The 118,105-nt window shown below is 45.1% G+C and overlaps 9 protein-coding genes and 2 long non-coding RNA genes across 26 annotated transcripts; 8 read left to right on the forward strand and 3 right to left on the reverse strand.

The window, feature by feature from the left end:
- Positions 1-15,800: 15,800 nt before the first annotated feature.
- Positions 15,801-35,255, forward strand: cald1a (caldesmon 1a). Of its 9 annotated transcripts, XR_007489534.1 has the most exons (17): positions 15,902-16,036; positions 26,421-26,506; positions 29,069-29,206; positions 29,778-30,117; positions 30,195-30,218; positions 30,278-30,403; positions 30,607-30,755; positions 30,825-31,101; positions 31,473-31,610; positions 32,274-32,317; positions 32,420-32,495; positions 32,557-32,697; positions 32,769-32,864; positions 33,042-33,110; positions 33,214-33,267; positions 33,812-33,848; positions 33,924-35,255. XR_007489534.1 is itself a non-coding variant. In XM_049760698.2 (16 exons), the coding sequence occupies exons 1-16, from the start codon at positions 16,016-16,018 to the stop codon at positions 33,935-33,937; spliced, it is 1,776 nt and encodes a 591-aa protein (XP_049616655.1). In that variant the 5' UTR covers positions 15,801-16,015; the 3' UTR covers positions 33,938-35,255. The 9 variants fall into 9 exon arrangements, 8 of the variants coding, with proteins under 8 accessions (XP_049616655.1, XP_049616649.1, XP_049616651.1 ...); XM_049760698.2 differs by lacking the exon at positions 33,214-33,267 and having other exon boundaries at positions 15,801-16,036; XM_049760692.1 differs by lacking the exon at positions 33,214-33,267 and having other exon boundaries at positions 30,828-31,101.
- Positions 35,256-36,523: 1,268 nt separating this feature from the next.
- LOC125992449 (uncharacterized) lies at positions 36,524-41,924 on the forward strand. 2 transcript variants are annotated; one of them, XR_011086184.1, is made up of 10 exons: positions 36,525-37,001; positions 37,079-37,107; positions 37,165-37,312; positions 37,393-37,685; positions 37,963-38,073; positions 38,178-39,262; positions 39,328-39,450; positions 40,303-40,608; positions 40,679-41,505; positions 41,780-41,924. It is a non-coding gene; the product is annotated as an uncharacterized lncRNA (long non-coding RNA). The 2 variants fall into 2 exon arrangements; XR_011086183.1 differs by having other exon boundaries at positions 36,524-37,001; positions 37,393-38,073.
- A 5,380-nt stretch (positions 41,925-47,304) lies between these two features.
- On the reverse strand, positions 47,305-49,384 carry LOC125992448 (uncharacterized). Its single transcript, XR_007489641.2, has 4 exons — positions 49,079-49,384; positions 48,914-48,995; positions 48,047-48,843; positions 47,305-47,787 (listed from the first exon to the last, which is right to left on the reverse strand). It is a non-coding gene; the product is annotated as an uncharacterized lncRNA (long non-coding RNA).
- A 4,042-nt stretch (positions 49,385-53,426) lies between these two features.
- pmpcb (peptidase, mitochondrial processing subunit beta) lies at positions 53,427-56,311 on the reverse strand. The gene is made up of 13 exons (XM_049761482.1): positions 56,163-56,311; positions 55,799-55,936; positions 55,575-55,661; positions 55,265-55,394; positions 54,984-55,182; positions 54,828-54,907; positions 54,633-54,739; positions 54,433-54,576; positions 54,190-54,350; positions 54,033-54,118; positions 53,863-53,951; positions 53,722-53,797; positions 53,427-53,616 (listed from the first exon to the last, which is right to left on the reverse strand). Exons 1-13 carry the CDS (start codon positions 56,244-56,246, stop codon positions 53,552-53,554), a joined length of 1,446 nt encoding a protein of 481 aa, XP_049617439.1. The 5' UTR covers positions 56,247-56,311; the 3' UTR covers positions 53,427-53,551.
- A 185-nt stretch (positions 56,312-56,496) lies between these two features.
- On the forward strand, positions 56,497-58,289 carry phax (phosphorylated adaptor for RNA export). The gene is made up of 2 exons (XM_049761485.1): positions 56,497-56,663; positions 56,772-58,289. The coding sequence occupies exon 2, from the start codon at positions 56,774-56,776 to the stop codon at positions 57,962-57,964; it is 1,191 nt and encodes a 396-aa protein (XP_049617442.1). The 5' UTR covers positions 56,497-56,663; positions 56,772-56,773; the 3' UTR covers positions 57,965-58,289.
- A 1,026-nt stretch (positions 58,290-59,315) lies between these two features.
- On the forward strand, positions 59,316-62,487 carry pus7l (pseudouridine synthase 7 like). The gene is made up of 9 exons (XM_049761480.2): positions 59,316-60,462; positions 60,522-60,681; positions 60,753-60,969; positions 61,038-61,136; positions 61,212-61,293; positions 61,360-61,525; positions 61,586-61,709; positions 61,889-61,942; positions 62,003-62,487. Exons 1-9 carry the CDS (start codon positions 59,673-59,675, stop codon positions 62,366-62,368), a joined length of 2,058 nt encoding a protein of 685 aa, XP_049617437.1. The 5' UTR covers positions 59,316-59,672; the 3' UTR covers positions 62,369-62,487.
- Positions 62,488-77,594: 15,107 nt separating this feature from the next.
- prickle1b (prickle homolog 1b) lies at positions 77,595-92,648 on the forward strand. Of its 2 annotated transcripts, none has more exons than XM_049761478.2 (8): positions 77,595-77,771; positions 86,833-87,030; positions 87,302-87,415; positions 87,995-88,132; positions 89,566-89,769; positions 89,841-90,027; positions 90,111-91,085; positions 91,159-92,648. In XM_049761478.2, exons 2-8 carry the CDS (start codon positions 86,845-86,847, stop codon positions 92,076-92,078), a joined length of 2,724 nt encoding a protein of 907 aa, XP_049617435.1. In that variant the 5' UTR covers positions 77,595-77,771; positions 86,833-86,844; the 3' UTR covers positions 92,079-92,648. The 2 variants fall into 2 exon arrangements, with proteins under 2 accessions (XP_049617435.1, XP_049617434.1); XM_049761477.2 differs by lacking the exon at positions 77,595-77,771 and adding an exon at positions 84,696-84,998.
- Positions 92,649-92,772: 124 nt separating this feature from the next.
- On the reverse strand, positions 92,773-106,347 carry pphln1 (periphilin 1). Of its 5 annotated transcripts, XM_049761488.2 has the most exons (11): positions 106,164-106,347; positions 102,977-103,453; positions 99,746-99,798; positions 99,531-99,601; positions 99,238-99,432; positions 99,100-99,161; positions 98,882-98,989; positions 98,645-98,802; positions 97,415-97,470; positions 95,908-96,063; positions 92,773-93,356 (listed from the first exon to the last, which is right to left on the reverse strand). In XM_049761488.2, coding segments are annotated over exons 3-11 (1,071 nt in total). In that variant the 5' UTR covers positions 99,747-99,798; positions 102,977-103,453; positions 106,164-106,347; the 3' UTR covers positions 92,773-93,092. The 5 variants fall into 5 exon arrangements, with proteins under 5 accessions (XP_049617445.1, XP_049617446.1, XP_049617447.1 ...); XM_049761489.2 differs by lacking the exon at positions 106,164-106,347 and having other exon boundaries at positions 102,977-104,352; XM_049761490.2 differs by lacking the exons at positions 102,977-103,453; positions 106,164-106,347 and adding an exon at positions 100,221-100,300 and having other exon boundaries at positions 99,100-99,158.
- Positions 100,474-101,732, forward strand: zcrb1 (zinc finger CCHC-type and RNA binding motif 1). Its single transcript, XM_049761494.2, has 7 exons — positions 100,474-100,617; positions 100,706-100,734; positions 100,816-100,927; positions 100,988-101,095; positions 101,183-101,292; positions 101,359-101,437; positions 101,508-101,732. Exons 1-7 carry the CDS (start codon positions 100,534-100,536, stop codon positions 101,670-101,672), a joined length of 687 nt encoding a protein of 228 aa, XP_049617451.1. The 5' UTR covers positions 100,474-100,533; the 3' UTR covers positions 101,673-101,732.
- yaf2 (YY1 associated factor 2) lies at positions 102,019-108,817 on the forward strand. Of its 2 annotated transcripts, none has more exons than XM_049761492.2 (4): positions 102,019-102,197; positions 102,550-102,675; positions 106,743-106,898; positions 106,986-108,817. In XM_049761492.2, the coding sequence occupies exons 1-4, from the start codon at positions 102,172-102,174 to the stop codon at positions 107,239-107,241; spliced, it is 564 nt and encodes a 187-aa protein (XP_049617449.1). In that variant the 5' UTR covers positions 102,019-102,171; the 3' UTR covers positions 107,242-108,817. The 2 variants fall into 2 exon arrangements, with proteins under 2 accessions (XP_049617449.1, XP_049617448.1); XM_049761491.1 differs by lacking the exon at positions 102,019-102,197 and adding an exon at positions 102,222-102,466.
- A 205-nt stretch (positions 108,818-109,022) lies between these two features.
- On the forward strand, positions 109,023-112,233 carry gxylt1b (glucoside xylosyltransferase 1b). Its single transcript, XM_049761483.2, has 7 exons — positions 109,023-109,756; positions 110,152-110,353; positions 110,429-110,560; positions 110,633-110,884; positions 111,028-111,151; positions 111,277-111,449; positions 111,882-112,233. The coding sequence occupies exons 1-7, from the start codon at positions 109,554-109,556 to the stop codon at positions 112,035-112,037; spliced, it is 1,242 nt and encodes a 413-aa protein (XP_049617440.1). The 5' UTR covers positions 109,023-109,553; the 3' UTR covers positions 112,038-112,233.
- Positions 112,234-118,105: the final 5,872 nt, after the last annotated feature.

Below are 118,105 nucleotides of genomic sequence, written 5' to 3' on the forward strand. Positions count from 1 at the left end.
AATGGCAAGGTTTGTATGCTCTCAGGTATAATGATCTCATTTTAGCGGTAACTGAGATGTATTAGTATATATTTCATCCTCGGGGAACGCTTATGATAGTCAGTAATATCTAGTAACAGGATAAAATATTTAAAAAAATATTTAAAAAACAAACGCTGTACACGAATTAGTCCTTACACCAACAGGATAAAATATTAAAAATACATTAAAAAAATAATGTAATATAAATAAATATATATATTATATATATATATATATTTTTTTTTTTTATATTGTAATATTTTATTATTATTTTATTTAGTGACCGATCGGTCCAATCGTGTACGGTATTTGCTAATCCTGAGGTGACTGAGTTTGCCGCACTGATTTAAATCAATGCCACGGTGAAGTCATAACTGCATGTTGGCGCCTGAGATGGCAGCTCCAGTCCAAGAAGGACAGTTAAACTCACGATGGATGGACAGCGAGTGTGAAATATTCGACCTTGTAAATTCTAAGTCCTTGTAAATCATGACGCTTCACATAACTTTTTTTTTTTAACCATTGGTAACCACCTGTCCGTCACTCATCAGCCCTCTATTGAAATATAAAGATGGAAGAAGACTTTGACTTGTGCCGGGAAACGACCTTTGCCGCTCAAAAGAGTCATTGGTAACCCAATTAAAAGGAAATGTCACGCTGGTAATTGAATCTCGGGATGGGAATCGGCTCACTGGCGCCTGTTTTATACCATCCGTCCGCTTTGATACGATACACTAAAACATGGGTGTCAAACCCGAGGCCCGGGGGCCAGATGCGGCCCGTTGAATCATTCGATGCGGCCCGTGAAGACAAATCACGCAACGACTTAATGTCAATATTAAAATTACAAATCGTCTTCACTTTTTCTCTGTTTTTATTAGCTTTTTGAAATATTTCAACAGTTTTTACCAGTCTCAAAACAATACAGCATTTAATTAAACATAGAACATTTCATTCAAGATGGGGTCGGCTGTATTCTAATGCGAACAGCGTGTGAGTCATACACGAGCAATGGAGGACTAAAACATTTTTGGCATTTGGTTGGTGCAACACCGCGTGAATCTCTTCATGTGCAAAGCCGTACCTATGGGGAAAGAGGTAAAAAGGAATTCACTTGTCGCCTCCAGCTTGGCAGTACTCACATGCTAGGCTCTTGTTACCAAGGTAACGCTGTCCCAATTCACTCATCTATCAACGCTCCCCTCCCATTGGTTGTCGATGACTAATGCCGAGCCCACCCGCTTTTTTTGCGTGTCGCCGGAGGTATTTTATTGACAGTCCATTGTCTGGTGTCACCCATGAGCTTGACTAATTAGACTCGGTGTAGTCTACCTTCAAACGTCTCCACGACCTAATCAGTCTTGCGATTTATGAGAAGCAGTTCATAACAACTCGGAAGACAGTTATGTGCCCAGGGAGTCGTGACATTTCATTCTCTGGAGGCGATTATTTTTTTTTTAGTATTAATTCAAGCAATTTCTTTCACCAGAGGTCTTGATTTGCAGATAATTTTAATATGGAAAATGGGATTGGATCACAGTTATGGACTGATGAATCCAAAAACTAATATTAATGATGAAATATTGTCTGAAGCATTACAGCAAGTAGAGCGTTGAAAATGAAATGAAATGACCTCCCCTCTTCGACGGCGCATCTTCGCTGCTTGTTGTATAATATGACTGTGATAGGAGATTACATAATTTTTTTTTTGTAAGTCTTATTTTAAATGGTAAAACAGATTCCGACACAGATGGCTGCTCTGCACTGCTGCTCGGCAGATGGAGAAGATCTTTGGTGTGGGGGGTTGCGATCTTTGCCTGACAGTCGTCAGTTTTGATTTATTTTTCATCTCCGTTTCGATTTGATCGCTCTCAATTATTATATGAAGACTTGTATTGTTTAGAAGGAAAGTGGAATTTTGAAGAAGGGGAAAAAACTCAAGCAGGACCTCGCTAATGTTTGACTTTTGATGGGATTATCTCCTCCATTATTGAGAAGCAAGGAGCAATTGCATTGTGCTGATGGCTCCCTCTCATGTTTTGTTCCAATCTATAATTGCTTCTTTTCATGTCATATGTGAGAAAAGGTTAGGCGGCGGGGAATTTTACCGCGCTGGGCGCCATGCGACCTTAACTGAACCAGAATGGAAATCATTTGAAACGCTCATGTGAAATTTCAAATCTGCAGCCAAACTCTTATGGATCGTTCGGAATTACAGCAGCGAGCCTGATTCTGTTGTAACTGCTGCTTCTTCTTCTTTATTTTATTTTATTTTATTTTATTTTATTTTATTTTATTTTATTTCTATTTTGTTAGTTTATTTATCATTTTTATTATATTCATTTTTATTTTATTTCATTTATTTCAAGATACTCTTCACCAGGTAGTCCCGCCCGTCGTCTAAAATCCGACAACCGTTTCTCTGGCTATTTATTTCCCAAGAATTAATTTACTTCTATCCTTGCTTTTAGCATAATGTCACTTTTTGTAGCACATTTGCAAAATGCGCACTCCTTAACTGACGCTACGTTGCGCCGTGGGAATGTTTGAAGTGGAGATAGCGGATACATTTAGACGCTCCTAATATTCCAAATAACCTCGAGGGCAAACGATGCGCCGACTGCGTAATGAAGTCGAGGATGTAAATAGAATAGGCGACAGCGAGAGTAAATTTACTTTTAGCCGAACTGTACTCTAATATGTGTCAATTCAAAATATCAGATATCCCATATCAGAAAAAGAAAAGTGCTTCTCGTCATGATGAAGATGGACCGCCGATGCTCTTAGCTCCGATTCAATCACATGACGTTGGGAAGATAGCATGGCAAAAGATGTGGTCGAGATGAGGTGGAGGACTTTCAAAGAGGGGGATGTTTTATTTCCAAATCTAAAGTGGCAGCCGAGCTCACCTATCATGGAAAATTGTTTAATAGGCATCCATTTGTCAAATTAGTCCAGAAGCTGATATGGAGGTCTGGCTCTTCACATCTCCTACGGGAGTCCATCAGGCGCTTGGGATCTTTTCAACAGGTATTAATACATTCCCGCTCCGAGTTGATGGGAAGCTACAGCGTGCACTGTGCTGGAACTGGCAGCTTGTCTCTTCCTCTTACTTTACCTTTTCTTCTGCCGCCAACAACTGTCACCGGCGCCGGTTCTCGCCGTCCGCATCCTGTCCATCAAGAATAGGCTCACCTCTGCAATGTTCTCTTAAGATGTATTGGACTTTCTTCAAGCATGTGGAAAGTCAATTTCATTTTAGCGTTTCAGCATTCATCCAATAATTAATTCCTCCAACAAAGAACAGTTATAAATATATCAATATATTTTATATATTTCCTTATATTTTTTAATTATTTTTTAAATATTATTTTATTATTAATATATTTCCTGGTTTAATCAGAATTATTATTTGGAGTCAGAAATGCACCCTGAGCATTTTATTCTTGACGCTCTCATTTTAGTGTCTTCGTTTCAGCATTCATCCAATAATTAATTCTTCTAACAAAGAACTGAACAATTAGAAATATATTTTATATATTCCCTTGTATTTTTATTTATTTATTAAATATTTTTAATTCCTCTATTTTTATTCTATATATTATTATATGTCCTGGTTTAATCAGAATTATTATTTTGAGTCAGAAATGCACCCTGAGCTTTCCGAGCATTTTATTCTTGACACGTTTTTTTTTCTTTTTTACTTGTGTGTTTTTATCAGCGTCTGTCACATCTGACTCGCACTCCAGTCTATCTGCATGCACTCAAAGACAGTGTGACAGCGATAAGAGCCTCTTAAAAGCCAAACGCGGGACCTGCATGTCCAAATAGTCGCTCAGTTCCATCTGTGAAATATGCAAATGCATATCTCATCCTTGCTGAAACTATTCCAGACCAAGTATTTGCCTTGCAACATTTTTTTTTTCGATTATTGATTCACTTTTAACGACTCGCATTCATCTGTGAGGTTCTGACGGTTCATTACGAGTTCCTTTGAAAGATTGCTGGAAAGTTCTCAATTCTGTATTTGCACGGAAAAATCAGAACAGCAACTCGTTAAAATAATTCCCGCATCCCCTGATGTGATTTTGGATTATTTATGTCGCCAAGTCTTCCCGGGATGAAGCGTCTGCTAAATGTTCGAGACTCCAGGAAGCTCGGCAGGAGAAAGCGGCATCCGGCTGTCAGTGCGAATAACTACAGTCGCAAATCGTAGCTACCAACGACAGTGTTTGTAACAAAATGTCAACTCTTGCATATTCACGTGAAACTTTATCCGACAGTGCTTCTTCACAAAGTAGTTGGTGTCGCCTAGTTGCTGAAGTCAAATGTGGAAAAGTCAAAGTCAAAGTCTCCTTTATTGTCAATTCCTCCGCATGTCAAGACACACAAAGAGATCGAAATTACGTTTCTCACTATCCCAGAGTGACAAGCCAGAGTTCACAACGGACATACAAGTAAACAACAGGAAAAATAAAACAAGAAGATGAACAATAAGAGTGATAGCACGCTAGCCGCTCCCGATGCACAGCAGAGTCCGGAAAGATGACAGTCAACCAGGCCACTGTGAACACGAGCACACAGCAGGCACGCACTGTCCGGTTCGTGGATCCTATCAGGCGAACGCAACCCATCTTGTCGTCCCGCCAACGAACGTACGCCAGGAGAATGGAAGGCACGGCTGGGCGAGCTGGGTTGGCCGCAAGCCTGGCCCGACGTCTCCGCGCTGGCCCCTCTTCCGCTGCCTCGCAGACCCGCTGCCGACGCATCCCAACAATGCTCCAGGACGGAGCAGTCCGAGCTCACGACGCAGTCCTACCGGGGGAGGAAGAGCAGGCCAGTCCGGCGTCGCTCCATGACGAAGCAGTCCGAGCGCCCTTAATCTCTCCGCACCAAAGTCCAGAACGCCATAAAACCCACCGCCGATGTTGAGCAGAACATGCCCGCCGCACTAGTAGCACGACGTATCACACGAGACGAACATATACAAAACTGCCGGACAAACACTCAGTAAACACTCACAAAACACCGAACGGGACAGAGAGTGGCCGCTGCGTGTGCACGCGCCGCCATCTTGAACCACAAAAAAGCGGTCAACCTTAAAATTCATCTCCACGTAAAATGATGTGGGGGCTGTATCTAGCCCCCGGGGCCTTATGTTTGACACCAGTGCTCCAAGTTGACATTTGACAACTTGAAACTTTTCCAAATTGATTTTTCCATCCCACAGCGAATATAAATGATGAATTTAAAGTAGCATTTTTCTCTCAGACAGTGTCGGCGCAATTTAAGTCAATATCATATTACACAAACAATGGCGGCGTTTTGTTTTGCCCCTCAATGGCTTCTAATCCATTTACGTCTTTTGTGCTTTCATTTTGCAAACGACAAGCTTCAATTTGCGCGCTTCGACACCGAAATGTTTTGCAAAGCTTCTTAGTGGCAGGAAATGTGACTCGCCTTGTTTATGTGAGAGGCAGAAATATCACTGCTATAAGCTTTTAATCTGCGGAGAGATGATTTCGGCTATACGATTGCTGTTTAGCCATTGCAAGACTCAAAGTCTGTGTAATATTTTTTTTTTTCTTTCCAGACATTTGCTTTATTCGCCGCTACGTTTGCGATGGAAGATTAATTGTGGTCCAAAAATAGCCGAGTCACCATAATAACCAGAATTAATCTTGTGGTTAAATAATAAAAAAAATTGCTGAAAAATAAATTTAAAAATATATATAAATGAAATAATAAAAAGAAAATAATTTTAAAAAATAATAACGGAGCAGAATAATCCAAAATATGATACTTTATGTCCAACTTGTCTCCTACAAGGTTGAAAAGAATTGTGCAAGCATGCCTGGTGGAGCGTCATATTGAAAGCCTACAGGAAGGAGTTTGTGAGCGAGAACTCATTTCGCATGAGAGGCCACAGATGGCTTTACTCACCGCATTAGGTCAGGATTATCGACCTCTGTGATTTACTTTCAACCTCTTTTAGTTTGTGCCTTGGCTAAAATCCTTCCTCATTTGCACAATTTCCTCGCTAACTAATGCTGAGAGACATCACCTTCTCAACTGTAGCCTCTTAGCTAAGCATCAGTCTAATTATTGTATACACCGATAACACTTAGCATATGATTTACTGACGGTGCATAAATCTCAGCTCGTCCATTTTTTTGGTGTGACAATTAAATCATGAAACAAACGGACAAGTTACATATTGATATTAAACTTCCCCGTGTAGCCAAATTTATTCATCACAAAAATCTATTCCGCTAACATGATGTCCTTCCATTTGCAATATTTTTTTTTAAGCCTATTCACACTTGTGCTCCTAAATACTAATAAACTCCATTGTGAAGAAGCATTTTCTCCATATTGCATCTCGTGCCCTTTTGACCAATCATATTTCTCATTGTGACCTCCATGTTTACCAATGTCTGGCAGTGATTGCGTATTTCTGCCGAATCATACGCTCGTATTGTTCCCTTGCGTATGCTCATTTTGTGGGTATGTTAGAATGGTGGAAGCGGGTAACCCCCGCCCCCTCAAGGCTGCACATTTTAAAAAAAATGATTTAAGAAAAAAAAAAATCTAATAAAACCAGCAGCATCTGTGATAGTCTTCCCGGGCTATTTGAGTGTATATCAAGCCTCGCTATGATAAAAACCGCTTTAATAGGCTACACGGCCGGGGGGGATGAAACGGGCTCCTGATTCTCGCTAAGCCCTTGAGAGCAACGAGGCAGGGCGTAAGGAGCCTGAGCGTGGTCCTGATGATAATCCTCCTCCCGACCGCCGCACGGCATCGGTACCGCTCAATTAACAACCCCGCGCGGCGTTACAATGGGCCCGTGTGTTTGTGCACAGGGGGCAGCGTTGAGTCGGCAGCCGCCATGTCGCTTCAGCCGATTCCGAATCAATTAATCACCAACCTACTAAGTCTAATGGACCGCGTTTGTTTGGATTGATAAGCCTCATTGTGTGGGGTCACGGGGGTGAAGTTCTACCTCCATCGTCATTAAATGGAAACAAAAGCTGTATTTTATACTGGTGGATCTGGAGCAGACAGAAAGCAATTTGTTCAGGGTTAGAAGTTAATTAGCTTGCGCCGTATGCTTTGTTCTCATATGGAACTTTGAAGTTATTTCATAATGCATATTTCCCTTTCCACCATGGGGGGGGGGGCATATTAGTCCTAATTATGTCTTCTGCTTAGCATTTAAGGAAAAATCCACCAAAGGCAGCATCAATTAAAAAAAAAAACCGCTTTCTTTTTATTATCACGTGTAATTTTCAACGAGAGCGTGTGTCACCCGCAGAAAAAAAAAAAAAAAAAAAGGAGCCCACGCATGGTGCTTGATTAAATGTGTCATCGCTGCCCCTCTCCAAAATATACACACGGCGCCGTCCCAAGCCGCAATCGAGTAAGAGAGATGGCGCTTAGCACAACAATCCAATTAGGAGCACGATAATTGCCTAGCAGAAACAAGTGAGGCTATTACGCTGTCAGCCGTGTGAAGGATAGAGGACGGCTACATTCAAAGGAGGCCGGCCGGACGGCTGGACGGATAGTTGAAGGTGTAACCTCACAATGTTTGCTAAAAGAGGATCTCATTTGGTTTCCTTAATGCATTCCTCTAAATGATACTGTTGTCATGATCACCATGACACTTTGTTTGGGTTTCTGGGTAGATGAGGAGGGTGGTGGAGGACTTCCATAGGAAATTGGTAGCTTCTTCTTCTGCTCTCAACCTCTACCCCCTAGTGGCCCCTCTGTGTAATGCAAATAGATTTGGATGCTCTGGCAAAGCTGATTGGAGCGTGTCTTTAAAAATCATTGAAATAAAATATATTATTAAATAATTAAAATAAAAATGATTATTATTAAATGAAAAATTAGCATGATTGTATATTTTTTTTCTTTTTTTTTTACGTGAATGTATTGGAGTTCCCTTCATCTGGATGCTGAGTAATCATATTACAAAATAGCACATTTAAAAAAAAAAAAAAAAAAAAAAGGAGGCATCCTAATTGCAGGAAATTGGGTTTGAGGGCTTAAGTCACCAGTGTGAAGTAAATCCATGCATGTGTTGGCAAGATTAGTAATTGTGCAGACCCCGATCATACATATGCAAATATACTCTCATGATCCCAGAGAGTTGAGCAGAATTACGGCAAGCTTCCGTCACACTGAAAAGACTCTATACTGGTCCATATAATCACTGAGCTGAATTGAGGGCACGAGCCAAAGAAAGGAAGTTCTTTTTTTTTCTTTTTTTTCTCTACCTCTGCATTCAGAGAGAGACGGCATGTTCCGATGTACTGTGGATGCTTTCGGATCATTTTCAAAGAATTTTTTTTTTTCATGTTGATGGGCTTCAGGTTTTGTGGTAAATATTTGATGCTGTGTGTGTCAAGAGACATGAAGAACATTCTGTTTTTAGGTCATCACAAAGACCACTCATCTTCTTCTCCTTCCTTCACATCCACAATGTGATCGCTGTAGTTTTTTTTTTTTTATATGCCCTAGTTCTGAGGAAAAAAAACACATCAAGAATGTGTGTCATAGTGTCAAGAAATACAACTAGGGAGACTTTATGCGCTCCCACAGGGGTAGGAATCGTATGTTTACCATTATGATAGAAAAATAAAGAATTATTTTGCAGACAGAAAATAGTACAGAGGCCCCTGAGGGCAACTAAAAATGGAAGAAAATAAAAGTTGGGCCAAGCTTTCAACTTCAAGGTTAATGCAAAAACTTAGACCCCATTGTAAATTCACAGCTTCCATTTATAGAACAAAAAAAAACACATTTGCTTAGTATTTAATTATTAAATTAACTCATTGTGATGACTTCATCACACCAGACAAAATATTTGGCAACCTGTTACGCCTCCCATCCCCGTCTTCAAAGTAACATGTAGGGGAGGGGAGGGGGGGGGGGACGTTTGGCGCCATCCGCGAGGGTCACGAGGGAGCTAGTTAATAGGAAACCGTTATGTAAATCCAATCTAATTAAAAGAGAGCTAGGTGGTAGGAAAGAAGGTCGTATTAATACACATTAATTTGCATCTCGTCTTTGCTCATATCGGGGAAATTCCGAACAAATAACCCAGTCGAGCTCATACATAACACGCAAAGTTATTTCACTGCGAGGTACTATCTCTTTTTCGTGCCATTTTTTTTTCCTGTTGACGTTATCTGTGCTGATATTTCAACGTCTATATCCTATGTGTCAATTTTTTTTTCCAGAAGCTGCATTGTAGTTTCTGTCACAAAGCCATTTTGACTGTGAGACCAACCATAGGTATCAAACCCGAGGCCCGGGGGCCGGATACGGCCCGACAAATCATTTTGTGGGTCCGCGAAGACAAATTTTCATGTCAATTGTCTTCACTTTTAAAAAATAAATATAAAAATTGCTAGAAATTTTTATTTGTATTCATCTTTGTAAAATATTCAGAGTATATATTATATACCTTCCAGAATCGTATAAAAAAACTAATAATAAAATAAATAAAATATTTTTTTCCTTCCTGCATAAAATATTAAATATATCTTTGGCTCAATCCCTTTTAGGCCCAGCACTAGGTTAGCAATTTGACCCAATTTTGGTTACTTTTAACCCAACAGTGTAATTGAATTGACAAAATATGTTATGATAGTCTCGATATCCAAGTACTGAGTCGTGCCGGGGCAGTAAGCCCTCCCACAAAGCCAAGTCTTGTTTTTAAGTTTCCTCCAGTCCCCCGAAGGCAACTTTCTGCCATAAACCAGATGCCGTCTCTTGACATCCACCACTTAGTAGTTTTTAAGAACAGTCAAGTTTCTCCCCATTTCTGTTCCTCGGGGCTGGAGGCGGCGTTAAAAAGAGGAAAGTGAATGTACAACGTTTCTGCTTAAACTCACAACCTTCAAAGTGGATTTGTCTTTTTCTTTTTTTTTCCCTCGCTTTTCGCAATCAACGGAGGCGTCAAAGTGGTGGCGTATTTAAATGGCCTTTGAAGTGAAGCCATGAAAAAGCACTTTTTTCCTTGAATGCACTTTTCAATCTTTTTTTTTTTTTCTTCTCAAGGCGTCGGTGCTGACGTAGAAAAAAAAAGTGTTGAGAGAGATTGAGAACTTGAACCCTTAAGGTGCTGCATGATTTGAAAGCTGCCAAAATGGCGACCAGCTTCAGTTCTTCGTTTTGTTGCTCTTTTTCGTTTTACGACTAACATGGTGTCCTCCTTTCCTCTTTGGGGCCGATTAAAAAGCTCCCCATGGTTGCTTTTATAATGACTCTCTTCAAGCCGCGCTCAGGTTGTCTCTCGGACGTTAGCCTCGCGAAATTTACTACCTTGGACTTTTCTGTTTTATGGAGCAGCCGCCAGCGACCTTTTTGTTCATATTTTTGGTCCTTTCTGCTGCCGTGGTTTTTTTTTTTTTCCTTCTTCTCAACAGGCAGCATCTTGTCAGCTGCCGTAGGTTCCTCTTGTTTAGAATTATTCATGGTTGCTCCGTTTCGCTGAGACTGACCTCGAGTTTTTGAATGTGTAATTATTTTTTTAGCATCATTCAGCAGCTTTTTTTTTTTTTTCCAGCTCATCAAAGCTTTTTCTCTGACTACTCAACCCGTAATATTATATTTGTCTCCTTCACACCATCCTCACAATGAGGAACAGCTTGTCCCACTCGCCTCTGCTGCTCATTCGGCTGGGTCAACCTGACTTAGATACAGACAGACCCGAATAAAGGGAGTGGGGGGGGGCGGAGGTCTTGAATGCATCTCTTCTTCCCTTGAGGCTGCGCATCACCTCCAGCTGCAGCCCACAGTCAACAGAGATCCAATATCCACAAAGATTAACCTTGCATTACCCGAGCCGGCGTGGTATCGTTTGGAATTCAGCGCGGCGCTGACTCGCAGTGAGGCCTCATAAAATGCTCCATTAAACAATTATGAGGCTTCATAACGATACCACCTGACCGTAAGTGACAGTCACAGTTGTCTTAAGAATTGGTGGATGGAAGATCTTTGTCGTGATGCTCGCCCCAAGTTTTGGATCTGCGTAAGCATCATAAGCCTATTTATGTTTGGGAGGTATTTCTTTCGACTCTGCCTAGCAACAAGTGCCGAAGCGAGCCAGGATAAAAAAATATTATTATTATTATTAAAAATTATTATTATTATTAAATTATTATTATTATTAAATTAAAAGAAGCAAAAAAAATTTGTCTGCATAACCAGCCCTTTTTATTTCTTTCAACTCTACTAGCAACAAGCATTAAAAAAAAAAAATCTCTTGATCTGTGTTTCCGACTTCGTTGCTAACTTTAGCTGTAATTGCAACTCACCCTCTGCCCTGAAATTGCTCGTCCAATTTTAATATTTACATGAAATATTATCGCCGCTTTGCAGCCTCATCCTTTCGCCGAGCACGCCTCAACGTTAAGGGCTAATGACGTGTAATTAATCCCGACGTATTATTCGAGAAGAGTCTTGTTTTGCTATTTTCCAGTGGTTATTGTAGTCATCAACAAGTGAAGATAATTTGCTTGATGTTGCTCGACGTTAATTGTCTGCCGCGTATCTCCTGCAATAACGTTGCGCGAGGGATAATGAATATAAATAGGTTAAGTCTTTTTACATGACTGATTTTGTGCCCGCCTACATTTTCATCATTTTTCAAGCAAGAAATGATCCTCGTAAATTTTTATTATTTTTTTTTTCCTCACGGCTGGATCGTTTCTGTGAAATTCCTCTCCTCGTGTTCTTACATGTGTAGAAATGGAGGGGAAAGCATGTTCCTGTCAAGAGGCTCACCGTGTGGCATTGTGACCTTCTAAAAAAAGATCCTCCCACACTCCAGGCGTTACACGTCGAGGGGTCTCGCGTCGTGGTTTCAGCTCAGAAGAGCTAATGAGGCCACCAGGACGCCAACAGCCACAATGAAGGTGGACAAGTTTGGACCCTTTGCTTTAATGTCACCACTCTGACATCATTGTGGTCCCCAAGCTTCAATTAGAGCAGCTAATCAAAACATCTGAAGCCACCGCATGAGAAGGAATCAGATGGATAGCTTCCAAAACTTTTGGGGGTTTTTTCCAGGGTTTCCTGGACCTTATTAACCTGCAGGATGACCCTTGGTCCTTCTTTCAGGTGGCCTCATTTCTGTGCCTTGATTAGGGAGACGAGGTCAGCGCTTTTTATCCACAGCCGGGACTATCTTGTCAAGCCCGTTCCCCGAAGGGACGGCGATCCAGTCGGGGGGGTTTAGGTCAGCAGACAAGAGACGGCGGGCCTTGGGAGCGTAATACAATTACATCCTGATAATCAGTGCCGCCTCAGCCGACGGCTCTGGCAATCAATGCGTGTTGAATTAGAAACGCCTCGGAACCGTTTTACGGGTCGAACGTGTATTGATAGCGGTCGCTCGCTGTGTACAATCGATACTGTGTGTTTTACAGGCTCTAACGAAAAACAGGTCACGGTATCACATTCAGGAGTCGCACATCATATTTCAGCCACAACACACTCGATAAAGGATGTATATCTCTTTTGTGCAAAGTCTTCTTACGAGACATTGCGCTCTACTTTTCTTTAATGACAGTGGCCGGGAAAAGTGTGTATTGATTTGGTTGTCCGGTCCGTCTGGAAAATTAATTGTTAATAATGTCTCCCATTTTCCCCTCCTCAGTCTCCCATTGGATCAATAGCAAATTGTTTGGATTTGAATAATAGATTAAAAAAATAAAATAAAATAAAATTAAATTAAATTAAATTAAAAAATGTGGCATGAGCCAGCACTCCTGATTCTTAAGGCCCTTGGCAGATTACAATGACCTGGCAACATTGAGGCTGAAATCCTATTGGACAAAAAAAAAAAAAAAAACATTTCTGGAAGCTGAGCAGCCAAGACCTGACGATAATAGACCTAAATATTCTAGGTAATAAAAAAGGGCTACAAAATTCAGCGTTTAACTTACCCAGTCTGAATCCTTAGTCTTCACACAAATATGAACTGCCTGATGATTAATTAATTACAGACGTTTCTTGCGCTTAAATATTTCAGCGGCATAGCATTTTAAAAACGACTAATAAGAGCAGCAGCACTTGACCCTTTTCAAGCATTTATTTGGCACATGAAAGCGCTGCCAGTTTAAAGAGCTGATTAAAAAACAAATCATCAGCAAGTTGTGTGTGTGTGTGTGTGCATGTGTGTGTGCATGAATGTGTTTCTCTCCCTTGCCAGCAGGTCTGGCAATAGGCTCTGACACACTGCCTTCTGCTTGGAGGTTCCAGGGATAAATAGGGCCTTGCAGCGGCTTAAATCCAAAGGGATTCTTGCTAGAAATTAGCTGCTGTGTTGTGACACTTCCATGCTATGAGGGAGGGGTGAGAAAAAAAATAGCAAAATCACCGCTCAGGCTCAGATGCCTGTTCGGAGGGCATTTTTTTTTTGTTCCTATCAAAATAAATCAAACATTTTTTTGCTTTCAAAGCCAAATGGTGTGCATGTGTCTCCACAAAAAAAATCAAACCCCGCACTCTCATCTTAATCCTCGTCAGCAAGAGATAAAATCTGTTTACGTTTCGAAGCACACCCAAACCCGAAATGATTATCTCCAAAGTCTGATCTCAAAGGGAATCGCCGAGATTTCTATTAAAATCCACGAGCGGTGTCACATTGTATTCATACGCGTACTCGGAGAAGCTACGGTGATCCGCGCTAATCCTGAAGCTTGAAGTTTGGATGTTTGCAAAGAAAAATTGCCGCAATCTCAGGACAAAACACGGCTCACCTAGTTTTGGATTAGAATTGAGTAGATGCCAAATAAGACTAAGTGAGGCCGGTGAAGGTGCCAATGTTGACTTTGGTCTCCACCAGGGGTTGTCCAAGCACCACCACTAGTGGGATGAGAAGTTTCAAGATCCTTGGTGTCCACCTAATAACCTCGGTGACATCTCCTCTCTCAGTTTCCCCACTTTCCAAGATTCCTGCTGATCAAAAGCAGCTTTGAGCTGTTTATCGTTCTCATCGGGGCCATTCGCAGCATATTGCATCCGGTAAAATAAGTGCTTTGACGTGCATCTGCTTCCAATCATCCTTTTGCCATCAGTGCTTGCGATACGCATCCAGATTTCATAAATCAAATCTGAACATTGCTGTTAGGTAGGATAGAGATACATGCTGTACGTTAGTTATTAAGGATGTGGTCACGATCCGTACATGGACATGATGAAATCAGTTTTACCTTGAAGAGGAACTCTTTATTTAAATCTATGAAAAATTCTCCCAAGCTGTATTTAACATTTTCTTAATATCAACAAACAATGGATTCTTTCTTTGCTTTGCTTGGAATTTGCCGTTTGCACTGCTGCGATGGCGTCCCTCAGGGATCCCTCTCGGGGCCCCTGAACATGTCAAAGAGTTCACCCGTCGCCAAATGAATCACAGCGAGGATTTTAATCCTTGCGTAAAAGTAATCATCGTGGAAATTAGCCGTGGAAGAGGTCATTGGTGGCTCACTGAGCCCGGAGGGGGATTCAACTCGGGCATTAACAGATGTGAAGTATGATATGATTACGATATATGTCCTCTCTTTCAATGTAGATAATTTTCTTTTTTTTTTTATTAGCCTTGTCTTGTCTAAGGTTTTTTTTTCTTTTTCAAACACTTCACAGAGAAATTGAACAAACTAAAAGCTCGGGACCAACGATTAAAATGACGATACAGTCTGACAGGTATCGTTGGCATCTAAAATCTGGCCCGAGGCTCCGAGCACTCGCTATATTTCTTGTCCATCCATGACAGGAGCTGACACAAAAAAGCAAAGCAGCCAAGAACCGTCATGTTTCCCTTTGGTATTTGTCCAGATAGCTCGACATTCCTTTCAAAGTCTTTTTTTTTTCTTCCAGTCACCAAGTTACACAAACCTGAGCTCAAAATGTAAATAGTATGTTTACACGAACTTGGGAATCATTTTATTGCGCAATCACATTACACCATGAGGTGATTTGGCAAAGGGAGCCAAGTTTTGCAAACATGATCCAGGATGAAAGTCATGAATGCACATTTATCTTGAAATGCATCATTTTGACTCAGGAATGAAAAGAACCCGCTTGTCTTTTGTTTCTCTTCTTTCTCATGCACGACCGCTTTGGATTTTTTTCCGCGCATGCAATTACATCCGCACATGCACGCAATCAAAATGCCGCATTCATTTTTTTTTTCTTTCTCTTTATCTGAAATAGACACATGCAAAAAAAAAAAAAAAAAAAAGAGCGGCAGCAGCGCATATGGTGCTCATTTCTGCACCAGTGGCTTAATGCTCTTAAGTTGAAGGCTTTGTTCAGTGCATTATTGTTTGGAATGGAAAGATAAAAAAAAAAAAAAAAAGCTGTGCAAGGGAATAAAAGAACAGTGCAGTCATTGTTTTTGTCACCTTAGAGAAAAAATGAGTGGCAGGTAACAAATAGCGGAAGCTGTTGGCTGTGAAAATTTAGTTTCAACGGTATCATAGTTTAAAATGATAAATGCGTGTGGTAAAAGGAAACAAATGGGAAAAAATAGTAATTTATAGCATAGATGTCAAAATACAATTTGGAGCTTTGAAATTAATGTTGCTGCTTTAAACGTTGCACAAACGTGTGGATCTTTTTTTTCCTACGTCATCCTGTCTGTCAAAGCAACGCGTGTTTTCAAAGCAGTTATCAAATTAAAGTTTATTATTTAGAAACAGAAAGCAAAGTGTGTCAGCAAAACTGCAGAAAGTACTTCCCCTTCTGCGGGATATAAAAAAAATCCGCAATTGTTTGAATGAAACAAAAAGTTTGCGAAATAGTCGGCGCTGGATTTGGCTGACTTTGTTTCGTTTTTGTTTTGTTTTTTTCTCAAAAGGGGCGGGGCTTGATTTGGGCTTCTATCAGTGCTGCGTGGAGCGGAGGAGCGACATCAGCCTGGCTGCTTCTACTTCTCTTCTTCTCCTTCTCCTCACACTCGACCCAAGCGATCATGTCCCGTTACGATCCACAGGTAAGCTCACGCAAAAACACCCACGCTATGTTATTGCTGATTTCTAAAAACGCTTGCGAACTTCGCTGATGTGTTTTGGTTTATTTTCTAAACAAAGAAAATCCGTGCGCTTCGCTGCGCGTCTTTTTTTGTGGAACCTATTTTTTGGCCCGTTAGCCGCTCCCTCCTTTGTGCGCTCGCTTTAACTTTTTCGTGAGTTTTATTCTTAACGTTGTCATCCACGAAAGTTTACACGCGCAATTTATTTCAAAGTTAGCGATAGTGACGTGGTTTGGAGTTTTGACCGCATTTTTTGCGCAGTCTTATGTTTTGACAGCATTATGCTATCTTGAAAACTTTTTTTTTCTTTTTTTTTTCCACCCCAACATGAATCTAAAGATCATAGTCTAATAGTTAAAAGCAAATGTATCTCTAGACACCTTTGTGATCTTCTCACCCCCCCCCCCCCCCCCCCTCAAGCTAATCTGCACCCACACACCCTTTTTTTTTTTTTTTTTTTTTTTTTTACTCATAGTGAACTTGAGTTGGCCTTCAAGTCTTTGATCGCAGCTTTGTCACACACTAATGTGTGTGAAATGTATGCATGAATGGAGTGAGAAGAAGAGGGGCGCTGTACTCGTGCCTTTGTCTCTTTTATGCTTTTCAAAATAAAATGGGATGAGAAGACAGGGCTGATGATGCACTTTTTGTGATATCAAACCATTTCCAAATTTCTTGAACCCAGTTTTAGGTACACTTGCAGTCAGTCAATTCTAATAATGTCAGAGAAATATTTATTAAAATGCAAGCTGAGTGGGTTTTATATGTTTTGGAGGTTCTCTGCAAAAAAAAAAACAAAAAAAGTGCTACGAGATAAGCTAATGCTAAAATGAATATAAATAAACAATGAATTGACTAAAACTCCGATTTTGCAGCTTTGACAATGACAGCTTAAGAAAAGTGTGGCGAAAAGTGTCGAGTCATTTGTTTCTTTGACTGCCTCAGTCCAATCTTCAAAACGATTTCAGCCGTACAATACTGTATTTATGATTGGATTGCAGTGACAGAGAAGTGAATTGCATCATACTGACAGCTGTTTCTAATATTTTGCCCCCGCTCGCTGCAAACTCCCAACCACCGAAATAAATCCAATTAATGTCTCTCTGACAGCGCATTATCTTTTGTAAGGGCAAAATTGTTGATGCAGCTCTCCTATTTGCTTGTCTGGGTGTACCTAATGAAGTGTCTGAAGATAGCAAATGCAAACCATAGTTGAACTCTTGACACCATTTTTTTTGGGCTTTACCTTGCAACCAGGTGCACAATGGAAAGTTCAACTCCGGCGGCAAATTGTGGCGTGCACAGCAGGATTGTGTAATTGTCAGCCCAAATGAAATGTGGAGGTAATTGCACGGGGGTGATAACAGAACTTTGGCTGTGTTGGCGTTTGGGCAAGGCAGGATGTAGGGAACATTGCCATGCATTTCCGCAGTCTGGACTTGAAGGCCTCTTGGTACTGTAAGTCCTCCATCTGATTAAAGCTTTAAAAAAAAAGGGGAGGGGGGGGTATCAGGTGACACCCGTCCGCCTCATCAACATGCGTCCACACGTGCAAGTTTGATAGCCGAGGTTCTTAATCCTGCAGAGTATCAAGTTCCAAAGACGGAATCCGGCCGCTTCTTAGCACCAGCGAGCTGCCAACTGAAGTGGAATAGGATGGAAAATACATTTTTCATGTACAATATGTTCTTCCCAAAATTCCAGTCGGTGTGTAGCCAAACATACATTGTTTCCTCGCAGCAGGTGCCAGCAGCACCATTTATTTCGCTTTCTTCTCATTATGGACTAGTGAAACTATGTCAGCTATGTTTCCTGTCTTCTACCCTTTTTAACCTTTCACCTGCTTTCCGTGCTCATTTTCAATCTGCCTTTGTTTTTTTTCATCATATGAAATATTTATGAATTAGGTTGAGCAACAGGTGTTGTCTGTTTCATGCTATTGTAGCTTGTCACGACCTAAAAGCAAAAAAATATATAAATTATACATAATATGTATACATAAAAATATATTAGCACAGAATAATTTGTCTAAAAAAAACTAGTAAAAATAATATTAAATAGCAATATTGATTGGGGGAAAAAATATTTTTAAAATTGTTACAATGTATAAATGCATTTTAAAGGGAGGTTTGTTATTTTGATTTGACAAGAAGCTTATGGGGTCTGCGGCTTATCCCCCCCCCCCCCCTCCCTTCTTGGGAATTGGATAGCATGTCACTTGAATGTTCTGCAACCAGAACCACACTGTTTTGGACCCACAGACGAATCTGGACTCGGAAAAAGAAATTTTAACTCTTCACTGGCTAACAAGTTGAAAGCGGCGAATTGCTAGTGAAACATTAGACCGTGTTTAAGTTAAGTTGTGGAAAATACACCCGAAGAGCTTTGCGATACATAAATCCTGTTATTTGAGATTTTAAGAGGAGGCCCACATCACGACTGTCACACCTCTCGTGCTAAGACATTTCCCTCAGCGTATTTTTTTTTTCGTTCATTCGCCAGAGCAGGTTATTGGGAGAAATGTACTTTTTTTTTGGGCCTTTCTTCTCATCTGATAAAACAAGCACAGGAAATGTGCCTGTTAGCTGATTGGCCTTGTGCTTTCCTATTGCGTCCTCCCAGCGGGACTGCAGACGTGCACGGTCCTCGAAACTTGCTCCATTCCTCACCTTTAATTCTTTTATTTCTTTTAGCAAACCCGCCAAACTTTTTTTTTGCCCTTTCCCATGAAAGAATAAAAAAAAATAGTTAGAATGTTGGCAAAAATACCTTTTGAGTGTAAACACATGATCAGTGAGGTCATGTGTTTACACGAGCAAGGTTAACCGCCTGCCGGAGGGGTTAGGGACAGACGGGCCAGTGTGTGGGTCACTAATAGGCTTGCTGGATTTATGCTGGTGGCTTACCCGGGTTGTGTATCTTTGTGTGTGCGAGTGTGAACGACATGTTGGACGGCGGCCACAACGTGTGAGATTTGTCCAACGGCGGCGAGGGGTGACATCATACACATAAAAACAATCACCTTAAATGGATATGCGCATGAAGCAGACTACGAAATCTGCTTGTGTGCTTTGGAAGAACTTCAAAAAATGAGCAGTTTTTTTTTTTTTTGGACTCTCTTTTACGCTTTGTCTTTGTTTCAACAACTTAAACAAATACGACGCTATCGTGACGAACGTTATCGTATTTTTCGAAGACCCAATTAGGATCGTAAGAGGGTCATAGGTGACTTTTTTTGGTTTATTGCCCAAACATAATTTGGATGGGTGAATGATTCACTAAATTAGCTGGAAAATAAATCAAGTGTGGACCGCCTGCAATACCGCCACGGACCACAAGTTGTTTTTAAGCGTGTTCTATAGGGTCATTTGTCTTTTGTCGCCCCCAAATTCTATTCTCGAGTCCGGTGAGGGCACAAGGCGAACAAAAAAGCTTGAGAAAACCATTTTAATCAGACAGTCCTGCTCAAAAAAAAGGCCAAGGTTGGCATGGGAGATCTTTTTACCTCATCAGAGCCTTGCCAGTGGTGATTGGAAATAACACTCAGTCAGGTTTTATTGAATAACCCAAGCCCTGGACCGCAGGGGCTTTACTGTAATGGAGCAGCGCTGTTGCCACCGAGGTGACAGCCAAATGGTGCTTATTAAATGAAAGGCTGATTCATATGATGGCTTGAATGCTTCTGTCTACTCATATTTTCAAGAAGCAATGGACATGCGCTTAAATCAAAAAGATTGGTCAATACAATACAAACTGAGAGCTCTTCAACCCGAGTCAGAGAGTGTTTACCGGGCACCTCTTGTACACAAATTAAGCGTGACGTCTTACCAGAACAGGAGCAAGGATTAATTATCCCCCCCCCCCCCCGCATTTAGCTCGGATTAAAGATGGCACTTGTCACGTAAAGGCGATTGAAAATGTCTTGAGGTGAATACAAGATGGCTGACCTTGTCTTTAATCACCTAAAACAACTCTTTTATTGGCTTTATTAAAAAAAAAAAATGCTCAGAGGGGGCGGGGCTTAGCTGCACTTTTAAATATATAACCAAATTTCCATTTATGCCATCAGCTAAAAAAAAAAAAAAGCAGCGGCAACAATCTCGGTAGAGCCGAGCGGCCTCCAATTATTTACAATTTCACGGCTGTCTGAGATATGTGTTATTCCAATAAATTTAGGAATTAGTAGGCTTAAATACCACACATATATTAACCTCTAAAATTGACTCGTCGATTTAATGGTAAATACCACATGGTGCTAATGGGATTCAAAAATGATTGCGAAAATTAGCACGCATAGAAAAAAAAAAAAATGACACGCCTGGAATTTATTTTCTGGAGGAAGAAGTTTTTTTGACAAAAACCGGATGTGCTGTTTCAACATAGTCACTTTTTGCTACTCGCTTGTCCAACCAGGTCAGCTGAGCTCGACTTGGAAAAGTAATTTTTTGCTGACTCGTGCAGTATTTCCATTCCAAGCATCACTTTTCCTCTATTAAATTCCCTCCCAGTGTCTCGCTGCCAGTTTTACTGACTTCAATGTCATTCAAAGAACTTATCGGGCCATTTAATTCTTTTTTTTTTTTTTTTTTTTTTGGGCTGCGGTGTTTTTACTAGATAGTGGCTATTGTGCTATGACGGGAATAGATGGGAATGGCATGCATCACGGGTCAGGACGTGCGGAGGAGAAATCTACTGGTATTTGTTTTAATTCCATCACGGCCACTTTTATCCACATGAGGGTGACAAACGATTTTTCTATCTGTCATTATTCTTGGTACAAATTCCAAACAGCATCATGGGAGTCGCTGGCTGCATCCAGTGTGAGTTCTCGGTCCAGTCGTCTTGCTCCCCCCCTCCCATCCCGGGCCTTAATCCCCTCCTATCTCTCTCAAGGAATGCAGCCCCCTTATTTTGAAAAATACCTTGTCATGTAATACCCTTGAAAAGCAGCCTCGCAGCACAAAAAAAAAAAAATGGCATTCCACCATGTGATTTAGTGACGAGTCCAGAGATAAAGATTGATGATCTTTTGGAGCAATTTAAACAAATATTTCCTTTTTGTGCAAATGACTTTTTTTTATGGTTTTGTCGTGTTTGCAATTGGCTGAGTCTGAGCGCTTCCATGTAAGGTATGATAGGGAACATGTTTTCTTTGTGTGGTTTGACATCTGCGTCCCTTTTTTTTCTGGCTTTAGCAGGAAGTACGTCACTCATATGAGAATTTTCACTTTTCCACCATATCTTGGACTTAACGTCAGAATGGCATTCATAACCGTCTTTGTGGCTTCTGCTCATTCTTGGGATTTTTTTTTTTGGAGTTGCCTGGCTATGAAAGCAAAACACAGTTCCATTCAAATCTTTTTTCCATTGGATTCTGCTTTCATATTGTCGACTGGATGAACTCCACATCGTCCGTTGGCAGTAGCGCTGCTTGGTTTAAAAGCCGCCATATATCAGTGCCTGCTTAGACCAGCATCCACAGCCCACTCACTAGTAGCAGATTAATGTCCCATTGAGGAGACGCAGACTCCTGGCAGGGTTTCATTTATTCTGACATAAGACAGGTGTCGAAAGGAGGCCGCAAAAGCGTTTAAACTTTTGCTTTTCTCACTATATTCGCAGCCCAGATATATATAATGTAATATATATAATATAAATAAACACAAAAATAATATAAAAATAAATATATACATGTAAAAATATGTATAATTTTAATAAATAATATTAAATAATATATATATTAAATATATATAATTTTTATATATCTTTACAGATGTCTTAGAAATGGTATTTAAAGTAGTCCCGTTCATCATCCGAGCGACTTTGTGACATCACGAGAGCAAGATGACGCCACAATTGATTAACAGTACATACCTCGCCCGTTGTGATGCTTCAAACATGATGTTCTCAGAGGCAGGTGGGCCCACTGAGCTTCACGTGTCAGCAACACCTTGCAACATAACAGCGAGCCTGCAAGAGCCACAGTAAGGTATACGAGTGGACGGATGAAATAATTGTGATTGTTGAAGTTAATTAGAGAAATTAATTCTTTTTAATTATTCCACATTATAGCCGTCAATGAGTTAATAGCATAGCTTAAATTAGCATAGCATCTATAAACTCATTTTTTCCAACATGCATGTTTATATACACATTATTTGCAAATGTTTTTTTTTTTTTTCGCTTTTAATTGAGCTTCGCGTCAAGACAATTCTAAACCGATGAAATACCATGTCGGAACATGGTTTCATTTATTATGGCTTTGTTGTGTTCTTGCACCACTGGCTAATTGGATCCAAGCTTCTCGTGAGGCCTCCAAAGACATGTTTGTCGTGCCACAGCCAAACTGTTTTGGCCTTTTTTTTTTTGGGCTCTTTGACTAAGTGGAATGTTCGAAGTGTGGCTAAGGCTGCAGTGTCAAACGTGTGTTTGCAGATGAAATGTCTGCACGGTGAACTCATCGGTGTGTGCGTGTGTGTGTCACGGCGGCTCCGGCGTGGCCATCAGTCACACAGTATTGAGTCGGAGCCAACTGCAGCCACTGTGACGTTAGTGTGAGAGCGCCGCTATCGCGCTAAGCACACAGCATGCAAGAAACTCGCCCCCCCCCCCCCCCTTTTTTTTCCCAGTTTGGTTACGGGAAAGGCAGCATTTTTTTCCTTCCATATTTGGGCATATGAACCAGCAGCAGCAGCGAGCCGTCTTTTGATGCGCTGCAAACATGCCGAGTTTTCAAAAAGTCCAATTGAGATCCAACTTGTTTGTCTTAAACGATATTTGACACTTAAGTCACAAAAGCTATCTTGTTAGCTATTTTGGATGCTCTTGAATTTGGAGGAATCGGATTAACAGTTGACCTTTCGGATAACAGTTGACCTTTCGGATCTATCATCCCCGAGCGGCTTTACGATAGGGCTTCGCTGTGAGACAAGGCGATACTGGGATTATTATTATTAACTCAATCAGTGCCATTGACGATTATAGCCATCAAAGATATTAACTGGATTGGCAGTGGATGAGTTAATAAAGAATCTTCCTAAATCTAAATGCATTTACTTTGCAAAGCTGCTGTTTGGTTGCCGCTTTGATTTTTGAAACATAATCTTCCGCTTGACTGATTCAACCATGACGCGTGTGCACCGTTAATCCCCCCCCAGGTGTATCGTACTGCCCGTCCTCAAAAGTACAACGCGTCCGAGGTATTCCATTGAGATTTTCATGCTCTGTGTGTGTGTGTGTGATTCACTCACACAAGGCCCTTATACAATATGAAACATAGTCTGGGAATGCAGGATGGAAAGTTTACATCTCTCCACCTAGTTTTTCTTCAATGCTGCTGGATTAGTCGGGGTAGTTTGGGGTGATTTGGGTGTGTGCGGTTAGATCCCAAATGACGCCCCATTAAATGCATTTCTCGATGTGTCCTCATCGGGGTTGAAGCCTCAATTTTTTGAGGCAGGAAGCAGATGGTATTGAGATCGAGCCGTGTTGCGTTTGGCCGTCTCCGTGCGGCGTTGACAACAGAAGACATTGTGCTTGCTTTTCACACCGTGGCGTTTATGTATAGACGGATGGAGGAGAAAGAATGTGTGTAATCCCCCATACGTGCAATATTATCCAGGCTATCATAAAAAATAAAAAAAATGTGTCTTCATATTTTATCCACATAATAGTACGTGGTTACTTGATAGGCTTCCGTCGTCGGTGCCAAGACACACTGAGAAAAAATGCGGCCGACTGTATAGTCTGGATTTTTTATGAGTGTTATTTTTGATGTAATCCCATAAAAAAATGATGAGAATAAAAATAAAATCAAATTGCTGACATTTTAGTGACAATTTGAAGGTAATCTGGAGTCCTGCCTGAAAATCAATATATGTATCTGACAAGGCACAATCAAATTAGCCAATACATCATCCAGTCAATGTCTAGGTCGTCTTTTAATGGAGGGCGGAGAAAGCCCGATGACAAATGAAGCCCTGAGAGGCGCAGGCAGATATGGAAAGTAGGAAATATCTCCATCATCTGCGGCAGGCAGCTTCGTTCCACTGTAAACGTATTTATGCTAGCAAGCGCGAAGGTGCATAGCAGAGACGACCACAACCGCTCGTGGGCACTGATGGAAATGGCACATGTGAAGACTCCATAATACACTCGAAAGTCTTAGTGTCATACCCGAGGGGCAAATCTCGGTCTCCGCCTCGGCCACTATTGTGCCTTGACTTCCTAGCTAAACATTAGCCACATAGCTAACGCCTAAACAAATACATCACTCAGCTGTACCAAGAAATAGTTTAGCTTTAGCTCATACGAAGCGTGATGTTTTAGATGTAACGATTAGAAGTGGCCTTCTGAGGGAAGCCATAAAAACCCGCTTGATGCGATCCAAAGATGTAAATATGTGACTAATATTTGTCGTAAAATGACACAAAGCGACCCTTAAGTACAGTTTTGTTATGTTGTTATCTTTCTATGCGCTTCTGTCAGGAGACTACGGTACTACGCCTGCAGAAAACGTTTACACAACTCAAAGTGTCTCGGGAGCTTCTGCCAAAACAGCTGTTCATCTTCAGCGCCTACAGGCACGCATTTGGACTATGGCTGTCTTTCTTCCCCCCCCCTCTTCCTCCCTCTCCGACTGCGCCATCCTTATCTAAGATCGTCTTATTATAACGAGCTAATGCCGTACTTAAGTTCAGCCAGTAAACCCCTCGTGGAGTCAGTCGCAAGCAGGTCACGGCGACGGTCATTGTCACTTCAAAATGTCTTCACGGACAAAGAAGGCTCGTTTTTGGTCCGCATAACTGGAATGCTTGTCTTCACCTGGTTAGAACTTTCCTGAAAAGAACACCTGTCTGCAAACCCACCATTATAACTAACTAGCTAATGTTAGCATGTAGCATATTGCTTATGAGAGGATCCACGTATTATTACCAGGGTTCGCGATCATGATGGTTTTCGGAATATATTACGTGTCACTCAAGTCATATTTTGGTCAATGGAAAGTGACGATCCAGATTTCTAGCAGAAAGGAATGGACAGTCTGAAGTTGAGAATGAAAATGTGCCATCACTTGAGGTTGCTCAACTGCATGGAATGCTGTCTCTGTTAGCTTTTGTAAAAGTCTGGGTGGTCCCTCGAGTGCTCGACACCATTTTACTTACACAGATATTTATGCAAGCCAGAGGCTTCCCCCTGGGGTCCTTTGCTTAGCGCTTTCCATTTAAAAGCCAGAGATTCTCATGATATTGCATTTATTCAATAAACGCATTAAATGTATCATTAGTTACAGTCGCAGCTGAAATACATCTTCTTGTAAAGTCTTGTACGAATCATTTGTGTTGGTTCTGTTGATCAACCTTATCTTTTAGTCATTACATTCATCACCGTAATTCATTTTGAGACAGTCTGAACATTCTGGAGAAATTAATGGACTGTGTCTCCCTCGGCGTCCCCCTGTATGTTGAAGTGTGTGATTAGACTGGTGCCGTCGGAGGCCTTGTCACTTGTATTTAGCGTTCTCGTCTCCTTTTAATTACGGTTGCATGCGTTAGCCGGCGCTAATTGGCCATCGTCACAGACGACGCTATCATATCATCCAAATATAGAGTGAATTATTGCATTGTTGTGAAATCCATCTCCCTATTTCCAGTCAAGGCTCTGTAAGAGTCAGGAAACCAGTCTGTGCTTACTGAGAGGAGCTTCAGTTTTTTGTCTACTGTCATAATTATGCTAGTATTAATCAATTAGGAAATATTTGCTTGGTTATCAAATGAAAGGGAGGTCTGCGCCGCTGTGGGAGTGTTCACAATCGACGTCAATCCTGGTCTGCCAAATTTATACTGTGACAAAACATAGTTGCTAGCATAACAAAACATAGTTGCTAGCATAAGAAAAAATAGTTGCTAGTATAACAATGAAAACTTAAGATTGCATGCAGTGCAGCTCTCAAACTGTAGACAGACGAGGACGACACCGGAAGTGAGGCTCAAGCACCGAGTCATGTCCTCGGAGAGCGTTTTTCTGGGTAAACAACACAGGAAGAGTTAGCTGTTGCGATAGAGCCAAGTCGAGGGGGGGAGCAGGAAGGAGGTCATTGAGGGATAGAAGGAGGGACAAGAAGGGGAAGGGGCAGGAATTTTTGTAGGCTGCATTCTCGGAGAAGACCGCTGTTGATATGCTACTGGCATTGTGAAGAAAAAGATTGGTGCTTTTATCGAAGGTACTCGATCGTTTTAGTTCTTGCGTAAGACCAGCACTTGTGTGATGTTGCGTAAAAAATCGAACACAGGTTCATTCAATCTAAAAATTACCCTTTTTTTTTTTTTTTGGGGTGACTTCCTAGGGTACAATCATGGATGAAATGGACTTTGACCGGCGCCGAGAGCTGAGGAGGCAGAAGCGGGAGGAGATGCGTCTGGAGGCTGAACGGTAAGACCCATTTTGACGTTTTCCCATAGCGACCTTTGCTGGATCCGATCCAGGTCACGGGGGCGCTGTCATTACGGATCCTTCCGACTTAGTGAAGAATTCCTCGGGCCGTGTTTGCGGGAGCGAAGCTGCTCGTCAAGAGCACCTCTGATGTTGATGCCAATTTGGAGTAGAATGGCGCCAGTGTTGTTTTAAAAGCTCAAGGCCTCTTTGAGATCTTTTTAAAAGCATAACTTGGCAAACATTGTCCCCCCCCTCAGTGTGGTTTATTGAAGAAGGTGAAAAAAAAGATTGATAAGCAATCAGATAAGCGTTGTGATGACCTTTAAGTGGGAACGCTCAATCATGTCCTCCCGCTCTCCTTCCAATTTTCTTTCTCGGATATGCTGGCCTCCTTTTGATTCAATGGATGGAATTGATGAGACTTAAAGCTCATTCCAACAAATGATTGAGCGGCGCCGGCATATAAGACGAGTCTTTTTTTTTTTTTCCCTCTGAATATAATCGTGAGAACAATGTGCCAAGGTCCTTTGCTTCAACGAGTTTCCTCATCAGTTCCGCAGCTTCAGGCCACTTAGTAAAAGTTTGATAAGGATTTAGATAACAGCCAAGGTCATTCATTTGCTCCATCTCTGAGAAATATTTTACTCCAAGCAAAACTGGCTCACATAGTTTTAGTGGGCCAAACTATTAAAAATGTGTAATTGTCTAATTATTTAAATTATTTAATATAATATTTAAATTATTTAATAATTTATTTATTTAAATATTATAAAATAAAATTATTTTAATGTATATGTCGATATAAAAATTTTGACTTGGCTGGCTTCGGTCCGATAAGAACCCAGCTGGCAGGTGACACGCTGCTCCTGTTATTGATTTAAAAAAAAAAAAATAGATTACATCCCCCACATTGCTTTCCATTTCTGCCAAGTCATCAAAAGATATTTACACCATCTTTTGCAGGATGTTCTAACCCTTTTCAATGTCCTCATTGGCCCCTCCCCCTTCCGCATCACCTCAACCCCCCCCCACTCCCCCTTATGACCTCATGCTTCCATTTTAATCTCGGGCCCTTCCCTTTCTTTCTCTCTCTCTCTCACACACCCATGTCACACCACTCCTTTCCTCTTCCTCTTCTCTTCTTCCTCTTGGTTCTCCTGCCCTTCCACCTGTGCCATTCAGGAAAGGTCTGAGGAAATAACACCCATCCTCTGCGAGAGATCCCTGACCAAATATGGTCTGGTGAAAATGACACGGGAAAGGGCGAGACAAAACCCAAAGCCGCCTCTTTTGTGTCATTGAAATTCATTGCATTCTGATCAACTTTCCTTGGTGGAGGTAATGAAGTCAATAAGAGGATTTAGGGGATTTCTATCTGAGGATAGGAAGGAGTCCAGCGTGGGAATGGGTCAGCCCAAAATGCCTCCCCTCATCGTCCCTCCCTTCTGCTCCACATTTTCACTTTTTTCTGCTCTCTTACCAAGTAAGGGTGCAAATGTCTTTTCACACGGGCTTTTGCCCCCCAAATGGGTTTTTGCTCGCATAACTGTGCCGCAAAGAAAATATTTAGACATACTTGTGCCTAATATGCGCTCTCATGCTCCACGACGGAGACGAGGGGGGCAAAAAAAAAAACAGGAGTGCATTCCTTTTGGTGTATTTTGCCATTTTATGTCATTTCATTAATAGCCTCGTCGTCTTTGTCCGGAATCCAATCGGCGGATTATCGCCTTTTCCGTTCACCTCTTTTTTTTTCATTTTTCTGCCGTTCTCTTCCCCCCCCCCCCCCCTTGCCGAGAGACTCTGTGGCAGAATGCTGATGGAGTTTGGGGCCTAAGTAAGGAAAAAAGGGATATTAAAGCGGGGCTTTGCTTGTGTGCGCGCTGTGATTGACAGGAATGCTAATTCAGCTTTTAGAAGTTTATTCTCCTCTCCTACCGAGGAATCTTGAAGCCTGGGATTGTCGCCGCCTGCCGCCAAGGACTCTTTTTATTCCATTTTTAGCTGTTGCCTCCTTCTGGTTCTCATGACATTTGCTGCCGTTTTCTGGGACGGCACAGTCCTGCGGGAGTTTAGGCTCTCGTGTTTTTTGTCTCTCACTATTTGTGTGGAGATGACATGTACAAGTTGCATTTTAATTTTTGTACTTTGAGAGGAAGTGGATTACAGTTTTTGCCTCGGTACACAAAAGTTTTTTTTAACTTAAAATGATGCAGGAAAATGGCCTCGTAGGTTAATCATTGCCTGGCTGACACGAATGATGTCACGCTCAACATCTCTGTTTTGACAACATGAGGCGAGCGAAGGAAGCTGTTGTTAATGAGCTGCCAAAAAAAGAAAAAGGAGCTTTGGCGCGGCTCACCACACGTATTGCAATTAACATGTAACGCCACGCTCGGCTGCCCCGCCTCAAAGGCGCTCGCGTGATGTTAGCTAGCCGTGCGCTAAGCTCAGGCGGGCCTATGTCAGGTGTCTGGAAAAACGCCAATCGGATGTTGAATCTGACTTTTTTTAAATCAAATGATCCCAATTGAGATACTCGCTCTCCTCCTCCGCCAGGTTGACAAGAAACGATGACGACGAGGAGGAGGCGGCCCGCGAGAGAAGGCGCCGGGCCCGCCAGGAGAGGCTGAGGGCCAGAGAGTTGGAAGAATCCTCTGGCCAGCCTGACAGTCTGGTTGAGACCAACTGCCACAGGTGACCGAATACTGCAGTAGTAAATAAAATAAAATAAAATATAATGACGCAAAGAACCGAAAGGCCTTGCCCTAAGCAGCTGTTGTGGTAGCCATCTTGGAGCTCTTCATCATTTCCGTGCTCAAGTCCAACGACTCTCCTCAGATTTATTTTCAGCCTGGCCCACCGTTTTATTTTCAAGCATTTCTGTGGCGAGGATCTGTCAATGGAGCCAAATTGTTTCTCTCCAAAGGACATGTCCACGCCGCAGATATGCTTCTGCGGACCTTGATTTCTTTTGCAGCACTTGTCCTCAGGTTGATGTGAAAACAATTATTGTTTTGAAAAGTCCTTATTTTTTCCTCAAGAGCTGTTATTTGAGGCGCACACATACCAATTTTTAACGTCTTAACCGAGACCTCACATGTGACCTGGCGAGCTTGTGGTGTACTTGACAAGGCACTCCAACACACATCAAGAGTCTCCTCCTCCAAGCAATGTAGTGTAGTAACAAAATTGACCTGTGGAGGGCAGCATATTCCCAACCTAGCAAAAAAAAATGCTCAAATGTTTACATTTTGTCTCCCGTCAGCATGACCGAAAGCGTCTCAGCGAGCGGCAGTTTGGGAGGCGGCAGCGGCGAGGAAGAGGACCAAGCGCTGCTGGAACGCGTGGCCAGGCGTGAGGAGCGTCGCCAGCGCCGCCTGATGGAGGCGCTGGAGCGACAGAGGCAGCCGGACGAGACGGAGGGCCAGGACAGCGGGGAGAAGAGTCAAATAGTGCGGGAGGAAGACGAAGAGGAGCAGAGGTCTTCCTCCTGGCGTCAGGCAAAGATGCACAGCTACATGAGAGAGGAGGAGCCAGTGGCCAGAGCAGAAGAAGAGAAGATTGTGATGGAGGAGAAACCAAGGAGATCTTACTTAAGAGAAGAGGTGAGTCATCTCACGGGGGGTCAAACTTTTGGAAGGATTTGACCTCAATAACTAGCTCGCTGGTTTTGCTTTGCTAGGAGTCAACCGATGAATCGATCCAGGTAGGCGCAAGAGTTGCCTGTGTGTTTCATAGCAGCATGCTAACGGACCTTTTTCATAGGCATGGGAAGGAAGTCATTCAGTAGTCAGTACAAATCAGGCAGCAGATTTTCAGGCACCAGAGGGCGCCTTTATAGACATCCGAACTCATGTGATACCCAGATATGACAATCAAGCGGACAATGAGGTGTGTGATGCAAGGACAATCAAACTTCACTGAGTGGTCACTTTTTTTTTTCCGCATGTCTTCCACCCGAGCTTGATTCCATGACACTGATTTTTTACTAGCCACATTTTTATACAGCCGTGTTGCTAATTGTGCACTCAACTGCAAACTACACAAGCAAACATTTTGTAGAAGATTTCACAAGTGTATCGTTGTGTGTGTAGCTGTATGAGAGAGGCCAGAGCAGGGAGGAGCAGAGGAAGCAGAACGGTGGCCTGCATGATGAGGAGGAGGAGGAGGAAGAGCAGGAGAATGAAGAGGAAGAGGAAGAAGCCACTGAGAAACAGTACAGGGAACCTGAGAGGACATTCGGGTACGGATAAGTATCGTCGTGGCAACCGGTTTAGGATTTGTCGTGTGCTCACGTGCTGTCCACCCCCAGCAGTCGAGGCGGCGCACCCTACCCTGATGATGACGACGAGCAGGGCGACCAGGACTCCGCCGCCGCCCGCCTGGAGGCGGAGCTCAAGCTGGAGGAGCTGAAACGCCGCCGCGAAGACACCGAGAGCGAGGAGCTTGAGCGCATGCGGCAGAAGCAACAGGAGTCCGAGGCCCAGCTGGAGGACCTCAAGAGGAAGAGGGAAGAGAGGAAGAAGGTGCTAGAGGAGGAGGAGAGGCAGAGGAAGCAGGATGAGGCTGAGCGGAAAGCCAGAGAGGAGGTGGGCATTTTTCTCGTTAGCCCGCCCGACCGACTTTCTTTGTCGGGTTTGGCCGCATACGTGGTGTGGCTCTTTTCTTGCTCCCTCCGCCCCCAATAAGCTTCGTCTTGTGTCATGTTAATGAGGCCTTTTGATTTGTAATTAAAAGAGGGCCCGGGGATAGAGGGAGACTAATTAACTAAGACGGGGGCCGCTCGGAGACGGGCGACGTGCCACCGAGCGCCATCCGTTCTATCAGTGCATGTACAAAATGGTCCGTACGATAATAGTTTGAAAGGCCAGTTCATAAATCACACATTCGACCAAAGACAGTTCAAAACAGCAGCGGCCCTAAGATTGAACCCTGCGGAACACCGCACTGTGTTGCTCAGGAGGAAAAAAGGAAGATGAAGGAGGAGATCGAAAGGAGGAGGGCGGAGGCGGCCGAGAAGAGGCAAAAGGTGGAGGATCCGGTGGACGACGAAGAAAAACCCTTCAAGTGCGTCAGCCCTCGCGGCTCCTCTCTCAAGGTCAGTGTTTCAGTGTGCAAATATTTTTCTTCTAACAGTGCAACACAGAAGTGAAAATGTGAGTTTTTTTTTTTTTTTTACCGTGCATTGCTTCTGTGCGGCCGCTATTAAAAAGCATAAAGAATAGCTATCGCTATCTGCTGTCACCTCCCGGCAAAGTCTACACAGTCCCCGGGCGCTTTTTTTTGTCCACATTATCAGCCTTTAAACAGCACAAACCCGGGCGGGCTGCACGACGCGCGCTCGATAACGCGTAGCGGCGCGTCGAGGAGCGCCCGACTGCGAGCATGCAGGAAAGCGATTAGGGTTAACAGGATTACTGAAACGTCGTTCGCATGGGCCGCAGCTGTTAAAAAATGCGTCAGAGAATGGGGAATTTCCTGTCGGGGAGTATTTCGGGAACTCCCACATTCGTTGGTCGTCCAAACTGAGAATGAGAAGTCTTTTTGTGCAAATTTGTGTCTCTTAATTTTTTTTAAACATTTTATTTCTGCTGAGATTCCCACAAGGCCGCCTGTTTTTTCTGTGTGTGTTTGTGTGTTAACATGTCATAAGCTCATCAATTATTTTTAATTATTTGTGTATCCATAAAAAAAAAAATCACAGATGGGAATTTCTGTCCTGTTGTTACTGGAACACTCAATAGTCTCACTTTGCTTCCAGATCGGAGAGCGTGCCGAGTTTCTCAACAAGTCAGCACAGAAAAGGTAAAATGAATCAAAACATCTCCTCCGATCAATAAGGATTTTTTTTTGTGTGTGCTTGTGAACACTGGCTCAAAAAAATTTCAAATTTTTCATCCCCCACAGCACGGTCAAGACGTCCCTTTCACCCGTGGTGTCCAAGATCGACAACCGACTGGAGCAGTACACCTCGGCCGCGCAGGTGGATCACATTTGCAAAGTCACCGTCGCCGGCGGCCCCAATTAACTTTTTCTCGCCGCAGCGCGAGAACAAGGAGTCGCGATCCCCTCGCTCGGGCGCCGTGGATCTCCCCACGGTGACCGACAGCATCCGTAACATCAAGAGCATGTGGGAGAAAGGCAGCGTGTTCAACTCGCCAGGAAGCACCGGGAGCACCTTTAAGGTGACCGAGGTTGATTACGGGGAGGGAGAAGGCGGCGCCGCCCGCTCATCTTTCTACTTCTGTCCAAACAGGAAGCAAGCTTGATCAACCCGGGCGTGGCGGGCCGCATCAACGACTGGCTGAATAAAGCCCCCGAGAGCGGCAAGACGTCGGGAGCAAGGCCATCGGTAGGTCGTTTCCACGGCAACGCCTGCGCCAACTCCAAAGTTGGCAGGCGGTTAGCATTTTTCTTCATGATGAATGAATAGGAAGGCCTTCCCTGGGAAAAACTTTTGGCGACATCTAGTGGCTGCTGGGAAAATTGCATGATACCAGAAATTCTTTTATTTTTTTTGCTTTTCCAGGACCTGAAGCCGGTCGACGTGACCAATAAGAGGAGTTTATGGGAAAACAAAGGCTCCTCTGCGGCCAAGGTAGGTTTCATTTCAAACTGACACGTATGGGAAGCTGCATTAGTCCTTTTTGTAAAAATCTACACATATTGTGAATTGATATGTTTTGTGTTTCCCCTAAAAGAGCTCTTCGTAGCTAGTCGATATACTCGTGACAATCTGGAAAAAGCCTGCAGAGGTAAAAAGAGATAAGAAGAAAAAAAAAATGTCTTGTACTTGCTGCCACCTTTTTATCGTCACCCGTTGGACAGTGCTGTAGAAAATTCAAAAAAAAAATTCTTAAGTTGAATGACCTTTTAGTTTCCATTGAGGACCAACAAGATATTGTGTCTCATCAAAAATTGAAATCCAAATCTCTGATTTAGTTTGTCCAACTTTGCCAGCTTTTCACCGATGGCTGTTTCACCCTTTTTTTGAAAGTACAAATCTTCTCCACTTGCACTCTGCTTTGCTTTTTTATTACCTTAATGGGGGCCGTTCTTTACAACATCTGCTTCCTCTGTAGCCAATTTGCACTTCTGCCCTTTGGCTTAAGATCAACACCATGGATGTACTGTCCACACACACACACACAGGCTGTGTTTGTATTGGTCCAAATGGACCGCCCACCTGTGGTACACGTTTGAGTCACATTTCCTTCCTTCCTGGTGCGGTGGCAATTGAAGGCGACGGCGTCCATAAAATGGACAAGTCCAATAATTGTTTCTGTTTTTGTGTGGCAGGCGCCAGGAAGAGGCGAGACCAAGTCAGTCACCAACGGTACGTACCTGTTTACCATTTTGACTAGTTTCCAGAGATCGCTGATGTGTTTTTTTGTTCTGCCTTTCTCATCAGGTATGGGCTACTAACGTCCTGAAGGAGCCTCTTTTTTTTTTTTTTTTTTAAAGCCAGGGCCACGACAATTCAAGACTTTGGCTTGATGACCAAAAAAAAAAAACAAAAACAAAAGAACACCACAATCCCAAAGAAAGGGACCCCAAGAAAAAGACAAACGTCTCAGCATTATACACAAACATCACTCTGTTGTTTTTTTATTTGTTTTTTTTTTGTACGGTGGCCTTTGCACGTTTCTATTTGCTTTGTAAAAGAAACCAAATGCTGTGAAAATTGAGATCGGACGAAAAGTTCCAAAAATAATTGCGGTGAAGTTGACATGATTTCCCAGGGTGACAACCCCTCATCAAGTTCCATTCCATCTCTTTTTAATTTATATTTCAAGCCGAAAGCTTGACACACATCATTATTTTATTCCAACCACTTGGGGGATAGAAATGTAAGCACTTGTAGAATTTAGCTCAAGTCACATTTATTATGTATGACAATAGCACAGCGACGCTCCGGGTAATGTATGTTAACAACGTATACGGTCATCTTATCTAACATCTTTATATTCACAAGAAAATTTTGCTTTTCTTTATTTTTTTTGTATTCATGAACATTCCACCAACAGGCAGTGTTGACTATACAAAAAGGCCATTATGACTTTTTATTATCCTCTTATTTATGTTTTGTGTAGCTTCAGACATTCCTCTTTAAAGCAGGTGCACGTGATGCCTTCAAACTTTTATATATATATATATATAAATGTAGCGGGGAAAAGGCAAAGCAGCCATTTTACCTTTGACTTAAAAAAATATATAAAAATAAAAAAATTGCTTTTATGCACGCTCTAGTAGAAATCAGGGTGCCTCCGCTAGTCCAAGGACGAGCCACTATGTACTTTATCAGGCCTTATGATTGCAATGAGAAGCTTAACGACCGCCGAGGCAGCGTACACAAACGCCTCACAGGAAGGAAGTGTTTACGTTAGGAAGATTTGGAAGGAGGATTTCTCAGTCTTCAGTCGGCTCCATTGATTTATTTTTTTTTGTTCCTGCTCCAATGTCAGACAATCACATTCCACGGCCGCGGGAGAGGCTCGACCAAAACATTTTCCGTTTTATGAATGTTTCAATGCATTTTTTTTTTTACTTTTTGTCAATGTTTCTTTTTTTTTATTTCCATGTTTAACCAGAAACTTTGTGTAAGCGACGCTACACACATTGTCATATGTTAGTCTCTGTGAAGAACATTCCCAATGCCAGGCACACTTCCAAGTGGCTGCATGTTTTCAAAGCATTTGTACCACTGTCGCAACAACGGAATAAAGGCATTGAGATTTCACAATGTGTCTTTGCATCAGTTATTTGAATTGCATTGAAAATGAATTACAGCGGAGAATATCTAACACAATCTTGTAAACACAATTTTGACGTAAAGAAATACCAGGCCCATACAGGTTTTGTTTCTTTTTTATGGAAGAATTAACCACAAATTAAGGCTAACCCGATTACATGAATGGCACTTATCACTTTTAAGTAAGCTTTGATCATGATTTTTCTTTGGCCTGGTGTCCGAGTGGCAAATTATATACAAGCAAATCAATGATGAGATCAAGATGCCAGGTCAAGATAGCTGACTGGTTAGTGACACCGGTTTCCATTCCATGAGGACCTGGTTCGATCACAGGGGTGGACAAATCATTTTACAACTGGAGGCTTGCTTTGTACACACATATAAGTGTACGCATATGCAAACAAAATTGGGGACCACTGATCTATACTATTCACATGTCACTCACTCGTGAATCTTTGCAAACCAACCTGAAAATGCTGGTGTACCTAATGGAGTGTCCGTGTGACATCACAGATCAAACAGCCAATCAGAAAATGGGGGTGAGGGCAGGTGGGGCACTTTTCACTTAAACCAGGGGTGTGGACCTCCGGTCCTCGAGGGGCCGCGTTCCAACATGTTTTCCAAGTGACCCTCGTTAAGCGCACCTGCGTGAAAAGTTTTAGCTCCTTTCACGTTCCGCAGGAGCTAAATGTTTTCACGCAGGTGCACTTAACGAGGGAATCACAGGGACACTCCATTAGGTACACCGCCGTTTTCAAGTGTACCTGATAACAGGCCACTTTATTAGGGAAATATGGTCAAAGGTCACATGCGTCAAGCTCTAGTCCTCGGGGCCGCGTTCCAACATGTTTTCCAAGTGACCCACGTCATTTTTACGTTCTGCAGGGGCTAAAAGTTTTCATCTGCTTTCGGATCTTCACGAGCCGCTTAGGGTGACTGAGGTCTCCTGATGGAGGTGTGGCAGCAAGTGCATCGATACTCTTGGAGGCTCCAGCTGGAGATGAAAGTGGGATACAGTCGTGCTTGCGTTCCTCTTCCTCCCCTTGACTACTCATGCCAAAGTAACTGTTGATGTGCTGGTCTAAAGTCTTGTAGGTCTCCCTGGGAACAAAAGTGGAGAGAACACGGGTTCATTCCCATCCCAGCAAAATACAGCGAGTTGTTGTTGCAATAAACGAGACATCAATAGGGGGCTCTGTCACATGTCTAAAGATCTTTGTAGTCATGACAGAAAAACTTGTTTGGACCTGTTTGAAAATCATTTATTTGATATGACTCAAGAATTGTCTCTGTGCAACGGTGTGGTGTTTCTGAACAACTGAATTGAAAATGATTCCACGGGAGCACTGCAACGGCCGCAGAATCTTTGCAAGAACAATTCATTTTAGGATGATCTATCAATACAAATATTTTCACTTGATTGAAGGCAATGGCGTTAACCACTCGACCAGAGCCTGCTCGGAAACGAAAGGAGATCTGGTCATATTGATAGGGTATCCAAACATGTTTGGTCTTAAAAGTTTCAACGGATAGTCCGAAGGAATCCTTTCCACAGTAGTCACCATGACAGGTGACTACCTGGTGGCGTTAGTGTGCCGAGCGCCGGTGGACGATCAGGAGAAGAAGATTTGAATTGACGGATGTGACGTCAGGTCTTTAGTTGAATTGAAGACAGGTGTGCTCAAGGGGAGTTATCATATGCGGGTGCCACCGAGCGCGTGGCGGGCGGTTTCTCGGGTAAGTTAGCATGCCAGCAAATGTTTGTCGTCTCCTGCCGTTTTTCACGACGGACGCCGTGTTTGTCTCAAATGCAGGCGCCACCGACCGCGCGGCATTTTCTCAGGTAAGGGAGCAAATGTTTGTCGTTTCTTGCCGTCGTTCACGGCGGACGCCATGTTAGTTTGTTGCAGGATTTTCACACGGCGACTGTCGGCGTCGAAGTTAACTGGACGCCGCAAGGAGAGTTTTCAAATAGGCCCCAAAATGCGTGGATTGTCGTACTCTCGTGACTCTGCAACGTCACGTCCACCGCGACGGTGGGTCTGGAGGTAAATTGTAGGGCGCAGGCAATTTAGCTCGCGAGCAAATGTTTGCCGTTTCTTACGATGCCGTTTATTGTTTCTTGCAGGATTTTCGCTGTCTAGGGAGGTTGGAGGTTTGGGCTCGGCACGCCACAATCGGCTTTGCGTCGCGTCGTTGCGCGTTTTGGTGTTATTTTTAAATGTCTTTCGCGTTTTTTGTTTTTTCAATGCTGGCCAGCATTTTTTTCATTTGTTTGTTGAATGTTACGTCATGTCCAAATCGGACCAAATCCATTCAAAGATGGCGCCCGCCCTCGTTCTGTTACGCAACAAACATTTGCGCGTGTTATTTTGTCCCGTTTTTGGACGCCGCCAACCTGGATCTTCTGCCCAATGTGAGGTGAGTTGATGGATGATAAAATTAAAATATGAATATCCTGAACAATTATCATAAATTAGTACAATATGATTATATTTTTTTCAACTGTAAAACTCTACTTAGTATGTATAAAATTAAAATAATTGTAATTCTGATAAATTATCATAACTTACTACAATATAATTATATACTTTTTCAAATGTAAAACTTTAAGTACGTATAATTGTTGCAAAAATATCATGCCATTGGCACTCTACTCAATGTATTTTTGTTGCAATAATTTTTTTGTCTTTTGTAGCACTAAAAAAGGCCGCCCAGCCAGCATTCTTCTATACAAAGCAAGCAGGAGGTTCTTGAGGAGCCATTTCAATGATGTTGAGGACACTGAGGAAGAGTAGTCCTAAATCGGGTGAAAACGTGTTTTTGTAAATTTTCAGCTTCCCAACACACAATTAATGGCTGTCTGTCCAGTTTTAGCTTCCCAGCACACAATTAATGGCTGTGTTTTTGCAGGCTGCAAGAGGAGCCGAATGGGAAAAGTACAATTCCATATCAAAAAGCACAATGCCATATCCAAAGGAGCAATGCCATATCCAAAGGAGCCGTGGCCTATCCAAAGGAGCCGTGGCCTATCCAAAGGAGCCGTGGCCTATCCAAAGGAGCCGTGGCCTATCCAAAGGAGCCGTGGCCTATCCAAAGGAGCCGTGGCCTATCCAAAGGAGCCGTGGCCTATCCAAAGGAGCCGTGGCCTATCCAAAGGAGCAATGCCATATCCATAGGAGCAATGCCATATCCAAAGGAACAATGCCATGTCAAGTCAAGAATCAAGCAGCGTGCTGCAAAAGTCAATGTGTGCGGATCATGTGCCCAGGAGGGGGCAGTGTGGTTGCCTTTGGTTATGGGTGCACGACGGAAAGGTTGCAGCTGTGGACAGTGTTTGGGGGTCTGATGGTTGGTCTTGCTTAAGATGTGCTGTGGTTGTGGCTTGTCTGCATCCAGCGTTGTCTTGCGCTTGGTTGCCATTGACGGCTCAGTTGGGGGAGGACGTGGTCACGTGGATGGACACAAAACTAAACTTTGACGTGGATCCAAATGTCCAATTTTGCCATATGACTTGTACCATTGTGTGTCTTTGTCTAACCTGCCACTGTCGTACATGCTGCTTTCTTTGTCCTTGCCCTCGTTGTAGGGCGGCGTTGGAGCGAGCCGGTCCCGAATGTCCAGTTTTGCAATTTGACTTGACATTTTGTCTTTTTCAAGCCTACCACTGTTGCACTTCATCTAACCCTAACCTACCACTGTGGTACTTGCGTTCTTTGTTCTCCCCTAGGTGTAGGGCAGCGTTGGAGCGAGACAGTAACATTTTGTCTTTTTCTAACCTACCACTGTCGTGCTTGATCGAAGCCTAACCTACCACTGTGTCCTATGTTCTCTAGGTGTTGAGGCGAGCCGGTCCACGAGGAAGACACAATAATGCGAGCAGCGCCCAACTCATTGCATGTTCTGCCATTTGCAGGCCGGACGCAAAAGTGGGGGGGAGCGCACGGCCTGACCCGACCCGGCGACGGGCACCAAGAGTAGTTAGCCACTGTGATCAAGTAAGCAAGTGATCGACAACTTGGGGTGCTCTTTGAGTTTCTAACATTAGTTTCTGTTTCTGCAGATGGCGACTGGGACGCGACATGATCTGATCAGAGGTGAACGGACCGCTGTGGCATCGCTCTGAAGTCGCAGAGTTTTGAGGGAGTCCTGCTTCCCTGGAGGCGTCGACCTGCGCAGCTTCAACGTGTGAAATGCATTTTTATTTTATTTTAATTCACACCAGCAGTGTCCAAATGTCTGGTTGAGGGCAGCATACTGAAACAAGTTCAGAATTCCTTGACACAAATTCATTAAATCAATCATGAAATTTTGCCATTCATATTTGTGCTACTGCTCCAAAGCGGTGTTGTGTTCATTCATGTGGTGTGTTGATAAAGTTGCCCCGAGGCTGCCATTTGGACACCAATGGTGACGTGTGTAGGTAGGGCTGCACGTGTATTGGAAAACTGCCATATGGTGGTCTAGGTTATTGACATGCACTTTAAGAAAGGAAAGATTTTCCTTTTTAATGTGGCAAATGCAACACGTTTTGTTGCCTAACTATTTGTATTGAGTTTAGAAGATGACAAGTCATTGATGCAAGATAAAGTTAACTGACCTAACTGATCTCATTGCGATCAAATAGTTCATCTCCATCCCAGATTTTTGTACAACTTTGCTCAATGCAGAGGTCTGGCCCAATACTGCCATATCACTGATTTTCCAATATGTTGTGCAACCCTGATTGAGTGCCAAACGCGCAGCGACGGTAACCGCAAGCGACCGCGCAGCGACAGTAACCGCAAGCGACCGCGCAGCGACGGCAAGCCCAAGCCACCGCGCAGCGACGGCAAGCGCAAGCGACCGCGCAAGCGACCGCGCAAGCGACGGCACGCGCAAGCGACGGCACGCGCAAGCGACGGCACGCGCAAGCGACGGCACGCGCAAGCGACGGCACGCGCAAGCGACGGCACGCGCAAGCGACGGCACGCGCAAGCGACGGCACGCGCAAGCGACGGCACGCGCAAGCGAGACTTTTGTGCTTGTGTCTTGCAAGGTGGAAGAGAAGCTGCACGAAACAAAAGGGCCGGCGGACGGAGGCCACCAGACCCTTGAGCAGGGTGCAAAGGAAGGAATCACCCAAAGAAAGCAGTCGCCAAGTGCTGAAGAGGAGCCTGATGCATGACTGGCCAAGGCTGGCCAGAGGCGGTGACATGGCAATCAAATATGCAGGGATAGTGTACACACTTGTTTTTAATTTGATTTCCTTATTTGTTTGCCTTTCAGGGGGCAGCGGATGGGGCGAGCGCCAGCCTGCGTCGAGAGGGACCGGGCTGCACCTACAAGACCAGGGAGGGGGCAGGTAATGAGTACGTCTACACAAGCGAACCGCATGCAACTGAGTGCCGTTTGTCTTTGTGCACTCGTGCGAGGCGGAAGAAGAGTCCACCACCGGCCGGGGCAGACCCGGACCTTGGCCTGTGACGAGCGGCCCACACGAGACTGACGGGTGCAGATGCGGCGAGGCCGGGAGGGCAAAGCGCCCAGCCGGCGTTTAAGGGGAGTATGACTTTGTTTTTTCTTTTGCGCTTTGCCTCCCTCCCTGTCTGTTTGAATAGGGTAACTAGCAGCACGCACGGGCAATTGGGTTGCTGTGACCCTCTAGATACAAATTGGCAAAGTAGAAACCCCCTCCCTCCCCCTCCCCTCTCTCTCTATCGCTCTCTTTCTCTAATGCGCCCGGCAGTACCTGCATGGCCTGGTGCACTCAGGTTGGAACGTGGCTATACCTTGCCCTTTGTGGAATAACAGGGTATAATGTCTGCCTGCCTGGGTCCCAGTGTCGTCGACGGTGTCGAGGACGAGGAGATTCTCCGTGACGCTCTCCGTGACGTCACGTTTTCCTTTTTTTCCCCCTCGGGGCAAAGCCAGCTCTACTCAGGGGGAACTGGCCGGTTGCGCTTAAGTGCGCACCAAAGCCTCTTCTCATCTCCCCTCGCTGTCTCCCTCCCTCCCTCCCTTTTTGTAAGGGGTTAAACATTTCATAACCCGGATCGCTCCAATGCAGGAGGGCCGTATGAGACATGCGCCAGCCCGTGCGTGCCACTAGTTACCTGATTCAAAGTTACCTTAGTCAAGGTCGCTAGTGGAAATTTTCCTCTTGCCAAAACCACCGCAATATGTCTGCCTTTCAGGATTGCTGAGGTAGCGGATGGGACGAGTGCCTGCACAGAGAGGGACCGGAGCGCAAGACCAGAGGGTAATAATAATAATAAACTTTATTTGTATAGCACCTTTCATACAAGAAATGCAGCTCAAAGCGCTTTACAACAATTAAGGAAATTATAAGCATTAAATGCTTCACATAGGAACAGACAGAAAAAGAACATGAACAGGTTAAAACAAAAACATGAATCTATGCATACACAATCAATAAAGTGAGCTTAAAATAGCAGCAAGCTTTAATAGATAGGTCATGAGTATGTCCACAGAAATGAACCGCATGCAACTGAATGCCGTTTTTCCTTTTGCAGTTGCGCGAGGCGGAGGATGAGTCCAAACGTCGAATACCGGCCGGGAGAGGAACCCGACCATCGGCAGACCTTCGCCCGTGATGAGCGGCCGACAGACGGACGGGTGCGGATGCGGCGAGGGCAAAGCGCCCAGCCAGCATTTAAGTGGAGTATGACTTTGTTTTTCCTTTTGTGCTTTCTTTCTTTCTTTCCATCCCTCCCTCCCTCCACTTTTTCACTGGGTGTGCACACTGGCCGTCTGCATGATGCTTCTTTCTTTCTCAGCGCTGCGTCATTTTGCAATATTGTTGTTTTATTGTTGTTGTTTTTTTAATCCATGAAGTGAACTGTTTGTACTTGTGTGTGCGTGTACCTCTGAACCTGAATTAAACTGAACTGAATTCAAGTGGTCCATTTTAAACATTGCCATGTGCAGTCTATCGTGCATAATCAGAGTTAAATGACAACATGGAATCATTTGAGACATTCTCAATGATAAGGCAATTCTGAAGTTAGTCTCAAACCAAATTGTCTTGTTAAATATGCAGTGTCAGGCTTTTTATATTTATTTTTTAACTACACAAAGAAAATCTATGCATTCTAAATTGTTGACAAAAGCCAAGTAGCCTGACACCCATAGAGGCAATCGACAAGTGTACAAACGGTGTCTGTTGCAATTAAGTCTTTGGCAACCCTGCTTTAAAATGGCCACTGAACTCAGTCTTGCTTCATGTTGGTGCATTTTTCTGAACGAGTGAAAGTCTTTATTTTAATCAAGTCTGAGGCTTGTTTATTTTGAAATGTCATGCATCATGTGGGCATTCTTGTGAATAAAGTCGACGGTGTGTTTTCTTCCTGTTGGTGGTCCTGTAAATAAAGTCAACTTTGGTGTCAGTCATTTATCATTTACCTCAATTACTGCTGCATCTCTTATGTATAAAATTTATTGCATGTTTTGTTACAGGCTTCTTCATTTGCTGTGACTATAAAGGAAGCCGTAGCTGTACAGTCCAGGTTGTTGCTAAAATAAATTGAATTTGTAAACCGAGCGTGTAACTTCCAGGACCTTGGCTTTCAATTCAAAGCACAGTTACTTCACTACACAGCCAGCCTCGGTACACGCACTGGGTGGTACCACCCGGTTCAGAATAAAGGCCAGAGTGGTTGACTTCATACCGGCATCCTCATGAAATTGACCATATCAGACAGGCTAGATGAATTCCAAGTGCTACCACCTAGTGGCAGCATATTTGCCTCAACCTGTCTGATGCTGGGTCAATGCGATGCATTTTTTGTTGTTTTGCCCAAAGCAACCTAATACACAATATTTGCCTCAACCTGTCTGACGCTCCATTGAACTGTATGCAGTAATTTTTAACTTGAAACAACTACATTACAAATGATAGGTGCCCTAATTAGACAGCTGGGTCAATGTGACCCGTCGTTTGCGGTTTGTTTTGCCCAAAGCAACCTAACAAATACGCACTGCCGCTATCTCGCCAGTATGCATGTCTCTAAAATGTACAAAGCAATGAAATTCATTTGCATAATAAACTTCAAAACCACATGCTCAAAAATATTCATGTGATGCAGAAAGTCTTCTTCTGTAGCTTGCTAAGATTTGCCAATTTCAGCAATGCCGTATCCGAACCCCAGGCTGGGGGTTGCCCGTCCTTGTGCCTAATCGCTCGGGCATTGATACATCAGCAATGCTTCTTTCTAGGTCTCCTCATGTCCTCAGCACTGCAAACCTTTGTGCCGGGACACCATATGAAGTAAATGACGGGATTTTTTTTTTTTTTTTAACCCTTCATCTAATATGTATCAAGCCTACCAGATGGTGTTTTAGAACAGCCTAGAATAGTAAATTACAAAAAGTGAAAAAAACTTGTAAAGTTCTTAAAAGTTATTAATCGCTGCAAGTGGGAAGTACAGGCAAATGTCTGCCCAATCACAATCAACGCAATGGAGCGAATATCGCAGCGCGGCGTATGCAGTAGGAGGCGCAGGCGGCATGTGGCGCAGGCGGCGCAGGCAGCATGGGGAGCAGAGAGCGCAGGCGGCGCAGGGCGCAAGCAGCAAGGGTGGGGAATCGAACCCTGGATCTCAGGTGTTCAAGCGCAGCGACGGAGCCACTCGCCAAGCGTGGCGAGCTCGGCAGTCACCCCGCTTCAACTTCGAGTCATTCTCAAACGTTCAGTATTGCGCTCCGCGCGCGTTGGGTAAGTACAAAAGGGAAGAGAGCGCCGCCGGCTGTCAGGTCACACTGGCCGACCGGTTAGTGACACGGCCTCTTGTCCCGTACAGTCCTGGTTCGATCCCAGGGGTGAGAACATTCACCGGGCCACTTTTGTAGGTGTCTGGATACATGCATATAGATTGCATATCCAAGTATTTATTTATGTGTAAACACCCAGTGTGGCCCCGCCTGCAAGTGGGCGGAGCGATGCAGCTGGGCCCGCCCCCATCGAAATGGCCCCGCCCCTGGCCCCGCCCCCTGCCCTACAAAAAGACAGTAGGGTAGGGGGCGGGGCGAAGCCCCGCCCCCTGCCCTACTAAATGACAGTAGGGTAGGGGGCGGGGCGAAGCCCCGCCCCCTGCCCTACTAAATGACAGTAGGGCAGGGGGCGGGGCGAAGCCCCGCCCCCTGCACTACAAAAGACAATTGAAAGTGTATTGAAAGACAGTAGGGTAGGGGGCGGGGCGAAGCCCCGCCCCCTACCCTACTGTCTTTCAATACACTATTAAAAGACAGTAGGGTAGGGGGCGGGGCGAAGCCCCGCCCCCTACCCTACTGTCTTTTAATTGTCTAATTCAATTTCAATACGCTATTAAAAGACAGTAGGGTAGGGGGCGGGGCGAAGCCCCGCCCCCTGCACCACAAAAGACAATTGAAAGTGTATTGAAAGACAGTAGGGTAGGGGGCGGGGCTTCGCCCCGCCCCCTACCCTACTGTCTTTCAATACACTTTCAATTGTCTTTTGTGGTGCAGGGGGCGGGGCTTCGCCCCGCCCCCTGCCCTACTGTCATTTAGTAGGGCAGGGGGCGGGGCTTCGCCCCGCCCCCTACCCTACTGTCATTTAGTAGGGCAGGGGGCGGGGCTTCGCCCCGCCCCCTGCTCTACTGTCATTTAGTAGGGCAGGGGGCGGGGCTTCGCCCCGCCCCCTACCCTAATGTATTTTTGTAGGGCAGGGGGCGGGGCCAGGGGCGGGGCCATTTCGATGGGGGCGGGCCCAGCTGCATCGCTCCGCCCACTTGCAGGCGGGGCCACACTGGGTGTTTACACATAAATAAATACTTGGATATGCAATCTATATGCATGTATCCAGACACCTACAAAAGTGGCCCGGTGAATGTTCTCACCCCTGGGATCGAACCAGGACTGTACGGGACAAGAGGCCGTGTCACTAACCGGTCGGCCAGTGTGACCTGACAGCCGGCGGCGCTCTCTTCCCTTTTGTACTTACCCAGCGCGCGCGGAGCGCAATACTGAACGTTTGAGAATGACTCGAAGTTGAAGCGGGGTGACTGCCGAGCTCGCCACGCTTGGCGAGTGGCTCCGTCGCTGCGCTTGAACACCTGAGATCCAGGGTTCGATTCCCCACCCTTGCTGCTTGCGCCCCATGCTGCCTGCGCCGCCTGCGCTCTCTGCTGCCTGCGCCGCCTGCGCCACATGCCGCCTGCGCCTCCTACTGCATACGCCGCGCTGCGATATTCGCTCCATTGCGTTGATTGTGATTGGGCAGACATTTGCCTGTACTTCCCACTTGCAGCGATTAATAAGTTAATTAATAACTTTTAAGAACTTTACAAGTTTTTTTTACTTTTTGTAATTTACTATTCTAGGCTGTTCTAAAACACCATCTGGTAGGCTTGATACATATTAGATAACGGGTTAAAAAAAAAAAAAATCCCGTCATTTACTTCATATGGTGTACCGGCACAAAGGTTTGCAGTGCTGAGGACATGAGACCTAGAAAGAAGCATTGCTGATGTATCAATGCCCGAGCGATTAGGCACATGGACGGGCAACCCCCAGCCTCGGGTCCGGATACGTCATCGCTCAAATTGGCAAATCATAGCAAGCTACAGAAGAAGACTTTCTGCATCACATGAATTATTTTAGCATGTGGTTTTGAAGTTTACTATGCAAATGAATTTGATTGCTTTGTACATTTTAGAGGCATGCACACTGGCGAGATAGCGGCAGTACCTACAGTGCGTATTTGTTAGGTGGCTTTGGGCAAAACAAACCGCAAAAGACGGGTCACATTGACCCAGCTGTCTAATTAGGACGCCTATCATTTGTAATGTAGTTGTTTCAAGTTAAAAATTATTGCATACAGTTCAATGGAGCGTCAGACAGGTTGAGGCAAATATTGTGTATTAGGTTGCTTTGGGCAAAACAACGAAAAATGCATCGCATTGACCCAGCATCAGACAGGTTGAGGCAAATATGCTGCCACTAGGTGGTAGCACTTGGAATTGATCTAGCCTGTCTGATATGGTCAATTTCATAAGGATGCCGGTATGAATCAAACTCAAAGTCCAAGTAAGCTTTATTGTCAATTTCTTCACATGCCAAAGACACAAAGAACCCGAAATTCCGTTCCCCGCTATCCCACGGTGACAAGACATGGCACACAATAGACAATCAAGTAAACAGTGTGCTGAATAAATAACACAACAAATAAATAAGACCAAAAAGGAGCAAGTGAGCATACAGCAGACAATCCAGAATAGCGCAAAAGTGCAGCAGAACGGGAGAGCAAGCTCAGGGTCCTAACAGCCTAGAGAATGAAGCTGTTGGAGAGTCTGGTGGTGCGGGAGCCCAGGCTCCTGTACCTCTTCCCAGAGGGCAGAAGGTCAAACAATAAGACCACTCTGGCCTTTACTTTACTCTGAACTGGGTGGTACCACCCAGTACATGTACAGAGGCTGGCCGTGTACTTACGCAACTCTGCTTTGAATTGAAAGCTAAGGTCCTGGAAGTTACATGCCATGTTTACAAATTCAATTGACTTGAGCAGCAACCTGGACTGTACAGAAACAGCCTTTTTTGTAGACAGCCAATGAAGACATCAAGCCCTGTAACAAGACATGCAACAAGTTTCACATTCAAGAGATGCACCATCGATTGAGGCACATCGCGAATGATGACTGACACCAAAGTTGACTTTATTTACAAGACCACCAACAGGAAGAAAACACCACTGTTGATTTTATTCACAAGAATGCCCACATGATGCATGACATTTCAAAACAAACAAGCCTCAGACTTGATTAAAATAAAGACTTTCACTCGTTCAGAAAAATGCACCAACATGAAGCAAGACTGAGTTCAGTGGCCATTTTAAAGCAGGGTTGCCAAAGACTTAATTGCAACAGACACCGTTTGTACACTTGTCGATTGCATCTATGGGTGTCGGGCTACTTGGCTTTTGTCAACAATTTAGAATGCATACAGCTTTTCTTTGTGTAGTTAAAAAAAATAAAAAGCCTGACACTGCATATTTAACAAGACAATTTGGTTTGAGACTAATTGCCTTATCATTGAGAATGTCTCAAATGATTCCATTTTGTATATTGTCATTTAACTCTGATTATGCACGATAGACTGCACATGGCAATGTTTAAAATGGACCACTTGAATTCAGTTCACAGTTTAATTCAAGTTCAGAGGTACACGCACACACAAAGTACAAACAGTTCACTTCATGGATTAAAAAAACACAACAATAAAACAATATTGCAAAATGACGCAGCGCTGAGAAAGAAAGAGGCCTCATGCAGACGGCCAGTGTGCACACCCAGTGAAAAAGTGGAGGGAGGGAGGGAAAGAAAGAAAGCAGGCACAAAAGGAAAAACAGTCATACTCTCCTTAAATGCTGGCTGGGCGCTTTGCCCTCGCCGCATCCGCACCCGTCCGTCCGTCTGTCGGCCGCTCATCACGGGCGAAGGTCTGCCGATGGTCGGGTTCCTCTCCCGGCCGGTATTCGACGTTTGGACTCATCCTCCGCCTCGCGCAACTGCAAAAGGAAAAACGGCATTCAGTTGCATGCGGTTCATTTCTGTGGACATACTCATGACCTATCTATTAAAGCTTGCTGCTATTTTAAGCTCACTTTATTGATTGTGTATGCATAGATTCATGTTTTTGTTTTAACGTGTTCATGCTCTTTTTCTGTCTGTTCCTATGTGAAGCATTCAATGCTTATAATTTCCTTAATTGTTGTAATGTAATTCTTGTATGAAAGGTGCTATACAAATAAAGTTGATCATTATTACCCTCTGGTCTTGCGCTCCGGTCCATCTCTGTGCAGGCACTCGTCCCATCCGCTACCTCGGCAATCCTGAATGGCAGACATATTGTGGTGGTTTTGGCAAGAGGAACATTTCCACTAGCGACCTTGACTAAGGTAAGTTTGAATCAGGTAACTAGCGGCACGCACGGGCTGGCGCACGTCTCATACGGCCCTCCCGCATTGGAGCGATCCGGGTTATGAAATGTTTAACCCCTTACAAAAAGGGAGGGAGGGAGGGAGAGAGGAGACTAGATGAGGCTTTGGTGCGCACTAAAGCACAACCGGCCAGTTCCCCCTGAGGAGAGCTGGCATGGCCCCTAGAGGGGGAGAAAAAAAAGGAAAACGTGACATCACAGAGAGCGTCACGGAGAATCTCCTTGTCCTCGACACCGTCGACGACACTGGGACCCAGGCAGGCAGACATTATACCCTGTTATTCCACAAAGGGCAAGGTATAGCCACGTTCCACCCTGAGTGCACCAGGCCATGCAGGTACTGCCGGGCGCATTGGAGAAAGAGAGCGAGAGAGAGCTAGAGAGAGAGAGCTAGAGAGAGAGCGAGAGAGAGAGCGAGAGAGAGGAGGGAGGGGGTGTCTACTTTGCCGATTCGTATCTACAGGGTCACAGCAACCCAAATGCTCGTGCGTGCTACTAGTTACCCTATTCAAACAGACAGGGGCAGGGAAAGCACAAAAGAAAAAACAAAGTCATACTCCCCCGAAATGCTGGCTGCATCTGCACCCATCAGTCTGCTCCGGCCGGTGTTGGACTCGTCTTCCACCTCGCACAAGTGCAAAAAGACAAACAGCACTCAGTTGCACGCGCTTCGCTTCTGTCGGCGTACTCATTACCTCGCCTCTGGTCTCACGGTCCGGTCCAGTCCCTCTGGGTGCAGGCTGGCGCTCGTCCCATCCGCTGGCCCCCCCGGCAAACCTGAAAGGCAGGCACATACGGACATCAAATTAAAACCAACAAGTGTGTACATATTTTATTTTATTTGATTGCCATGTCACCACCTCTGGCCAGCCTTGGCCAGTCATGCATCAGGCTCCTCTTCATCACTTGGCGACTGCTTGCTTTGGGTGATTCCTTCCTTTGCACCCCGCTCACCGGTCTGGTGGCCTCCGTCCGCCGGCCCTTGGTTTCGTGCAGCTTCTCTTCCACCTTGCAAGACAAGCACAAAAGTCTCGCTGCGCCGTCGCTTGCGCTTGCCGTCGCTTGCCGTCGCTGCGCGGTCGCTTGCGCTTGCCGTCGCTGCGCGGTCGCTTGCGCTTGCCGTCGCTGCGCGGTCGCTTGCGCTTGACGTCGCTTGCGCGGTCGCTTGCGCTTGCCGTCGCTGCGCGGTCGCTTGCGCGGTCGCTGCGCGGTCGCTTGCGCGGTCGCTTGCGCGGTCGCTTGCGCGGTCGCTTGCGCGGTCGCTTGCGCTTGCCGTCGCAAAGTTTATTATTATTATTACCCTCTGGTCTTGCGCTCCGGTCCCTCTCTGTGCAGGCACTCGTCCCATCTGCTACCTCGGCAATCCTGAAAGGCAGGCGCTCGTCCCATCCGGTGCCCTCTGAAAGGCAGAAAAATAAGGAAATAAAATTAAAACCAACAAGTGTGTCCACTACCCTTGCATATTGGATTGCCATGTCACCGCCTCTGGCCAGCCTTGGTCAGTCCTTTGCGGAGGCTCCGCTGGTCAATTCCGGGACTGGTGGCCTCCGTCCGCCGGCTCTTCATTTCGTGCAGCTTCTCTTACACCTTGCAAGACAAGCACAAAAGTCTCGCTTGCGCATGCCGTCGCTTGCGCGTGTCGTCGCTTGCGCGTGCCGTCGCTTGCGCGTGCCGTCGCTTGCGCGTGCCGTCGCTTGCGCGTGCCGTCGCTTGCGCGTGCGGTCGCTTGCGCGTGCGGTCGCTTGCGCTTGCCGTCGCTGCGCGGTGGCTTGGGTTTGCCGTCGCTGCGCGGTCGCTTGCGCTTGCCGTCGCTGCGCGGTCGCTTGTGCTTGCCGTCGCTGCGCGTTTGGCACTCAATCAGGGTTGCACAACATATTGGAAAATCAGTGATATGGCAGTATTGGGCCAGACCGTTGCATTGAGCAAAGTTGTACAAAAATCTGGGATGGAGATGAACTATTTGATCGCAATGAGATCAGTTAGATCAGTTCACTTTAACTTGCATCAATGACTTGTCATCTTCTAAACTCCTTACAAATAGTTAGGCAACAAAACGTGTTTCATTTGCCACATTAAAAAGGAAAATCTTTCTTTTCTTAAAGTGCATGTCAATAACCTAGACCACCATATGGCAGTTTTCCAATACACGTGCAGCCCTACACACGTCACCGTTGGTGTCCAAATGGCAGCCTCGGGCCAACTTTATCAACACGCCACACGAATGAACACAACACTGCTTTGTAGCAGCAGCACAAAATATGAAGGGCAAAATTCCATGATTGATTGAATGCATTTGTGTCAAAGATTTCTCAATTTGTTTCAGTATGCAGCCCTCAAACAGACATTTGGACACCGCTGGTGTGAATTAGAAAAAATAAATCCATTTCACATGTTGAAGCTGCGCAGGTCGACGCCTCCAGGGAAGCGGGTCTCCCTCAGAACTCGGCTACTTCAGAGTGATGCCACAGCGGTCCATCCACCTCTGATCAGATCGTGTCGCGTCCCGGTCGCCTTCTGTAGAAACAGAAACAAATGTCAGAAACTCAAAGAGCAGCCCAAGTTGCTGGACACTTGCTTACTTGATCACAGCGGCTAGCTACTCTTGGTTACCGTCGCCGGGTCGGATCGGGCCGTGCACCGCCCCCTCCTTTTGCGTCCGGCCTGCAAAAGGCAGAACATGCAATGAGTTGGGCGCTGCTCGCATCATTATGTCTTCCTCGTGGACCGGCTCGCTCCAACGCCGCCCTCTACACCTAGAGAACAAAGGACGCACAGTGGTACGTTAGGCTTAGATCAAGCACGACGGTAGTAGGTTAGAAAAAGACACAAAATGTGACTGGCTCGCTCCAACACCTAGGGGAGAACAAAGAACGCAAGTACCACAGTGGTAGGTTAGGGTTAGATTAAGTGCAACAGTGGTAGGCTAGAAAAAGACAAAATGTCAAGTCAAATTGCAAAACTGGACATTCGGGATCGGCTCGCTCCAACGCCACCCTACACCTGGGGGGGGAGAACAAAGAACGCAGCAAGTACGACAGTGGCAGGTTAGAAAAAGATACAAAATGGTACAAGTCACATGGCAAAATTGGACATTCGGCTCCACGTCAAAGTTTGGTTTGGTGTCCATCCACGTAACCACGTCCTCCCCCAAGTGAGCCGTCAATGGCAACCAAGCACAAGACAAACGCTGGATCCAGACGAGCCACAACCACAGCACACCTCTTAAGCAAGACCAACCAACCAAACACTGGCCACCCCTGCAACCTTTCCGTCGTGCACCCATAACCAAAGGCAACCACACTGCCCCCTCCTGGGCACATGATCTGCACCCATAACCAAAGGCAACCACACTGCCCCCTCCTGGGCACATGATCCGCACACGTCGACTTTTGCAGCGCATTGCTTGATTCTTGACTTGATATGGCATTGCTCCTTTGGATATGGCCATTGCTCCTTTGGATATGGCCATTGCTCCTTTGGATAGGCCATTGGTCCTTTGAATAGACCATTGGTCCTTTGGATAGGCCATTGCGCCTTTGGATATGGTATTATACTTTTCCTCATCCCATTCGGCTTCTCTTGCAGCCTGCAAAAACACAGCCAGCCGTTAATTGTGTGCTGGGAAGCTAAATCTCGTCAGACAGCCATTAATTGTGTGTTGGGAAGCTGAAACTTTACTTTTTCACCTGATTTAGGACTCCTCTTCCTCAGTGTCCTCAACATCACTGAAATGGCTCCTCAAGAGCCTCCTACTTGCTTTGTATAGAAGGATGCTGGCTGGGCGGCCTGTTTGAGTGCTACAAAAGACAAACTAGACATTGAGTAGTGTGCCAATGGCATGATATTTTTGCAACAATTGTCCATACTAAGTAGCGTTTTACATTTGAAAAAATATATAATTATCATTATATTGCAGTAAGTCAGGATAATTGATCAGAACTATATTTAATATTTTAATTTTATACATACTAAGTAGACTTTTACATTTGAAAAAATATATTATATTGTAGTCAATTATGATCATTTATCAGGATTATAATTTCTATTTTAATTTTATCATCCATCAACTCACCTCACATTGGACGGATGATCCAGGTTTGCGGCGTCCAAAACGGGAGAAAATAAACCACGCAAATGTTTGTTGCGTAACGGAACGAGGGCGGGCGCCATCTTTGAATAGATTTGGTCTGATTTGGACATGTCTAAATTGCCAGCGGCCTACAATTTACCTCCAGGCCCACCGTCGCGGTGGACGTGACGTGTCCGAGTCACGAGAGTAGACAATCCTGCAACAAACAAATTACAAATGGCGTGTGAGAAAAGGCAACAAACCGCACATTTTGGGGCCTATTTGAAAACTCTCCAGTTAACTTCGACGCCTACAGTCGCAGTGTGAAAATCCTCCAACAAACAAACATAGCGTCCGTCGTGAGAGACGGCGAGAAGCGACAAACATTTGCTCCCTTACCTGAGAAAATGCCACGCACTCGGTGGCATTTGCATTTGAGAGCTCGTCTTGGAACCGTCGTGGAAAACGGCAGGAGACGACAAACATTTGCCAGCATGCTAGCTTACCCGAGAAACCGCCCGCCGCCGCCGCCACGCGCGCGCGCTCGGTGCCACCAGCATTTGATAACTCCACTTGAGCACACCTGTCTTCAATTCAGCTAAAGACCTGACGTCACATCCGTCAATTCAAATCTTCCTCGCCTGCTCGTCCAATGGCGCGTCGTACACTCGCGTACTACGTGACAGGCCACTTCATTAGGGAAAAATCATGGTCAAAGTGAAAAGTGCCAAACCCGCCCTCACCCCCACCTCGTGATTGGCTGGTTTGTTTGTGACGTCACTAATGGACACTTCATTAGGAACAATGCCATATTCAGGTGTACCTAATAGCAGGCCACTTCCTGATTGGCTGTTTTGTTTGTAACGTCACTCTTAGACACTTCATTAGGTACGCCATAACTGTCCACACCTAATCACAACTTGTCATGGTGACTACTGTGGAAAGGGTTGCTTCGGACTATCCTTTACAACTTTTAACACCAAACATGTTTGGATACCCTATCATAGTAAGTAATATGGTATGGTATGGTTTTTGATGACAACATATGTTTAATTTCTCTGACAGAAATTGGTGGTGATGGTTAAAGCCAAGAAAGCTGCACAAGAGCAAGTCATGAGCAAGAGTAAAAAACAACAACACAAGGTTGACATCGTTATTTATTATGACCGTAATGTTTTTGTCTTCTTTGTTTTATACGAAAAGAATTAAAAGGAAAAAAAAATTAAATACAGTGTTGCCTTTGTCTACATTTGAGTGTGACTGCTTAGTTCCTCATCCAGACCATTCCGCTGTGGATCTGGTTGTAGTCAGGAAGCTGCTCAATGGGACCTGAGGGGAGGGGGGGAGCACAGACAGACAGACACACACACACACACACATTGATCACATCCTCGTTGATATCTATCACAAAATTCGTAACAGTCCGCAACCCACCGACAGCGGCAATGGCTGGAGCTTTGTTGAAGATATATTTGGCGCACACGTCCTTTATGGTGGTGGCATCGATGGCCTGTTGAAAGACAAATTGGATCCTGATCATCAGCAAAATGTCAACTTTGGACTTCATCCACTCACATCAATTCGAGTCTCCAGCTCATGAAAAGGGATCCTGCGGCTGTAGCACAACATCTGCCTGCCGATGTCCTCGCAGATTGGAGTGGAGCCTACGCAAAAAAAAAAAAAAAAAAGAGCTTCGGGACGCTGTGATATTCCCGCCACGTCTTCACGTCGAGATGCCACGTTACCATCGAGATGCAGCAACATGTTTGTCTTGAGGAGGTTCTTTGCCCGTGCCACTTCGCCTTCGCTTACGCTGGTGCAAAGCGACATCCTGCAACAATTTAAAAAAAGAAATCTCAGAACAGAACTGCATGTGGTTGTCAAGTTTCTGAGTTATCTCACCATTCTTTCTGCGTGAAGTGCATCATGTCCTTGATGGTGGCGGGCTCACACACCATGTAGAGTCCCCACAGGCCCGTGTCGGTATAGCAGGTGTTGAACGACTGGAAGCTGTGGCACAGATTCCCCTGACACGCCATCTGGGCCAGCTTACTGGAAAGGTTCTGTGGAAGGCCCGACATGAATGCGACTCATCCCCCTCTCAAAATGGAAGGCAGGATTGCTGAATGTCTGAAAATGACTCACAACTCCCCCGCCAAATGAGCGGTCCCAGTTCCCAATAAGTGTGTTGGCCACCATGAGCGGGATGGTGTCGGGGTGAGACCATCCCACGGCCTCCACGGCGACGGCGATGTGAGCCAGCGGCATCTTGTCGTCACGCACGCGAATCTGGAAAGCCGTGATCGGTTCCGTCACTTGTGATTAATTATTGGACTTTGCCTTACCTCACTTCCTGTAAAGGGGCAGGCAGGCGGTGCGCCGTTGTCGTAGCGACCAAGAAGCTTTCCAAAGTGATACTTTGCTAGATCAATCAGCTCGTTGTGGGCAACACCTTTTTGAACATGCAAAGAACATGTTTTCATCGCCATCAAAACGAGTTTCGCTCTTGCACATGATGGACGAGGATGGGTGGTTCTCACCTCCAGCAGCAGCCAGCACAATTCTCGGACCTTTATAGTGGCTTGTGATGTACTCCACCAGATCTCCTCGATTTATTGTCCTGCAGTCAAACAATTGGGGAAACTCAAATGACGACTAAGCTCCATTTTGTGACGCGTTGGTGTCAATTTCCATACTTGATATTCTCGGTGGGGCCCAGGATGGTCCTACCCAGCGCCGTGGACTGGTAAGCGGTAGCGTGGAGGTAATCGAAGACCACTTCCTGTAAATTGGTCTCCACTTCCTGCATCTCCCGCAAGATCACCCCGCGTTCCCGCTCGATCTCCGCTTCGCCCAACGTGCTGTTCTGGATGATGTCAGCCAGGATCTCCACAGCTTTTCAGAAATATGGGTAAAATCGATTTTTATTTATTGAGATTCCGAACCATTAAGTGCTTCAGCAGAGCCATCATAATACCTCGCGGAAGATCCTTGGAAAAGGCCTTGGCATAGTACACAGTCTGCTCCCTGGATGTGTAGGCATTTAGGTGAGCGCCCATGTTCTCAATTTCTAACTCCAGGTCTAGCTGGGATCGCTTCCTGGTGCCCTGTCACAGAAAAAAAAAATGATGTAGGTCGGGGTGAATATAGAAATATAATAAAAATAACTTCCTCTGTCCAGAGATTGAACCCAGGTCGCATCCTACCAGCAGGGACAATAGTTCTCATGTCTTGTATTTTCTTTGGATATATTTTTTTTAAACATTTCTGTCAGGTGCGTGTCTTACCTTAAATGCCATGTGCTCCAGAAAATGAGCAGTGCCATTATTTCTCTCATTCTCGTAACGACTGCCAGCGTCAATCCACAGACCAACCTGAAAGAAGTTATGTTGTATTAAAAAGCAATTTGTGCCTTGTGTAAAAATCAGCCAATGCCTAATAATGGATGGAGAGGAGTGAAAGGCTTTATTTTTTTTATTTGACAGGGACAGCTTAATGTTAAAAAACTTACTGTACACGTGGAAAGCCCAGAGTCCTCGGAAGCCACACGGAGTCCATTTTCCAAAGTGGTCACCTTAGTTTCAGGGACATTCAAAGCTACTTGCTGAGCAGCCTGTGTGGCTAATAGTCTGTGGGCTCCAGGAGTGAACTAAAAAAAAAAATAGAAAATTGTATGACATTTTTAAAAGCCAACATTAGGAAACTTAAATGACTACACCGAAAATACTATAATTCCTTGTTATATATTTGAAGGATTATGTGTTCGTGTTTATGAGAGTACGCACGGAGGAACAGCTTATTGACAAATGTTAATGTCAAGACAACTCCCGTACATATTTCAGTAAAGTAATTATCTGGTAACATATTGTCCTTACTATTTTAAGGTTATTTCGCTCCAGTAACGATCTGCGAAGTAAACATTTCCCCGCTGACGCACACAGACGTATGGAGGCCGCCATGTTGTTACGTCAGACTGAGCCAGCGGAAGTTTACGTCACATCCGATGAACGCGTGTTGCATTCATGTATCTTGGGAATTTGTGTATGTTTTTTCTTGGGTGTTTTTGTTGTTTTTACCCAGACATTAGTTTAAAATTTAAAACGTTTTCAAAGAAGTGGAATTCCAATTCCAGACATATTTCTTTTCGAAAGGACTGGCAGGAAAGCCGGCGGGATATGAGGCTATACCACGGCAGAACGAGCGCAAATTATTTTGAAAGCGTCTGACAGGAAGACGAACGGAAGTGAGACTTTAGCATAGCGCCAATTTTACCCCGCTTTTATGTTAAGTTTGGTACGGTTGTCACGATAGTCCGTATAGCGGCTAAAATCGTCTGGTGCACAGTTAAATACAAAATCGTGAGTCTCTGTTTGCAGGTAAGCGACTTCTGTTATTTTATTATGATAACAAATCCCAAGTATTGTGCTTGTGTTAAGGTGCTACTGCACGTAGTTCACAGCTACCGTCTTAATTATGGCTTTCAGATATGGACGGCGATCTGGAAGATGGAGAGATTTCCGGGTCTGGTTCCGACTCTGAAATGAAAACGGCCCGACCCATGCAACATGCAGCATTTAGCGGCCAATCTTTCCAAAACAGAGCTAACACTTTGCAACCTGCAGCCGCTTATAGAAACTCCAGCAGGCCGGCGGAGTCCAGTGACAGCGACCAGGACTCGTCTGATGAGGAATGTGCAGCCTGGCGTCGCAAACGTCAAAAAGTATCCAACAGTCGCCAACCGACCGCAGTCATTGCCCGGCCGGCACCGAACGGCGCTGCATGCGCACTGCGAGGCCGCAAGGTGAACAACATTTGGGGCTCTGTGGTGCAAGAACAGTGCCAGGACGCCATCGCTGCAGAACTGTGTGTCTTTGGCATGGAGGGTGAGATTAGCATGGCTGACAGAAATGTGGAGACCTACAACTACGTCCTGGCTCATAAAATCATGGAGAAGGAGAGGCAGATGGAGAAAGAGCAAAAAGGTGACGGGGAGGTGAGAATGCTCGATGACCAGCTGGATGAGTACATGAGGGGCCAAGGGTCAGAGGAGAGAGCAGGGGGTGACGCCAAGAGAAAAAGGGCAGTCAAGGAGAGACTGGGTCCTTTAGCCCAGATGGACATTAAAGGGCGATGTGAGATCACCGAAGATGACCCTGACGATAAAGTCGTGGATGAGATTGCGTACAGGCTGCAAGAGCCCAAAAAAGACCTGATAGAACGTGTCGTGAGAATTGTCGGGGCAAAAAAAGCCATAGAACTTCTCGGCGAGACGGCCACGCTGGAGGAAAACGGCGGCGTCTACACCATGGACGGCAGCCGGCGCCGCACACCGGGCGGGGTGTACCTCAACCTTTTGAAGAACACGCCCAGCGTCTCCCGGGCCCAGATAAGAGAGATCTTCTTTGATGAGAGTCAAAAAGATCAAAAGAGCAAGAAGGCGGCTCAGAAGAGGAGGCGCCACCTGGTGGCGAAGAAAATGAAGCAGGCCATCGGGACGCTCAACCTGCACGAGCACGACGACGTATCCAGAGAGACTTTTGCCAGCGACACCAACGAGGCCTTGGAGTCACTGGAAGAGGCCGCAAAGGAGGAAGAGGAGGGCCAGGAGGAAGAGCACGCCGTGGGTACGGAGGAGACGCCGGTTGTGTACAGCTCAGGAGATTTGGAGGTCTTCTGATGTCATCAATTTACCAAAGTTGTCCGTCCTATCAGAAACTTAATTTCATTTCTGGGAGTCAGGTCTTTCCTGTGTTGATGTTGCATTTTATTCCCATGTTACTTTATGCCACATTCCAAAAACACGTTGGCTTCAAATGACAATTCATCTCGACTGAATATAAGCATATAAATGTAAGTTAGCAACTTAAAATTGTAGGAGGCCCCACACAAGATTTTGTTTGTCTTTAAGACTTGATATGTTTGATGAATTCCTTTGTGAGTTGTCTGGAATAAAGATATCTTGGATTAAATCGTTCCCAAAATAAAAGTAGGAAAGAAAATGACCATTGTAATTTGTATTTTTTTTAAGAGAAGGATGACAGCCACTGACACCCACATTGGTTTGACGTTACTCAAGCTAACAACAATTAAAGTACCAAGACACATTTAATCCCGTTGTCATCTTTAATATAAAACCTCACGCCCCCTGAAAAATTACAACACGTTGATTTGTAATCTATGTGACAGAGATCTGATCTCCTTGGTTCAGTGATTTAAAAGCTTTGTTGACATGATGTCATATTCATTATATAAAACCGGACGACGCCAGTTGATATCATTTGTTGCACGAAGAGAGAAAACCAAGATCATGGATGTCACCCTCCTGTGGATTGCCCTCATCTACCTTTTAGATGGTAAATGATAGTGTAACAAATGACATTATGATTTTGTACACATTGTGACTACCTTTGCCACTTCTGATTTACTACTCTCAGGTGTAAGCACAGCCCAAAGAAATTTGACTGAAGTCCAAGTGGGTGATTCCATCACCCTCTTCACCGATGAAAACCGCACCGACGAGAAGCTGGCCTACATCAAATGGACAGTTAACCACAAGAAGATCATTACCTACATCGCTGAAGGTGGTGAAAGAAGGGCTAAAGCTTACGCTGACAGGATCGAGTTGGACCACTATACTGGGGATCTGAAACTGAAAAATTTGCAGCAAAGCGACAGCGGCGATTACAGAGTGGTTCACATCAGATCCGCCAAAGAGTTTGCAAGGATGAAGAATGACATTGTGAAAAAATTGCTAACGATGGACATCCGGGATTACGCGTACAACATCAGAATCACCGATAATGTGGCAAACGGGACAGAGATCAATGTCAATCTTCATGGCTACTTTGATGATGATAATCCATTGCTGGCTCTTTTTTAGCAAGGTTCTGTACTCTGACTCTGAAATAAATTGATGCTGAAATACCATTTAGCACCCATTCATATTTTGAAGAGCAAAAACAAAGAACTATTTGAAAAAAATACGCATTCGGAAAACGTACTGTCTCTTTAAGAAAAGGACGTCACGTGACGCGTCATACGCGCCGGAAGTCGAGGATTGAGCGTGCCGTGTTGTTGTTTTGACGTGCCTCAAGCGGGCTCCTCGAAAACACACGCTGCTCACTTATTGACATTGGAGCTTTTCTCGCTTTTATTTTTTCACAATCGCATGTACCGATCGCCATTTGTTTTGCTCTCCGTTTGCGTCATTGCACGGACCTATTGTGGGATGACTCGGTTTCGTCGCGGGAGCTGTCTTTTGTGTCAAATATGAAGCGTCTGTCGTTACTGGCTTCGTAACGTCGCTCCGGTCGAAAAACTCGTGATCAGCAGTTTTGCGTCCGTTGATTTTCCTTCCGCGGGTTATTTGTCGAGATTCGATTAGAATGAAGCAGGACGGCGATGCAGCCAGTGTGCCCGCTTGCTTTATATCAAACCATGAGGGCTTTCTTGGAAACATTAAAAAGTTCATCCGAGACTTTGTGGTGACTGAAATAGACATCAACGGACGGCAGGTGAATACAGGAGTAGTCACCCAGGCTCCGTTTTGCTCGGATAAGATCAGTGGGAGCCGTAAACAGGATCAGAACCTTCAAGGCTCGGAGGATGCTGACGCCTCAGCCGACTGCAGGTTCGATTTGACCATATCGAGCGCTGACAGTTTGGACTTGAGCATGGTCTTGGGTCAGGTGGTGAGCGAGCAGCTGGAGCAGTTTGTGGTGAGTCTCCGAGACGAGGGGGAAGAGGGCGAGAAGTCGGGCCACAAGGAGCTCTCCCTGGGGTCCTTCACCGACAAGTACCAGCGGGCCAACGTGCACCGGGCCGTCCGACACCGCTTCCCCTTCCTCATGACCGTCACCATCCAGCCCGAGATCAGGGTGAGGGAGGACCCGGACTACAGGGAGCTTTCCCAGCTGGTCACCGAGGAGGAAGCGGAAGACTTCTTCAGGTTCATCGACGCCAAAGTGCAGGACTCGTCCTACACGTTTCACGCCGACGACAACAAGGAGCACCGCACGGCCGTGCACCACTTCCTCAACCGCCGCTTCGGCAAACTGGTGGAGACCAAGAGCTTCAACGAACACGACCGGACGGCCATCTCGGTGCGACTGAGGGAGCGAGGCAGACCCAAGAAGAGGAGCGCCGATGAGCGCAGGGAGGAGGACGTGTACACAGGTGAACTCGATGGGGCGAAATATCTCACGCTTGCTTCCTAACTTTGGTCTTTCGTCCAGCGTTCACTTTGTGTAAGGAAAATTTGGAGACTCTGGAGGCTATCAGCTACATGGCGGCGACGCTCGGCGTCCTGCCGTCAGACTTCACCTACGCCGGGATCAAGGACAAGCGTGCGGTCACCTACCAATCCATGGTGGTCAAGAAGGTCTCGCCTCAACGGTAACAACAGAACTGTGCTCGGGGGAAGATTCTGAAGTTCTCGCAAGACCCACCGTGTGGTTTCTCACTAGGTTGATGGAAAAGAGGGCGGAGTTTGAGAGGCGAGGGATGCGTCTTTCTCATGTCCGCTCCGTGTCTGAGCCACTGAAGCTGGGGCGACTTCAAGGAAACCACTTTGACTTGGTGGTTCGCAATCTGAGGTCGCACGGCACCGGCGCCGCGCACTCGGGTGTCGAGACGCGCCGTCGACTTGCCGGCTTGGTGGAGGAAGCGCTGGAGAACGTCAAGGTCTGAGAACATTCCGACAGGAACCGTCTTTGACTTGATTACGTACTCGTGGATGTTCTTTGGTGCAGGTGAGAGGTTTTGTCAACTACTACGGGCCGCAGAGGTTCGGAACGGGTCAAAGCGTTCAGTCTGACCAAGTTGGGCTGGCACTACTCAAAGAAGACATGGTGAGGGGGAAAACGATGATGTTGAATTGGATTATTTTCTTAAATACAACTTTAGTTCCAAGTTCTTGTGTTCAGGTGAACGCAGTCCGCTTATTCTTCAGTCCTGAAGACGGCGACGATCCTCCCAGCAAAGCGAAGCGACACTTCCTCCAGACTGGTCCGTCAACACTTCCTGCTGATGGCAAAAAACTCCTGAAGTGATTTATTTGTTGTTTTCCTCCAGATAACGCAAAGGAGTCCTTGGCGTTAATGCCCGCCTCCAAAGCCCGGGAGCGGCTCATGCTGAGGGCCCTGAACCGGTACGGCACCGGGCCGGATGGCTGCGCCAAAGCCTGGCTCAGCCTGCCTCACGGCATGAGAGTCTTCTACCCGCACGCCTACTGCAGCAGGTCAGGAGACACCATTACGCCCAACCCGTGGAGCCTTCTATGAATCCGTCTGATTTGCAGAATTTGGAACGAAGCGGTGGCGCACCGGTTGGCTACGCTGGGTCACTATGTTCGAAAAGGAGACCTGGTGTGGATGCAGGAAACAGATAAAACGGACGAGTGCGCGGAATGCAAGGCGGCTCAGGTAAAATTGCCAATGCAAACAATTAAAGGGCCATTGTGGCGCAGCCCACCTTAACCACCAGGGGGCAGTATAAAACAAGGCAGCTTTTTTTTTTCCATATCCATTTTATGAACAACTATACATTTAAAGGTGGAATCCAATAATTAAAAGAATTAGAATTAACTCCTGGCTTTTCTCAGATCCACGTGGTGACCGAACAAGAAGAGCAACAAGGAGTCTACGCTCTCGCTCAGGTACGGCGCCGAGGCCCACATTTTGTACATTGGAACGAGTACTCAAACGCGACTCTTCAGGTGCTGCTTCCCATGCCGGGAAACACGGTGACGTACCCCAACAACGCCATGGGCGCATGGTACCAAGAGAGACTAGCCAGAGACGGGCTGGACAACTGCCGCTTCCGAGTGGGCGGACTCAAGCTGAACGTGCCGGGCTGCTACCGCCCCTTACTGGCCAACCTGTGTAACCTTAGCTATCAGCTCCAGACCAACGAGGAAGTCGGAGGAGGAGCGGGAAACGGCGGCAGAAAGGACGAAGAACACTTGAAGGCGGCGGCGGAGGACGCCAAGCGCGACTCGCTCACGCTCACCTTGAACTTTGACCTGGACTCCTCGTGCTATGCCACCATTTGCCTCAGAGAGATCATGAAGTGTGACTTCTAGATGTTTACGCACGGAAATTTGTATGTCTTCTGACTCTCGTGGTTGTACTATGGTCGGTTTAATTGTGCAGTGTTTGTATTTGGTGACATCAATGACAATAAAAAAAGATGAGCTTTTCACCACTAGGGGGAGCCCACTGACTAATGCCGACATGCTCGGCACCTACTGTACATCCATTTTCTCAACTCTGCTCATTAGCTTTACCGAGGTGATCTCAAATTTGTCCTCTGCGAGAGAAAAAAAAAACAGACACGGGGCTAAAAGGTTAATGAAAGCGCCCCTAAATCTTTCACCTTTATGAGACATTTAAAGAGGCGCTCTGACTTATAATGATGCACGCAAGCCTGCTGAGCTCACTCCTGGGAGGCCGCACTCAATCAAAACTCGAGCCTCTCCTGTGACTAATTTCTGGAATTTTGATGAGTGTGTAAAAAGCGCTTCAAAACATTTCCCCCCGGGGCTATATTTAATTCCCGTTACTGGAAGATTTTAATGGATGTTTTGGGTTCTGTCGGCGGCTAAGATAAACTGCCGCGTTAAATCACGAGTAGACTTTAATTTCGACTGACATTGATACCAAAATATCACAAGAAAGAGGACAGAATAAAAAGTCTTCCGACCTGGAAGTCTAAATTAAGCTCTTAAGTCTTTTTGCTCGGAGGAGTCAAACGAGAATCTTGGCAGATGAAATGGCTGCTTTTTTTCTTTTTTTTATGTTCTGACAAATGCTGGCTCAATAGTTTGCTCGCCCCAGGTGGCGTGAAGGCGGGAAATAATGGAGCATCGAGAGGCTCTCCACAATCTCATTACACCATTTTGGTGAACATTGCTTCCAGATGTCTCGACTTTTTCCTCGACTTGCAACAAACATCAAAGCGCCAATCTGTCTGCGATGTACTTTTTACATTCACGTGCCACCAGGCCCCGGCCCGGAATGGTTAATCTGGATGAGATGGTGAATTCACGATGGGCCACAATTCCACAATGCTGACTCATCAGTGTTACTTTGCAATGAATAATCAATCCAAACAACAATTCAAGCTTTTTCGAAAAAGAGCGAACTTTAAATTCGCTTCCGAGTTCCGAACCGAGAAAAAGTTCCCATCCCGGCCCGACCGTGGATAAATATTGACCCAGTTCCACGCTCGGCGCTGGTCTTGAAAAACCAGCAGAAGGAAGTTATGAAAGACATTTACCATGCTTGCGCGCAGATATTATCGGAACCAAAGATACTTGGCGCGCAAACGCGGCTTTCCCTTCCGAGCTTTAACAAAACATCTTTTTTTTCAATCTGTGAACCTCGACTAAAAGGAACCGGGGGGGACAGTGAGGAAAAACAGGACCAACTGAGAGGCCAGAACGGAGAATCCTGACGTCGCTAAACGCCACCCCGATTTGTCACGTGTGAATATTCGCCTTCATCCGGGTCAATACCGTTGAGGATTGCGTAACTCACATGTGAGAGGCCAACATGTGCCAACGTTGACCTGATAACTGCAGCCCAACGATTGACAAAGGGGGAAAAAAAAAAAACACGGCAACCGTCCATATCACGCTTTCTGCCACCATCCTCCCTTGCCTCACATCCATCAAGTACCTTGAAGGTAAATCTGGTTTGGAGTCTCCAGTGCAGCCACCTAATTGCCCCCGTTGACTCAATCTTGCGGTCATGAAAATGGGAAGCAGGCCTCTTTCGGGAGCAGCTGTGCGCCGAGAGGTCGGCGGCGCCCCGGGGAGGAAAACCAAACTGTCCCCCGCGGTGATTGATGGAACCGCCACTTTCCTCTAAGGAGTTCAACTTTGTTATCCTCCGATGACCGGCGTCACTGATGATGTCATAGTTATCATTTAGAAAATTCTAAACTAATAATAAGACGATTGGGATTGAGTTCAAATAGCTTTACACTGAATCAATCTAAAGTCTGTGTGCGGACACAATGTCCTGATTTTCACGCGGGCCAAGAGCCGAGCCGCCGCCGAGCGAGCGGTTTCATCATAAAACACCCCCAGAAGAGAATCCACTGATTAAGCGCAGATCCGGCAGAAACAATAGACCCAAGAGGAAAAAAAAGTAGTTGATAAAATGAAGTTTTGGAATCAAGGGGCCTGCTTGACATGGAGCTGATTGAGTTGTGCAAGTCCTCGGGCGTGGAATTCATCTGGCGATGCGAAAAACATGAAGTGCAACCTCAGGGATGTGCGGTGAGGGGGAGAGAGAGAAAAAAAAAATCATTTCCACATTTCGTCAGATGCCCGCCAAACCGAATCGGGACTCTGATTACACATTTTTGCCACAAAAAAAGTGTTATGATGTTTGGTGGTCTTGTGTCACTGGGTGGCTCGTCATTAGTGTCACAGGCCATCACCTTCAGCTCGGATTAAATGACCTTAAAGCCAAAGTAACGTCCCAGACTAAAGTCCGGGCGACAGGATTTGGTCTAAATTAGCGTGTGATAGTGCTTTAATGCCTCGGGCTTTTTTTTCTTCTTCTCATTTTGGCCATGTGAACGTCGCGGCCGGCCAATACAAACTGGATCGGGTTCACGCTTGCGTCACTAATGGATGTTATTGTTGAGTAATGTGAGAATTCACTGCCAGGACTGGTGGAATTCTGGGACCGCCCACATTTTGACACCCACACGGTAAATAAAAATGCTTGGAATACATCGAAGTAGTCATCTTTTATGATCATATCTTCAAACGTAGTTTGATCCGCAATAAACAGTCTTAAGTGTTATAAATAGAACAAAAGTTTGAAGAACAATCGCAGGCGCTATCTATCGCAGTCTATTTGGACTCTGTGGTCTTCCAAAGGAGGCCAAAACAAAAAGCTTTATCTCGGGATCCGAGGAGCCGAGGCTCAAAGCGGCCGCCTCAGACAAAATGCAGGTCGATGGGAAGTTGATCTGATCTATCTCCCATCTGACAAGTGACACCCACTCTCCAAAATACTTAGTGGCTCTGGGAGACGCGGAAGTGAGCTCGGCCAGAAGACCTTCACAGCAGATCAAGAGAGTGGCACGCTAATAGCAACAATCTGGCTCGGCGGAATTCATACCCTGCAATTTTCCCGCGGAGAATTTACGGAAGGTCGTTTCCACACTGGGGGTCAAAGATAAACACCGTTGGTACGCGGCGAGCGAGTTCACCAGGAGGTCGGGGAAGCCAGGCGTCGTTTTGGCAATTAGAATTTGACGTCAACATTAGCTTGGGTGATCCTGAAGATACACTTGAGGTGTTTCTTGTACGTTGAAGAAAATGTACAGAGCAAAAAAAAAAATCATCCATTTCGAGTACAGTGGCTTCTTCGTGCTGACACCTTGACTTAGTGCATCGTCCTTAATCGGTTAAAGGTTAAGGACGAGGAGGAAAACGCGGACTTCCTTTCTGTCTGTCAGATGTTTTCTTCATTTCGCAGCTTGAAGCCAGATGGAAGCGGTTTGTTACGCAGCCTGACAAATTCCCAGAGAAGAGAGGAAAGCTTTTCCCTGCGCATCTTTCGTTCACCAAAATGTGGGGCCGAGGAGGGTGGCGAAACGACCAGACGTGACGGCGAGTATGTAGCAACAAGGAGTTCAAAGGGCAAAGATGCCAGACGAGGCATGGGAGACAGCAAAGGGCGGCTTTGGGGGGGCAGGGGAGGTTGCGCCGTTGTGGGAAGTGGACGGGGAATAGAGCCTGGGACAGATTTACCCTTGGAAGGCAATCAATCTTTTCCGAAAAAGTCAGAGGCCGGACTGTGTATCGGGCAGCGAAAATCACATCGAGAGATCAACCTTCTAACGTCTTATGTCTTTTGGTTTCAAGCTTCTCCCTTCCTGACTGATTGTTCCATCTCGACTTTGAAGCCAATTATGGATAATAGCTGGTGCTCAAGGTGTATGTTTGAACTCTCTCCTGCGACATATGGCTGCAATTTCTGCACTGAAAGTGGGGGGCATATAGGATGTACTGAGGATTGTAGGGTGGGGGGGGGGGTACATTTAGTTGTTGTGGTGGTTGCACGCATGCAAGCCTGCCTTGGAAAAGTAAAGACGGTTTGATGTGCAGATGGCAGCCCTGTTTCGCCTCAGCCTCAATAGAATGTGGCGTCCCGCCTGGAAGCGTCTCGAACCCTTTGACATTTATATTTTCACAAAATCTGATTTTTCTGATTAATTTAATATGCTAAGGGAGACGGTAAATGGTGGCTGGGGAACCATTTCTGGTCACTTAAGTTGGACTTTGGGGGCGAGTAAGTAGCACATGACATGTTCTTACCGTGCTTCTGTGGGCTTTCTCCAAATATGCCGGCTTCTTCTGGTTGTGTGACTGGCAGGCGCCTCTCGCTCAGTGTCATCCATTAACCTAATAAAAAGGGGAATATGGTCAAAATATTGTATAGACAATAACTTTTTCTTTTTTTAAACACGCTTCTTTCTCTTTGCTATCAATCACAAAAGGTGTCTTTTGTTCTATGAAATAAAAGTCATACTATTGTCATTCTCACGTTAAGAACATCCGGGAAGACATAAATGTTTATATTAGGCACACGGAGCTGGAAAGGTCTGTGAGAATTGTGAGGCCTGAGGAAGAAAAAAAAAACAAAAAAAAACCTGGCAGCGCTTCACACGGTATTCCATCCAAAAGCACAAATCTGTTTTATTCCAGACTTCTTTCTGTCATACCGACAAACGTACGAGTCAGATTAAAAATAATATATATGTAGTAAAAGGGAGGGGGGGGGGGGGGGGGGGGGGGGCATAACTGTGCTGCCAACAAAAGTGGCAGTTTCAGTCAATATAAGACACAGAAAAGAAATCAATCTTGATGATTTTGAAACATTTTGGGCTCCAATCCTGAAAGGTCCCGCCGGCATTTCTGGCTTCTTCCTGTCATCCCATCAACCCGTCACCTGATCCCTAAACGTAAGGATGGCGGCCTTGAAACGTTTGAGCGCTCTCTGTCACTCAATACAGTTGCAAAGCGCCGCTCTCTCGTTTCTACTTCAACCACTCCAACTTTTAAGCCCACTTGTTGCGAATTCTCCCGCAGGTGTTTGGCTTCGACTCGCATGTCTGTCAAGCGTCCTGGACACTAAGCAGATAGTAAAAAAAAAAAAAAGCTTAAAGTCGTATAACGCCACTCACAGTTAACAGTTACTGTCAAACTAAGCAGGGAAAAAAAAGTACTTAAAACAACAGCCCGCTAACATGCTAACAGTTAGCATCTCATGGAGTCATTTGCAACAAAAAAAAAAAAGAATCTGAAAATGTTTTTGTTGCCGGGTGATAAATCTGCCAAGCGCTTCGCCGTGGGCTATTATTGCCAGGATGGATGCAAATTGTAGAGCAGCAGGATCATGTTTGGAGATGACGGCTGTTATCGTTTCAGTTATTGATGACTCTCTTAAATGAAACGGCGCTTATGGAGTTGGGAGAACTGCGCCATTATCTTTTCGGAGCTTTTATTAAACCAATCCGCCCACTTCCAAAGTCGCAAGTTATAGCAAAACAAACGCTCAAGTGGACACGGCTTTCGTCCAAGCGCTTTGAATCGGGGAAGCGGCCGCATCGCAAATTGTTTACTCGTGCCTTGAAGTGGCGCTGGATAAATACTTCTTCGACGCAAAGGCCGATGAAAGAAAAATATAGCAGCCGCAGCTGCGTTTTGTCATATCAAATTTTCTCTTTCATCTGCTTCATATTTTGGTAAAAAGAAAAACCTTTTTGAACAGTGTCTCTACATTTTCTTAATTTACGGTGCAATTGCCACCCCGGAACAAAAATGGTGTGTGTGGACTGCACAAGTGTGTTCCTCAAAGCCAGATAATCCGCTTGTCAAGTGACCGTAAACTCAGGAGTGTGTGGTCGCCGGCGTGGTTGCTACGTCTGCGCTTGTGATGTGTGACATTCCGGCCATACCAGACCATCACGCAGGTCCAAAAAAAAAAATGGTAAGGATGCGATGGAAAGCCTGTCTGAACAATTGTGGAAAAAAAAAATCAGGATTATCTTGACTGATCATCGGTTACAAGGCTTGGCCGACTGTGTTGTGAAGTTAAGCAAATTTTAAAAAACTAAAATATTGCAGTAGAGTCCAATTCAATAATTTATTACTTTATATATACATATGGAATGTTATGGGTCACAAGACAAAAAAAAATACACTATATATACATGAAGAAATGTTAAGCTAATTTTGAGTTATGATAAAATTCCCCATTACCCATAATGCACCAGCCATCATATTATCCCTTTCCTCGCTTTTACAGCCACGTCGTAAAAAAAAACATTCACGTTGAACTGATAACTGCCTTTTAAATCAAAACTATTAAAAAAAAAAAACTCCCTTATGCTTTCAGAGGACTTTTTAGTTTTTCCAAGTTAGTATTGTGTTTTTTTTTTTTTTTTATGGCCCTGGTCTTTCTATTCCACATTTCAATAAAAATGGCGCGCCATCTGGGATTTTCGTTTTGAGATCTTCCTCCCTTCGAGCCTTTCCGCATTTCATCAGGACACAAGCAGCAGGCCTCTGTCGAGCTCATCCTCGCAAAGCCCGCGTAAACAACATCATGTCATTTTTTCCGGGCAGATTTTCCGGAGGCACACGACTTCCTCCGACAAGTCACCGCTAATGAGCCACCGAAAAAAGGCTCGTTCGCAGCGCACGCAACACCTCCGGCGTGTCAGCGGAAATCCAGTCATTCCCCTTTGACGCGCGCGAGAGGAAACTCAGCCAATGTGTGGACAATTAACAAGTCGGCTAGTCCGCCATGTTCGCAGAATAAGGAAAATAAATTTGCATCGTCGTCAATTAACTCCCCGTATATCGCACAATCAGCATAGATCAGACAGCTCCATCTGATTGGTCCATTTTGCCATCATGAAGCAGAATCCATCTGAGCCGCAGATTCGAATCCCGTCATTCTTTCAGTCCATGTGCAAATCAAACGAACCAGTGGCGATGGCAGCTGTGGTTTAACGTCACGGGAGAACAATGCAAAACTTTTTTTTCTTTTTTTTACTGTGCACATTCTCAGCCTGCTACATCACGCTGAATAGCTAGCAGTCATCATGTCGTACAGATGATGACACCGCAAACGATTCGTATCTTTCGACATTAGAAGGCTTGTGTGTTGGGAAGTTCAAAGGTCAGCGTTTTGAGGTTATGACCCAGTCATGTCACGCCCTAATTGTGATTGTCATGTTGACGTTAAGAAGTGAGAGTGGGGAAAATTAGCACGCCAACGCTAATCCCACCCGCCGTTTGTGCGTGTCAGGGGCGTCGTGGTTGCGATACGTGTGATATCCGACCCCACGGTAAACAGATACTATTGTCTAAGTCGCCGCTCCGGTCGGCGTTAGGATCGCCGCGGTGACAACAAATCGGCGTGACGCAAACAGAGCGAGGTTTTGCAACGACTTCAAAACTGAGGACTTATTTTACCGAGCGGCCCTCCTCGTCCCCGGAATTTACAGTCCGATGGGCCTGCCCGCTAATAAAACACATGTGGACTTGTAGAGGAATGGGGAGGGATGGGAGCTTGGAAGGGGGAGGCCCAGGAACAGCCTCTCTCTGTATGCGAGCACTTAAGAGCACAAACACACACAAACACACATTCAATCTTGTGTACATATTCGCTTACATATACACTTATTATACTTGTGTACAAGCTTAGTGCACATTCCTCACGCTGCTTATTATTGTACCCCGCGAGTATAAATTAAATTAGTGTGTGCTGAAAACAAGGGCCAAAAATTCTAACTCGTTGGTTGCAATTCATAAATCGGTTCAGTGTCCAGAGACCTTTAAGAGTCCCAATAAACACTCACATGTGCCAATTATTGCAGCTTTTAATTGAACCAATATGATTTTGAAAAGACCAAGTACAGGTCCGGGAACCTCAGGTTGAGAACCCCAGGTCCAACCGTGCCAAAAAAAAAAAAAATCCAAACTATGCCCAGCAAGATACATTGTGGTTATCTCATAAAAATCTTCCCAGGGATCTTCTGAAGGCTAATTTGTAAGACATGGTGGAAAAGGCGCACACGTGTGCTTCATTTAAAGTTCTGACGAGCACAAGAACGTTTTCAAAGCAGATTGCACCATTACTAAATATTTAACCCGGATTCGCCCCGACATTTCCTGGTAAACTCGACTTGCTGTCATCTGTGATCACATTTTGACAAATGGTTGAATCCCACAATCACGTGACAAGAGGAGACAATCCGTCTATTGTTCTCAAAGCGTCCCGCATCATATGGCCGTACAGACGGACGGACAAGTGGGGTGGGTGGGGTCAAATTAAGGTCAAATCGCAGTCTGTATATTCATTATTAGGATAAAGGCAGATAATAAAAGAATGCTAACGCGCATTGTCCATATATGGACCGTTCCCTGTCAAGTTCTCAGAACGATGATTTCATCATGAGTTCCTGCCCGCCCGCGGCGTGGGTCACACGCTGCCTCAGTGTCAATAATATGCAGCCTACATACATAATTGATCCGTTTCCATGGTGACGCAGAGGAGGCACTGACCTGATGAGCTTCAAGGATTGCCGGATAAACCCGTCACCCTTGGCCTCGTTTTCATTTCAAAAATGACACTTGGGTTAAATTTTACGTTATGTATTTCAAAGCTGAGTAATATGGAAAAAAAATATATATATATATCGGGTTGATGGCACGTGCGGTATACGATTTTGACAAAATATTTGCGTGCTTCTGGGAATATTACAAAAATATTTTTTAAGCGACAGTATTCACGGCGGGTCCATAAATGCAGAGTCGGGTCGATCGAGCGAACGAGGTTAATCGAGCCGACCGGCTATTCTCAGCTGGATTACATTTTGCGCCGTTAAACACGTTTTAATAAACGGAAAATAGATCATTTGGAGAGCGTGAATGAAAGCATACATAGATACACGGGAACACGTGAGCCTTGGGCCATGAGCTGTGCGCTTGGCCTGCAATCAGGTTCTATTGTGAGTCAATGGACTGTGAATAACAAGCATGGGCGTTGCGCGGGATGATCCGAGGTAAACAAAAGGACGGAGATGGTACCGGGGACAAACGCAACGTGGCAAAGAGGTCAAAAACGGGACGGATTATCTTTGGCTTGTACGTCGAGCCCCAACATTTTTTAAAGTCACTCATGCAAGGTTGGAGGTCGTGAAACTGTCCAAGTTTGTGTTTTTTTCCGCCGAAGCCAACAGCAGCCCGTGCCAGTGAGTGGATGAATAGTGTCTTTATTCACCTCCGATGGCTGTAACTTAAAAAAAAAAATCCCCTCGGTGGTCTGGTTTTAAGTCAAAGTGAATTACCGAATTATTTACACATCAAAAAAAAAAAAAGGGGGGGGGGGGGAGAGCTTCTCAAGTTATAAACGAAATTTGGAAGGAGCCCATTGACAACATTAGAAGGCCCCTAATGTGATTAGCAAACGGCCGCTCAACTGCAGATGTGCGATTGCAACGTAATCCAACATGATGCATGGTTTTACGTCGATAGGGGTCTTCCCATCCATCAAACTAACAGACTACCTTTTTTTTTTTTCCCCCGGGTTTTCCTTTCAAATTGCGCTCGTAATTGAATTTGCAAACAAGCGTCCCCCTGTTGTGTTTCAAGGTCATCCAAAATAAAGAAGTCTTGTTTTGCAGGTCCGGTTGCTTATTAGACAATTAAGAGCCATGTTTGAAAAAATAATCATCTTGAAAATGCGTTTTCCATACGAGCATGTGACCAAGTCTGATACGAAGGTCGCCCGACGTCGCAGTCTCGGCTGTAGGTCCCCCTCAGGGTAGCCGACCTTTAACCCCACGTTAGTTTTGGGGTCAGTAGACCTTGACCTGGGTAGTCACAAAGGTGAGAGGGACCCCCAACTCCACAAACATTGGCCATGTAGAGGTACGGCGGCTTGTCACTAGGGTGGTATCCCCAGTTTTTATTTTTAATTTGCCCTGAGGGATAGCATAGATCGACTGCTACAATAACTCCACACAGTCTGCAAAAAAAAAAAAAAAAAAAGTCTTCCAAGATTGACTTTGAAGCCTTTTCCGCGAACATATTAAGTTTCCCCAGAGCCGCCAAGTCTAGCAGGCTCGGGTGATTTACTACGAAAGCCTTTGGTGTCACAAGTCAGCAAGGTGAAAGGACCGCACGTATCATTATAGCCAGCGAGACGCCTTACAAAAAGTCATCCAAACGATAAGGAAATATGTAATTACACATTGTAGCTGCATTTCAGACCTCCCCATCATAGCACCCGAGGGAAGGCAAAAAAATTCATCTGCTACTAATGGAGCTTATGTTAGGTTTATGCACAAACACACAAAAAAAAAAATCTCAGCATTGGGCAAACATTGTGGCCTGAAATCAAGCTTTGTTTTGTTGTTGTAACAACAAAAGTTTGCCTTTGCCGTTTTTTTTTTGTTGGAGCTGAAATCTCCCTTCGGTTATGGACTCACTTGTTTGTATAGAACGACGGGCACGCTGCCGCCTTCGCTCTTGGACTTCACTTTTGGCACGGGAAATATGTCATTATGTATAATTGTTGTTTACACAAACGAACGACGCAACTCTGGCGACCGACCACTGTAAGCTATCAGGGCAAAAAAAAATATTGCTTTTATTTATTTGATAAAGATCAATCTTCACTGAAGGTCAAACGGTACCGAATTAGTGCAGAGGAGGCTTGAATTGTATTTGGGACTAAATTAAGAAAGCATCGGCAAGGGCATCTTCTGATATCTTTGTTCCCTGGGGGGACGGCGCTGAAGGTTTTATCTCGATTCCGGTCTCCCCCGCTGCTCCACACAGATGGTTAAGCTCTGTCAAGCGGCATGAAAGGTTGCTTTACCCCAAAAAAAAAATCACCTTTGTAAAAGTGGGAGAATTATACATTAAAGAAACACAAATATCCTTTTTTTGGGGGGTGTGGGGGGGGAGGATTATTTTCTGTAATTCTAACAGCACACACTCACTGGCGAGTCAGCAAAACTTGGCTGCCGCGGCGACCGAACGATGCCAAGGCAGCAGCCTGCCGAGGCCGTAATGGTGAGTCACACCTAACAGGAACATAGCGAGATGCCATTCATCACACACACACACACACACTCTCGAAACACTGCAGACACATCCTCAGATCACTTTATCTCCTCTCTATTGTTGCTTTAGAAAATATCCTTTATCCGCGTACTTCCCGCTTTTTCCTCATTGTTAAAGGCTTCAGAAATGTCCGACAACACGCCGATGGTGGGAAAGGAGATCTGGAGAAGACGCCACGTCGTCTCCCGAGGATGGCTTTGTTGACATTCTTGCGTCGGCGGTGATGCCGCATTTCGGTTTATGGTGGTGCGCAAATATATAAACAAACAATGGGTTGTCCCGATTTGCATTAAAAAAAAGGACGGCCGGGCTGGAGAACGTGACAACGCTACTTCAAGTCTAAATGACAAATCTATCGTTGGGAATCCTAGCCACTATGTTTCCATGGGTTGTGTAAAATCCAGGAAATGAAACAGACCCCCAGAGTTCTTTTCTGGTTGTCTCCTTAATGTAAACCTATTGTCCAGACAAATTCTTTGATATTCCCCGCTCTGCTTTTTGTCTCGCAACCACGCCGGAGGACAGAGACAAGCTGTGAACAATTGCCCGAGCTGCAGATCACATCTTTTCATCAAAGTTTTTGGTAGGGTACACGCCAGGCGAATTCTTGTGGCTTAAATAAAAGGAATGACCGTACTATCTGGCCCCTTCCCCTTTCTGGTTTTCCACGGCGTACAGTAAGGTCGCTCGCTTCTCACAAGAAAGCAGTCCATCACCACCGCGTATATCACAAGCTCCGTTCTCCGAGGGCCTGCTCGCTGATTAAGCGCTGCGTATGCATACATCATCTGAAACACAACATGCTTATCAGAACGAGGTGGTTTGTTCTTTCGTTCTATTGGGGGGGACATGTGTTTCTCATTGGGCTTCATTTGCCTATCGGACCCAGGTTCCCACCTCGGGGGTTTACGTCAGGGGTGTCAACACCTTGTACAGAATTAGCTGCACGACAAACTGATGAATAACTGAAAAACATTCAGATATTAAAAAAAGTGAAGACAATTTAATGCTTTAAAATAGTGCGGCGGGCCGTATCTGGCCCCCGGGCCTCAGGTTTGACACCGATGGTTTACGTGCTAAAACATAGATGAGATAAGAAGGAACAACACCATCTTCTCACGTTACTGGATAGCGTCCAATGAAGGTTTGGAGCACGTCGCTTGAGACTTGAGACCAAGAAGCCAATGAATGTCAATGGCGGCCGCTCAACAAACTACTTTCCTCTTATCAACCTGAAACAAAACCCGACAGCCCTTCCATCACTTTCTCATTCTATCCGTCTTTTTCTGGAAGTGCCTCGTGTTTGCTTTTCGGCTCACGTCTCCAAACACGACGCTGAGTACTCGCAAGAATGGCGGCGTTTCAACCAAGAAATGATGTCATGTTTGTCAAAGACGCGAGCGGGCCGTTTATTGTGTCATCAAATCTCGCTTTGCTAACATTTAGGGTAGGGAAAAGTTGGGGTTAGGAGAGGTTTAAAAATTAGACAACGCCATATAGAGGAGGTTTAGTATTAACTTAAGAGTGAGGTCATCGCTTTTCAGATCTATAGGTGTAAGAAGGGAGCAGCTACTACACACAGACAGTAGGAAAGCTCGTTTCAAGTTCACCGGTCCCTAAAAAAAATACTGAGATGAAGTTTTGCCCCTAAATTCCAATTGTACCAGTTTGGCGGAAATATGAAATGAATCCTGAAGTTACGAGACAATCTCGCGCAAAATTAAAGTGCTCCCGCGTTTTGGGATTTCACCGTTTTAGAGTACAGCCCTGAGGGTGAAACTCCCCCACTCCCCTCCACACACACACACACGGCGCAGATGGAAAAGTAATTGCTTCGTGCAACCGTTTTCCGAAGTTTCAGCGGCGCTGACATGCGAGTTAATGCGAGTAGCACCTGCGTACGTGTTGGATAACAAACGCCGCTGTGCATGCTAGCACTTTAGAAACAACCGCTATGAAGTTACACTATCCGGCCAAGATGGCACAAAGTATTGGACTCGACGAGGAGACGGCACACCCACTTGACGGGATTAACGTTTAACTCGCTCTGTGCCACACACAGCTGTCACGGCGTGCCGAGGCGTCAGGAAGCTGTGTGCACATTCGAGTATGCCTCCTGGGGGGTGGAACGCTAACTGTTGATTTACCTCATTCAACAATTACCTCTCCGAGGTGGCAAGAATTCCAAAAATGAAGAATGTCTCGGCTGCACTCCATTCACCCGAAACGTTCCCACTCATAAAAATACCAGAATTAGTTGAATTAGTCAGCTAAGCTTCTCTTGTGTCGCGGCGTATCTGACCCTTAAAGGTCCACTTGTCACTCCGAGTTACATACATCTCCGGAAAGTCACTCATGTTGAGCATGGAGGTAGAACAAAAGCATTTGGTCTGACTGAGTCCACATTTTCAAATGATTTTGAAATTAAATCAAAACATTTGATCAATGTGTTTCCTGTTCGTTCTCATTACACACTGATGCTAGCAACATTAGCATGGTAAAACACTAGACTTGAACTTGTGCGTTGGGCCTTCCACTCCATGTAACCGAATCTGCCCTGACTTGAGCGAGCCGACATATCTGATGACAGCTCGGCGATAACAGGTTGCCCACCCAATGTAGTCCCCCCCCATCCTTTGACTCGTCTTCCCTGTGGCTACCGTGGCGATGACACGGGATCGCAGGTAAGTAAACATGACGAGTGACGGCGAGTGAGCCAAAGTGGATCCTGCCGCTGCAGACTCAGCTTTTCCAAAATACCCGCGCTGGTATGACAAAGAAAGGACTATTGTTCAAGTCTGTGCTTAGTCAGAGGATGATTCCGATGCATTTAGCGCCCGGGTTGCCGTTGCGGGGATCGGCTGGACCCACATTCCCACAGTATGATTGACATTTTTCCTCGGGGCCATGTCTGGAGCCACTTACCTCATTCTATCTAAGGGGGGGTTTGAAGCCGGGTTATTCGGGGTCACCGAGAAAGAGAAGAGGCATAAAGCCAAGCCCGAGGGAGGTCACGGCCAGAAACGGAAACTAATGTCTTCCCTCGGTAGTGGGTTGACTCACGTTGACTGATTTAGCGGCTAGCAAAAGTAGTATTAATCATTCCGCAACGTTGATTTAAGTCGACACTGTACGTGTGTGCCCTTTTCGGGACCTCAAAACATTATGCTACATTTATCTTTGACGACACCATGTAAAAACTTGGAAATGTTTCAAGTACAGACGGCAATATTGTCAAAACAGAAGCTCCTCGGGTATGAAACAATAACGGCGACACGTGTATGTTGAAAAGTTCAAGCTGACCAACGATGACAGCAACGTGACAGATGAGCCCGGCGTGGCTAAAAGATAAAATCCTGCGAGTCGATAGAAAAGATAAGCTTTCGTTGCCGCCGACATCCGAGCTGACATCACAAAGTGCGTTGGCCCACATCAATGCGGCTTGTTTTCAAAGCGCTGCTAAGTAAATAAAAAAACGCGCAGGCAAGTGCGATGCGCTCGAACCGGGCCGTGTTTTCGCTCGCAGGATTTACTGACCCGGGGTGGGCCCCCCATTTGGTTCTCCCCATGCCGCACTGATCCTCACTTCCTCTTCGGCTGCATCCGTAGGCCTACGGGGCTTAACTTTTATATCCCTTTCCCTCTGTGTCTGCTGTAAATAGGCTTAATGTTACAGTTTTCTGTGTGGACGCACAAAAGAGGCGCTGGGGCGCGTTCTATTCTGCGACGGGCCCGGTTGAGAAACAAACAAAAGACGATCGAATTTCCCTTTTTTTTTTTGAAAAAGGCTCGGCGTCTCGTTGAATGGCGCGGATACAGAACAGCGGCAAACAAATGAAGTTGATATCGTCATAAATCATCTGAAAAACTGGCAACTTTCCAGCAAGTTCAAGATCGCCTCGTCGTATTTTACTCTACTTTCAACGCCTGGCGGTGATCTCATCGCGAAAACGATTATTATGATTCCAAATATCACGAGACCTGTTGGTTATTGGAGCGGAATACAAAATACACCGTGTTGTCTGTCCCAAGCGAGGAGAAGCTGCACGTACTGGAAGCAGAGGGGAGGGGGGGAGGACAAGTAGGAGGGAGGGAGGGAGGGGGGGTATATTTTTAAGCCAATAGACATCCAGAACTGCTAATATCATTCCTCGACTCTCTAAGCTGGTGCCAGAGCTGCGCAAACTGCTCACTCTCTCTTTGACTCAACTCGGAGATGAAGCCTTGCAGTTAAGTTTTAGTGACCGCTGCACGGATGCCCCGGCTGTGATTTCATTTCGAGGGAATATTCTACCCATCCATTCGAGCCTACTGGGTGAGTTTTCGGCACATCATTATTCGATCATGACGGTGTATTTTTTAAATAACCATCTCCCAGAAAGTGATCTTAAACTGTGGCTGAGAGTGAAATTGCAGCTGTGTGTGGGATTTTCAGCTTACAATGTGTTAAGACGCACTGAGCAGGGCTGAGGGGGCGGGGGGGTGCGAATTGTCCTTTCCAGATGTGTGGACTCAGCTGTTGCCTGTCACTCAGGTGGTCCCGCTGCCTTTTTCTCTTGTCTGCCTCTTTACGAGCCCACTCGACGTACCTCTCCGACCGGCCATAAACGTGTCATGTGGACAAACTGCTAAACTAAAAGTGACAAACGCTCGCCGGTGTTGTGATTAGGAATCATCATGGCCCATTTAAAAAAAAAAAAGAAAGGATTTTCATCAATGGAGTGCAAAGGGGGTAAATGAAAAAGAGCACACTTGGGATTTGCTGAGAAAGTGTCACTGCAGCCAAAAGTGGGCTGAAGCCACCAGCGACCTCTAGTGGTGGTTACTAGTATAAGCAGCCCGCTGGGAAAGCTTATTTTGAGTTGCAAACTCTACTTGATGCAGCCGTCCATTTGGGACAGAGCAGATCTTGTCCAAGGGAGGACGGCGGGGCGCTGGGGGGGTCTGCTTACGCCAGCTGATACCCCACGCCGAGTTTTCATTGCTGATTCAGGATCAGAGCAGTCAAGAGTGAGGATCAGGTGACGAGTGAGGTGTGTACCCCGCCCCTCTCCCTTCGTGGGGGGCCGTTCTTGGATGGAGGTGGGGGGGGGGGGCGCTAAGCAATGCTAAGCCTTTGTTAATGAGTATCTGTGTGTGAGTGTGAGAAGGGTGTTTGGATCCAGTTGCAGTTAAGCTGCGGTTAATTGGTCAGCCATTTTTGATGCACGCAGGGGGCCAGGAGTTACTTTTGAAAATCCACCAAGGCAGTAGGTGGCGCTAATAGCCGATCAGAAGCCTGAACAATAATTTGGGGTTGTGTATTTTCAAATTGGACAGAAACGCATCATACGGACGAGACTCTCGTCACATGCGTGGTTTTTATCCACAATAAGTGACTCCATCCTTCACTGTTCTTTGTTTTGTCATATGCGAGCCAGATTCTCCGTCTTGGGCTGTTGTACAAGTGCCAGAAAGGAAATCCAGCCTTAGACATTGTTTTGGTATTGTTGGACACTGTCCTGGAAATAAAAAAAAAACTAAACTCAACAACAGTAAGACTGATCTCAATGTGCGATGGAGAAGCATAAATGAGAATCCACAAAAGCATATTTTGCAAGAATGGTGGCTTAAACGCTTGAGTCTTTGTTGTTTTACAGCATGACAGAATATCAGTAACAACTTTTCGGGTGTCTTGCAGCTGGCTGACTTCTGATTTAGAGAATGAAGCAGTCAAGATGTTTCCATGCACGCAGCACAGACTGGAATTAGATCAAACAAATTGAGTTGATAAGAAACATAAACACGAATGTGAGCGCTCTGTGTCCGTACGTGTGTGTGTGTGTGTGTGTGTGTGTGTGTGTGTGTGTGTGTGTGTGTGTGTGTGTGTGTGTGTGTGTGTGTGTGTGTGAGACCTCCACACTCAACACTGTCCCGACTATGCGCACGTCTGTCAGTCTCGAACCTCACACCAACATGTGCACACACTGCCGTATTTGTGCAGCCGCAAACTGGAATTAATCGAGCAGCGGGGTGTGTAAATCATTGCAAACATCAGAAAACACACACACGCTTGCCAAGCAGCCATCCCTCTGGTTGTGTGTGCGCGGAGGAGCCAGTACGCAAAGAACCAGACCAGTTAATAATGAGAAACAGAAGCAAATCGGTACAAAAGGAGTCTCTTGGCTTTAAATGGGGAACAGCTTCGTTTTAAATCGGTCAAAATTTTAATCCCAAAAGTGGGAAAGATCAGACTAGAACAAATCGATAGTTCGTCGGGATGTCTCAACTCTTCTCAGCTCATCGGTGCGGGACTAATATCGGTCGAATCTTTGCAGAGGATAAAGAATGACTGAGCTAGCTTAGCTTCGGCTAGGACGACAATGTCCTGTCTTGTTGCTAACATACATTCCCGGGGAATATATATCCCCAAAAATATTTGTTTTTTAAATATGACTTGGTTGAGTTACAACACCGCAACATAAATACCATTTAGCGTTTAAGCTACCGGGCTAAGCAATGTGAAAGTTGGTGTTAGCATACCAGCGGGGGTTGTCATCACTCCCTCTGACCATTAATATGGATCTTTTTGCTCTGGTGGTTACACACGGAACCCTGCGGGCCGCACTGGCTGCACAAGGCTGGTATTATGGTCAGTTTGCGGGGAATGCAAGTGAGCCAGACGTCGAATAAATGCCCTACACGAATTGCGGGACCGCAGAGCGAAGACTCCCGGCTGCGAGTGAGAGTCGCTTCGGCACCAACTTAATTACCTGTACACACAGCTCTATTTGATGATGATTAAAGCCCTGTAACACACACACATGCTAAAAAAGCCTTCCCAGACATCCCAGTCTCCAAGCACCCAGACATAAAAAAGGTGATGATTATTAGATGATAATAATTAAAAGGCTTGTTAGTCTAATAGTATAGATAGTATCTCGTTTAAGACGTCGGCGCGGCAAGCGCGTAATTATTCCCAGTTGCGTGACCACCCAGCGACGCTGCAAAATACAGTAGACGTCAATTACAGTGAATTGAAGAACTGCATGCTCAGATCCAAGATATGGCTCAAAACTCACAACTAGTGAATGATGTCACGAGTGCATCGCCATGGAAGCAATAACAATCTCGGCGTTGTCTGCGAAACACAATATTTACGGTTTGTTTGTTTGGTTGTGTGCGGTTGATCAAAAAATGATGAATGGTATACTCCGCTTTAAATTGGTCTCATGCGTATCTGTTTACTACTTGCAAGTATTTTCCAATATAGACGTTACGGTAATCAACATGAGATCTTTTCCCCGGGTGGTCAGCAGACGTCTTTGCGGCCTCGTATCGTCCCAAAGGATTTCATCCAGAGGGGGAAATGGTTTTGTCCAATCTGATGCTACTCAAGAGTCAGGAAGTTAGTGGAATCTCGTGAGAGCGAAGGGTGTGGAGTCTGACTGTATTTATCAAACAGTCTATTGTTACGTTGCATCGCTGATGACGTAAACCTGCGAGGAAATATCGAGCCGTGTTTTGAGCCGCAAAATTCGAAAGAACGACAACAATCGGTCCTTTACTTTGACGTGTTTCTTCAAGAGGAGAAGCATCATCAAGCCTAGCGGTTAGCGGATGAAAGCTTGGGGCTTTCCAAGTGTTCCCGGCGATACAAACAGTAATTTAAAAGTTGTCTGGGTGTGAAAAGAATCCATTTGTTTCTTGCTAGTCTTTGTGGAAGCGACTTTTAAATTGCCCTTTGCATTAATGAGGTACTTAAAAGTTCTTTTTATACTGTTGACCAAAAAAATAAAAAAATAAAAAAGCTCCGAGCGACATGTGAGGGCTTGTTTATGTGTTTACATCCATACGTATGGCTCTTTTGATATAGATTTTGGAGATGTTTCGGAGAGTATGAAGGGGTGGAAAGCTCCCCCTGGAATGCCCTTTGGGGCCTTTCTAGACATCTGGTTGTGGACAGACAGCTTGGAAGTCCAAATATGTCCAGTTGGATCCCCTTGGGGAACCGTCGTGCACATCATTACGGTCGTCCAATGACTTGGGTTGCCTGAAAGCCTATCATTTGGTTCCGAAGGCTTACAAATATGCGGTAGAGCCTTTCAAATCACTTCCTCTCGCTATTGCCTCTTCCATCTGTTGCAGATTAGTCTTCAGTGTGTTTAGAGAGCCGAGACCTCGGCAGTGCGAGACGGATGGTAAACTCGGAGGAGGGCTTTATTCAGAACAATCACTTCGGTCCAAATGAACGGAGAGGCCATCTAAGGATATGGCCGGCTGGGATATGACAACTGAGAGGCGGAGCCTAGGAACGGCTTCAAGGTCTTCACTGGCCAAAATGCCAAAATAAGACTCGGCTGTACATCTAAAGTTATGGTTTCATTCGTACTGCGGCCAAGCGTTATTGCCAATTGTGTACTGCGTGCTGCAAATGTGTATGTGTGACGCTTGAGTGGTGTACCATCCCCTCGGAGACTTGTCGTTAAGCCGTTGCGCAAACACCCTCAATCCCTAGCCTACATCGAATGTATCTATTATACAGCACTCATTGTATGTACCAGGGGGGCAGAGGAGGGGGAGGGTCCTCACAAATGTAATGCAAGTCAAATGATTTGTTAACCATACCTTACATAGCCATGTCTGAGGCGCTTCGCCTTGATTGACAGCCATTTATTTTGGCTCACGTCTGAGACACAAGTGTAAATCATTCTGTAATACAATTCTCCATGTGAGTCAACAACATTCTTCAAGCCACGTCTTGTGTGAATTTTCCTTGCCGGTTCACTTGCCTTGCTATTTTTTTCCTTTTCGGTCATTATTTTTTTAAGAGATTAATTTTACGAAATAATCATTCGAGGGCTATTTTCCCCCGAGAGTATTTTCAAACTAAAAGCGGATACGGGAGTCTGGAAAAAAAAGGCTTTATCGGATCCTAACACGTATGGTTCCTGTTTTTACAAGCACACAAAGTCAGCCCATGGGGGTTCTTCCTACGTTGCATGCAGAACCGTACTGTATGCGACCACACACAAGAAGTGAATACTCCCGGTGGACCAAATTATCCCCCTAAGAAAATTGCACCAAGACTAATCCGCATGCTGATTTGCATTGTGTGGGGTCCGGAAATAAATTTAAAAAAAAGTTTCTGGTCTTACAACGGTGACCTCTGGATTTTATTAACATTGCCTCACTTAACTAAATTAAATCAGTGCAGGATAAGACACACATTGTATTGGTATTACAGTTTTCTGATGTTACGTTTCTTAAAGTGGTAAGCTGATTAATTGAAATCGTTTATCGGCTTCTGTGTGATTTGAAGAGATTTTTTGGGAGACTTGAGAAGAGAAAAATAACGCCGATGTGCCAAAGCCTCTGCATAAGAAACGGATTTCACACGCAGCTAATTGGTTCGAGTCAAACCCTGGATGGCAACTCTCCACAACCTCTCCTTAAGGTCGCTTGCCATTTACTTGACAATTTCCTGCATTTTACGGCACGTTTACGGCCGTCCCCCCATTGTCCCAAAGGCGTATAAGTAACACCCCGCGGCTTAGCAAATCTCAGCATTGCTTTTTATGACCAGGAGCCTAAATCAGCCATAGTTAAGGAGCGTCAAGGAATATTAACACGGAACTGGCAAGACGTTTGCTAAGTTATTAGCGAGGATTAGCTTTGAGCTAACCCGGCAAAACCAAAAGAATGCAAATTGTCTTGGATAATGTGTTTTACGCTATGTTAGCATTAAGGACGACCTCTCTCATTGCTTTTTTATGACGCTGCAACAAGTTGAGACTCCTCACCGCTGCCCTTGTGATTTCTGTTCGAAGGGCCGCGGCCTGCGATATTTACATTCTAAGGGCGCGTTTAAGCGCTTTCGTCCCTCCTGGGGACGAAACACAGTGGCGGCTGTTGATTGCAGGTGAGAATGATGATTACTGATGAAAACGGAGCACTTAGCTTTACAAAACAGAGCAATTTGACTTCACAAAGGCTCCCTGCAGGCTCAGAACAGGCCAAACGACTATTTGAGCGATGGCCAAGGTTAATAACTCAAACTAAAATTGCACGCAAAAATTCAAAACTAAAAAACAAGAGTGCCTTTAACACGCCATGTGTAATAGTCAAGCCACAGAAATATCGCTCGGTTGTCGGGGGGGGGGGAAGGCCAGACTTGAATGTCATCTACATAGAGAATCCAAAGCAAACAATCACAAGCCTTGTGAGTTTTTACTGACAAATGCTCCAGGGGTCAGAGGTAACCGCATAACGTCTCCATTAGTTAACTCTGTGCTCAGGAGTGTCGGACATGTGAACTGAATCCGTTCGAGTCTAATGACTCAACAAAACACAATGATATTACTGAACTTCCAAGGCTCCAATAACAACATCACGGAAAGCTGCGGCATACATTCAAATATATTTAGGCAATTCTTGAAGAGGAAGCAGAGGAGACCGCAAGGTCAATGTTCCCATTGTGTCCCCAAAGGAACCACAAGTCTAGGCCTAGTGTGAAAGACTGATTTGTGCCTATTGTGTGGGACGAAGCCACTCATGCTCTATTCACCCCCCCCTTCGACCCGAACTCATTGTCACTCTTCTATTATCGTAGCTCTTCACGGGGCACACATGGAAATACTTGGACATCTCACATGTCAACATTATGGGGGAACTAAGATGCGATTTGGGAGAACTAATAACTGGAAAAGTCATTCGCTATGATGAGAACGTTTCCAATAAATACCTACTAAAGGCCTAACAGTGAGATGTCCATTATGTATGAATTATATTTAAGTTACTCGAGTTTCAGGCTCAGTTTCTAGAGGCCGTGCCAGGAAAGAAGGCGGCGTTGGCAAAGCGCTCGCTCGCCTTAAGCGAGTTAGCAAAGCGAGCCATTCCTCATCGGTGGCAGCTAATTTGGCATGTGACAAACAGCACCGCCATCCCTTCTGTTAAGTCACTTAGCTCGGTTGTCAGGGGGGGGGAAGAGGGGGGCGTCTTTGTCTCGCCGGACAATTGAGTAAACTCATTTTTCATGCCGGAGCGTTTTCAATGATTCCTGCTTTTCAGGCCGTTACAAAGACAGATGGTTGCGACCTTGTGCAAATAAGTCACATCGGAGCTGCTGCGGCCTGACAAGTCGTCACAAATATCCAGAGAGGTTTTCCTGCAGGTTTTTTTTGGAGGGGGGGAGTGGAGGAAAGGGTGTGTGTCTGAGTGTGTGCGATTGAAAGCTGGGAGAGGGGTGGAATGAGGGAGGGGCCTGGGGAGTCAGACCTGCCTACACACATGCACTCACGACACACTCCAGGCACTCCAGATAGAGACATCACCTCTCTCGGACCTCCTTCTCAAGGATTTGGGGATTCCTAAATGAGGTGCTCCCTTCTAACTTTCGGAGACATTTTGAAGGAGGGCTGAGTGGGTGGGGGGCTTCCTGACCGAGTTGGATCTGGAACTGATTAGAGTAAAGACGCATCGGCCTTGGTGCTGAAGATATGTAGAGCCCGGCGGTGTGTGGCTGAAAGGGAGCGAGGTTGAAAGAAAGATGCTTTTCCTGGAGGTAAGGAGCAAACACTTAAGCATGATTTGGCCTGGCTCCAGAAGTGCCTCGTGGAGCCCGTGATACCCATTTGTCCCTAAAATAACACCGCCGTGAAGAAGTGATGATCTCGGCCTTTGAACTCCGCTAATGTTTTTCCTCGAGCGTTGTGGAACATTTGCTTTTTTGGCATTCCAAATTTTCGGTTTGTACATCTTTGGTCATAGTGTAAATGCCGTTCTGGAAAATCAGACCGATAAATTCCAGACACTTTGATTAATCAAGGATTCATGTTTGAAATAACTTTTTGACCCAGTCGGTCTAACGTCAGCGGTGAAGGAGTCACTCTAAAAGTGTCAGTCAAGCGGGGGAGGAGCACGCAGTTAACCGTTAGCCGACTACATCTGGCCCATGTTTACACAGACCCCGATATTGTGACTCCTAAGATGCCTTTTTTTTTTTTTTTAAAGTGCCCTCGAGCCCGGCCAACCTTTTTGCAAAGAGGAAATATGTGTTGATAAGTCGGAGAAGGAACCTGCAAGGTCTGAAAGTAGCCGAGGTTATAAAGTGTTGTGGTGTTGTGGTTGTGCTTAATTTTTTTTTTTTTTTTGTGTGTCCAAATAAACCAACTATTTACTAGAGAGGTAATTAAGGTTTTAGTTTTTTTTGCAGTCACCAACTTTATCTATCCATAAATACTTCAAACATAGTCAATGATGGAGTGTCCCAAAATAAAGACTTCAATCATCTAATTGTGCCGCTGACTAGTGTTAACAAGGTTGCGTGAGATAGTCATGTGGAGTGGGTGGAAAAAGAATTCTCAGAGTGATAACATTATCTATCCCACCATAAAACCTGATAGATTAGGCACGGAAGAACAAAGTGACATTCAAATACTTCTTTTGTCTCCGAGCGCCAGCTTTGGTTTGGTCTTTAACAGCATTTTTTTAACGTGCAAATTTGGTGTTTTGGGCCCTAGGGCGGAACTGTATGCTAATGGGGAGAATGCTAATACTTGTCCATCCTTGTTTGCTTGAAAGCCTTGAAGGCTGACGGACGGATGGAAGCAGTGTCTGTTCCCTGTTCTGTCTGAAGTGCGTTGCAAATCCAAAGTTTCCATTTGCAGGATCTTATCTACAGGCCGTAGATGCTAGTTAAACTAGCCCGTGATTGTTTTGCCAGTAGAGGCCATGGAGATCCTAATGACCCAGATAGTACCGCCCTCATGAAAGATCACTCGAAACTCGGCAGCGCCAACGTGAAGCATCTGTTTGGCCTCAAACAAGTTCTGTTCTGCTCAAAGAGACCAGGCAAATCGAGTCACAGAACCGCTGCTATGAAGCCCAAGAACGACGCTTAACAGAGACTATGAGGCCTCTTCAGGTCTGAATATGCCTGGAAAAGCAAATCCAACCTTTTTCCCTAGATTCACTTTCCCTACTGCAGATATGCCAGTTTGTGGTCTAATGTATACTTAAAACGCCACTTGTCATCCAGGCCATGGAAGGCTTACAGATGTTCTTACACAACCTGCAATGCAACAGATGTTTACTCCCTGGCAACATCTGTTGTCCGAGCACGCCGAGTGCAGATTTAAAGAACTGTACAAAGCCTGCTCGTGCAAGAAAATGTCCTAAAATATCTTCCGTTTCAGACATTGAGGGGGAAAAGTACTGTTCCGTGAGCCTTTTAGTCCTAATGGAAAAGCTTGCTTGTTTTTTTCCATTACACATCATCTGGAGAGCCTCTTAAGTGTTATGTTTTCATTTTTCATCACGCATGAAAGGACCCGCGACACGAGTGGGGTGAGGACCAAAAACCATGACACTATTTTGGGGGCTTTTTCTATTCGCAGCGACCGAGCGCAATGAACCCGGAGCTCAGCGAACGAGGGCAGCGTCCTTCGCATCGAAGCCCCGAGATGGAGCCTCTTCCTGGGGGGAAGAAGGGCATGGTGTCCATGAGCTTCCAGAGGAGCTCCACCTCGGACGACGACTCCGGCTGTGCCCTGGAGGAGTATGCGTGGGTGCCACCGGGACTTAGGCCTGAGCAGGTAGTGCCTTAAGTCTTACTAGCAGTTTTTTTTTTTAAGTAAGCATCTGATGTTGATGTTTAGAGAGAAAATGGTTAAGCAAACATTACTCACAGTTGGTCGCCTGTGACGGGATTGAGATTGACATGTTGGCTCGATTAATCAGGGACACATACATACACAGTGGAAGCCATTCTTTATTGATTCCCTATTTGCCCTCATTGATCCCAAACTGTGACGCACTGTACCAAATGATACATTAACAAAACTATGCGTTGGTCTTCACCTGCAGGTCCAGATGTATTTTTCCTGCCTGCCGGAGGATAAGGTGCCGTATGTTAACAGCTCCGGAGAGAAACACCGGATCAGGCAGCTCCTCTACCAGCTGCCGCCGCACGATAATGAGGTAATCATTCCCCGCTTTGTTTGTCAAACCGATTCGAATCCAAACCAAAATCGGATCATGGCCACAGGGAAAGTTGTGGATTCTGCCGGCAATAAAAGATGATTAAAAGCCTGGGCTAACACAAACAGAATAGCCACGAGGTCTCGTCTGGAGAACAGCTTTATGGTTCGTAAAGCGGGCCCTCCTTTCACATCTGAGCTGATAAGAGTTTACATTAGGAGATACGGCGGGGAGCTTTATCAACCCACACGAGGGCTGACAGAGGTGGTCTCTGTCTAAACACCCAGCGGATACACAATAAGTCTAAGTCAACATAAACACTGTTTGATGGGGCGCTTTTATAATGTTTGTTGCTGATTGAGGAGGACGAATTCCTCGACTTACTGCGGTTAGGAAGGGAGAAAGTGCGCCCGGTATTGTAAGGATAAGTCTCGCTCTTTTATCTGGGAATCGACACAATCTCTAAACATGGGGAAAAAGTGGAAGAATTAAAAATAAACCACTTTTGCTGATGCTGATATGCCGCTTGAGCTATTTTCTTTACGCCTGCTCCACTGAAACTACTCTTGTCTCCGCCAGGTTCGTTACTGCCAGTCCCTAACAGAGGAAGAGAACAGGGAGCTTCATATATTCAGCGCCCAGCGGAAAAGAGAGGCACTCGGGAGGGGGACGCCCAAGATCTTGCCCCGAGCTCTGCAACACACTCGATGCGAAAACGTAGGTGGCGCGCTCGGATGCCCGAGAGCACGCGGACAAAGAGGTCATTTAGTGCTCGTGAAGCTATCAGGCAGTTTCAACTTTGACGAAAACCAACTGGTGGCTCTTACGCTATTTATATCTCAAGCTGGTCCGGCTGACGTGATGCTTTGGAATTCACTAATAAAAGCGCTGCTCATTACTTGGAGGAAGCGGGGGAGAGCTCACGCTCCATCTGAGTGGTGAAATAAGCTCCCCGAGAGGAGGTCTACCAATTTCTTGCTAACAATCCACATCTCCAAAGAACGATTATAAATCAAAACTGAGATTCAACTTTTTCAAAATCAGTCATTCACTCAAACTGAACGAAAATGTAACAAGTTTTTGTGGGAAAACTTCTAGTGCTCATTGTGAAAGCCTGCTAAGAAACTAACAAAACTAGGACAACAGAAAACCATGGCCCGATCCAACTACAGACCATCATGGTCACTACAAATGTGTTTAATCAAACTAATGGAAAACATCATTTCAACAATCACTGGAACGGAATAAATTGAAGCCTTCACCAATGAGGAAACCACAAGCGCTGTTTAGCTATGCTAGCTATGTCGCTTTGGGTTGAGATCTTGTCAGCGCCCAAACATAGATGCTAAACAACACATTATATGTTGAGAACTAGCGACACATGTTGACACACACGCTAATCCGTTGTGGAAATGCCACCGTGTCACGTATTCCTCGGGTCATAACTCACATTCTTATCTACGCAAAGCCACATGTCATACAACCATGGTTGTGTACCTATGAATGTCCACATGTTCATGGACAATTTACAAAGCTCCAGTTTCTGTCGTTGTCAGGGACATACATGAGTCATGGCCGTCTGTCCACTCTCGTAATAATCGCAAACAGCTGGGTATGCTATCCTATCGGCGTCCCCTCGCTCTTGTGGGTTAAATTAAGACTTGTGATTGTGCGTTCAGACACACTTTGACAATCTCTGGAGTCATATGAGCTTTGGCGACTGGAGACCAAGGACAGTCGGCTTCACGGGTTCAACTAGTGTTATTAAATGTAAGACTTCCATAGTAAAGCGAGACAAATTGAAAGACAATGCTGATTTAAATCAGTGGATGTCAGCTACAAGAAGAGCTAATCCTGAATTTAAAAAGGAACCGACAGCTATTCTGAAAGACATGAAACATAATCTGTGGTTTTGTTTTAAAAGATTAAAATGCTTTGCATCCATCTTACATTCATTTTAGCAGTGGTTCTGGTTTCACGGATGTATTTTTGATAACATGGCTGGCTTTATAGCCGTCTTAACAGGGATGGACGTCTATTAAAAACAAATGTATTACACTACAATTTAAACGTACTTATCAGTAGATTATCAGCAGAGCCACTGCATTAGCGAGATTCCTAAAATATGACTGTTTGTATATCTTTGGCAGTGCGGGGGTGGTATCAATGGAGGAGAGATGGCGATCTTTGCCTCGAGGGCTGGACCGAACCCCTGCTGGCACCCAGCATGCTTTGTGTGTGCTACATGTCAAGAGCTCCTTGTGGATTTGATCTATTTTTACCAAAATGGCAAGATCCTCTGCGGGAGACACCATGCAGAGGTTATGAAACCAAGATGCTCCTCTTGCGATGAGGTAAGTCGCAGCGACGGTGATGTCGAGGTTCATCGCTCTTCACCAACCATTTGTATGCTCTTCTTCTTAAGATTATCTTCGCAGATGAGTGCACGGAGGCCGAGGGCCAGCATTGGCACATGAAGCACTTTGCCTGCTTTGAGTGCGGGACGATGTTAGGGGGGCAACGCTACATCATGAAAGACGGACGGCCATACTGCTGTGGATGTTTCGAGTCGCTGTATGCAGAGTACTGTGAGGCTTGTGGTGAAAATATTGGTAAGTCCAAATGATTGGATTGAAGAACCTGGAGTACCCAAACCCAAGTTGCTCTTCTAATTCACAAATGTGTCTTCCTGTAGGAGTGGACCATGCACAAATGACCTATGAAGGTGGACATTGGCATGCCACAGACGAGTGCTTCTGCTGTGCTCAGTGTAAGACGTCCTTGCTGGGCTGTCCGTTCTTGCCAAAACAAGGGCGCATCTACTGCTCAAAGGCTTGCAGCCAAGGGGAGGATATCCACACTTCAGATTCATCTGACTCCGCCTTCCAGTCTGCTCGTTCACGAGAATCCCGGCGCAGTGTCCGCATGGGTAAGAGCAGCAGGCCGGCTGAACAGTGGAGACAGTCTCAAGTCTTAAACCCCTCCACTATTGCCTCTGCAAGTGAGTACAAGTTGGTTGAGGGTGAAGTTGATGGGGATATTGACGACATTGGGCAGAAGCTTTCCCATCTAGGCCTGGATGAGGAAAGGTTCTGGAGGGATCGTGAGGAGCAGGATGCTGGGGGAGAGGAGGACCCTGAGGAATGGGCCCAGCATGAAGACTATATGACTCAGCTCTTACTCAAATTCGGTGACCAAGGAATGTTGCAGCAGATTCAGCAGCCATCCTTAAAATCTCCAAGCCACGACAGGAACCATCTGATAAGTGTTTCTGACCCTTGGTTGAAGCCAGAATCCCTTGGAATCACTGCCTCTTCACCTACCCCTACCAGTCCCACTCAGAGCCAAACCTCTAATCAATCCAGAGCCAACAGCCTTAGTCCTGGGCTCATGAGCAAGAAGCATCTTCCTGAAATGTACTGGGCACAGTCTCAGGACGGGCTGGGAGACTCCGCCTACGGAAGTCACCCAGGGCCTGCCAGCGCCAGAAAAATCCACGAGTTAGAGTTGGACCAAGATCAGGACCAGTCTAGTGCAGGCAAACATACCCTATGGCAAGAGAAGAGGCAGTGGTACCAAGATACACTGGAATGTATTGCAGATGAGCTGAGGAAGGCGGGGCAAGGTGTGGGGGACTCCATGGACTCATTGGCATTGTCAAACATCACTGGTAAGGAGGATGAGGTTGACGTTTTGGTGTTTGGTTTTGATGTTCACTCAACAAATATTTTCTGCTTTCTTAGGTGCATCAGTTGATGGAGATGGCAAGGATAGGCCTGCGGTCTACTCCCTTCATACAATGCAGGAACCTTTGGTGGGAGATGGCTGTGAGAAAATGAGCAACATGGGGACTTATAATTCATCTCATCTTCACCATAGTAACAACTCTCTCAACATTAACTTGGAGAGGGGGGGACAGGAGACAACACAAGAGGGAGACTTGGCAACAAGGGGAGGACTTCTGTCTCTGTACCCGCATTCAGAAGCAACACCTCCTGGGTTTGTCCATGCGCCAGCTCTGAGGAGGACTAAGTCACAGTCCAGGCCTCCTCAGATGGTCAAGTTCACAGATGACACTGTGGATAACGGATATAATGATGGATTTGAGGTCAATGTTCGAAGGCATCCCATGAGTGAGAGGCCACAGCGGAGGGCTTACGCCCACGACGAGGCGGGCCGGGAAAGAAGCCGTCCGTCAAGTCACCATGGACGCAACCGACAGAGTCCCCACCACAGTAGACACCACAGGAGCCGCAAAACCCATTCGGACATCGCCCTTAACATGGTGCCTTTGGAAAAGGCGCAGAGACCATATCGACATCACCGACATCACCCCCGCGAAAGGTCCCCAAGTCAACCTCTGGCATACCCTCAATCCCGGCCTGACTACATGTTTCAGGGTGCCTCCCAAGGAGACCGCCGGGTTCAGCATTTTATGGGTCTCTATAAAGATGAGGACGAGTGGTGTTCCACTTGCTCTTCGTCATCGTCGGACTCTGAAGAGGAGGGATACTTCCTGGGCCAGCCCATCCCGCAGCCTCGACCTGCTGGGCGCTACTACGCCGAGGACTACCCGAGGGTCATTCCCCTCTCGTCCCAAAGTCATAGCTCAAAAACTGGTCGCAGAAAAGGCCACCGCTCCAAAAACTGTATTATCTCCTAAAACTCACATGAATAATCTGTAGATAAATGCTGAGTCGTAAGAAGGGTACTGTCTAGGGAATTCGGAAGGAATGGGTTGTTGTTGACAAAAGAAATTAGTCAAACATGTGTACATTCATTTGATGTTAGTTTTTATGTAATGCATGGGCTGGTACAGTTTGAAAAGATCTAAGCTTTGCAGCGACAAAGTGTACAGTCAATAGGTAAATTCTACACACAAGTGGATGATAAAAGTAGAAACTGAACAGATTATTTAATGCAAAATGTAAATATTAAGATTTTAATACTGTTATCTTTATATTGGTGGTTTAAATGAATGCTTTTGAAGTGTAATAAAAGTGGAAAAAATGCCGGCTGTAAACGCAATCTCTCTATTTTACAAGGAACCAAGAAGGTGCCGTTTCATCAACTGTGTTCTCCAGTTAAGTGCCATAAAACAATGTCTAATGTAACATTTACCCAAATATGTAACATCTATATTGAGCCCAAAATATTTACTACATCTGTTGTGTCATAACCAGTTATATACCTAAGATTGTAAAGATGCTTGTAATAAAATATTTTTTGCAAAGCTGCAGAAAAAGTTGATTTTTTGGGGGATAGTTTCTTCTTGCTTTGGCGACTTTCCTTCTTCAACTGCACACTGATTTTTTAAAAATATAAGAATCCTTGAATATTTCATGAATAATAAATAATTTAAATGCAAAAAAACAGTAACTTTTATTTGAAAAAACTTTTTCATGATACTCACTCAAAACGTTCGAGAAACATCTTTGACATGGTGGCACAGCACCAGTCGAATTCAACTTTTAACAGAGAACACTAAAAAGGTACAAATTATTTCATTTCAAAATCTAACACTGGTTAACCTCCACCCGTGTGCTGGAAAGTAGCGTGAATCCAGAACTCCAACATGTGTCCAGTTCCAATGAATCACAATCCAAGTGATCCGCCGTGGTCAGACGGTAATCCCACGACGTTCCATCCGATCACTTTGTCAAAAAAAAAAAAAACCTTAGCTGTGGTTGCTTCCTGTCTTTGAAAGTTTCTGGCTGCTGGAGGTTGCCGAAGGGGCGGTCAAGTCACAAGTAGGGAGTTCTGGATGCTGTAATGTCTCATCCAGTTGGCTGATGAACTGTTTGAGGTCCTCGAGACAACGTTCACGGATCTCCCCTAGGTTCTCTCTGAGGGGGACTTGTAGCTGCTTCTCCAGATTGGGATCTTTAGCGACCAGCATCTTCACCACCGTGCCAAAGGTTTCACAGTCCTGGCGGTACACCTGAGAGTGGACAAGGCGGGGAAAAAAAAAAAGTTGATGATGAATTATGATGAAGTCTTGACTTGAGAAAACTAGCATTCCCCTGCTCCGTTCTTCACCTAGGCGTGCACACAATTTGTTTTAGTTGTCCTGGGCTGAGCATGCTGGTGTCAATTAGGGAGGGGGGGTGGGTGGATGGGGGGATTAACACATCTTCTCAAGTCCCATAAATGCATCTTAAATTGCAGGTAGCGGGGGGTGGGGTGGGGTGGGGTGGGGGGAATGAAGCAATAAAGACACTTGAAGCTCAGAGGGGACATCCATTCATTTCATAGCTGCTTCTTTACTCTTCTACTGAGGAAGCGTTTTCTCAAAAACCGCTGCTTTGAGTCGTTTTACAATCTTGCTGGGACATCCAAACTACATCCGTCGGGTGCCGCCTCAATCAAGTCAAAGGCTGCTGATTGGTCCAGAAGACAAAAATAGTCCCAGGAAATTGCGCTGATGTCAAACGAACACCCTCTTTCCTTTGGTCATTTTGAACTAATCGAGATTCGATCCCCTTTGCGACGTGAATGACGGCATCTCAGGAAATACCCAATCAGGTACAAGAACCAAAACACTTGAACAGAGAAAAACTGATCTCTGAAACAATGTGTTAAGAATATACTTCCTGTATTATAAATGACTTCCCCCTGTTATCCAAACAGGAAGGAAAAGAATTGTGCTTAACTCTGGGTGGGGCAGGCAAGCCGTGTCTGGGTATCCAACTCCCCCAAAATCCGTTTCTAAAAATGTGCTTTTCTCAAATGATCGCCCGCAGGCCGTTAAAAGTGGACCAGAGATACACGTGAGCCATCGGCGTGTGCCTGCTTGCCCAGGCAGCAAGCGGAACAAAAAAAAAAAACAAATAAGTGGGGGCCCTTCAGTCAAGCGCTGCCACCTTTGAAGCCAAAACAAAAGGAGGATCTGAAAAGCCTGTCCTTCTGCCCGGTCGTCAAATATATTTAGATTCCTCCACAAATGAAATGAAACACCGTTTGTGTCACGGCCAGGAATGCGAGGAGTACAACGTGAGCCGGTTTATTGCCTTTCACGCCGCGTCGCTCACTACGACCGGCGAGTTTGTACCTCTGCCAAAGTCAACTCTGAAACAGCTCAGGTAGAGTTTCAGAGGAGCAATTTGAGCGAGTGACGCAAAAGACACGGGGCAGGAGGGAGGGTGATGTGGGCTTGATGATGGAAAAGTCCGTTTGTGATCTGCTCGGCAAGTTTGGGTTTTTAAAGGCACAACCGGACTCGCCCTTGTGTACGGTCGAGATGGCTAGACCAGATTGGACGCTGAAAGCCAAACAATCAGGGCACACGTGACATGAGGGCCCGCGACGATAGAACCGCCATTCGGAATAAAAATGACTACTACAGCTATATAATCTTTGAATTATGGGACAGGAATGCTGGCCAACTTTGTGGCCGCGTGGTTTGTCTACTTTGCGAACCGCTTTTGGCCCGCCGCCATCAGTCACGAGGAACTAACTCCCCCCAGGATGAAATGACAGAAAGTTGGGAACTATGACATTTTGAAACGACGGCTCTATTCAAGGGTGGAATTACCAAAGCTGGATGGTTGGTATTTTACCTTTTTAAAGGGGTAGGGGGGGAGGGTGTCTGGGAAGGGGTATACTCTTTGAATGGGGACTGATAATCACTTTTTGGGAAATTTAAGAGCGTCAAATTGCTGGTTAGAGGGGGCACACAGTACGCAGATGGGCTAGAAAGAAGACTTGACTATAAAACAGGCCCGAATCTGCAGCGTCAGCAACACAGGTTACAAGCGCCTGTAGGCTCTTGCCATGCGAGCGCGCCTTGCACGCTTCAAGGCAGAGCAGCTTTGGGTTTAATGGGCCCAGTAAAGCAGCGGTAGCGTTCCCTCTTTTGCGGGAAAGGCCCTCATTAGATGAGCCAGCAGAGCTGCAACCTCCACCCCGCGGGGTGGTTGTAACGCTGTTGACCTCCATTTATCCTGCTATATCCTGGTCAGTTTTTATACATTCATGGATATGGTCAAAGTGTTTCCAGAAAGTTCTACCAGTCCGTGTTATTGTTTGGTGCAATGAGCATTTCAATATTCCATACTTAATAGACATTTACAAGACTTCATAGAAAAACATGTTGCCTTACCTTTCAACTTTAAACACCAGGGAACAAGATAAGGAATTTTGACCCCTTGGATTTTGTTAAGTATTTTTAAATCAAGGCTAGTGTCAGTAGCCCATTTATATTAGTGCTTCTAAACTTTTGATGATAAATTTAACCTAAAAATGTCTTTTTTGCTCTCCAAGTTGGATTAAAATACAGTATCATAAACAAATGGAGACTAGATCTTTGGAAATTGTCATTAATTTCAAGTAATTACGGTATAGGTGGATAAGTATCATGAAAAGTAATAATCAGGAACATGTGCCATGAAATGATGACATGACAATTCCCTCACCCAATCAGAAGCTATAATCAAATCAGAATTGCTCAATTCTGATCACCAAAGTCAATAAAGAAAAAAGAAGGGGGGCACCTTTTCAATCTCTTGGGCTTTAGTTGCAATGGCCAGCGATCGCCGCTCCTTAAAGTCGTCTGTCTTTTGACTCTCCTCCGTGACAACAGCCGCCAACAATGGCTCCTCTTTTTCTTTTTCTTTGTCTTTTTCAGTTTCATGTGCATTGTTCTCCTCCTAAAAGAGAGGTTAGGGTTGTCATTTGATCATTTGGTTGCATGGACTGAACATTTCCTGACAGGCCAACTTTAAAAAAAAAAGGAAAGGCCAGGGAGGAGAGCAATCCATCCATGACTAAAGTCTACTCACAAGAAAAGAATCAGGCCATGGGAAGAGCTATATTAATTCTCCACGTGACTGGAAAAAAAGAAATGGCGGGCGGATGCTACATCACGTCAAGTTCAGCGTGCATGCTCGGGCGTTTGTCATTTCGTATCCTGCTTGTCCATAATGCGTGGTGGAGGAAGAAGGAAAAAAAAAAAAAAAATCCTGTCTGAATCATTCAATTCAACTGACTGGGCACCACCCAACATGAAAGGCTGGTCCAAAAAAGGATCTTTCAAAACCGGGGCGGACTTTGATGTGACTTTTCGGGAAATGATGTGGTTTTCAATGGTTTGGGACTGCTTTGCTCCACGCAGCTTTTAGAAGTTCTCTAAATTACTGTGTTTTGGCAGGGGAGTGGACTCGCTCCAACAACCGGTCCCAATTTCATATTTCAGCCGCAGTGGATCTCCGCTTTGTCTTCACAGACTCAACTGCTGTGGTGATTTTTTTTTTTTTTTTGGTGTGTGTTCAGTCAGCGTTTGTTGACTCTCCACAGCAGGCAGCGGCCATTAGTGCTCGCTTTACTGGGGGCACAGCGCAAACCTTTCATCTTGGCAGAGGTTATGGGTTTGTGCCCCCCCTACCCCAGAACACGGAGAAACAATGCCCTAGGCCTAAGATCAAACATCGCAAATAAGTGGAGGCCATGTTGGAAGTCGCTCAAACTTTCGTCACAGCAATGTTCTATCATCTCCATTTTAACTTCGCTACCAAACGCAGAGAGTTGGGAGCCCTCCAGGAGCGACAGAGAGCAGTTCAGTTGAAATACTGGACCAAGTTATGTTCCACCGGGGAGGCCCTCTTAGCTTTGTGGCGAAGATCCGATGATAAAATTATGACTCGGGCTAATGCGTTGAGCCCTTTCACTTCTGGGTGGCCGTCACATCTGACTCGATTTAACCTGCAGCTGCGACGGTGGAGATGGAGGATATCTGCAAAACTATTATTTACAACGTTGCTTTAGTCAATAAACACGGCAGTAATGTTAGAAGGAAAAAAAAAAAAGAATGAAACGCGACAGACCGGTGCTGACATTTGAGCTCTCCGCAGTCCACGTGACTCAAGTCTGCTTACACGGCAGGTAAACAAAAGCACCGGGCCACTTTAAAAGCCATTAAAATACTTCAAGGGGATGAAATAGTTTTTACAGTGACGGGGTTTAAGTTGGTCCAGGTGTAGTTTTCGGTCCTCATGAGCTCACCTTGGTTGAGGTGGCACTGCTCGGAGAGCCTTCTCTTGACAGACCCGGGATCTTTTCTGAAGAAAAACGAGAAGACAAGGCAAAGATTGAGAATAGAAATGAGAAGTGTCGATGACCACTAGGAATAGACACGTCAAGCCTCAAAAGATTTGATCAAATTGGACACTGCTCCCCTATCGTGTGTAGGCTTTCACTTCAGGTATATCCATCAGACATCCAATCTGTGGCATGTTTACGAGGCCGGACAAAGGTGGCTGCCGGATGCATTAGAAATGCTCTCCGTCTCTCTCAAGTTACCCGGCGGGTTACGTTTAACGACCGTGACCTCGAGATACATCTGAAAGAAATTCTCTGGATGTCTCTCACCTCCCTTCAATTACTGTTTCGTTTGAGATGATGCACAAAAATGATCTGCTTTCTTTGATAAGCATCATGTGACAGTTGGCAGTGGTCGGACGGGGAGTCCGTTGGGAGGTCACGCTACTCGCACCATGCAAACGAGACACTTTATTATTTGCATTTACTGTTTACAGTCCAGTGGCAGTCAAATATGTACTAACCTGCATAAGGGCATGTTGTCAACGGTAAAAGACTCCACTTTATTTTATCGTTTGATAAGATTTGGCAGCAGCTAAAGCAATTTCATTTTCATGAGTGCAACGGTATCGCCGTAAACAGCGAGCAAGGTCGCCGCGAGACACTTAAACATTTGTGACGCAACCCGTTCTTGACCTGGGTGACACAATCAGCATCACTGCAATGTTGTTGCATTTCCGTTAAGTAACAGAGAGTTTAACAAAAAAATACACTAAGTATGGCTGCAATGAGGCTGAAACGGCATCTATCATCAAGGTCGATGTTAGTTTTCAAGACGCTTGTAAAGACTCATGTTCACTGTGAGGAAAGAGCGCCCCCCAGAGGTGTTTATTCAGACCTGTGAGCCCCCCCTGGACCACCCCACTAAAAAAGTTACTGAGCCAGATTATCACAAGTTAAAAAACAACCGCAAATATTTTATTTTATTTTTTCCCCTAGGGGATATTGGGCAAATACAAAACGTGCGTGACTTGCATGTATTTGTGATGTTGATGTTTTTCTGCTATGTTTTGACTACACCCACAAACCCCATCCCAATTATCTGGCTAATTATAGTAGTTTTGCCCAACCTGGCTACAGAAAAAAGCTGAGCCGTGGCATCAAAGAAAATGCATTGTCAGCGTTTTGACATACCGGTACTCTTGCCTTGCTGCGAGGGGAACGGGAGGTTTTTGGTCCGCTCCGGCGAGTATCCCCTGCTGCTCACGCTCGAACCCGAGCGGCTGTGGGGGGAGCGGTCTCTCGGAGGCGGGAAGGGAGGCGCCTTTCTCCTGTAGTCTTGTCTTTCATCCCTGAGACAGTCGGAAAGAAAAATATTTGCAACAAGAGGAGCCACAGACGTACAAAAAAAGTATTTCGCTTAATTCGTACCCTCGGTCCAGGTTGAGGATGGCTTGCATGAGCGTGTCAGACCCGCTTTCTGGTAGCGCTCGGGGCGCTGGGTACATGCTTTGGTTCCGAGTTGGCGGTGCGCGGTTGCTGAGGACATAAATTAGTTCTCCAGATATTAAAATATTATTCTCAGTAAATTAACATGCTAGTTTAGAGCAAGCATGGAGTCGATTGTAACTAAAGTGTAGTTCATTTACTTGTATTCCATAGGCCGACCCGTGTGTTGCTCCTCCCTTGGTCCTCTGAAATAATCCTCCTGCTGAAGTGACAGAAAATGCAATCATAAGACTCCATATTTGGATCCAATATGACATGTATGTTATCTCGGTTTTCACCCTTCTCGATGGGGGACCGCCTCTGCGTTCTGAGGGGGGGAAATGACTGGAATCGCCATGGTAGCCCCGCTGATCTTCCCCGTGGTAATTACGCGGGCCTCCTCCATTTGGGAAAAAGCGAGGACCTCCTTCATATTCATAACCATCAGGCCTGCCAAAGTGGCCTCGCCTTTCTCCTCCTCGAGAGTAATGACCCTGGAAAGGATGGCGGACATTAAGAGGTGATGCCTTACAAATAAATGAGCAATTGGCTGTGTGCTTATGGAAGACGTGATTGTCGAGCAGAAACTTACTCTCCCCGGCCTGTCGCCCATGAAACGCTCTTCATACACCTCTCGTACACTCCTCTCCCTCCTGTACGTCACTACAGACACCAAAATTAAAAACATACTGATTCGTCACTCAAGAATAAGAGAGACGGTCATTCTTAACTGAACAAATAAAAGCTATTAACAACTCCATCACAATAGTTTGGCATATGTTGTAGGCAATTTTTAATACAACTCACTTTCTAATGAGGAGCTCTCTGGGTTAGTTTTGGGTGAAGTCTTTCAATAAAACCTGTTGGGGAAAAAAAAGTAACGTTTATTCTAGACAAGTGGATATCTCAACGGGTATTACCAGTTCAAGTACGTATGCAAAATAACTAGAATAAACGAATACAGGCCGATAATACTCGACCTAAACGTGGTTGTAGCAACTCAGTTGATTCCACCACAACACCGCGGTAGTAACATCCCATTAAATCCCAAAAAATAAGACGAAATATTTCATTGTTTCAAGCGCGTTTAGGCAGACTCGCATTGCTAATTAGCTAACGGTAGCCTGCGTATTCAGTATCTAAACGCGCGCCTCGTTTTTCACACTCGACTTATTTTTATCACAACAGAAAATAAAATATAGCATATTAAGGTAACTTCTTACATACTTGATAATATTTAAGTGATAAGAAACCAGCTTTGTTATCGGTAAATTACACTCACGTTAGCCTTTCCCGTATGCTACCATACGAACAGCGTGTATTTTGTTGGACGGTGTGTAGTATGCTGACGTCATCAGTCCGCGACACAGAAGCTGTATTTGTTTACCACGTTCTGCACGTATATGAATGCAAGAAATACTAGATTTTAGGACAACTTAGACGCTTTTCAATCTTTTTTTTCTTTTTAAAATAACTATTAACTGTGTTGGTAAGTGTTTTTGACTTTGAGGGCTGCAATTTGCGTTTTTTATGGCGTACCTGGAAAATTACACGTTACTATCATTATAAATTGTCGATTTTTGTATGAATTCAACATGAGCGGCGGCTTAGCACCGAGCAAAAGCACTGTATATGTGTCAAACCTGCCATTTTCTCTCACCAACAATGATCTCCACAAGGTAATTCTGATTCAGCATCGTTCACCTCCATGGAAAGATGATTCTTTTGCAAAAACATACAACTAACAAAGGCTTGTAATGATTTCAGCTGTTTACCAAGTATGGAAAAGTGGTTAAGTGAGTATGTCTTTTTGGAACCTTTCACTTTATTTAACATAAAAAAATGTGATGATATTCTAATGGCTGTCTATTTCTCAGGGTTACAATTGTGAAGGATAAAGACACTCACAAAAGCAAAGGAGTGGCGTTCGTTCTATTCCTGGACAGAGACTCGGCTCATAACTGTGCAAGAGCAGTGAACAACAAGCAAGTGGGTGAAATTTTTATTATTATTATGATTATGTAAGTTACAGATGTGCTTGCTTCCCAGTTGTTTGGCAGAACTGTAAAAGCCAGTATTGCAATCGACAACGGCCGAGCGACAGAATTTATCAGGAGGCGCAACTACACAGACAAGAGCAAGTGTTATGAATGTGGGGTCAGTACGATTGTGATGTTTTTTCAACATGTCTCCTGTGTGTATTTGGGTCGATTTACAGCTATTTAATGTGTTACAATATCCCAGGATACAGGTCATATGAGCTATGCATGTCCCAAGAATATGCTGGGAGAGCGAGAGCCGCCAAAGAAGAAGGAAAAGAAAAAGAAGAAGAAAGCTCAGCAACTTGAACATGTGTAAGGAGCAAGACATGCTGAAAAATAGGATGCATCTTCTTTCAATGCCTTTTATTCCCTTCATAGTGAAGAAGAGGAACTGGAAAGTGAAGAAGAAGGAGAAGATCCAGCTCTTGACAGTTTGAGTCAAGCCATAGCTTTTCAGGTATTTGGCAGATTCAATTTGTTATATAGCCCAAGTAGTAAGATGACTTATTTATTTTTTGTCGTCACAGCAAGCGCGTATTGATGAAGAAGAGAAGCAAAGAAAAAGCACGGCTATGTCCCAGGATGACAGTCCTCATCCTGAAAGTCCTCATCCTTCGTCCTCCTCAGACTCCAGGAAAGTACGGATCAAAAAGAGCGCATACTTCAGTGATGAAGAAGAGCTTAGTGACTAAAGTGAACCTTTTGCTCGCTTGTACATAAATTTGTTGTAAATAAAAAAATGTTGTTATGTGTTCTTGGAGTTGTTAGTGAATCGAATCATTCCGCTTTAAAATATATTGTGGTATGTATAAATATGTGTCAAGCAAACTGATGTTGTGAAAATAAAGTATTTGAAAATATTGGGATAAAAAGGAGCAGCAAAATTGACCTTTGCTTTAAGAATTTAAAATGGAAATATAATAAAACGCACTTGGCGAGTCCTCGATGTGGACATTGAGAGCAAATGACGGCGCTGTGGAGCCATCATGAGGAATGTCAGACTAAGAAAGACGCGCCGCCCACGATTGGCTGAGGCGAGTCACGTGATTTGCTCCCAAGCGGAGTTTCCACGACAGCTGGAAGCCGAAACGGCAAAGGGCGCATCGCTTCTTCTCAAAAGAATCGGGACGAGGGGAAAAAACAGACCTCTGCTCGTCTTGGCAACCCCTTCCAGAGACACCCTGGTCTGGCATGGGCGACAAGAGGAGTCCCACAAGGTAACGACTGCGGCCTAGGCGAGTTCTATGGAGCCGTGTGGTGGGGGCAGACAGTGGCGAGCGCGCGGGGGGCCGGAAAAAAAAAATCCTTTTCTCCATGGTATCTTAGTCCACCTTTTTTTTTTTTTTTGGCGTGCATGCATTTTGTGCAAGCGTGCATGCGCGCGGCTGTTAAAACCTCATTACAGCGTTGGGATCACGGCGCGCGTTCACACGATTTCCTTCTGTAATCCTCGAGCCAGATGTGTGCCATCGATAGCAGTCGCTCGGTGCGAAAGGGGGGCTCATCTTCTCTTGTCTGCTGCACGCTGCGCTTTTACCTCGCTTATTTGTCTGTGTTTTGTTTTTCAAGGCCGAAGCGTCAACCCAAGCCCTCCTCCGACGAGGGGTTTTGGGACTGCAGCGTGTGCACGTACAAGAACACGGCGGAGGCTTTTAAGTGCATGATGTGTGATGTCAGGAAAGGGACATCAACAAGGTAAGACCTTGGAGATAGTGGAATGATGTCTTAAATGTGCATTATGCAGCTTTCTGCTTATTATTTTGTTTTTACGAGTCATTGCAGTATTTCCATGTACTGTCAATCAAATAGTATGTCATGGCTTGTTACTTTTCATTGTTCCAATACTGAGCCACGTCATATATTTCACATTTGGAATGTCCCTCAGCACATCACCAAATGGTCACAAGTTTAATTTGAAGCAGGCTTTTTGTGCAAATTATAACCCATCACTAATTTTGCATCAAATGAAAAATCTGCAGAGTCTAAATGAATGTACCTTTAGCGAGTATTTCGATGTGAGTGAAGTGATCCAGGAAATGAGTGTTATTCCTGCTGGACACTCTGTAACAGGAAGAATACACAACAAAGAGCTGAGCGGGAGGAAATGCAACTTTAGCACGACACCCAAGTGTGTGTACGTGTGTGTGTGTGGGAGGGCTCACTGCGTACGAGGTTGTCACTGCAGCCGCCAGTCAGACAGACATCGCTTATTACTATGCATCAGCTTAATCAGCCTGCTGTCATCATACACACACTCACGCACAGATGCACTCAGAATGCACATTTCGCACTTGGATACACACACACACTGTCTGGTTTACCTACCCTCGCGGGGACAGTAGGGGCTCTTCGTCACTCTCCTTTTAGACAGTTTTTTTTTTTTCCACCCTGCACGTTGCTCAGCACTTTGGTCCACTGTGGCCGCATCATTGCTGCCTGTGGTCATCACGAAGCTTGCATCATCATTGGAAGCCTGTCCAAAAAGGCGTATTTTTCCAGACACAGACTAAAATAAGAGTAAAATCAACTTGCATTCAAATATAAATGCTCTCACACACTCGCGAAGGACAAACTGCTCTTGCGGACAACCCCTGGGAAGTTAAAAGTGGGGCGCGGGGTGGTACCTACTAAATCATAGTCGTTGGCCGCTAAAACGTTAGCGCGTGGGCCTGCCAACACTGCGGCAAAGATGGTCGCACAGGTGGTCTCGGCCGTTAACGAGCATACAAAATAGACAAGCGGTTTGCTCGGCGCCATGGTAAAGGGCAAACGACGTGCGGCATACAAATGGAGACGGCTCCCTCGCCGTTTGCTAAATAAGTGTGACAGAGCTGTAAATATGAAAATTAGTGTGGCAAAAAAAAACACTTGATGCTAGAAGATAAAATGGCAGGAAAAGCCTCCTAAAACATCAGAACCTAATTTAAGGTTACTTTAAATCGTGGCTGTTTTTTGTTGATGAATTGAAATACGAGTTATGAGAGGCTATGCATCTCATTTTTTGGCCTCTGTTTTTCATTTTCTTTCTCTCACACCTATCCCCCCACACACACACTCTCACACCCTCCCCCCCTTTTCCGTGTTTGCTCTCTCTCCGGAGTTGAACTTAACCCAGGGCGTCTTGGTCTGACAGGCGAACTGATCTACCGCTTTCATCAGTGCTGCATATCCAAGCCGCAACCTTTTCTGTCAGCATTTGGAAGCGTGTCATCTGCTCGCACACAATCGGGTTTGACGCTCGACGGTATACAGATTAATCCTCGTCGACGCCTTACGTGGGCGGATGCATCACGACATATCATAGCCATCTCCAACCAAGGTGTAGCGCCTATGCTGCAGGTCAAACCGACTTTCAAACGCCATATTTGTTCTGCCGCTTTTTTGTCCCCTCTCGATCACGCCCTTTATGTTACAGCTTTCCGCCGCATACAAATAATGAACCGCGAGGGAGGGGGGGGGGGGGGTATGAAGCGTGCCGTAGGCGCGTCACCGAGGCTCAAGATTACGGCTACGTGATAAGCCTGTAATTATGGCGCTGACACTGATGCATGACATTCAGCTCTAAGCGAGAATCAGGAGGGGAGAATGTGGCGGCGTGGCTAGCGGGCTGTCTAAAAGGTGTCATAAACCACGGGACGCGGCGAGCCATCTGTCCCCACCCCCCCCCTCACATACACACATCATACACGCACAAGCCTAGCACGTCGAGGCGGCAAGAGCCATTAATCATCAGGTTGGATGAGCTCCCAGGAGCTAGCCTCACTACCTGCTGTTAGCAAACGCACAAGCGGGTCCTGACACAAGGACGCCCACACCCGAGCAGAGAATGTGCAACGGAGCGTAAAATAAGCTATTTCGCAACAATCATCGCAGAGCCCAGATGAATGTCGTCGGAGCGGTCTTGTGGTTTGCATTGCACAAAGGCCTTTTAGCACACAATAAGACCATCAGCAGACTCAAATACATAACTGGAGCCACTATTACGGCTTGTTCTATATCCCACTACACGGTTAAATATTTAACAACCAATAATAATAATAATAAACCTGATTAAAAACCTGAAACACAATGATGACTTATGTTAGACTGTGCTCACTCCCACCGCGGCGCAGCCCTCCGGAGCCGGTCCGCATTGTTCCTAACATTAACTCAAGGCGCCAAATTTCCTCCGGTCATAAAAATTGAGCCCATTGTGTCTTTCAATTTCACACACATGTGCCCGCAAGTATGGCTAACAAGAATTCTTCTATGAAGAAAATGAATGTCCTGTAATACCTGCAGGCACGACAGGACAAGTCCAAGGTGGATTTAAAGGTGTCAATGATAGTTGTTGCTAGGGAGATTTATTCTGACATGCATAGACTGTCCTTTAAAATGTTCATTGTATTGATTTTTTTCCCCATTTATTGTAAAATCTCATTGCACACATGATTTCAAGGCCTAATAAGCGTTTGATGGGGTTAACAGACGCCCCACTGTTTAGACACGCCGTGCTATTATTAGATTGGCCGGCTCCTCTTTCACCTCCAGCTTATTGAACCAGCAAAATGGGTAAGAGATCTCGTTTCATAGCAAAACAGTTGAGTCGAACGTGTGTTTGTCATATTTCAGTGTGGCCGGGGGATCTTTGAATTGAATCAAACGAGAGCGTTTGTCGCCTCGCGAGCAGTTGGGTTGTTTAGAGCCCGGCGAGCCGGCGCCATTTAGCCCAAGGGCAGGAAAGACAATGTGTGTTTTGTGAGCACTCGTTGGCGGTGGCGGGCCCTACAAAACAAGCTTTGTCACTTCAGGAGGAGGATCAGGTTTGTCAAGGAGAGCGGCAAATTGCTTCAGCCATGACTGCGGGAGGGTTGGAGGCGGGATTTGGGGATGGGAAGGGGTGTTGGTTTTATTTAAAAGGTGTCAGCGGTTCTGCAGCAAAGCACTGACGAGATATTTTAAAGGTTGGCGGCGTCTCGGTTGTTTTGATGGGAAAGACACAGCAAAAAAAAAAATGATGGGGGTGATTTTTATTTTTTTTTTAAAGCAAGCCGAGCAAGAAATTGGGTCACCGTTGAATCATTAAACATTCACGCTCGCAGAACTAATGGCACTGACATGCACAAACGTTGAATGCGGTCACTTGACATCACGGGCTCATATCAAGCTCCAACGAACGATATCAAAAATGAATGAGCGCTCACCCACGCTCTTTGCGCACGCCATCTGGCCGAAGGTACCTCGACTTCATTCTGGCCAGGTATATATGCGGTCTTGCTGTTTACGCCGACTCGTGTGTTTGTGCACACACAAGCGGGGTACAAGATGTGTGTCGGGCGCTCTCAACAGATGGCCTTTTCAGCGCACTTGGCTCGGGGTCCTGCCAGCCCTCGAAACACACACACACACACACACACACACATGCTCGGTGAAAGCAATACAGTTTCAGCCTTGCACGAACAACTGTAATGGATCAGTTGACTGGAGAGCGACGTCGGGCTTCATAAATGCCACAACATTGAGATAGCATTGTATGATGGCTTTGGAATGGCTGATTTTTTTTTGTTTTTTAAATGCACCAAGTGTCAGCAACTGCCACTTTAAAGAACACTTTGGGTTCAAGCGCCTAACCGGCCCTGGCAGCCATTATTGGCTCCTGATTACGGCGCCGGCGCTAGCACGCGGCAATGTGCTCACTATGATTTTCCCTCTCATTAATCTGCCACACGTTTCTTTTCCTCCCAACCACCCCTGCGGTCCCCTCGCGCCCCCCGACCCTGCAGGAAGCCACGCCCAGTCTCCCAGCTCGTCTCGCAGCAGCAGGCCACTCAGCAGTTCGTGTTACCCTCGCAGCCCAAGAAGGAGAAGAAGGAGCGCGTCGAGCGGGAGAAGAGCGACAAGGAGCCGGCGCTTAAGAAAAACACTCACAAAAGGATGAGGTGATCCAGCTCGTGCCAGCTTATGATTTTTAAGGGTGATTTTGCAAAAGGGGGCGGGGCATATATTTTTATTAATTGTTTTTGCAGGCCCAGGTTAAAAAACATTGATCGTAGCAGCGCCCAGCATCTGGAGGTGACGGTGGGCGACCTGACAGTCATCATTACAGACTTTAAGGAGAAGGCCCGGCCGTCGTCGACCTCGGCCTCCTCCTCAAGCGCCGCCTCGTCGGCCGCCGACCACCACAGCCAGAACGGCTCCAGCTCGGAAACCACAGAGAAGGGGCTCTCGTGCTCATCGTCGCCCCTGAGAGAGGGCGGCTCGCTTAACGGGGAGTCCCACTGAGACCACCCGCCCGATCTTTCCATTCCATCCCGGCCCGGCTGGTTTTCTGAATGGATAATTGCTTTTCAACCTCTCATTCAAGTCGGATCACCATGATTTAGGAAACATTACACAACTATCCACCGACAGGAAACTTTTCATTTGGATAATTTCACCATACTTGAGAGAATCCCACACATTTATGCAAAGCTTCCTCACAGACAGCTTTTTTTTTTTTTTTTTTGTGATGACATGCTCAGACAAGCTTTGGACAGTGTGATGTACTCTGGGAATACATTAGCATATTAGCTTAGCCTGCAACCTCAAATACAGTACTCTGAAACTTCTTGTGAAGTTGAATTTTGTTGGATTAAAACCCACATTTAGGAAAGGTTTAGTATATTAAGGGTCATACCAATGTCAAACTGGAATGAATTCTTTCTGCAAGAGGTCCAAGCGAGCCAACATGGAGGTACTAACTCAGGATTGAACCCGACAGAACAAAATACACGTGTGCACATCCCGGGACACGTCACATCAGGTTTCATGCATGGTAAAACTGATGACACGGCGGTTGAGGAAGGAAGATTTTAGCCAGTCAAACTGGACATTGGTTTTAAAATCGCCGCCGCTGCACGACGAGACGAGGGGATACGGTTCTGTGGACTTCATTGTGGATAAGGCACCACGGGAAAACTTGGTGGACATTTATTTGCAGGGCAGGTGATGGAATGAATTTCAAAAACTGTTTATATTTCATCATTTTCATGTAGCCAACTTGGGGAGTTTTAAATGGTCTAAACTTCCAGCCGAGCAATTAATAGTTATTGTAACTACACAATCTACAAATCTATAGATTCTCACAGATTAATGAATATTTACAACATGTTGTACGATATGTTTTCATGTGGCTGTATTGTCCGTCATATCAATGTTATAGCCATGTTTGTTTGTTTTTTTTCTTCATTTTATGCAGTGATTCAAAATGTCACAGCACGATCAAAGGTGTTATAATGTGGGGCAAGTTACGTTTGTGTCGTTTAGACTCACTGCAGGGGTGTTAAACTCATTTTTGTCGCAGGCCGCATCAAAGTCATAGTTTCCTTCGGAGGACCGTTATGACCCACATAAATGAACGCCTCGTATAATATAGGCTACACAACTGTTCTGAAAAAAAAATTCTAATATTTCAAACAAATGAATGGTCATAAAAATTGCTAGCAATAGCTCTATTTTTTAAAAGTGAAGACAATTTGCAATTTTAGTATTTACAAATGAATTTGATGCCCAATTTGTTTTTGTGGGCCACATCACAGGATGTGGCGGGCCATATCAGGCCCCCCGGGCCTTGAGTTTGACACCTGTGCTTTAGAGATAAGGTTCACAACACTAGCTGGGACTACGTGGGTGGGCCTGTCGGAATTGCTTAGAAATTTGTTACATGTTTGTGGCAACAATGGAATAATTTTCTTTGTTTTTATTTGGATTTATTTGTTGATACATTTCCTTATGGTTTGCTCAATTGTTATGAAATGTGTGTTTATGACAAGTCTATATTAGAGAGTTGCAAAATGCAAACAAAACACTACTATATGCAGTTTTGCATTCGATTTCTTCTATTAAACTGCCTTTAGTACATGCCAAACAAAGACAGACATATGTACTGTACAAGGTTTCTACCCTTTAGCACCACCTGGTGGCTCGCTTAGTAATTACTGCTTCATACATGCAAGAAAAAGGATTGCATATAAGTACTACAGAGTAATATTGCAGTTATCAATGGCACCTATTGATTAGCAGCTATTTTAAATGTCAACAACCTAATGCCCCCCCCTCCCCAATTGCAATTGAACGTGGGGGCTCCTTTTCTAAATCCGCCACCCCAATCAAAAGACAGCCATAAGCTATGAATGGTTCTTTTCAGAGGTGAAATAAAATGAAACTTGACTGAGGAGGAGGAATCCCACCCTTCCCCCATTTAGGGTCTTGACCTCTTGAATCCGTGGGGGACCCCCATAAAGAGGAGACAATGAATAAAGAGCAACCGGAAACACTTGTAGCCTACAGAATAAAAGCGCAAATCAACAATGGCATAAGTATTTGTATTTTGGATACATTTCGTGGTATAGTGTACTACACATAAACGTAGAATAAAACTGCCGTTCAAAAAGCTGTGTTAAGCGATCAGCTTTCAAAGTGTAGGGAAGTATGACGCAGCCAAATGGTTTCCCTTTTCAATTTAACCGGAAATACATTTGCATTACTGTTAACTTATCGAACATTCGCGTTATGTGTCATGACTTTAGCCCCGAGTACCGTGCTCAAACTCTATAATGCGGCGTTACATTCGTGCACTGCTATTGTGCACGGTGTTTGCCGTTTTTTCGGGGTTCTACATTTATAGTGCACTTTTTCACGCGGATGTGTCAGCCGGGCAAAACGGACCGAAGAGGATTTACGTCCCTGCAAGAATCCCAGGACCCAAAAAAGGGGATCCAGACAAAACGGGGTCACAAATCTCACGTCGGCATAACAGGTAAGTGGAAAAAGACGCTTTGTCGTTATTTACACAATTAGACGACTAACAAGTATATTTGTCCCGATATTTACGGCTCAAGATGTTTTGAAATTGTAATGGAATGAAGCGCTCGTTAGTCTGTGACGTCACGGCTTGGGTCATGAATGGGAATCACGCGAGACTTGCGGATGAGACTTGCGCATGAATGTGATTTGGAAGGATGCGTTCACGTACGTTAAGAAAGTTGGTTAGATTAAACTTCCTCCTTAGTTGAACAGATCATGCAAAATTATTAATATGACTAATTATTAATCAATATAAGAGCCAGTATTTGTGTTTTCTGATTCAAAAATAATAAATTAGTAAAGCCATTCTTTTAGGAACATGATGAAATGCCTTGGCATTCCACTCAGGTACATCATGCGCCAAAGGAGCCAGCTGGAGGTGGGCGGCCAGACCAGAACTCCCCCCCACATGCACTTGGCCGTGGTGGCTTGTGGCGAGCGGCTAGAGGAAACCATCACCATGTTAAAATCGGCCGTGCTTTTCAGCATCAAGCGCCTCCAGCTGCACATTTTTGCCGAAGACCATCTGCACGCCAGATTCATGGAAGCAGTGAGTTCTCATTTGGAAAAGAACTTATGCTCTTGTGCAATGGGGAATTATTCACCACTGTTTCTTCTGATCTAGTTGGAATCCTGGCCTGCTTTTATACGCTCCAGGTTCAACTACACAGTCTACCCAATCCACTTTCCCAATGAGAATGCAGCGGAGTGGAAAAAACTTTTCAAGCCCTGTGCCTCCCAGAGACTCTTTCTACCTGTGAGGGACAAACCAATACCCTTTTGAGGGAATGCAATATTTGTTTTGACTCATTCTTGTTTTTCTGCACAGCTTATCCTGAAGGACGTTGAATCTTTAGTCTACGTGGATTGCGACATCCTCTTCCTACAGCCTGTCGACCGTCTGTGGGATTTTTTATCTCGGTTCGATTCTGCGCAACTGACTGCCATGGCTCCTGAGCACGAGGAACCCCGCATCGCTTGGTACAATCGCTTCGCCCGCCACCCTTTCTACGGCAGGACAGGGGTCAACTCGGGAGTCATGCTCATGAATCTCACAAGGATGAGGAATGTGTTTTTCAAAGTAGGTGGCATGCTTTGCTATGGTGTTGTTGTAATACAACTAATAACCACAAGATGTCCCCCGGGCACTATAAGAATTACACACTGTGCCACCACAAAGCCCCTTTTTTTTTTTATCTTAAAAATACAATTTTGCACTGACAGAATGATATGACCTCCGTGGGGCTCAAATGGGAGGAGCTGCTGATGCCACTGCTTCAAAAATACAAACTGAACATAACCTGGGGAGACCAGGATCTTTTAAATATCATTTTCCACTACAACCCTGGTGAGTCATGAGTCTTATAAGAGTTGTACATCGCCCAAATGTCCACTAGATGGCGTAAAAACTCAATTTCTTCTTTCATTGCATCAAAACGGCCTTTTGTATCTGTTTTGGTGTTGCTTATCCAGAGTTCCTCCTGGAGTTTCCTTGCCAGTGGAATTATCGTCCAGACCACTGCATCTACGGCAGCAACTGCGCCTCCGCCGAGGAAAACGGGATTTACATCCTGCACGGAAACCGAGGGGTGTACCACGACCACAAGCAGCCCGCCTTCAGATTGGTCTACCAGGCCATACGAAAGGTGACTCAGTCAGCAAAACAATGAGAAGTGGAAGCATTCATTTTAGCATTATACATATTGAGAGTGTGAGCACAAAGCTAATTTCCCTCCCGAGAGGACGTTTATGGGCTGTTTACCAGCAGCGTAATAATATTGATGACCAGGCTGGCATTTACTTAATGATGTCATCAGAGCAAATCTCATTCCCGCTCTATTTAGCATCGCATAGATCAGGGCAATGGTGGATCCATAGCCAATCACAAAAATTACCTCCATTGTAAAAGACGTTAACGTCTCTTAATTGGGATGGGACGATACCAATGCCCGATACTAGCTGGCTCCAAACTAGAACATTTACATTTGATGATACGGTGATAACCATCAGAACGACGCGATAATAATTTTACGCTAACTTAGTCTGAGAGGTCTCACTGATGATCCGTTTGACGGCAGTACTCGTTTGGCGCCGACCCGGTGGCGTCCCTGCTGGCCCCGCTGGAGAAGCAACTACTGAAGACCACGCACACGTACTGCGGGAAAGCCCACGCGCTGTTCACCAAGGCGCTGGTGCACGGCCTGGCCGCCATTAACAGGAAGGCACGGCCGTAAGCAACATCTGCTACCTCTGTTGAGCACATTTTAGACTTTGAACTTCTCTTCTGGGTTTTTTTTTTTTTTTTTTTTACTGACTAACCTCGAAGAGGAAGCCCTTCACTTTCCATATTGGAGAATTTATCAAACTGTATCAGAGAATGAAACCAGTACATATTTTTTTAATAATGTCACTCTACTCAAGAAAGCAATTTTTTATACGATGTGTGTTTAGAATTTATTTTTAAAAACTGTGAATTTAAACGTACTGTTTTTGTTGGACATGTGACGCAAACTCTTCAAACCAAAGTATTAAATTTTTGTTACAACACTACTGAATGTATTAAGGACTACAAAACTGAATTTATGGGTGACATGTATTTTATTGCATTATTGTAGTAAAAAAATAAAATAAAAATACTTCAGTTTCTTTTGTACTAGAAAGAACAGACCAAATATGTCAGAGCAAATTTGTTACTCAAGCCCAGTCAGAAATATTCAAAAAGATTTTTTTTTTTTTAAAGCAAAGAGATCTTCTGGTTTCCTTGCCGGTCCCGAGCACAACCAACAGTTTAGACTTTCCATCCTAGCACTTAATGGAGACGGATGCCGTGCTTGTACAACGGATCGATGCACTTGTCAATAATCTAAAAGCAGACCACCTGAGGTTCTTCGCTGTGCCCGCCCGAACTGCTAGGTGCTCATAAAGTAGAAGTGATGGACCAATACTGTACAGCATTGAGCAGAGGGAACCATTTGACGTTTTCCCCCATTAAGCCTTGGACTCGGGCGTCTGTATGCGGCTCCCCCGGGCTCTTCGCCGCATTGTGTCATTCATCACGATGTATCTATATGAGAGCTTATCAATTACATTTATTGGCCTGTGCTCGGATGAAACCGAGAAACAATGGCTTCTGAGCAGCGCGTTGTAAAATTCAAGATGATCAAACTTGGTTTTATATCATAGTAAAAACACAAATTGGGATTTTCTTTTCTAATATATCGAGCAGCCGGGTTGGAAGAGTATAAAAAAGGAGAGGGACACCGTGAAGCACCTCAGAGTGAGGTCGTTCTTTTTTTTTGTGACAGTGGGAAAAAAAAAAGACTGGAAGAGTGCACTTGAAGGACCGTGAAAGGCCGGATCGAGTGTGTTTTGATGGAGAAGGGGAAAAAAACAAACAAAAAAAAAAAAAGGACAAAGTCTACCTCAGCCAATTAGGCTGTCTCGCTTTCTTTCGGATGAAGCTCTCAAAAAAAAAAAAAACCTGTTTCATCCAAGGAAAACAACCTCCAGATGGCCAACGCTCAAGTTTATTTTATTCATTTTGTAAATGGAGGCTGGGCTGTTTCTTTTTCCATTAGATATTGCTGCAATGATTTATTAAGGTTGCTTTTGATTTGATTACAAAACCATCTTTCAGGTGATAGGGGTGGGGGGGTATGTTTATTTATTTATTTTAATTTTATTTACAAGTCATCTGAGGGGGCTTTTATATGCTCTACTGGAACAAGGCTGGCTCCAACTCATTTACATTTACATGTTGTAATAGGGTCTATATATCACGGCTGTCCGTGTCCATGCTTGTTGCCCCCCCCCCCCCCCCCCTCGCTGTTATTCAAACGTGCACACGTTTGATGTCCGGTGAGATGGAATGTGACATCTTTACCGAGCTTGGTCACGTCAAGACGGCACAGATTGCTTTATTTACTTCACAGCTTGTGAGCTCTGCCCGCTTGTCAGATTGCAAATGCCACATGGAGCCAAGACGGAGGATTTCTGGCTACTTTCATTTTTTTGTTTGCTGCTGCTTTACAGAGCTAGCCAAAACGAATCTCTGTTTTTCTGCCAAATGTGGACACCAGTATTTTATTTATAGTCAGCAAAGAGGACAAAATGTTGCCTTTGCTAACATCAACAGAAGAAAATGTATTTTGCCGCTACATTCAATACATCGAACGCATCATACTATGTTCAATAAAAATAATAGTGGCCCTAACATTGACCCCTGCGGCACACCACACGGCGAAACTCAACAGAAGAAAATATATTTTTCTGCTACTGAAAACATTGGTGTCCATCACTCTTTAGAAACGCTAGCCTTGAGTCATAATAAGCTCGTCTCCAAGGATGATGACGAGAGGCGGCGAAATATGATGGAAATAATTCAGAAACTATTCAGATCTTTTTTTTTTTCAGCCGTAGCATTGAGATGTTTTAATTAGCCGCTGGTATTTATCCCAAATCTGGTCTCGCACAAAACCCACGCTCACATTCCCCCTGCAAGCTTTTCAATTAGGTAATTACAACGGCAGTGAATGGACACTGGAGCTCCATTGTGAAGGCACCTGTCCCCCCTGTAGACAGCAATTACCTGCCTGGCTGGAGGCAACTTACAGCCAATTGTCTCAGTGTGTGCGGGATGGGGGCTGTATTGCCCAGTTTGTGTTTCGGAGACAGTTTAAGTCAAGCCAAGTCGCTCAAAAAAAAGCTTCGACCAGTTAGTGTGAATTTAAAATCAGATCAATATGGGCAATGAAAACAACATTATTATTTCTAATCAACTACATCATTTGGGGAAAAAAAATCACCCGAGTAAAAATCACAGCCCTTTACTTTAATTCCCAACAAATTGCAGCCTGACCGTCCGGAGGCTCCCTCAGGTGTCAATTTACACCCACGTTCCGTTTTATTGATCTGCCCGGACGCATGTAAGACTCGCAGAATCCGTTAAGGGTGGAAATGCCAACTGCAAATTGACGGGAGCGTGTCGTGTGTATGTGCACGTTTGGCATGTTGTAAAGGTGTACAAACACCTGTTATCTGTTCCCATGGCGATAAGTATCCACTGTGTTAATTAAAGCCCTTAAATTGTTGTTATACCGCCTGACGGAAGGATTCAAGTGTGATGTTACGCAAGACTATAAATCATTGCAACTACAGCTTCATTATCTAGGTAGGGGAAGAAAAAAAAAAAAAAAAAAGCAGACATCCATGCAGATGATTTGTCTATCACTGACGTCAGTGATTAAATGCTAACAGGCTAACAGTTAAGCACCCTGCCAGCTTTCCGAGTCAGCGTAATCAAATGCATTCAGCGCTTATCAGTCCTGTTTATCAAGCCCCGATGTTCCGGAGAGAGGATATGAGGCTGATGGCTTTTCGTTTTGTTTTTTTTCCCCGATCAATCATCAGTGGAGTCGGGAGCAGGGCGACTAACGAGGTCTCCTAACGAGGGAACGCGGCCAAAGGATATAATTGGGGGGGGAAACTCGTGATTATCTAGCCTCAAAAGATGGATCTGCTACTGTCTGGGGAGAAGCGTGGCGGGCATGAGGTGGAAGGGAAAAAAGTCAATATGAGAACACTTTGGGAGGCAGTGGAGCAGATAAAAACACGGATTGTGACATGAGGCCAACCGACATTTGTCCGGAGGCTGAGGAAAAACAGCCTTCAGATTATATCTGAATCTTTTTCGATCTTCTGTTAGTATGCCTTGCTGCCCTGTGAGCTCAAGTAATATTTTTTGGAATAATTACGATGCTAACTCCCGTTAACTTGTCTATGGCGTTTTCAATTCAAGTTAGCATTAAGCTAGCAGGTTTTTGTGGTAGTTTTAAACTTTTAAAAAGTTTTAAAAGTAAACTTTAACAAGGAGTAATAAATAATCAGTTCAGATAAACAAATAAAGAAACGTTTTATCGGGTTAATGATCTGAAATGTCAAATGAATGAAGCATCCCCGAATCCATTCTATTGCTGACATTGGCTGTTGAATTTATGTTTCCATTAAAATTTGGCTACACAAAAGAGTCAATACAACTTGCTCAAAATGATTGCTGCTCTTTTACAGGCACCGATAAAAGTGTTTCAAATGTGTTGTGTTTGCAAAGTGGCGAACGATTCAGCGCGGCCTTGGAGCTAGCGAGCGCCGTATTTCATCCGTCAGGGCGGCTCCTCTCAATGTTTTATCGGCCAATGCCGATGAAAGCTTTACATTTTCATGGCCGCTGATTGAAGTAATTGTCTCGCCGCCCTTTACGCGGTTATCATGTCACGGACATATTTTCAATATCTAATGATCCACTTTCAGTCTTTAGAAAGATTACCATGTACTTGATTATCATTTTTTTTCAATGACGTTTTACTGTTACTCCTCGCATTTCAAAATGAAACATTTCCGTTTTGCATGTTGTTCTTCTTATATAGCGTACCGACAAGGCCCAGTACAGTGGACACATGCATAGATTGTTTGGATTTACAACCCTGCCGAGGAGTAATTACATCTCCTAATTGCTTCAAGAAAGAGCCCCCGCGGGAGCAACGCGGCTCCAAAACAAAGAAAGATTAATAAGGGAATGATATGACGGAGCCTCGGAGGAGGACGTGTTGGGTGGGTGGGTGGGGACGGAAGGAGCCCTGGTTTGAAGATGCGGGCAAGCAAAAGCTTAATCACTTTACCTGATTGCCATCTGAAGTCGTGAATCACAATTAGCTGGCTTTTTGTCAGTTTTGCAGAGTCCATTTCCATGATTAGACCTTGCGTCTTGTCAACTGTAAAATATATTTGCAATTAATCACATACTGTATGCTTTAAAGTAGTACTGCACGTATATTTATTTCTATATTGTTAAGACAATATGATATATTGGAAGCATTACATACGGTAAGTACAATCAAAATAATTGTGGCTCTAAGATTGACCCTTGTGGCACACCACGGGTGATATCGAACAGTGACGTTTCGCTAGCTAGACAAACTAAACTATCCTGTTAGCGCTTCTACCAAATCTATTTTGTCTATCCTAATTCTGGATAAATACGAGGCAACGGGCTTTTTAATGACTCGACTCGCCGCATCCTCTCCAGCCTTTGTATCTCCTCTTCGTCTGTGCTATTAACAAACCCCACCGGTTGTCCTGGTTACCTGCAGATAAGCCGCTAGTGTAATTTAGTTAGCTTGTTATCGCCAAGTACAACGGGGAAGTGGGCAAATGAGGTACTTTGATGCATCGTCCTCCCTCCGGAGAGATTTTTTTGATTACTCTGCTGTGAGAAAAGTTACAAGTTTAACTGCACTTTTTTTTTCCCTCACTGTGGAGGTGCAGGAATGCAGCAAGACTATCTCCACGGAGCCTCTCAAATATCACCTGGGGTAATTGTGAAGGATGCTAATCTGCGATTCAGTTTGATAGTGTCTACATGAAATATTCACGCGTCTCTCCTCGCGCTAAGCTGCCAGCTCTTTGTGGCGTCATCACGCGTCTGAAATTGGCAAGAGGCTCCCTGTGAGAGCATGGTGGTGGTGGTGGGGGGGGGATCAGACGAGGATAATACTTGACAGTTGTTCACCGCCGCGTGACGCCTCTTCTCACCTGAAGCGCAGACGCCGACGTCCTTCACGACCATCTGCCTGTCGTTCACCGTTAATTGATTTGTCCTTGGACATGAGCGTCTTGGGTGGTGTTTTGCATGGAGCCTATGGGAATGGATATGAAGAAACTTGGCAAGACATGAGAATACTGACAATGTCAAACAAGGTGGAGTTTTTAACCAATCATCAGTTTAAAATATGGTTTTACCGTACAGCCCACAAGGAAAGCAGATTGGGTTCCTCAACCCAAATAACCCAACACTGACTCCGCCCCTTTTGGAGCCAGTGCAAGGTTAGCTATATGACTTACTTTTTCTCGAGCAAATTAAGTTGACTATTCTGTGGCCTTGGAAGTGGACAATTTGAAAAGTAGCATTAGCCTCTAATTGCAGATGTTATAGCCGTTGTGGAATATTGACCCCCCCCCCCCCCCCCCCCCCCAATTAGCAGGACAGCATGTTCTCTTCTACTGTCTTCTGCATGCGGAACGCCAAAACTAGCCACCCTTAATTGCTTTGTGAATCTATTCCCTGGTGCTCACGCTGAACAATGGGAGCAGCTAATGTATCGGTGTCACTCAAGGTTAAATGCTTTTGCTGTCATTACAATGTAATTTTTTGAGAGGGGGGGGGGGGGGGGGGGGGAGCATGTGTAATTAGCCCAAATATGATCTGTTATTTCCGATGTCATCATATTCTGTTGACTGTGAAAGTTTT

Source organism: Syngnathus scovelli, chromosome 22, assembly GCF_024217435.2.
Source record: "Syngnathus scovelli strain Florida chromosome 22, RoL_Ssco_1.2, whole genome shotgun sequence".
Classification (NCBI taxonomy): domain Eukaryota; kingdom Metazoa; phylum Chordata; class Actinopteri; order Syngnathiformes; family Syngnathidae; genus Syngnathus; species Syngnathus scovelli.

What these genes read in the sequence shown, in the direction of transcription:
- cald1a (XM_049760698.2), top strand. Translation starts at nt 16,016, where the DNA reads ATGTCCCGTTACGATCCACAG. An exon ending in CTCGCGGCTCCTCTCTCAAG is followed by an intron (nt 31,611 to 32,273) that starts GTCAGTGTTTCA and finishes CTTTGCTTCCAG; the next exon opens with ATCGGAGAGCGTGCCGAGTT. An exon ending in AACAAGTCAGCACAGAAAAG is followed by an intron (nt 32,318 to 32,419) that starts GTAAAATGAATC and finishes CATCCCCCACAG; the next exon opens with CACGGTCAAGACGTCCCTTT.
- pmpcb (XM_049761482.1), bottom strand. Translation starts at nt 56,246, where the DNA reads ATGGCGGCCTCCATACGTCTGTGTGCGTCAGCGGGGAAATGTTTACTT. An exon ending in AGCGAAATAACCTTAAAATA is followed by an intron (nt 55,937 to 56,162) that starts GTAAGGACAATA and finishes TTTTTTTTTTAG; the next exon opens with TTCACTCCTGGAGCCCACAG. An exon ending in GGCCCCACCGAGAATATCAA is followed by an intron (nt 54,908 to 54,983) that starts GTATGGAAATTG and finishes GTTTGACTGCAG; the next exon opens with GACAATAAATCGAGGAGATC.
- phax (XM_049761485.1), top strand. Translation starts at nt 56,774, where the DNA reads ATGGACGGCGATCTGGAAGATGGAGAGATTTCCGGGTCTGGTTCCGAC.
- pus7l (XM_049761480.2), top strand. Translation starts at nt 59,673, where the DNA reads ATGAAGCAGGACGGCGATGCAGCCAGTGTGCCCGCTTGCTTTATATCA. An exon ending in GCGACACTTCCTCCAGACTG is followed by an intron (nt 61,294 to 61,359) that starts GTCCGTCAACAC and finishes GTTTTCCTCCAG; the next exon opens with ATAACGCAAAGGAGTCCTTG. An exon ending in GAGTCTACGCTCTCGCTCAG is followed by an intron (nt 61,943 to 62,002) that starts GTACGGCGCCGA and finishes GCGACTCTTCAG; the next exon opens with GTGCTGCTTCCCATGCCGGG.
- prickle1b (XM_049761477.2), top strand. An exon ending in TGCCGCCGCACGATAATGAG is followed by an intron (nt 87,416 to 87,994) that starts GTAATCATTCCC and finishes TGTCTCCGCCAG; the next exon opens with GTTCGTTACTGCCAGTCCCT. An exon ending in GGCTTGTGGTGAAAATATTG is followed by an intron (nt 90,028 to 90,110) that starts GTAAGTCCAAAT and finishes GTCTTCCTGTAG; the next exon opens with GAGTGGACCATGCACAAATG.
- pphln1 (XM_049761488.2), bottom strand. An exon ending in GGTCGGCCTATGGAATACAA is followed by an intron (nt 98,990 to 99,099) that starts GTAAATGAACTA and finishes TTATGTCCTCAG; the next exon opens with CAACCGCGCACCGCCAACTC. An exon ending in ATCCTCAACCTGGACCGAGG is followed by an intron (nt 98,803 to 98,881) that starts GTACGAATTAAG and finishes CGACTGTCTCAG; the next exon opens with GGATGAAAGACAAGACTACA.
- zcrb1 (XM_049761494.2), top strand. Translation starts at nt 100,534, where the DNA reads ATGAGCGGCGGCTTAGCACCGAGCAAAAGCACTGTATATGTGTCAAAC. An exon ending in GCAAGTGTTATGAATGTGGG is followed by an intron (nt 101,096 to 101,182) that starts GTCAGTACGATT and finishes ACAATATCCCAG; the next exon opens with GATACAGGTCATATGAGCTA. An exon ending in GTCAAGCCATAGCTTTTCAG is followed by an intron (nt 101,438 to 101,507) that starts GTATTTGGCAGA and finishes TTGTCGTCACAG; the next exon opens with CAAGCGCGTATTGATGAAGA.
- yaf2 (XM_049761491.1), top strand. Translation starts at nt 102,225, where the DNA reads ATGGAGCCGTGTGGTGGGGGCAGACAGTGGCGAGCGCGCGGGGGGCCG. An exon ending in CCATCGATAGCAGTCGCTCG is followed by an intron (nt 102,467 to 102,549) that starts GTGCGAAAGGGG and finishes TTGTTTTTCAAG; the next exon opens with GCCGAAGCGTCAACCCAAGC. An exon ending in AACACTCACAAAAGGATGAG is followed by an intron (nt 106,899 to 106,985) that starts GTGATCCAGCTC and finishes TTGTTTTTGCAG; the next exon opens with GCCCAGGTTAAAAAACATTG.
- gxylt1b (XM_049761483.2), top strand. Translation starts at nt 109,554, where the DNA reads ATGCGGCGTTACATTCGTGCACTGCTATTGTGCACGGTGTTTGCCGTT. An exon ending in ATCTCACGTCGGCATAACAG is followed by an intron (nt 109,757 to 110,151) that starts GTAAGTGGAAAA and finishes CATTCCACTCAG; the next exon opens with GTACATCATGCGCCAAAGGA. An exon ending in ACGCCAGATTCATGGAAGCA is followed by an intron (nt 110,354 to 110,428) that starts GTGAGTTCTCAT and finishes CTTCTGATCTAG; the next exon opens with TTGGAATCCTGGCCTGCTTT.